At 42.3% G+C, this 121,896-nt stretch overlaps 1 protein-coding gene and 43 non-coding genes across 44 annotated transcripts; 43 read left to right on the forward strand and 1 right to left on the reverse strand.

Annotated features, from left to right (window-relative positions):
* Window positions 1-15,849: 15,849 nt before the first annotated feature.
* LOC135555881 (uncharacterized) lies at window positions 15,850-19,743 on the forward strand. Its single transcript, XM_064988671.1, has 5 exons — window positions 15,850-15,936; window positions 16,014-16,131; window positions 16,289-16,363; window positions 16,495-16,638; window positions 16,852-19,743. The coding sequence occupies exons 2-5, from the start codon at window positions 16,030-16,032 to the stop codon at window positions 16,963-16,965; spliced, it is 435 nt and encodes a 144-aa protein (XP_064844743.1). The 5' UTR covers window positions 15,850-15,936; window positions 16,014-16,029; the 3' UTR covers window positions 16,966-19,743.
* Window positions 19,744-45,267: 25,524 nt separating this feature from the next.
* Window positions 45,268-45,349, forward strand: trnas-uga (transfer RNA serine (anticodon UGA)). The gene has a single exon. It is a non-coding gene; the product is annotated as a tRNA-Ser (tRNA).
* Window positions 45,350-60,189: 14,840 nt separating this feature from the next.
* trnas-uga (transfer RNA serine (anticodon UGA)) lies at window positions 60,190-60,271 on the forward strand. Its single transcript has one exon. It is a non-coding gene; the product is annotated as a tRNA-Ser (tRNA).
* Window positions 60,272-61,408: 1,137 nt separating this feature from the next.
* On the forward strand, window positions 61,409-61,492 carry trnas-uga (transfer RNA serine (anticodon UGA)). The gene has a single exon. It is a non-coding gene; the product is annotated as a tRNA-Ser (tRNA).
* Window positions 61,493-62,627: 1,135 nt separating this feature from the next.
* On the forward strand, window positions 62,628-62,709 carry trnas-uga (transfer RNA serine (anticodon UGA)). The gene has a single exon. It is a non-coding gene; the product is annotated as a tRNA-Ser (tRNA).
* A 1,136-nt stretch (window positions 62,710-63,845) lies between these two features.
* trnas-uga (transfer RNA serine (anticodon UGA)) lies at window positions 63,846-63,926 on the forward strand. The gene has a single exon. It is a non-coding gene; the product is annotated as a tRNA-Ser (tRNA).
* Window positions 63,927-65,063: 1,137 nt separating this feature from the next.
* Window positions 65,064-65,145, forward strand: trnas-uga (transfer RNA serine (anticodon UGA)). The gene has a single exon. It is a non-coding gene; the product is annotated as a tRNA-Ser (tRNA).
* Window positions 65,146-67,500: 2,355 nt separating this feature from the next.
* On the forward strand, window positions 67,501-67,581 carry trnas-uga (transfer RNA serine (anticodon UGA)). Its single transcript has one exon. It is a non-coding gene; the product is annotated as a tRNA-Ser (tRNA).
* Window positions 67,582-68,718: 1,137 nt separating this feature from the next.
* On the forward strand, window positions 68,719-68,800 carry trnas-uga (transfer RNA serine (anticodon UGA)). The gene has a single exon. It is a non-coding gene; the product is annotated as a tRNA-Ser (tRNA).
* A 1,138-nt stretch (window positions 68,801-69,938) lies between these two features.
* trnas-uga (transfer RNA serine (anticodon UGA)) lies at window positions 69,939-70,019 on the forward strand. Its single transcript has one exon. It is a non-coding gene; the product is annotated as a tRNA-Ser (tRNA).
* A 1,137-nt stretch (window positions 70,020-71,156) lies between these two features.
* trnas-uga (transfer RNA serine (anticodon UGA)) lies at window positions 71,157-71,238 on the forward strand. Its single transcript has one exon. It is a non-coding gene; the product is annotated as a tRNA-Ser (tRNA).
* Window positions 71,239-72,375: 1,137 nt separating this feature from the next.
* Window positions 72,376-72,456, forward strand: trnas-uga (transfer RNA serine (anticodon UGA)). Its single transcript has one exon. It is a non-coding gene; the product is annotated as a tRNA-Ser (tRNA).
* A 1,137-nt stretch (window positions 72,457-73,593) lies between these two features.
* Window positions 73,594-73,675, forward strand: trnas-uga (transfer RNA serine (anticodon UGA)). The gene has a single exon. It is a non-coding gene; the product is annotated as a tRNA-Ser (tRNA).
* A 1,136-nt stretch (window positions 73,676-74,811) lies between these two features.
* trnas-uga (transfer RNA serine (anticodon UGA)) lies at window positions 74,812-74,892 on the forward strand. Its single transcript has one exon. It is a non-coding gene; the product is annotated as a tRNA-Ser (tRNA).
* Window positions 74,893-76,029: 1,137 nt separating this feature from the next.
* On the forward strand, window positions 76,030-76,110 carry trnas-uga (transfer RNA serine (anticodon UGA)). Its single transcript has one exon. It is a non-coding gene; the product is annotated as a tRNA-Ser (tRNA).
* Window positions 76,111-77,247: 1,137 nt separating this feature from the next.
* trnas-uga (transfer RNA serine (anticodon UGA)) lies at window positions 77,248-77,328 on the forward strand. Its single transcript has one exon. It is a non-coding gene; the product is annotated as a tRNA-Ser (tRNA).
* A 1,137-nt stretch (window positions 77,329-78,465) lies between these two features.
* trnas-uga (transfer RNA serine (anticodon UGA)) lies at window positions 78,466-78,546 on the forward strand. Its single transcript has one exon. It is a non-coding gene; the product is annotated as a tRNA-Ser (tRNA).
* Window positions 78,547-79,683: 1,137 nt separating this feature from the next.
* On the forward strand, window positions 79,684-79,764 carry trnas-uga (transfer RNA serine (anticodon UGA)). The gene has a single exon. It is a non-coding gene; the product is annotated as a tRNA-Ser (tRNA).
* Window positions 79,765-80,901: 1,137 nt separating this feature from the next.
* trnas-uga (transfer RNA serine (anticodon UGA)) lies at window positions 80,902-80,982 on the forward strand. The gene has a single exon. It is a non-coding gene; the product is annotated as a tRNA-Ser (tRNA).
* Window positions 80,983-82,121: 1,139 nt separating this feature from the next.
* trnas-uga (transfer RNA serine (anticodon UGA)) lies at window positions 82,122-82,202 on the forward strand. The gene has a single exon. It is a non-coding gene; the product is annotated as a tRNA-Ser (tRNA).
* Window positions 82,203-83,339: 1,137 nt separating this feature from the next.
* trnas-uga (transfer RNA serine (anticodon UGA)) lies at window positions 83,340-83,421 on the forward strand. Its single transcript has one exon. It is a non-coding gene; the product is annotated as a tRNA-Ser (tRNA).
* Window positions 83,422-84,558: 1,137 nt separating this feature from the next.
* Window positions 84,559-84,640, forward strand: trnas-uga (transfer RNA serine (anticodon UGA)). The gene has a single exon. It is a non-coding gene; the product is annotated as a tRNA-Ser (tRNA).
* Window positions 84,641-85,777: 1,137 nt separating this feature from the next.
* Window positions 85,778-85,859, forward strand: trnas-uga (transfer RNA serine (anticodon UGA)). The gene has a single exon. It is a non-coding gene; the product is annotated as a tRNA-Ser (tRNA).
* Window positions 85,860-86,996: 1,137 nt separating this feature from the next.
* trnas-uga (transfer RNA serine (anticodon UGA)) lies at window positions 86,997-87,077 on the forward strand. Its single transcript has one exon. It is a non-coding gene; the product is annotated as a tRNA-Ser (tRNA).
* A 1,136-nt stretch (window positions 87,078-88,213) lies between these two features.
* trnas-uga (transfer RNA serine (anticodon UGA)) lies at window positions 88,214-88,295 on the forward strand. The gene has a single exon. It is a non-coding gene; the product is annotated as a tRNA-Ser (tRNA).
* A 1,135-nt stretch (window positions 88,296-89,430) lies between these two features.
* trnas-uga (transfer RNA serine (anticodon UGA)) lies at window positions 89,431-89,511 on the forward strand. The gene has a single exon. It is a non-coding gene; the product is annotated as a tRNA-Ser (tRNA).
* A 1,137-nt stretch (window positions 89,512-90,648) lies between these two features.
* trnas-uga (transfer RNA serine (anticodon UGA)) lies at window positions 90,649-90,729 on the forward strand. The gene has a single exon. It is a non-coding gene; the product is annotated as a tRNA-Ser (tRNA).
* A 1,137-nt stretch (window positions 90,730-91,866) lies between these two features.
* Window positions 91,867-91,947, forward strand: trnas-uga (transfer RNA serine (anticodon UGA)). Its single transcript has one exon. It is a non-coding gene; the product is annotated as a tRNA-Ser (tRNA).
* A 1,137-nt stretch (window positions 91,948-93,084) lies between these two features.
* On the forward strand, window positions 93,085-93,165 carry trnas-uga (transfer RNA serine (anticodon UGA)). The gene has a single exon. It is a non-coding gene; the product is annotated as a tRNA-Ser (tRNA).
* A 2,355-nt stretch (window positions 93,166-95,520) lies between these two features.
* On the forward strand, window positions 95,521-95,601 carry trnas-uga (transfer RNA serine (anticodon UGA)). The gene has a single exon. It is a non-coding gene; the product is annotated as a tRNA-Ser (tRNA).
* A 1,137-nt stretch (window positions 95,602-96,738) lies between these two features.
* On the forward strand, window positions 96,739-96,819 carry trnas-uga (transfer RNA serine (anticodon UGA)). Its single transcript has one exon. It is a non-coding gene; the product is annotated as a tRNA-Ser (tRNA).
* A 1,137-nt stretch (window positions 96,820-97,956) lies between these two features.
* trnas-uga (transfer RNA serine (anticodon UGA)) lies at window positions 97,957-98,037 on the forward strand. The gene has a single exon. It is a non-coding gene; the product is annotated as a tRNA-Ser (tRNA).
* Window positions 98,038-99,174: 1,137 nt separating this feature from the next.
* On the forward strand, window positions 99,175-99,255 carry trnas-uga (transfer RNA serine (anticodon UGA)). The gene has a single exon. It is a non-coding gene; the product is annotated as a tRNA-Ser (tRNA).
* Window positions 99,256-100,392: 1,137 nt separating this feature from the next.
* Window positions 100,393-100,473, forward strand: trnas-uga (transfer RNA serine (anticodon UGA)). Its single transcript has one exon. It is a non-coding gene; the product is annotated as a tRNA-Ser (tRNA).
* Window positions 100,474-101,610: 1,137 nt separating this feature from the next.
* trnas-uga (transfer RNA serine (anticodon UGA)) lies at window positions 101,611-101,691 on the forward strand. Its single transcript has one exon. It is a non-coding gene; the product is annotated as a tRNA-Ser (tRNA).
* A 1,137-nt stretch (window positions 101,692-102,828) lies between these two features.
* trnas-uga (transfer RNA serine (anticodon UGA)) lies at window positions 102,829-102,909 on the forward strand. Its single transcript has one exon. It is a non-coding gene; the product is annotated as a tRNA-Ser (tRNA).
* Window positions 102,910-104,046: 1,137 nt separating this feature from the next.
* trnas-uga (transfer RNA serine (anticodon UGA)) lies at window positions 104,047-104,127 on the forward strand. The gene has a single exon. It is a non-coding gene; the product is annotated as a tRNA-Ser (tRNA).
* Window positions 104,128-107,685: 3,558 nt separating this feature from the next.
* trnas-uga (transfer RNA serine (anticodon UGA)) lies at window positions 107,686-107,766 on the forward strand. The gene has a single exon. It is a non-coding gene; the product is annotated as a tRNA-Ser (tRNA).
* Window positions 107,767-108,903: 1,137 nt separating this feature from the next.
* Window positions 108,904-108,985, forward strand: trnas-uga (transfer RNA serine (anticodon UGA)). Its single transcript has one exon. It is a non-coding gene; the product is annotated as a tRNA-Ser (tRNA).
* Window positions 108,986-110,115: 1,130 nt separating this feature from the next.
* On the forward strand, window positions 110,116-110,197 carry trnas-uga (transfer RNA serine (anticodon UGA)). The gene has a single exon. It is a non-coding gene; the product is annotated as a tRNA-Ser (tRNA).
* A 1,031-nt stretch (window positions 110,198-111,228) lies between these two features.
* On the forward strand, window positions 111,229-111,310 carry trnas-uga (transfer RNA serine (anticodon UGA)). The gene has a single exon. It is a non-coding gene; the product is annotated as a tRNA-Ser (tRNA).
* Window positions 111,311-112,439: 1,129 nt separating this feature from the next.
* trnas-uga (transfer RNA serine (anticodon UGA)) lies at window positions 112,440-112,521 on the forward strand. The gene has a single exon. It is a non-coding gene; the product is annotated as a tRNA-Ser (tRNA).
* A 1,136-nt stretch (window positions 112,522-113,657) lies between these two features.
* trnas-uga (transfer RNA serine (anticodon UGA)) lies at window positions 113,658-113,739 on the forward strand. The gene has a single exon. It is a non-coding gene; the product is annotated as a tRNA-Ser (tRNA).
* Window positions 113,740-120,133: 6,394 nt separating this feature from the next.
* On the reverse strand, window positions 120,134-120,215 carry trnas-uga (transfer RNA serine (anticodon UGA)). The gene has a single exon. It is a non-coding gene; the product is annotated as a tRNA-Ser (tRNA).
* Window positions 120,216-121,896: the final 1,681 nt, after the last annotated feature.

The raw sequence follows: 121,896 nt of genomic DNA on the forward strand, positions 1-121,896 counted from the left end.
TCTTCTTATTGTCCCAGCATTAGACCTTTATATCACTGTGTCAAGGCACATGAACTAGTGTATATTTTACCCAACACTTCTACTGGTAGGCCTACCTCTTTTTATTTGAGTTTTCATACATTCATCCAGTATCAACATATTTCCAGCCTCCAGAAGTGGTGAATGGAAAGAGACATCTGTTACACAAAAACAACAAAAAGTGTAATGACATTTGGCGATTGTCAATAGGGCAGAATTAATGCCTCCACTGCTGTTGGCCACTCATCTCTGCATTGGTGAAAAAAATCTGTTTTCTCCTTGAACCACATGGCATTTTGGAGCATAGGCTATAGAGCCCCACAGTGAAGGTATCACAATACCCATAAAACCTAGCAGTCAAACAGGGAAAGGGGTCTAATTGTTTTTCTACCATCATTTTTTTTCCATTGGGGATTTTAGAAACACCTAAAATAAGGCTTGTGTTTCATGTAGGCTTAACCTGGCATGACGTTTTGATAACCATGTAAATCTCTCTCGGACGAGGTGACTTATCAATATAGTTGTCTCTATTTACTCTGATTCGAAAATGCCAATTAGCATCAAAGTAGACATTATGCAAAACTACAAATCCCTGCACGCTCCTGCATGTCATCTCCAGCTGATACCTGCTAACAGGTATTGTGTCAATTTAAAACTACATTTAGCTAACATTAGATAGTTAATCCAGAGATTAACCTTTGCCTCGATTCTGCAGTCTCATCCAGATCATCATGGCATTTGTAGTTCTTTATGATAGCCACATTAGCAGCGAATCAGCATTTCATTGTGGGGGGAGTAAAATACATGCAAATATATTGATAGAAGACACCTTCTCCTAGAGAGATTGAGAAGGTTATCAAAATGGCAGGGTAAACTTACATGAAACACAGCCCTTATTTTAAGTGTTTCTAAAATCCCCCATGGGAAAAATATATGGTGGAAAAACAATTGGAGCCATTTCGCTAGGTTTTCTGGGTATTGTGACTCACACTGTCAACTTTTCAGGGAGGTTAAGAACCAATATACACAGGCAGTTAGGAAAGATAAGGCTAGCTTTTTCAAGCAGAAATTTGCATTCTGTAGCACAAACTCAAAAACATTCTGGGACACTGTAAAGTCCATGGAGAATAAGAGCACCTCCTCCCAGCTGCCCACTGCATTGAGGCTAGGAAACACTGTCACCACTGATAAATCCACTACAATTGATCAATAAGCGCTTTTCTACAACTGGCCATGCTTTCCACCTGGCTACCCCTACCCTGGTCAACAGCCCTGCACCCCCACAGCAACTCGCCCAAACCTCCCCCATTTCTCCTTCACCCAAATCCAGATAGCTGATGTTCTGAAAGAGCGGCAAAATCTGGATCACTACAAATCAGCCGGGCTAGACAATCTGGACCCTTTCTTTTTAAAATTATCTGCCAAAATTGTTGCAACCCCTAGTACTAGCCTGTTCAACCTCTCTCTCGATCCTTTCGTATCTTCGGAGATTCCCAAAGATTGGAAAGCAGCCGCGGTCATTCCCCTATTCGAAGGGGGAGACACTCTAGACCCAAACTGTTACAGACCTATATCTATCCTACCCTGCCTTTCTAAGGTCTTCAAAAGCCAAGTTAACAAACAGATTACCGACCATTTCGAATCCCACATTACCTTCTCCACTATGCAATCTGGTTTCAGAGCTGGTCATGGGTGCACCTCAGCCACGCTCAAGGTCCAAAACGATATCATAACCGCCATCAATAAGAGACAATACTGTGCAGCTGTATTCATCGACCTGGCCAAGGCTTTTGACTCTGTCAATCACAACATTCTTATTGGCACACTCAACAGCCTTAGTTTCTCAAATGATTGCCCTGCCTGGTTCCCCAACTACTTCTCTGATATAGTTCAGTGTGTCAAATCGGAGGGCTCTGACAGTCTCTATGGGGTGCCTCAGTGTTAAATTCTCGGTCCGACTCTCTTCTCTGTATACATCAATGATTTTGCTCTGGCTGCTGGTTATTCTCTGAACCACCTCTACACAGACAACACCATTCTGTATACTTCTGGCCCCTCTTTGGACACTGTGTTAACTAACCTCCAGACGAACTTCAATGCCATACAACTCTCCTTCTGTGGCCTCCAACTGCTCCTAAATGCAACTAAAACTAAATGCATGCTCTTCAACCGATCGCTGCCCGCACCTGCCCGCCCGTCCAGCATCACTACTCTGGACGGTTCTGACGTAGAATATGTTGACAACTACAAATACCTAGGTGTCTGGTTAGGCTGTAAACTCTCCTTCCAGACTCACATTAAACATCTCCAACACAAAATTACATCTAGAATCGGCTTCCTATTTCGCAAACAAAGCATCCTTCACTCATGCTGGCAAACCTATCCTCGTAAAACTGACCATCCTACCGATCCTCGACTTTGGCGATGTCAGTTACAAAACAGCCTCCAACACTCTACTCAACAATTTGGATGCAGTCTATCACAGTGCCATCCGTTTTGTCACCAAAGCCCCATATACTACTCACCACTGCAACCTGTACGCTCTCGTTGGCTGGCCCTCGCTTCATACTCGTCACCAAACCCACTGGCTCCAGGTCATCTACAAGTCTCTGCTAGGTAAAGCCCCGCCTTATCTCAGCTCACTAGTCACCATAGCAGCACCCACCCGTAGCACGCGCTCCAGCAGGTATATCTCACTGGTCACCCCCAAAGCCAATTCCTCCTTTGGCCGGCTTTCCTTCCAGTTCTCTGCTGCCAATGACTGGAACGAACTGCAAAAATCAGTGAAGCTGGAGATACAGATCTCCCTCACTAGCTTCAAGCACCAGCTGTCAGAGCAGTTCACAGATCACTGCACCTGTACATAGCCCATCCAACTACCTCATCCCAATACATATTTATTTATGTTGCTCCTTTGCACCCCAGTATCTCTACTTGCACATTCATCTTCTGCACATCTACCATTCCAGGGTTTAATTGCTATATTGTAATTACTTCGCCACCATGGCCTATTTATTTCCTTTACCTCCCTTATCTTACCTCATTTGCACACAATGTATATAGACTTTTTTCCTAATATATTACTGACTGTATGTTTGTTTATTCCATGTGTAACTCTGTGTTGTTGTATGTGTTGAACTGCTTTGCATTATCTTGGCCAGGTCACAGTTGTAAATGAGAAGTTGTTCTCAACTAGCCTACCTGGTTAAATAAAGGTGAAATAAAACATTTAAAAATATAAATACTGTGGTCATCTATACCACTTGTTTTCAGGTCCATTCACCATTTTCATGCCTCTGGCATATGGTAATGATATATAACAATGAAGTAGCCTACAGTTTTCTTGACATTATATTTTCATTATTGTGATAGGCTCTTGTTTTACCGGTACAGCATACCCCCACTATTTATTTTGCAGGGATGCTGTACTGGACCATACCACCATACTTTCTCCTCTGGTCAAAACACCTCAATACAAGACATGGTATCAAGAAGAAGATCAAACTAGCTGAAACGAGTGACTTGTGATTCCCAACATAGCAGCTTCTTGTCATTGTTGGTAGCTATCTGGCCATCCAGAATTACAACTCATGGAGAAGCCCCATTGAAATGTGCACATCGTTTTCGTGACGTTTTCAGTGAAACCATGTATAGCAATTCTACAGGGTTGCAATGTCCACGTTTTTTAGTAAAATTGTATGGTGAGACTTGTCACGTTACTGAGAAGAGCGCACGCACGTTGTGACAACTTTTTAACCAGTTGTAGGTAGGTTATTTAGATTGTCATTATGGAGACCTATTTCCATAAAACAACGCGCTAGAACTGATGTGCATTATGAAATAACGGCGACAAAGCACGGTAAAACGACTTTAGGCTCTCTCGAGCGCATTAGATAAATTCGCTAGGATGTGGTATAAACTGCATTCGAATGTCGTCTTTCCTTGTGGAGAACCATAGGAAGAGGAATATGTATTCTGAGCACTTGAATCAAAGGACAAGTCCATGCATTAGCACATTATCCATATCAAGTCTCCAATGACATGTTGCAAATAAAGACTGGTTTGTCAAAACGCTGTGACCACATTGGATTTCAAGTCCTCTCGGCCATCACAGCTTCTCCTGTTACCCAAAGACCCTTAACCAGTCCGCTATCTCGTTCTGTCCATTTTACCTCTAAAATGACCAGATTATCGCTATTGAAGAGCCTACTTGAAACATTTTTCATGGAAGATCAATTCTGAGCATTATCCATATCAAGTCCCCATTGACATGTTACAAAGAAAGACTGGATTGTCAAAGCGCTGCGCACAGTGTTCAAACCTGCACTGGGCAACCCCAATGGATTTCGAGTCCAACGATTTAACCATTCTGCAATCACGGCTTTCTGAGGTACCTCACACAAGGACAAAAGTATCCAAATTCAACTGCCTAGTTGAATTATTTTTCAAGCAAAGTAAAAAAAAAATGAAATTTTCTGAGCTAGCACATAAAATAAGGACAATTTAAATTCAAAGGAGATAGATCCAATTATTAAAGGTCTACTTGATCATCACTTTGTAAGCAGAGTTGAAAACTGTACAGGGAGAACACATTGGATTTCAATTCCAATGCTTAAACCACTTGGCCATCACAGTAGTAGGAATCTAAGGAAATTGATGAGGAGAAAGCAGAAGCTATATGCTTATATATGCTATATGCTTCAAGCAAGTTGAGAACATGGGTGGGGAGACCCCATTGAAATTCAGGTCCAACGTCTAAAGAACTCGGCCATTGCAGCTGTTGGAATGAAAGTAAAGGGATTGGGATTTGGAAACAGACATCATTGGTGAAAAATGGTAAACTTGATGGCACGACATTTTGATCTTATTGCGCCAAGTAACCTCAGTCCTTTCCAAAGCTGTGAAGGTTGGAAGTTTAATGTGCAAGTCAAAAACTATGTGCAGAGAAAGTACAAGTGGACTATTCACTGAGAATAAGATTTAAAAAAGAACAGGGAGACCCAATGGGGTTTCAAGTCCGAGAACTTACCCACCTGTCTCTCAGAATTTCCATCATAAATCTAACACAAACAACAGTATCTGTACTGAAGAGACTATTTGAACTATTTGTCAAGGCAGATATACTCTGAGCACCTGAATCACTGGACAATTCCATGTATTAAGGACATTATCCATATCATGTCACCAAGGAGTCATCATCGCAAATAAACAAAATCATACTTTAAAAAAACACTTCTACTTCAACCAGTAAATGTATCTTTGGCTAGGTTTTGCTACAGTCTATATCAATGAGTGTTAGCATTCTGCTGCATCCAAAATAGTCGAGCACTTAGGAATGGGACCCTGGAAAAACCGAACCCATACCCCTTGCCTAAGAAAAAAGCCAGTGCCATATGTTGTGGTGACCAATAAGGCATTCGGCCTGAAAGCCAACACTCTGAAGCCCAACCAAGAACCTAGCTGGTAGACGAGAGCAGGATCTTCAATTACAAATGAGCACTAACCTTGGTTATTTTCCTATAATTGTCAAAAAAGACAACACCAAATAGCTAAGATATTAAATAATCATGCCACAGTTACATGCTTTCCAGCAAGGCTTTCAAGAGCAAGGCGCTGTATAGAAAATGCCTTTGGCATCAAGACCACCAGTGGCCAGTGTTCAGATCATTCCTGACCTCGTCCTAGCTGCAACAGCTCTTCACAACTTCACAAGGTCGCAGAAGAGCACACAACAGGTGTACTCAACCCCAGAATTGGACAGGGAGGAAGTGGGGAGTGGAGTGGTGATGCCTGGCCAGTGGAGCTCCAAGGCTCCTACAGAATCCATGCTGCATATCAGGGTAGGATCCAGCAATAACTACGCCAGGGAAGGCAAGAATGTCAGAGACGAGAACAAGGACTACTTCAACTTGCCGGAGGGTGGATTCAACTTGCAGTGGAACCTTTTCCAATAATCAGTCACATTTTAACACCATCTTGCTGTAGCCCTAATTATTTCAGAAACTAGTATGTCAACTTTGCTGCCTATATCGATTCAAATCTATTGAATTCCATCTCATGCGTTATTATTATTTCTTTGTACTTAAACACCATAAAAATAAAAAGTATAGAGTAATGAGTCAGCAGAGGTTCATTGATCTAAATCAATGCTTCTGAAATTCCTAGAGTACTTCATGAGTCGGATTTAAATAAGTATTATAACAACAAAGACATTACTTTAAACAAAGAAACAATGTCCCCCCCTCTCCTTGGACATCATTGTACATCATTGCACAATCGATTGAACAGCTGTTTCACCTTTTGCAGATCTCCGCTTTAATGAAATCATAATTCAAAGCCTCCATTTTAGCTTGTCAATCTTATTGTAAACCCTGCTGTAGATGAATCCTGTGATGCAGAATGTGTCCTTTATATCTGCAGCTGTTGCGAAGAAGGATAAAAATATATAATTATAATACTTTATTATCTGGACAAGACATAAATGTATACACACACACACACACACACACACACACACAAAACACATTAGTTGAGAGGCTGGATCTGCAGCCAGATGAACATACATGTTGGGTTGGCTTGGTTAGATACATCTTCCTATTATTTAACAAGTTTAGCAAGATAAGGTTATTAGCCTTTACATCTGACCAACTTATGTAGATGTTGGAGGATGTCAAATGTCTCTACTTTTGCCCACTTTAAACTGAGCTGGAGTGTGTCTAGCTTCTTTCTTTGTCTGTTAAACAAACTCTAGGAGGCAGGGCACAGCCTGGTTGCAAACAAACAACTATAAGACTGGTGGGTAAACGATGGCCACAAGATGTAAGTATGTTATGCAGCAAAACACAACTATCCTTTTTTTAGGATGCAATCCAGCACCCCATCAATCCTGTTCTGATTTAATGAGATGACTGTAGGATTTTCTACAGCCTAGAATCAAGGCCTTTCCCAGTCATGAAGGATGAAGCTAGGCCCCTCTTGATTCTCTTTGGCGAAGACTGAACTCAAGTTAGGGGTTATATGTCAGACTCTCTTACACCACTTTGACCAACATGTTATACCCCTGAGGTTGTAAATATACCCTTTTTAAGGTGATATAACATGTGTCAATATTATAGGGCTGTGAAACCCACAGCCAAATGGCTTCAGACTGAGCATTTCTCACTATTTATTGAATTGTATAACAGCTAGTGTCCATTTATTTACAGTAGTGTGTTGATTAATTATTGCTTTCTTCAGTGGAAATACAGAATATGTATAAAATGCTAAATCTTAATTAGTACTGAAACATGCAAACTACACACATTTAACCAGTTAAAGATAATGAATACATGACTACTAGATACAAATATTTTATAAAAAAGAATGAATACAAAAGACGATAGTTGGTTATAACAAACGAAGTAAGTGTGTGTATATGTATGTAAGTGTTTGTGTATTATAATTTCCCATTATAAAAATATATACCCAATCAAATTCCTTAATCGATACCAGACATTATTTTTAAATAAAAATCTGTATTCTTTTCTCCAATCTGGCAAACCTCATAAATTTCGACATAGCCTTGTATAAAATGCATTATGAAACAAATGGTGTAATGTACATGAATAAGTGGAGCCTTGTATTAAATGCATTATGAAGAGAATTGTGTAGACCTACTGTTGCCTACACACAAAAAAAGACCTTTCTGACCACAGGTGCACCAGTATCCCAAAGTATTAAGAGAAAACAAGCATAGAAAACAGTATTGGCAGCAATAAAATAAAAAATAAAAACAACATAAGGCTAATATTATATTATAATTATTTCAGTGACAACCTAGTTGATTAACAATACTGGGTTGTTAACACGTTTATTTTTAATATAAATAAATGTGGGACACAAGAAAAAGGCAGCGTAGAACACCATTGCCCATCATGCATTGCTCTAATAACTAATAATAAGTTTGCCCCCCAAAAATGTATTTTCTTAGGATTGAAGTCGCATAAAAATGTGTAACCAAGATGCCACTCCAACAACACATAAAACCTCACATAATTCAGCCCAAAAACAATGACAATTTCTCTCGACGAATGGCATATGGACTTTTTAGGTGAGCGCTGATTCCGCACTATGATAAGCAGTGCCCTCTTTGTCAAAGGCAGTGATGCAAAATATTTAACTTGTCCAAACTATTTATCTTGTCCATTCCCAGTCTGCTCCACCAACATTCCGTAAAAAAAACAAATCTAACATAAATCATGTAGCAGATATAGCACATGGTAGAATGAGTATGTGGCCTTTGCTGTAGCCTACAGGCCGGAAATAAAATGTATAAAAATGTAATGAGATGGAAACTTTTTACACAAGGGTTCTCCAATCAAATAGCCGAACCTAAATGGCGCCTAATCAAATATAAAATTTGCTGACATGTTAACAAACAACATATTCTGAAAACAGGACAGGTCAAAGTAAAATGGACAATATGGAATGGACAACCAGGCTTCTCACAACTGTTGTCCATGAGTTTCATCCCATACATCAGTGGTTTCAAGTTTGTATCTGTATATTTTTTTTTACAAGCTAATGGTAGCGAAAAATAAAATACTTCTGCATTTCCCAAACTGTCAACACATTGCATATAGGCTCAGGTTAACGAAGGATAAAGTTGGTAAGCTGATATTCAGAACTTAAATAGCCAATAGGACTAATAAAGCCAATGCCGGTGGGTCTACCATATCGATGGACATTCATAAAATTCTATTGCGGGCCGACATGGTAGGCTACACCTCAATAAGCTCGAGCCGATGTCTTTTTGACATATTGTTGGGGGGTCGTGTCCACACCTGCAGTCTTTGCTTTGTGTTTTACAAATGGTAGGCCTCCCACATAGATGGGCATTCCTAAAATTCTATGTCAGGCGACACTGTAAACTATACCTCAGTAAGCACTGACCGACACTGATACCTTCTGGATGTCTTTTTTGGTCTTTGTCCAATGTCTTTTTTGGTGCCATCTGAACCTGCCTCGGTTTCCATATCCATGGATGTTGCTTGTTGGTCCACTCTGGACCAATCATAGGTTTGTTTCAGATTTTCTCTTTTTTGTCTTTGATTTGGCCCAAACATAGAGGTCTATAAATTATGTATTTTCAACTTTCATTCAGAAACGAAAATGAACCTGATTTCAACATCTGGAAAATGCATATTTTTACCTTTCATTCAGAACCTAAATTGAACCTAACTTCAACGTCTTGAAAATACGGATAGTAGAGGTCTTTTTAACGTCATTTTTGCTTACCTGGGACAATTCTCGTAAGGGGCGGATATTTTGTTGTCTCTCCGAGCGCGACCAGGACTGTCACACGAGCACTTTCACTTTCCAAAGGTTAACGTCATTTGAAGTGGCCTTCCGTGCTGGCGGGAGATGTATTTTATCTTCGAAAATAACAACAACAACATATTGTATTGTATGAAAACGTTTTGATTGCGTCCATCGTCTAAACTGGAATGTAGTGTTTTCATCTCGCATGCTTTTGCGCGTCAACAGTCTGAATGGATCTATCCACCCTGGGCCTGTATTGAAATGTAAATAGCCTACAATCATACTTTCATTTCTGAATCTATATGTGCAACCCAATATGAACCTGATCATTAATTATTCAGTGAACTGGTAAATATAGCAATTTTTCAATAAAGAAAACTGAATTGAAGAGGGCAACAGCAGTCGCGATCGGCGCCAATGGACCCGTTGGATTTTCTGACAGATAAACAGTTACTGCAGTTTTTCTGCTGTAGTAAAACAGAAATGTCGTGCATGGAGCAACCACACACCTTTCTTAACCAGCTCCGAGACCACCACCTCATTCCGGAGAAAATGCACAAGGTGAGCAGTAGAGACCGCAACATTTCTATAGACATACCCACCCACTCAAAGGTTAAATTAAATCCCATCGGTCACAAAAACATGTAGGCCTACTTTGCAGGCTTTAAATAAGTTAAGGTTGTACTTAACAAATAAGTCACATATTATGCATTATTAAGGTGAAGGATGATTCAGAGAAGTTTCATTAGATTTCTCAAAATTGTCACAAGACAAGGATAAATCTCCAAGGTTCAGACCTAGTTTTACACCAGAAGTCTGTATTCAACAGCTTGTTGTTTTAATAGTTTAATGTTTTGAGGGTCTAGTTACATAGGCAATGTGCCTTAATTTTCAATAAATTCACTTTAAAGGTGTCATCATGAATTTGACAGTAATTTATAGGCAGCTCGTGGCATTGAAAATTTGGTATTTAATATTAAAGTACACCTACTTTAATGTGCATACAGTATCACAGCAAGTATTGTGTAATGACGCAGCACAATACCGTAAAATTGACTTGTACTAGGTCTATACTGTAAAAAAAGTGAATGCTACCATCATTGAAAGGAATGAATGATTGGATGAATGAATTACATTTATTGAGGTGAGGGTTTATATTTCACAGTGTTTTACTGTAATTACAAGGGATTGGTGCAAGATTTGACCAAATATTTAGGAAGAGGTCATCATCTGAGGAAGTCTGTGAAGGAAGAAACCAAATTAAAAAAGTGTCCAAAAAACAGACAAAAAGTGATTGTGAATTGTGTTTGGTAAATATAGATAGACATGGTTTTAAAAAGATAGTGGCAATTTTATCCAGTACTGACATCTTTAGGCGGCTTAACTCATCCTGTCCCGCAGCTCACCTTACCTCATAAGTTGTGCCAAGAGACCATTTTGATGGGATTAGCTATGTTTTCAAAATTGTAATGTTATCATGAATTGTGATTATTTCCAGGGATACACAACATCCTGAAATATATGTAGATATTTTGTTAGAAAGAACACTATATTTCGCTTGACGGAGTGACGCTGAATGTAACAAAAAATTGCTCAACTAACCCCTGTCCCCTAAAGTGTTTACTTTTCACAGCATATTCATTCATATTTGGTGTTTTATAGTGATGTTACGTTTGATACCTGAGCTCCGAGCCATGTGTTGAAATCTCTAAGCAGCTAACATGCTGACCCGACCGGACACGTCGCGTACGCAAGTGTTGCAAAATAAATGTACACATACATGCTATTCAATCATTGCACCCACACTGCTCGCGCACGTCAGCGAGCGTCTGCGTGGCCAGGCGCTAAAATAGAACTTGGTTCTATTTGTGACGCTCAACGCACTGCAAGTCCTACCTCTCCCATTTCCTCATTGGTTTTTAGGAGCATAAACCCACGTGGGTGATTGAAAGATGAATATTTCTGGCAAAATAACAACCCAAGGTTTATATCCCAGATCAAATTAGCTAGCAACAGCAAGCTAGCTAGCTAAATTGCCATAAATGTTTAATGCGTTTTGACCTGGCCCCAATTAATATAATTGATTCAGAGTTTGTTTTGATATTTCAACCTGATTGTCCTGATCGCATCTGGTGTGGGGGACCAAATTCAACATGTGCGCCGATGCGTGTATCACTTTATCAGGAGTACATCATCAATGACGTCCAAAGCTTCATTTGATCACGTGCTTTTTCAAACCGTGTGTTACAAAATGCGAAATCCCACTGATTTCTCTGTGGTTCCGGTACCTTCTTCGATTCCAAGCTCCTTTCAAACACCGATCTGTACTGGGCACCTTCTTACAAATATAGTTAGGATTTTGTACAAAAAAAAATAATCTGACCGGTAGCTAAGCTGGTAGAGTAGAGAACATTCAGTGACGTGAGGGTATGAGGTAGAATCCTGTTGAAGGCACACTATTTTGAAATTGGTTTTATGTGAAACAACACTTTCTGAACAGTTGAAATATTATAATTTCTTTAGTATAGTACACGCTTCTGTCTTAAGCATCCTAAATAATGCCATAGATTCTGTTTTTGAAAATGAGTAAACTTGAACACAGAAAAGGGAAGCATGATGTAAGATGCGAAGCTGGTATTCCAACTGATTATAGGCTACTGAAGCCAACAACTTACTGCTGCGCCACAGAGTTAGGTGAAAGCAACGAAGAAAAACATCGGTCTGATAATCATGCGCTGCTATTTATTGCTAACCAGCAGATGTCACTAATGTGCATTGTGAACAGATAATGAAGCTCTGTTTTTCTGCACATTTTGGTGAAAGCACCGAAGCCTTCAGAAAGCATCGGTTTCCCATCACTAGTATTTCATATCACTTGCACTTTTAGAGACCTTAAGAAAGGCTTCCAAATTGTCAGCAACTACAGGGCAAAACTGACCAAAATGACATGGCAAATGCCTTTAACTCAACCATTTAAGGTTTAAGACTAGCTGCCACTCCAAATCAAGTCAAATTGTATTTGTCACATACGTCGAATTAAACTGGTGTAGACCTTACAGTGAAATGCTTACTTACAAGCCATTAATCAACAATGCTGTATTAAGAAAATACCTTTAACAAAGTATGAGATAAGAATAACAAATTATTGAAGAGCAGCAGTAAATAACAATAGCTGGGCTATTAACAAGGGGTACCGGTAACGATGAGACATGTGCAGGGGGCACTGGTATTGAGTTAATTGAGGCAATATGTACATGTAGGTACATTTATTATAGTGACTATGCATAGATAATAACAGAGAGTAACAGCAGCGTTCCAGAGGGGAGGGGGGAAAGGCAAATATTCTGGGTAGCCATTTGATTAGCCGTTCAGGAGTCTTATGGCTTGGGGGTAGAAGCTATTTAGTAGAAGCCTCTTGGACCTAGATTTTCCCCCCCGGTACAGCTTGCCGTGCAGTAGCAGAGAGAACAGTCTCTAGGGTGGCTGGCGTCTTTGACAATTTTTAGGGCCTTCCTCTCTAGTGCCTTGCGGACATAGGCTGAGCGGTTGCCATACCAGGCAGTGATGCAATCTGCCAGGATTCTCTCGATGGGGCAGCTGTAAAACCTTGTAAGGATCTGAGGACCCATGGCAAATCTTTTCAGTCTCCTGAGGGGGAATAGGTTTTGTTGTGCCCTCTTCACAACTGTACCATGTTAGTTTATTGGTGATGTGGACGCCAAGGAACTTGAAGCTCTCAACCTGCTCCACTACACCCCCGTCGATGAGAATGGGGGCATGCTCAGTTCTCCTTTTCCCGTAGTCCACAATCATCTCCTTTATCTTGATCACGTTGAGGGAGAGGTTGTTGTCCTTGCATCACATGGTCAGGTCTCTGAACTCCTCCCTATAGGCTGTCTCATTATTGTCGGTGATCAGGTCTACCACTGTTGTGTCATCAGCAAACTTAATGATGGTGTTGGAGTCGTGCCTGGCCGTGAAGTCATGAGTGAACAGAGATTACAGGAGGGGACTGAGCGCGCACCTCTGAGGGGCCCCTGTGTTGAGGATCAGCATGGCGGATGTGTTGTTACCTACCTGGGGCGGCCGGTCTGGAATTCCAGGATCCAGTTGCAGAGGGAGGTGTTTTGTCCCAGGGTCCTTAGTTTAGTGATGAGCTTTGAGGGGACTATGGTGATGAACACTGCGCTGTAGTCAATGAATAGCATTCTCACATAGGTGTTCATTTTGTCCAGGTGTGAAAGGGCAGTGTGGAGAGCAATAAAGATTGCATCATCTGTGGATGCAAATTGCAGTATGCAAATTGGAGTGGATCTAAGGTTTCTGGGATAATGGTGTTGATCTGAGTCATGACCAGCCTTTAAAATCATTTCATGGCTACAGATGTGAGTGCTACGGGTCGGTAGTCATTTACGCAGGTTACCTTGGTGTTCTTGGGCACGGGGACTATGGTGGTCTGCTCGAAACATGTTGGTATTACAGACTCAGACAGGAAGAGGTTTAAAAAGGCAGTGAAGATACTTGCCAGTTGGTCAACGCATGCTCTGAGTACTCGTCCTGATAATCTGTCTGGCCCTATGGCCTTGTGAATTTTGACCTGTTTAAATGTCTTACTCACATTGGCTGCGGAGAGCGTGATCACACAGTCGTCCGGAACAGCTGATGCTCCCATGCATGTTTCAGTGTTACTTTCCTTGAAGCGAGCATAGTAGTTATTTAGCCTGTCTGGTAGGCTCGTGTCACTGGGAAGCTCTCGGCTGTGCTTCCCTTTGAAGTCTGTAGTAGTTTGCTGGCCCTGCCACATCCGACGAGCATCTGAGCCTGTGTAGTACAATTCGATCTTAGTCCTGTATTGATGCTTTGCCTGTTTGATTGTTCATCAGGCATAGCGGGATTTCTTATACGTTTCCGGGTTAGAGTCCTGCTTCTTGAAAGCAGCAGCTCTACCCTTTAGCTCAGTGTGAATGTTGCCTGTAAATCATGGCTTCTGGTTGGGGTATGTACGCACAGTCACTGGGGACGACGTCCTCGATGCATTTATTGATAAAGCCAGTGACTGATGTGGTGTATTCCTCAAGGCCGTCGGAAGAATCCCGGAACATATTCCAGTTTGTGCTAGCAAATCAGTCCTGTAGTTTAGCATCTCCTTCGTCTGACCACTTTTTTATAGACCGAGTCACTGGTGCTTCCTGGTTTAATTTGTGCTTGTAAGAAGGAATTAGGAGGATAGAATTATGGTCAGATTTGCCAAATGAAGGGCGAGGGAGAGCTTTGTACACATCTCTGTGTGTGGAGTAAAGGTGGTCTAGAATTGTTTTCCCTCATGTTGCACATTTAACATGCTGATAGAAATGAGGTAAAACTGATTTAAGTTTCCGTGCATTAAAGTCCCCGGCCACTAAGAGTGCCGCATCTGGATGAGAATTTTCCTGTTTGCTTATGGCAGTACACAGCTCATTGAGTGCGGATTTAGTGTCAGCATCGGTCTGTGGTGGTATGTACTGTAGACAGCTACGAAAAATACAGATGAAAACTCTCTCGGTAGATAGTGTGGTCTACTGCTTATCATGACATACTTAAGACTTCCTTATCATACAACCTCAAGACTTCCTTAGATATTGTGCATCAGCTGTTGTTTACATAAATGCATAGGTCCCCACACCATGTCTTACCAGAGGCTGCTGCTCTGTCCTGCCTGTAGAGTGTATAACCTGCCAGCTGTATGTTCTTAACCTCTTGATGCTACACACAAATTGACCCTTAATCAAACAAAAGGTTCTCAATTTGGGTTGATGAATCATCTCCCCCACCCATTTATTTTCATATTGCGTCATCAGTGGTTTTTAAATAGTATCTATATCTCCGTTAATTTGGTCTTCGCACAAATGTTAAAAGTCAGACTGCTGGAAAAGGGCCGACCGACATTTTGGTTGCCCAGGCTCCTCCTGTGAACAGATCCAATTGAAAACTTTTCTGGCAAAAGGCATATCCAACAGTCTATTCCAAAGTCTCACTATGCACACCATCCATCTCACCTCACAGGGATCCCAGCCCATGTCCCCAGTTAAGGCCAAATATTAATGCCAAATATGTATAATTGCTAGTACACTCAAGAATGTCTTCACTACCACAAAATTGAAAACCAATTGACTGCACGTAATAACATTTTCCGCAGGTTTTGTTCAGTTTCTGCCATAAAAATACATCAGCATTTCATCATCATATCCTACTCCAGTATTTAACTGTTTCGTTTATTTTGCCAAATCATTAATAAACATAGCAAACAGAGTTGGTGATAAGGCATGCCCTTGTTTTACACCCGAGGGTATGGGCAATCAATCTGTACGATATTCATTAACACACAAACAGGCAGCTGGTGCTTGTTTGTTTCCAATTCCTTCTTACCTTCCTCTCTTCTCTGTCTTGGCAGCATGATCAGGATAACGATGATGACTGCTTCATCTGTAGAAGCCAGGGCAACTTGATGTGCTGTGATGAGTGTCCTCGCTCCTTCCATCAGAGATGTCATCTTCCTAATGTGGATGATGCTATCCTGGGGTGAGAAGAGTTGAGAGTTGATGAGAGACAGAGTGAGACAAAGAGATTGATATAAGAGAGGTATGTTTGTTCTGTGTAGGTAAACTGAGGTGTCAGCTTTTTGTGCACTATTGAAATGTGTGTGTGTGTAATCACAGGGATGATTGTCCGTGGATGTGTACATTCTGTGTACTGAGGGCCAGTCAGTCGTGGCGCTACCCCAAACAAATGACCTACCAGGAAGCCTTAACCTGCCAAATCTCAGACCACCAACTGGTGAGGAGCCTGAATGAATGACTTCTATCATTGGTCCAACTACCTCCAATAGCCTGTCCATTATAAGCGTCACCATATATTTGACATTAAATAATTATTCAGAATTAAATGTAAACAATATTTGACCAGTCACATAAAGGTGTGTTTACTCTGACAGGAATGCCAGTACCTCCTGCTGTGTCTGTACCATGCGGACGAGGAACACATCGCTGTGGCAGATCCTTGCATCAATGTCAGTTTGCTTGGTTCTCTCTCTCTCTCTGTGTGTGTGTGTGTGTGTGTGTGTGTGTGTGTGTGTGTGTGTGTGTGTGTGTGTGTGTGTGTCAACGTTCACATATCTCTGTCTGTATGTTTCATTGCCAGGTGAGAAACTACACCAGTGTGATAAAGTCCCCTATATGGCTGGACAGGGTTGTGGAGAAGCTGCAGCAGAATCTCTACCAGTCGGTGCAACACTTTGTGTCTGATGTGTTGCTTATCTTCACCAACTGTGCCACATTTAACAGGGTAAGACTGCACTACTGCAGTATCCAATATGAAGACTTAGGGCAACATTTTTTTGAACAAATCTTGGAATTGTGCTAATGCATGAATAGCACTTTAACAATGTGTCTTTGTTTAATCCATAACAAATATGAATTAGGCTAAATGAGTTGTGTTTTATGCATTACTAGTTTATTATGTTTTCTATACAAATGTGGCTGTCTTTTTTGAATGAAGGACAATGCAGAGTTCCGTGTGATGGGTGAAAGATTGAAGGATCTATTTGAGAGAGAGTTCAAGAGTACATTCAGCATCCAACTTCAGCATCCAACTGCATCCAACAGCCAGTAGAGCCTTCATCAAGTCTGTACTGTTATCTCACTATGAGACAACAGGGAATATTCAACATGCCCTGGTCTTTCTATACAGCCTTCATACAGACTTGCATGTACATTATAATCCATCTAGTCCTTTCATGAATTTCTTTAATTCGTTCTAGCAGTCAAAATGGGTGTGTGATGATAATTGAAATAGAATGATGGTGATAACATTGCATTTCACACAGTAAATGTTGCTTTGCTAACTTCTCATACAAGAGCCTTAGAATTCCTCACCTTCCAGGTTCTTACTTCTGGTTATGCCTCACTATATTCATGTCCAGGGATTCTAGCAAAAATGAACTCGTGAATTTCTAAAACATTGTACAACATAGTACTTGTTTGACTGTGTAGCCTACCAGAATGTGGTTCTGTTGAGGAGAATATCGTCAGACAGAGCAGCAGCCCCCTCTTCAGGGCAGTTAGGTCAGCGGGTGCTTTGGGTCTCTGCCCTCATGCAGGACCCGCATACGCTGCTTATGTAACAGTTGTTAAAGTACTGTGTGAATTTCACCAGGTTCATATATTAACATGTCATGTTGATTTGTTATTATGCATGCCTGCATCCTGGGAGTAGGGGAGTGTGCACTTACGTTCTGCCCTGCGTGCTCGTGCTCAAATCATTTTGATGCGCTATGAGAGGTAGGCAGAAAAATGTGATTATTTTAAGCACAAAGTCATAGACACAGTGTTTTGTTCACGAATAATGTTGTATATTTAGATGTTACTCATAAGTTGATGGTTTTGTTACGACTCACCTGTACCTACTTTTTAGGATGATATTAACAATCTGAATTCAACATATGGTTAATAGCTAGCTAAGGTATTAGCAGGCTATTGTATGTGTGAACGATGGCGAGCTCCTCGAATGATCCCAGTCCCTTGTGTTGTGCATCTGTTGTAGAAAGTTGTGACGATTCTCTGAACAAATGTGCTCTACAAATGTTTTATTTCCTTTTGGATGCAGGTATGCGGTTTTATCTATGTAAAATATTTGTTATGTGTTGATGCATAATAAGGATAGGCTGTACTCATTTCTGTATTCTAAAATCATTTTGATGCACTATGAGAGAAAAAGGCCACGAATCTCAGAACATATGTGCTCTACAAATGTTGTATTTTCTTTTGGATGCAGATTCAGGATGCAGAGAGTGAATTCTGCTTAATTAAAACAACCTGATCTCCAAAGACCACATCTATAGTCTCACATACAGCCCGGAATCAAACCAGGGTCTGTAATGACACCTCGAGCACTGAGATGCAGTGCCTTAGACCGCTGCGCCACTCGGATCAGTTTTGGATGATAATCTCTCTCATTGAATCAACAGAGGTGTGTTTCTCTTTGCAAATATCTTAATCCTTTTCTCTTTTTTAACCTTTATTTAACAAGGCAAGTCAGTTAAGAACAAATTCTTATTTACAATGACAGCCTAGGAACAGTGGGTTAACAGTCTCGTTCAGGGGCAAAACGACAGATTTTTACCTTGTCAGCTCAAGGATCTGATCAAGCAACCTTTCGGTCACTGGCCAAACGCTCTAACCACTAGGCTACCTGCCGCCCCAAAACATCCTTTAAGATTTTAAACGTAATCCTCAAAGTAATCATCTAGTTTTACATAAGTATCTGTAATCTGATTACAATATTTTAGCTGGTAACGTAACGGATTACAGTTACCGGTTTACATACGGATTATATGCAATCCGTTACATGTAAGGGATTACAAAAAAACAGTAACTGTAATCTGTTACTCCCCAACCCTGACATTAGGCTATAACTATCTCTGAAATATGAATAACATTACTACACAGACCATACACGTAACGTTACTAGCTAGCCAGCCAGCTAATGTTACCGAGCTAGCTAACAGTACACTTTAACTTGAAATGAAAATGATTTTCTGACAAAATTAGAAATGTATAATATATGAAAATGTAGCTAGCTTGACTTTCTTACCCGTATGTATACATGGATGGACGCTTCTCCCTCTCTGTCACAGATGCCCTTAGTTTGAAGATGTGAACATTCTGTGTGATCTCTTTTCGACTCTGCATATTGCAATCAAACACCATCATTTTCTCCATCTCCTTAGCTATCATACTCTAATTCCACTGATTTCAGAACCCGATCCTCCGGAAAGTGGAGAGCAACACTTATGCAGCTCTACTACTTGATATCTTTCAAAAAAGCAGTGTTAGAAAGGATTACCTACACATACTGACCAGCTAATATTATAGACAGAAGTGTGCTACATTGCAGACCAATCCGAATCTCTCGGCATGTCCAGCCCACTCATTATCTCAGCCAATCATGGCTACCGGGAAGGTTGCTGGCTTTTTCCATGGCTAAACCAACTAGGCTGAAAGTTCACATGTTCCGGAAGGCATTTCTGCTCAAAAAACGCATTTTCAAAAATAAAAGTTTACGTTCAAAGGTGCTCCTGTGAAGTAGTGACACGCAACATACGCCTAATTTCCAGAAACGAGTCACATATTGCAGCCTAAATGTAATTCTATTAAGTTAATTGCATGTTTCAAATGCAGAAGACTTAGAAGGCGAGCATACTTTGCAAAGGGGCCCAACTTTGTGTGGCATGTTGATTCCTATTGGTTACACAGACTTTTGGCCCCCTCATCCTATTCTAACCACCTCTCGCCAGCTTTGTTTTCATGTTACCTGATGAAATTGCTGTAAAATATGATCCTGTTGCCATCTAATGCACATTCAAATATCATAAATCAACACTGCAGAGCTCTCCCTGTTCTCTGCCGTGCCTTCCCTGTTCTCTGCCGTGCCTTGATTGAATTAATGTTGATGACATCTGGAAATGTGCATGTACACCATTGCCCATCTACTGTTCCTAATCCCAATTCTGACCTGTGCTCTGATATCTGCTTCACTGATTTCTGCTCTGGTAAAGGTTGGGTTTTCTGCACGTTAACACGAGAAGCTTATTACATAAAATGGTCAATTGAAAGTGTGGGTTCACAGCTCCAATCCAGATGTGTTGGTCATTACTGAGAAGTGGTTAAGAAAGAGTGTTTTGAATACTGACGTTAACCATTCTGGCTATAACCTTTTTCGGCAAGACAGATCTTCCAAAGGTGGGGGGAGTGGCAATCTTTACCAAGGATCACCTTCAGTGCTCAGTTGTCTCTCCCCAAACATGATGATTTGCTGGTTTTAAGCATTACACTTTAAAATAGCTCTTCGATGACTGTTGCGGGGTGTTATCGTCCTCCATCAGTACCGGCTTGTACCCTACCTGCCCTAAGCTCTCTCCTGGCCCCTTACACTAAGTCTGAATTTGTCCTGCTAGGTGTCCAAAACTGGGGCATGCTTAAACCACCTGACCAAGTCCTAAAGTAATGGGACTCCCTAAATCTTTCTCAGATTATTTTTAAAAATGCGGCACTTCCTGATTGGATTTTTATCTGGGTTTCGCCTGGCACAACAGTTCTGTGGCACTCACAGACAATATCTTTGCAGTTTTGGAAACGTCAGAGTGTTTTCTATCCAAAGCTGTCAATTATATGCATAGTCGAGCATCTTTTCGTGACAAAATATCTTGTTTAAAATGGGAACGTTTTTCATCCAAAAATTAAAAGAGTGCCCCCTACATCGAAGAAGTTAAGGTTGCTGCCCCTATCATCGCCAAGCCTATCTCTGACCTTTTTATCCTGTCTCTCCTCTATGGGGAGGTTCCCATTGCTTGGAAGGCAGCCATGGTTAGTCCTTTATTTATTTATTTATTTCTATTTTTGCCCTGTTTTTCGAAAATGTTGGAAAAACTTGTCAATAATCAACTGACTGGCTTTCTTGATGTCTGTAGTATTCTCTCTGGTATGCAATCTGGTTTCCGCTCAGGTTATGGATGTGTCTCTGCAACCATTGCCCTTATTCAAAGGAATGTTGTGCTGCTATTTTTATTGACTTGGCCAAAGCTTTTGATATGGTAGACCATTCCATTCTTGTAGACCGGCTAAGGAGTATACAATTGTGACCTGGCCAAGATAAAGCAAAGCAGTTCGACACATACAACGACACAGAGTTACACATGGAGTAAAACAAACACACAGTCAATAATACAGTATCAACAAGTCTATATACGATGTGAGCAAATGAGGTGAGATAAGGGAGGTAAAGGCAAAAAAGGCTTTTTCCACATTTTGTTACGTGATAGAGGAATTCTAAATTCCTATATGTTTTGTAGCCAAAACCAAATTCACACTATCTATTTCTTAATAAGTTGTAAGTTTATTATTTTACATGAAATAGATAGACCAGTCTTAAAAGTCAGGTAGTAGTGTTTAATCCAAGAGAGTACTGACCCAAAATACAAAGAACATTACATTTTAAGGAGGGAACATAAAATGATGTCATCAGTTTCTCACACTCTCTCCGATCCACACAATAGCGCAGTGTCTTCAGGTCTGGAGACCATCTTCTACTCCCCTCATAAAACAAACATTCCAATCTGTCTAAAAGATATAATTTATTCTCCACAAATGGAACATAAAACAAACATTCTTATCTGTCTGAAAGGATACCTGCCCTCCTTCTCCCTTTCCCGCAAGGTACAGACAATTAATTTGTTTTACCTACATTTTCGGTCCTAGTTTAACCAAGAACCCACACATTTCATACCATAACATAATAGTATTAAAACTTAATGGTTCTAAAAGAAATGTATACATAATTAATAATTTCAACTATAATTTCCTCCAACATACGCTACAGCCGTATTCTAAAATGGATTAAATACATTCACTGCAGCTACCCTGGCACCCAGCCCCACTCACCCCGTTATCCACAACCTCCCATTACATCCCAGGTCCCAGGAACTCCACGACCCAGTCCACCCCATCTGCAGCACCCAACCCAGCCTGATCAGAAGCCCAAGAAGTGGGGGAGGAGCACCGAAGCGACCAGACAGGACCTCTGCTATCCAGAGAGGTCCAGTCTGCTACTGAGAGGGCTGCTACTCTTCTAAGTAGCCCAACGGGGGCCCTCTGGCCGTGGCTCTCAGCACCGGCTCCACAAAAAAGTGGTAATCAAGCTGTCTTGTTGGTGATAGTGGCTCTGCTTCCCCTGGACTCTTCTCCTTTTCCTCTTCTGTCTTCCAGTCCCAGTGCTGTCCATGCTCCAAGAGAGAGAAAGAGAGCTCCCAGACTCACCACAACCAGTATGGCCCTTACAAACTCCCTCTGACGTCCCATGATGCTCCTGCATCTAGCCCCCCCCCCTTTAAAAAAAATCTCCACTGGATGGAGATCAATATGTCTCTCTCCCTTTCCGCTCCCATTGCTTATTTAAAAATGATACTTTTTTATTGAATGGCCTAAACTGTACAGTTAATGCGCAGTTCAAGCGGATCAGTTTTGTCAAGTCGGTCACTACCTTTCAAAGTGTGTTGCATTATGGGGTAAAAAATAACCAGACTTGCACCTACATGTCCACAGCATGAACTTTACAAAACTCGTGATCTAAGGTCATGAAGCTTGACTGCAAGTTTCTGCAGTTCCATTTTACCATCTTCAGCCATCGCCTGCATTGTGGAGGGATCTATTTTCAACCAATGATTAAGTTGTTTTAGTTTGACCATGCAAACGAGACCAAATACATGAATGTCATACATTATTTGTGTAACACATGATTTCAGTTTGTGAGTGTGTGATAATATACCGAACAAAAATATAAATGTAACATGTAAAGTGTTAATCACGTTTCATAAGCTGAAATAAAAGATCCCATAAATGTTCCATATGCACAAAAAGCTTATTTCTCTCAAATTGTGTTCACAAATTTGTTTACATCCCTGTTAGTGAGCATTTCTTCTTCACCAAGATAATCCATCCATCTGAAAGGTGTAGCATATCAAGAATATGATTAAACAGCATGATCATTACACAGGTGGACCTTGTGCTGGGAACAATAAAAGGCCACTCTAAAATGTGCAGTTTGTCACATGACACAATGCCAGATGTCTGCAAGAGCTCTTGCCAGATAATTGAATGAATGTACATTTCCCTACCATAAGCCACCTTAAGTCGTTCCAGAAAATGCGGTAGTACGTCCAACTGGCCTCACAACTGCAGACCACATGTAACCACGCCAGCCAAGGACCTCCACATCTGGCTTCTTCACCTGTGGGATGTTCTGAGACAAGCCATCTGGACAGCTGATGAAACTGTGGGTTTGCACAACTAAAGAATTTCTGCACAAACTGTCAGAAACCATCTCTGTGTGCTCATCATCCTCACCAGGGTCTTGATCTGACTGCAGTTCGGCGTCGTAACCAACTTCAGTGGGCATATGCTCACCTTCGATGGCCACTGGTACGCTGGAGAAGTGTGCTCTTTCAACTGTAGAGGACAGATGGCCGACAGCATGTATGGCGTCGTGTGGGCAAGTGTTTTGCTGATGTCAACGTTGTGAACACAGTGCCCCATGGTGGAGGTGGGGTTATGGCATGGGAAGTCAAAAGCTAGGAACAACAAACACATTATCATTTTATCAGTGGCAGTTTGAATGCACAGAGATAACGTGACGAGATTCTGAGGCCCATTGTCATGCCATTCATCTGCCGCCATCACCTCTTGTTTCAGCATGATAAAGCATGGCCCTATGTCGCAAGGATCTGTATACAATTCCTGGAAGTTGAAAATGTCCCAGTTCATCCACGACCTACAAACTCAACAGATGCTCTGGATCGACGTGTAAGACAGCGTGTCCAGTTCCCGCCAATATCCAGCAACTTTGCACAGCCATTGGTACAACAGTCAACAGCCTGTTCAACTCTATGCAAAGGCGATGTGTCACGCTGCATGAGGCAAATGGTGGTCACACCAGATACTGACTGGTTTTCAAAAAAACATGCCCCTACCTTTTTTAAAGGTATCTGTGCCCAACAGATGCAATCTGTATTCCCAGTCATGTGAAGTCCATAGATTAGGGCATTATTTATTTAAATTGACTGATTTTCTTATATGAACTGTAAGTCAATAAAATCAGTAAAATATTTTAGAATATAAAGATTTTTTTTATAAACAAATGTCACTGGCATGGTGATCAAATCAAATCAAAGTTTATTTGTCACGTGCGCCGAATACAACAGGTGTAGACCTTACAGTGAAATGCTTACTTACAGGCTCTAATAAATAGTGCAAAAAATGTGTTAGGTGCACAGTAGGTAAGTAAAGAAATAAAATAACAGTAAAAAGACAGGCTATATACAGTAGCGAGGCTATAAAAGTAGCGAGGCTACATACAGACACCGGTTAGTCAGGCTGATTGAGGTAGTATGTACATGTAGATATGGTTAAAGTGACTATGCATATATGATGAACAGAGAGTAGCAGTAGCGTAAAAGAGGGGTTGGCGGGTGGTGGTTGGGACACAATGCAGATAGCCCGGTTAGCCAATGTGTGGGAGCACTGGTTGGTCGGCTCAATTGAGGTAGTATGTACATGAATGTATAGTTAAAGTGACTATGCATATATGATAAACAGAGAGTAGCAGCAGCATAAAAAGAGGGGCTGGGGGGGTACACAATGCAAATAGTCCGGGTAGTCATTTGATTACCTGTTCAGGAGTCTTATGGCTTGGGAGTAAAAACTGTTGAGAAAACTATTTGTCATAGACTCGGCACTCCGGTACCACTTGCCATGCGGTAGTAGAGAGAACAGTCTATGACTGGGATGGCTGGGGTCTTCCACAATTTTTAGGGCTTTCCTCTGACACTGCCTGGTGTAGAGGTCCTGGATGGGGGGCAGCTTAGCCCCAGTGATGTAATGGGCCGTACGCACTACCCTCTGTAGTGCCTTGCGGTCAGAGGCCGAGCAATTGCCGTGCCAGGCAGTGATGCAACCAGTCAGGATGCTCTGGATGTTGCAGCTGTTGAACCTTTTGAGGATCTCAGGACCCATGCCAAATCTTTTCAGTTTCCTGAGGGGGAATAGGCTTTGTCGTGCCCTCTTCACGACTGTCTTGGTGTGTTTGGACCATTCTAGTTTGTTGTTGATGTGGACACCAAGGAACTTGAAGCTCTCAACCTGCTCCGCTACAGCCCTGTCTATGAGAATGGTGGCGTACTCGGTCCTCCTTTTCCTGTAGTCCACAATCATCTCCTTTGTCTTGGTTACGTTGAGGGATAGGTTGTTATTCTGGCACCACCCGGGCCAGGTCTCTGATCTCCTCCATATAGGCTGTCTCGTCATTGTTGGTGATCAAGCCTACCACTGTCGTGTCGTCTGCAAACTTAATGATGGTGTTGGAGTCGTGCCTGGCCATGCTCAGCGTTCAACACCATGGTACCCTCAAAGCTTATAGGTAGCAACACATCTGCCACGCTGATCCTCAACACTGGCGCTCCACAGGGGTGCGTGCTCAGTCCTGGGTGAGAGAACAGGGAGGGGACTGAGCACGCACCCCTGTGGAGCGCCAGTGTTGAGGATCAGCGTGGCAGATGTGTTGCTACCTACCCTCGCCCTTTGGGGGCGGCCCGTCAGGAAGTCCAGGATCCAGTTGAATATGAGGGTGTTTAGTCCCAGGATCCTTAGCTTAGTGATAAGCTTTGAGGGAACCATGGTGTTGAACGCTGAGCTGTAGTCAATGAATAGCATTGTCACATATGTGTTTCTTTTGTCCAGGTGGGAAAGGGTAGTATGGAGTGCAATATAGATTGCATCATCTGTAGATCTGTATGAGCGGTATGCAAATTGGGGTGTGTCTAGGGTTTCTGGGATAATGGTGTTAATGTGAGCCATTACCAACCTTTCAAAGCACTTCATGGTTATGGATGTGAGTGCTACGGATCTGTAGTCATTTAGGCAGGTTGCCACTATGGTGGTCTGCTTGAAACATGTTGGTATTACAGACTCAATGAAGGACATGTTGAAAATATCAGTGAAGACACCTGCCAATTGTTCAGCACATTCCCGGAGCACACGTCCTGGTAATCTGTTTGGCCCCGCAGCCTTGTATATGTTAACTTGTTTAAAGGTCTTACTCACATCGGTGATCACACAGTCGTCCGGAACAGCTAATGCTCCCATGCATGTCTCAGTGTTGCTTGCCTCGAAGCGAGCATAGAAGTAACTTAGCTCATCTGGTAGGCTTGTGTCACTGGGCAGCTCGCGGCTGTGCTTCCCTTTGTAGTCTGTAATAGTTTGCAAGCCCTGCCACATAAGACAAGCGTCAGAGCTGGTGTAGTATGATTCAATCCTAGCCCTGTATTGACGCTTTGCCTGTTTGATGGTTCGTCGCAGGGCATAGCAGGATTTCTTGTAAGCTTCCGGGTTAGAGTTCCGCACCTTGAAAGCGGCAGCTCTACCCTTTAGCTCTGTGCGAATGTTGCCTGTAATCCATGGCTTCTGGTTGGGGTATGTATGTACAGTCACTGTGGGGACGACGTCCTCGATGCACTTATTGATAAAGCCAGTGACTGATGTGGTGTACTCCTCAATGCCATCGGAAGAATCCCAGAACATGTTCCAGTCTTTGATAGCAAAACAGTCCTGTAGTTTAGCATCTGCTTCATCTGACCACTTTTTTACAGACCGAGTCACTGGTGCTTCCTGCTTTCACTTTTGCTTGTAAGCAGGAATCAGGAGAATAGAGTTGTGGTGGGATTTACCAAATGGAGGGAGAGGGAGAGCTCTCTGTATGTGTCTCTGTGTGTGGAGTACAGGTGATCTAGAATTTATTTCCCTCTGGTTGCACATTTAACACGATGATAGAAATTTGGTAGAACTGATTTAAGTTTCCCTGCATAAAAGTCTCCGGCCACTATTAGCGCCGCCACTGGGTGAGTGGTTTCCTGTTTGCTTATTTCCTTATACAGCTGACTGACTGCGGTCTTAGTGCCAGCATCTGTGGTAAATGGAGGTAAAAAAACAGCCACGAATAGTATAGCTGAAGACTCTCTAGGCAAGTAGTGTGGCCTGCAATTTATCACAATATACTCTACTTCAGGCGAGCAAAATCTAGAGACTTCCTTAGAATTCATGAATCAGCTGTTGTTTACAAATATGCATAGACTGCCCCCCCCCTCGTCTTACCGGAGTGTGCTGTTCTATCTTGCTGGTGCAGTATATATCCCGCTAGCTGAATATCCATGTCGTCGTTCAGCCACGATTCCGTGAAACGTAGGATATTACAGTTTTTGATGTCCCGTTGGTAGGATATTCGTGATCGTACCACGTCTAATTTATTGTCCAATGATTGCACGTTGGCGAGTAGTATTGACGGCAATGGCAGTTTTCCCAGTCGCCTTCTCCGGGTCATGACCAGGCATCCAGCTCTTTGTCCTCTGTACCTGCGTCGCTTACTCTTGCAAATAACGGAGATGTCGGCCCTGTGGGGTGTTTGTAGAATGTCTTGTGCGTCGTCCTGAACCTTGCTGTTGGGAAATCACATTAGTGTCCAACTTTCAGCAGTTGAAGATGCACCTCCCCTGTCTTCACTCCTCGACTAGAGTCTGTTGCTTTTGCCATACCACTCAAATGAGCCCTGTGACTTTGTGCTATATATAAGCTAGTGACAACCTTGCAGCAGGGTGATGACTCTGTCACTTCCTGTCTCTCATGGAAAGTCTCTGTAGCAGGGCGATGACTGTGTCCTGTTGAGAGGTGCTCCAGAGCCGTGGTCATCCTACCCAGGGACTCAGCCATGCGCACCTCCCTCTGGTACCACCTCTACCGGGCCTCCGCCCTGCCACAACGCACCTGCTCCTCCTGACTCCTCAGAAAGTCCTAGAGCAGGGATGTGCTTTCCTTCTCTTGCCTCTGCTGCTGGGCTAGAAAGTTGGTAATGGAGGAGCCCTGGTAGGTGGAGCAGAAGTGACGGCGGATATGACGGGAACGGAGCAGGGCAGGGGTTAGGCTGTAGAGTGGGAGGGAGGAGCGGACAGGGGTGGGATCTGACAAAGGTGTAGAGACGGAGGGAACGGGCGTGGGGTAGTGGAAGTGAGGAAAGGAACTGGGGTGAGCTTCGGAATGCAGGCAGTGATGAGGTTGCCATGGGGAAGGAGGAGAGGCTTCTGCATGCTGGTTACTAGGTTTGGGCTGCTGGTGGTCTCCATGCCAATGGTGTCACCAAGCATCTCATTCATCATCTTATGAGAGAGACAGAGACAGGAAGAGAGACAGACAGACAGACAGACAGACAGACAGACAGACAGACAGACAGACAGACAGACAGACAGACAGACAGACAGACAGACAGACAGACAGACAGACAGAGAGCAAGAGAATGTTGAGATAAGAGGGTCTTGTGTTGAGGTGTTTTGACTATGATAATGTGGTTCAAATTTGCTAGTTAGCTAACCAACTAACAACTGTCACAATGTATTTATTTATTGTTTATTGTGAAGATGAAAATATAGTTTTTTGTAAGTTTATTGTGAGACAACTGTTTGTTTTGCTCACATCAATACAATTCTGATCTTTCATTATAGATTGTAATAGTATTTCTAAACTGTGCAGACTTTTTCCTGTTTCTCCAGTTTTTGCCTCTTGCACCTTTGCTAGCTAATCAGCTCTGGCTGTGCAGTAGATTGTGCTAATATCTACTAATTTTTCTAAAGTTAAGGTTCCCATAAGACAAGACTGAAATATATGTTATCTCTGTGATTATACTGTACCAACTACTTACACAGAAATAGGCTGCCTATGTGGCTGTTTCTCTCAATGCTTATGAGAAGGAAAACGTTTTTGTCTTTCAATTAGATATAGACATTTGCATACAAACCCCAACATCAGCCACTGTTGCAGTATTTGCATTCTCTGACCTGTGGCTTCACAACAAGCTGAAGAGAAATGGTTGCATTATTTACTAAGCATGTCTGTGCACCGCTGCTGCGCAGCTCTGGGAAGGGATTCACTGCTGGCAATTGTGGCGACGATACCAGTGTGCACAGGCCTTGCACAAGGGCAGAGATGCAACGCAGACCCTGATCAAACTGCCACTTTCCTTAGATTCCTACTGCTGCGATGGCCAAGTGGTTTAAGCATTGGAAATATTCTCCATTGTTGTCTCCCCGTATAGTTTCCAAAACTGCTCGCAGCACATTGCCGAACCAGTCTTTATTTGTAACATAGCATTGGTGACTTTATATTGATGAAGTGCTTAATGCATAGACGTGTCCTTTGATTCAAGTGCTCAGAATATGTATTCCTTGAAAAACAGTTCAAATTGGCTCTTTCAGTAGATAGTCGAGTCTTTACAGATGTAAAATGTACAGAATGAGATAGCCGACTGGTTAAGAACTGTTTTTTAAAATACCATGCTGCGATGGCAGAGTGGTTAAGGCATTCGACTTGAAATCCAATGGGGTCTCCACATATCCTTGGTAAGATGAAATGGATAATGTCCTTCATACATGGAATTGTCCAGTGATTCAGGTGCTCAGAGTATATCTGCCTTGACAAACAGTTCAAATAGGCTCTTCAGTACAGATACTGTTTTTGTGTTAGATTTATGATGGAAATTCTGAGAGCCATGTGGTTAAGTCCTTAGACTTGAAACCCAATTGGGTCTCCCTGCTCTTTTTTAAATCTTATTCTCAGTACTTTCTCTGCACATAGTTTTTGACTTGCACATTAAACTTCCAACCTTCACAGCTTTGGAAAGGACCAAGGTTACTTGGCGGAATAAGATACAAAATGTTGTGCCATCAAGTTTACCATTTTTCACCAATGATGTATGTTTCCAAATCCCAATCCCTTTACTTGCATTGCAACAGCTGCAATGGCCGAGTTCTTTAGACGTTGTACCTGAATTTCAATGGGGTCTCCCCACCCATGTTCTTACCTTGCTTGAAGCATATAGCCCACATCTGCTTCCTCCTCATCAATTTCCTTAGATTCCTACTGCTGTGATGGCCAAGTGGTTTAAGCATGGTAATTGAAATCCAATGTGTTCTCCCTGTACAGTTCTCAACTCTGCTTACAGAGTGATGATGAAGTCGACCTTTAATAATTGGATCTATCTCCTTTGTATTTGAATTGTCCTTAATTTATGTGCTCGTCCAACGATTGAAGTGCACTTGAAAAAAAATTCAACTCGGCAGTTGAATTTGGATACTTTTGTCCTTGCATGAGGTGACTCAGAAAGCTGTGATTGCAGAATGGTTAAATCGTTGTACTCGAAATCCATTTGGGTCGCCCAGTGCAGGTTTGAACATAGCAAGCTGCGATGGCTGAGTGGTAAAGGCTTTGGACTTGAAATCCAGTGGTGTCTCCCCGCCAGGTTCGAACTCTGCACACAGGGCTTTGGCAAACCAGTTTTAATTCTTAACATATCCAAGGTGACATGATATGGATAATGGACTTGTCCTTTGATTCAAGTGCTCAGAGTAAAATTCCTTGACAAACAGTTCAAATTGGCTCTTCAGTCGATAGTCTTGTCTTTATAGAAATAAAATGTACAGAATCAGATAGCCGACTGGTCAAGGCCTGGTTTTTAACATAGAAAACTGCAATTCCTGATTGTTAAAGGCGTTGGACTTGAAATCCAATGGGGTCTCCCCGCGCAAGTTCGAACCCTGCTCACGGCGCTTTGACAAACCGGGCCTTATATACAACATGTCATTGGAGACTTGATATGTATAATGTGTGCTTAATGCTTGGACTTGTCCTTTGATTTAGGTGGTCAGAATAAAATTCCTTGACAAACAGTTCAAATATTCTCTTCAGTAGAAAGTCTAGGCTTTACAGAAGTAAAATGTACAGAATCAGATAGCCGACTGGTCAAGGACTCTTTCTTAACACACCAAGCTACGATGGCCGAGTGGTGAAGGCATTGGACTTGAAATCCAATTGGGTCTCCTCGCCATGTTCGAGCTATGGAAAACCAGTTTTCATTCTTAACATTTCCTTGGTGACATGATATGGATAATGTGCTTAATGCATGGACTTGTCCTTTGATTCAAGTGCTCAGAATCATTTTTCCTTGACAAACAGTTCAAATAGGCTCTTCAGTAGAAAGTAGTATAAAGTATAATGTACAGAATCAGATAAGCGACTCATAAAGGCCTGGGGTCTCCCCACGCAGGTTTGATCCCTGCTCACAGCGCTTTGACAAACCAGTCTTTATATGCAACATGTCATTGGAGACTTGATATGGATAATGTGTGCTTAATGCATGGACTTGTCCTTTGATTCAGGTGGTCAGAATAAAATTCCTTGACAAACAGTTAAAATAGGCTCTTCAGTAGAAAGTCTAGGCTTTACAGAAGTAAAATGTACAGAATCAGATAGGTGACGGGTCAAGGCCTGGTTTTTAACATAGCAAACTGCGATCCCTGATTGTTAAAGGCGTTGGACTTGAAATCCAATGGGGTCTCCCCGCGCAAGTTTGAACCCTGCTCACAGCGCTTTGACAAACCGGGCCTTATATACAACATGTCCTTGGAGACTTGATATGTATAATGTGTGCTTAATGCATGGACTTGTCCTTTGATTCAGGTGGTCAGAATAAAATTCCTTGACAAACAGTTAATATAGGCTCTTCAGTAGAAAGTCCAGGCTTGACAGAGGTAAAATGTACAGAATCAGATAGGTGACGGGTTAAGGACTGGCTTTGAACACAGCAAGCTGCGATGGCCGAGTGGTAAAAGCGTTGGACTTGAAGTCCAATGGGGTCTCACCGACAGGTTCGAACTCTGCACACAGCGCTATGCCAAACCAGTTTTCATTTTTAACATATCTTAGGTGACATGATATAGATAATGTACTTCATACATGGACTTGTCCTTTGATTGAAGTGCTCAGATTAAAATTCCTTGACAAACAGTTCAAATTGGTTCTTCAGTAGAAAGTCTAGGCTTTACAGAACTAAAATGTACAGAATCAGATAGCTGACTCGTTAAGGCCTGGTTTTTTAGATAGCAAGCTACAATGGCGAAGTGGTTAAGGCGTTGGACTCGAAATCCAATTATGTCTTCCCATGCAGGTTTGAACCCTGCTCACAGCTCATTGACAAACCATTCTTTGGATACTTTTGTCCTTTTGTGAGGTACCTCAGAAAGCTGTGATTGCAGTGAAATCGTTGGACTCAAAATCCATTGGGGTTGCCAGTGCAGGTTTAAACCCTGCTCACAGCGCTTTGACAAACCAATCTTTATTTGCAACATGTCATTGGAGACTTGATATGGATAATGTGTGCTTTTCAGTACAGATACTGTTGTTTGTATTAGATTTATTATGGAAATTCTGAGAGCCATGTGGGTATGTCCTCAGACTTGAAACCCCATTGGGTCTCTCTGCTCCTTTTTAAATCTTATTCTCAGTGAATAGTCCACTTGTACTTTCTCTGCACATAGTTTTTTGACTTGCGCATTAAACTTCCAACCTTCACAGCTTTGGAAAGGACCGAGGTTACTTGGCGCAATAAGATCAAAATGTTGTGCCGTCAAGTTTACCATTTTTCACCAATGATGTCTGTTTCCAAATCCCAATCCCTTTACTTGCATTCCAACAGCTGCAATGGCCGAGTTCTTTAGATGTTGGACCTGAATTTCAATGGGGTCTCCCCACCCATATTCTTAACTTGCTTGAAGCATATTGCAAGCCCAATTCTGCTTTATTCTCTCCTGAACAGGCAGTTAACCCAATTTCATTCTGAAAATACTTTCCTTTACTGATGTGATGTCTCCCCAAAAAAACTTGCTAAGCATATGCCCACTTCTACTTTCTCCTCATTTTTAACTGCTGTGATTGTTTAGCATTGTAATTGAAGTCCTATGTATTTTCCCTGTACAGTTTTCAACTCTGCTTACTGGGTGATGATAAAGTAGACCTTTAATAATTGGGTATATCTCCTTTGAATTTAAATTGTCCTTACTTTATGTGCTCGTCCAACGATTGATGTGCTTAGAAAATTGCCTTTTTTAAACTTTGCTTGAAACAAAATTCAACAAGGCAGTTGAATTTGGATACTTTTGTCCTTGTGTGAGGTACCTCAGAAAGCTGTGATTGCAGAATGGTTAAATTGTTGGACTCAAAATCCATTGGGGTTGCCCAGTGGAGGTTTGAACCCTGCCAGCAGCGCTCTGACAATCCAGTCTTTATTTGTAACATGTCATTGGGGACTTGATATGGATAATGCTTGGACATGTCCTTTGATTCAAGTGCTCAGAATTGATCTTCCATGACAAACGTTTCAAGTAGGCTCTTCAATAGCAATAATCTGGTCAATTAAGAGGTAAAATGGACAGAACGAGATAGTGGACTGGTTAAGGGTCTGTAGGTAACAGGAGAAGCTGTGATGGCCGAGAGGTTAAGGCGTTGGACTTGAAATCTCCCCGTGCAGGTTCAAACCCTGCTCACAGCGCTTTGACAAACTAGTCTTTATTTGCAACATGTCATTGGAGACTTGATATGGATAAAGTGTGCTTAATGCATGGACTTGTCCTTTGATTCAGGTGCTCAGAGTATATCTGCATTGGCAAACAGTTCAAAAAGTCTCTTCAGTACACATACTGTTGTTTGCATTAGATTTATTATGGAAATTCTGAGAGCCATGTGGGTATGTCCTCAGACTTGAAACCCCATTGGGTCTCTCTTCTCCTTTTTAAATCTTATTCTCAGTGAATAGTCCACTTGTACTTTCTCTGCACATAGTTGTTTGACTTGCGCATTAAATTTCCAACCTTCACAGCTTTTAAAGGACCGAGGTTACTTGGCGCAATAAGATCAAAATGTTGTGCCATCAAGTTTACCATTTTTCACCAATGATGTCTGTTTCCAAATCCCAATCCCTTTACTTTCATTCCAACAGCTGCAATGGCCGAGTTCTTTAGACGTTGGACCTGAATTTCAATGGGGTCTCCCCACCCATATTCTTAACTTGCTTGAAGCATATAGCCCACTTATGCTTTCTCCTCATCAATTTCCTTAGTTTCCTACTGATGTGATGGCTAAGTGGTTTAAGCATTGTAATTGAAGTCTTATGTATTTTCCCTGTACAGTTTTCAACTCTGCTTACTGGGTGATGATAAAGTAGACCTTTAATAATTGGTTTAATCTCCTTTGAATTTAAATTGTCCTTACTTTATGTGCTCGTCCAACGATTGAAGTGCTTAGAAAATTGCCTCTGTTTTTAAACTTTGCTTGAAACAAAATTCAACAAGGCAGTTGAATTTGGATACTTTTGTCCTTGTGTGAGGTACCTCAGAAAGCTGTGATTGCAGAATGGTTAAATTGTTGGACTCAAAATCCATTGGGGTTGCCCAGTGGAGGTTTGAACCCTGCCAGCAGCGCTCTGACAATCCAGTCTTTATTTGTAACATGTCATTGGGGACTTGATATGGATAATGCTTGGACATGTCCTTTGATTCAAGTGCTCAGAATTGATCTTCCATGACAAACGTTTCAAGTAGGCTCTTCAATAGCAATAATCTGGTCACTTTAGAGGTAAAATGGACAGAACGAGATAGTGGACTGGTTAAGGGTCTGTTGGTAACAGGAGAAGCTGTGATGGCTGAGAGGTTAAGGCGTTGGACTTGAAATCTCCCCGCGCAGGTTCGAACCCTACTCACAGCGCTTTGACAAACTAGTCTTTATTTGCAACATGTCATTGGAGACTGTGCTTAATGCATGGACTTGTCCTTTGATTCAGGTGCTCAGAGTATATCTGCATTGGCAAACAGTTCAAAAAGTCTCTTCAGTACACATACTGTTGTTTGTATTAGATTAATTCTGGAAATTCTGAGAGCCATGTGGGTATGTCCTCAGACTTGAAACCCCATTGGGTCTCTCTTCTCCTTTTTAAATCTTATTCTCAGTGAATAGTCCACTTGTACTTTCTCTGCACATAGTTTTTTGACTTGCGCATTAAATTTCCAACCTTCACAGCTTTGGAAAGGACCGAGGTTACTTGGCGCAATAAGATCAAAATGTTGTGCCATCAAGTTGACCATTTTTCACCAATGATGTCTGTTTCCAAATCCCAATCCCTTTACTTTACATTTACATTACATTACATTTAAGTCATTTAGCAGACGCTCTTATCCAGAGCGACTTACAAATTGGTGAATTCAAATTCTGACATCCAGTGGAACAGCCACTTTACAATAGTGCATCTAAATCATTAAGGGGGGTGGTGAGAAGGATTACTTATCCTATCCTAGGTATTCCTTGAAGAGGTGGGGTTTCAGGTGTCTCCGGAAGGTGGTGATTGACTCCGCTGTCCTGGCGTCGTGAGGGAGTTTGTTCCACCATTGGGGGGCCAGAGCAGCGAACAGTTTTGACTGGGCTGAGCGGGAACTGTACTTCCTCAATGGTAGGGAGGCGAGCAGGCCAGAGGTGGATGAACGCAGTGCCCTTGCTTGGGTGTAGGGCCTGATCAGAGCCTGGAGGTACTGCGGTGCCGTTCCCCTCACAGCTCCGTAGGCAAGCACCATGGTCTTGTAGCGGATGCGAGCTTCAACTGGAAGCCAGTGGAGAGAGCGGAGGAGCGGGGTGACGTGAGAGAACTTGGGAAGGTTGAACACCAGACGGGCTGCGGCGTTCTGGATGAGTTGTAGGGGTTTAATGGCACAGGCAGGGAGCCCAGCCAACAGCGAGTTGCAGTAATCCAGACGGGAGATGACAAGTGCCTGGATTAGGACCTGCGCCGCTTCCTGTGTGAGGCAGGGTCGTACTCTGCGGATGTTGTAGAGCATGAACCTACAGAAACGGGCCACCGCCATGATGTTGGTTGAGAACGACAGGGTGTTGTCCAGGATCACGCCAAGGTTCTTAGCGCTCTGGGAGGAGGGCACAATGGAGTTGTCAACCGTGATGGCGAGATCATGGAACGGGCAGTCCTTCCCCGGGAGGAAGAGCAGCTCCGTCTTGCCGAGGTTCAGCTTGAGGTGGTGATCCGTCATCCACACTGATATGTCTGCCAGACATGCAGAGATGCGATTCGCCACCTGGTCATCAGAAGGGGGAAAGGAGAAGATTAATTGTGTGTCGTCTGCATAGCAATGATAGGAGAGACCATGTGAGGTTATGACAGAGCCAAGTGACTTGGTGTATAGCGAGAATAGGAGAGGGCCTAGAACAGAGCCCTGGGGGACATCAGTGGTGAGAGCGCGTGGCGAGGAGACAGATTCTCGCCACGCCACCTGGTAGGAGCGACCTGTCAGGTAGGACGCAATCCAAGCGTGGGCCGCGCCGGAGATGCCCAACTCGGAGAGGGTGGAGAGGAGGATCTGATGGTTCACAGTATCGAAGGCAGCCGATAGGTCTAGAAGGATGAGAGCAGAGGAGAGAGAGTTAGCTTTAGCAGTGCGGAGCGCCTCCGTGATACAGAGAAGAGCAGTCTCAGTTGAATGACTAGTCTTGAAACCTGACTGATTTGGATCAAGAAGGTCATTCTGAGAGAGATAGCGGGAGAGCTGGCCAAGGACGGCACGTTCAAGAGTTTTGGAGAGAAAAGAAAGAAGGGATACTGGTCTGTAGTTGTTGACATCGGAGGGATCGAGTGTAGGTTTTTTCAGAAGGGGTGCAACTCTCGCTCTCTTGAAGACGGAAGGGACGTAGCCAGCGGTCAGGGATGAGTTGATGAGCGAGGTGAGGTAAGGGAGAAGGTCTCCGGAAATGGTCTGGAGAAGAGAGGAGGGGATAGGGTCAAGCGGGCAGGTTGTTGGGCGGCCGGCCGTCACAAGAAGCGAGATTTCATCTGGAGAGAGAGGGGAGAAAGAGGTCAGAGCACAGGGTAGGGCAGTGTGAGCAGAACCAGCGGTGTCGTTTGACTTAGCAAACGAGGATCGGATGTCGTCGACCTTCTTTTCAAAATGGTTGACGAAGTCATCTGCAGAGAGGGAGGGGGGGGGAGGAGGAGGATTCAGGAGGGAGGAGAAGGTGGCAAAGAGCTTCCTAGGGTTAGAGGCAGATGCTTGGAATTTAGAGTGGAAGAAAGTGGCTTTAGCAGCAGAGACAGAGGAGGAAAATGTAGAGAGGAGGGAGTGAAAGGATGCCAGGTCCGCAGGGAGGCGAGTTTTCCTCCATTTCCGCTCGGCTGCCCGGAGCTCTGTTCTGTGAGCTCGCAATGAGTCATCGAGCCACGGAGCGGGAGGGGAGGACCGAGCCGGCCTGGAGGATAGGGGACATAGAGAGTCAAAGGATGCAGAAAGGGAAGAGAGGAGGGTTGAGGAGGCAGAATCAGGAGAAAGGTTGGAGAAGGTATGAGCAGAGGGAAGAGATGATAGGATGGAAGAGGAGAGAGTAGCGGGGGAGAGAGAGCGAAGGTTGGGACGGCGCGATACCATCCGAGTAGGGGCAGTGTGGGAAGTGTTGGATGAGAGAGGGAAAAGGATACAAGGTAGTGGTCGGAGACTTGGAGGGAGTTGCAATGAGGTTAGTGGAAGAGCAGCATCTAGTAAAGATGAGGTCGAGCGTATTGCCTGCCTTGTGAGTAGGGGGAAGGTGAGAGGGTGAGGTCAAAAGAGGAGAGGAGTGGAAAGAAGGAGGCAGAGAGGAATGAGTCAAAGGTAGACGTGGGGAGGTTAAAGTCGCCCAGGACTGTGAGAGGTGAGCCGTCCTCAGGAAAGGAGCTTATCAAGGCATCAAGCTCATTGATGAACTCTCCGAGGGAACCTGGAGGGCGATAAATGATAAGGATGTTAAGCTTGAAAGGGCTGGTAACTGTGACAGCATGGAATTCAAAGGAGGCGATAGATAGATGGGTAAGGGGAGAGAGAGAATGACCACTTGGGAGAGATGAGGATCCCGGTGCCACCACCCCGCTGACCAGAAGCTCTCGGGGTGTGCGAGAACACGTGGGCGGACGAAGAGAGAGCAGTAGGAGTAGCAGTGTTATCTGTGGTGATCCATGTTTCCGTCAGTGCCAGGAAGTCGAGGGACTGGAGGGAGGCATAGGCTGAGATGAACTCTGTCTTGTTGGCCGCAGATCGGCAGTTCCAGAGGCTACCGGAGACCAGGAACTCCTCGTGGGTCGTGCGCGCTGGGACCACCAGATTAGGGTGGCCGCGGCCACGCGGTGTGGAGCGTTTGTATGGTCTGTGCAGAGAGGAGAGAACAGGGATAGATAGACACATAGTTGACAGGCTACAGAAGAGGCTACGCTAATGCAAAGGAGATTGGAATGACAAGTGGACTACACGTCTCGAATGTTCAGAAAGTTAAGCTTACGTAGCAAGAATCTTATTGAATAAAATTATTGAAACGATACAGTACTGCTGGAGTAGGCTAGCTGTAAGGGAATTCACCCCCGTAGTGGACAAAAATGAATGGCAAATTATTGGCATAGGACAAACCATGTACACATTGGCCAATACCACCCAAAGCGGCGTTGATTCATGCAAAGTTTACTTCAATTGCCATATGGCTATTGCCAGTTGTAACACTTCAAAAATCCAACAGGTGGCGATTGCGCTCCACCATGGTTTTTCATATTGATATTGGACTCCAAGTCAACATCCAAAAGCCAAATTTTGAAAAAATGAATTTTTTGAAAAAAACGTATCACCCCTTAAAAAAGTGCTTTCTGGACCGTTTTTCGAAATTCTTTCGCTTTTTTTGTCAATTACACATGTATAAGAACTGTATGAAAATACTTTTGTCCAATTTTATTATCATATTTTTTTTTTTTTTTTTACTTGCGCATTATTGCATATGTTTTGTCCATCTGCAATATGATTTCATAGGAAGTCAGAAGTCAAAAGTCAAAAATTATTACATTTCATAAAAAACTTCACACACCCCTAAAAAAGTGCTTTCTGGACCGTTTTTCGAAAAAATTTCGAATTTTGTGTCAGTTACACACGTATAAGACCTGGATCAACATACTTTAGTCATATTTTATTATCATAATGTTTGTTTTGTTTTTTGCTTGTGCATAAGGCATATGTTTTGTGGGGGCCAAATGTCATAAGAAATTTGACATGCTCAAAAATCCTTCAGAAATGCAAAATTGACTGGCCTGATGAACTCGGGATGGCCGGGCAGTGATTGTTGTTCCTTTCAATCACTCGTGGTGTTGATTTCATCATGTCCATTTGTTTATGTTTTCTCACTTTTGCAAAGTCACTGTGCATTTGCCATATGGTTAACTGGGCATTCACCATCACCAATTTGTCATGCTATAAAAATCATGCAGGAATGCCAAATTGACTGGCCCGATGAACTCGGGATGGCTTGGCAGTGATTCTGGTACCTCTCCATCGCTCGTTTGGGTTGATTTCAGAATGTCGCTTTTGGTGATGGTACCTCACTGTTAAAACATATTGCAAATGTTTTCTCACTTTTGCAAAGTCACTGAAAATTTGTGCAGGAATGCCAAATTGACTGGCCCGATGAACTCGGGATGGCTTGACAGTGATTCTGGTACCTCTCCATCGCTCGTTAGGGTTGATTCCAGAATGTCCATTTGGTGATTTTTCTCACTCTTTCAAAGTCACTGTGCATTTGCCATATGGTTAACTGGGCAGTCACCATTACCAATTTGTCATGCTATAAAAATCATGCAGGAATGCCAAATTGACTGGCCCGATGAACTCGGGATGGTTGGGCAGTGATTCTGGTACCTCTCCATCGCTCGTTTGGGTTGATTTCAGAATGTCGCTTTTGGTGATGGTACCTCACCGCTTAAACATATTGCAAATGTTCCTTACTTTTGCAAAGTCACTGAAAATTAACTGGGTGCAGGAATGTCATGCTATAAAAATTGACTGGCCCGATGAACTCGGGATGGCTGGGCAGTGATTCTGGTACCTCTCCATCGCTCGTTTGAGTTGATTTCAGAATGTCGCTTTTGGTGATGGTACCTCACTGTTAAAACATATTGCAAATGTTGTCTCACTTTTGCAAAGTCACTGTGCATTTGCCATATGGTTAACTGGGCGGTCACCATTACCAATTTGTCATGCTATAAAAATCATGCAGGAATGCCAAATTGACTGGCCCGATGAACTCGGGATGGTTGGGCAGTGATTCTGGTACCTCTCCATCGCTCGTTTGGGTTGATTTCAGAATGTCGCTTTTGGTGATGGTACCTCACCGTTAAAACATATTGCAAATGTTCCTTTTTACTTTTGCAAAGTCACTGCTATAAAAATCGTGCAGGAATGCCAAATTGACTGGCCCGATGAAGTCGGGATGGCTTGGGCAGTGATTCTGGTACCTCTCCATCGCTCGTTAGGGTTGATTCTAGAATGTCCATTTGGTGATTTTTCTCACTCTTTCAAAGTCACTGTGCATTTGCCATATGGTTAACTGGGCAGTCACCATCACCAATTTGTCATGCTATAAAAATCATGCAGGAATGCCAAATTGACTGGCCCGATGACCTCGGGATGGCTGGGCAGTGATTTTGGTACCTCTCCATCGCTCGTTTGGGTTGATTTCAGAATGTCCATTTGGTGATGGTACCTCACCTTTCAAACATATTGCAAATGTTCCTTCCTTTTGCAAAGTCACTATAAAATTCATGCAGGAATGCCAAATTGACTGGCCCGATGAACTCGGGATGGCTGGGCAGTGATTTTGGTACCTCTCCATCGCTCGTTTGGGTTGATTTCAGAATGTCGCTTTTGGTGATGGTACCTCACCGCTTAAACATATTGCAAATGTTCCTTACTTTTGCAAAGTCACTGAAAAATCGTGCAGGAATGCCAAATTGACTGGCCCGATGAACTCGGGATGGCTCGGCAGTGATTCTGGTACCTCTCCATCGCTCGTTTGAGTTGATTTCAGAATGTCGCTTTTGGTGATGGTACCTCACTGTTAAAACATATTGCAAATGTTCCTTACTTTTGCAAAGTCACTGAAAATTCGTGCAGGAATGCCAAATTGACTGGCCCGATGAACTCGGGATGGCTCGGCAGTGATTCTGGTACCTCTCCATCGCTCATTAGGGTTTATTTCAGAATGTCCATTTTGTAATGTTTTCTCACTCTTTCAAAGTCACTGTGCATTTGCCATATGGTTAAGTGGGCATTCACCATCACCAATTTGTCATGCCATAAAAATCATGCAGGAATGCCAAATTGACTGGCCCGATGACATAGGGATGGCTGGGCAGTGATACTGGTACCTCTCCATCGCTCGTTTGGGTTGATTTCAGAATGTCGCTTTTGGTGATGGTACCTCACCGCTTAAACATATTGCTAATGGACAAGAGTCACCTGCAAGTCACCGTCCATCAGTCAATTTGATATCATTCTGACACCAAACTGATACAAACTGACACCAAACCCACTTTTCCCAACTCATTTAGGAGCCAAGTATAACATACTTCAGAGCTGGCCCAAAATTCACAAGGCCTTCGGTACAAAACATTAAAAAACCATAAAACACATAGTTACTTTCTAGCTGCGGGGCCAGTTCGGACATTATGTGTAGTCCTATGTGAGGCGACCCCGAATCCCGAGTTTCGGCTCGATAGGTCATTTGGTGTCCGAGTAAAAGCCTAATTGGTGCTGAAAATCCACTTTTTTCCATGCCTGTCTACGGGGTCCTTGAATGAGCTATCGGACCGAGATGTTGGGTTCTGTCTCTATGGGCCGAGACGGTCACAATGCACCTAGTCTTGTGTCTCTGGGACTTTTCTAAATGTCGCCATTTTCGTAATGGTCAAAATGAATTGAAGTCATTGCAAATGTTCGACGCTGTTTCTCGGTCCGAGAACCTCCTAGAGCGCCGTAACTCACCACGCACTATCTACCTGAGGTCTAGAACAGGATTCTAAAGTTTCGGAACTCTAGGTCTGACGGTTCTTTTTTAGCTCGAACAAAGCTAACTATTGGAGGCACTGTGAGTCTCTACACACCCCAATACGTCCCTCCATCCAAGTTGTCTGTGTGATTTATTTTTCCTTTGAATTTTTATGGGAAAAATGACTGATTTACAGTTCATGGGGGTTGTCTAATCACACATATGAAGTTTTGGACAGATCTGATTTTTTTAACCCTTCCAAACAGCCCCTGAGACACCAATTATGGCACTTCCGGTTGGCACAGGAAGCTATAATTACACACATGTCTTGACTGACATAGAAACCTACGGAATCCTGAGTTTTAAGTCTTTAAGTTGAGAATTGACTGATCTACACAGGGTTGAATAATGCAGAGGCCTTTTCACCTTTCGAGTTGATGTACATCCAAATACCTTTTGGGTCAATTTAACCACTTCCGGTTGCTCCAGGAAGCTTAGAATCGACACAGGTAGACCTCATAGTGGTCTGATGGAATGTCATAGAAGACAGGTTCATACAGCATTCATAACCCATAAAGACCCCAGGTTGTATTTAGGGGAGCAGGCAATGTATTCCTATGGGGAGAGAAGTCAATGCACACTGTTTTTTTGTAAACACCTTCTTTTAACTGTGAAGGGTTAATGCCACACAGTCAAGGTTAGGCTTGCACAGATCGGGAGGACCTTAGGAACAGTCCTGTGTTTGAATTGTCCTTCTAAACCTAACGGTTCCGCCGCTGTCACCCAAAATCAAATAACATTGTGGTGCAGGCTTCATTGTGGGCCTATTTTTCTCATGGTCGCTGCGCTCAGACCGAGCGAGCTACGGTCAAGCGGGGCACCTCGTTGGACTCGGCACGGCCTTGTGATTATGTTTATACCATTGCCTGCTCTCTGTGTCTTTAAACACCGCGCTTTGTCACTCCATCCTTCCTGTGTGTGTGTGTGAGAGCTTTTCTTTGACATCTGTTGTGAGAAATGAGTGGTTTTACAGTTCAGGAGGGTTGCCTAATCACATATGAAGTTTTGAAAAGATCTGACCTTTTTAACCCTTGGATACAGCCACTATGACACCATTTAAGGCACTTCCGGTTGGCACAGGAAGCTATAAATAAACTCATATCCTCATTGGGGTATGCCTTTACAGAATCCTGAGTTTTAAGTCTTTACGTTAAGAACTGAGTTATTTACGGAGGGTTTAGTGAGTGTGTGTTATTTCAGAAAATCATAGAAAATCACAGAAATGTCGCAGAGCTCCGCAGCACATTTTAAAAATACTCGTATGAACACCCTGCAACTGGATCTGTAACCGTTGAAAAAAAACACCTATATCTGAACATCACGATCTGGTCATCGTACGATTTCTCTTAAATGACGATAGATAAATGGCCGATTTTTTTTTAATTGACACCGGAGGCTCCTTGACTTTGACGTGAAGTGAAAAAATCTTTTCTCTATTTTCATTTTGGACCTTTAATCCCAGAAATATGGCCATAACTCAAAAACCGTTGAGGCCTAGACGCCATCTTGTTCGGGGCCATCTTCCCATAATGCCAAACCTACGCTCACCAAGTTTCGGCTTCGAAATATTTTCAGTTTTCGAGATATGGCACGTCGTGATTCGGGATGTTTTGTCCAATAGCAATATGATTGCTTATGCCCCCTTGTGCGATATTCCGGCATAACGCAAAAATGGGCCAAAATTTGTTTATTTTATTAAACGAAAACCGAATGTCCGACAAAGTTCATTTGATGACTTTCCGGTAGGTCTGGCCCTGCCGTTCGGCCTGACGCCGTCCCCGAATTTTTAAAATGTTTTCGGACGTCTAGTAAGGGACCGTACAGTTCCAATAGGGACTTTCTCACTAACCATACGGTGATTGTCAAAATGTTCCCTTAAGGTATGGTAGTGGCTGCGATGTTGACACTACACTAATCAAGTCGTTCCGTCGAGTGTAATAGTTTCTACAGTGCTGCTATTCGGGGGCTAGCTGGCTAGCTAGCAGGTTGATTGCGTTATGTTACCTTAAAAGAACGACAATAGCTGGCTAGCTAACCTAGAAAATCGCTCTAGGCTACACAATTGTCTTAGATACAAAGACGGCTATGTAGCTAGCTAGCTACGATCAAACAAATCAAACCGTTGTACTGTAATAGTTACTACAGTGCTGCTATTCGGGGGCTAGCTGGCTAGCTACGTTAAAAGAACGACAATAGCTGGCCAGCTAACCTAGAAAATCGCTCTAGACTACACAATTGTCTTAGATACAAAGACGGCTATGTAGCTGGCTAGCTACGATCAAACAAATCAAACCGTTGTACTGTAATGAAGTGAAATGAAAATGTGATACTACCTGTGGAGCGACGCGGAATGTTGACCGGGTAGTTGAAGTTCAATTCGGTAGAGGTTGGCTAGCTGTTGGCTAGCTAGCTAGCAGCATCTCCTGCGTTAAGGACGACAAATAGCTGGCTAGCTAACCTCGGTAAATTAAGATAATCACTCTAAGTCTACACACTCTAAACTACACAATTATCTTGGATATGAAGACAGCGAAGACAACTATGTAGCTAGCTGACACTACGCTAATCGAGTCGTTCAGTTGAGTGTAATAGTTTCTACAGTGCTGGTGGACAGTGGATGTTAGCTAGCTGCTTAGCTAGCTGCTGGGCAGATACGTTAGACGACGAAATACGTCATAATTATGCAATTATCTTTGATACAAAGACGGCTATGTAGCTAGCTAAGAAGAAATTGCTAAGATTAGACAAATCAAACCGTTGTACTATAACGAAATGTAATGAAAAGTTATACTACCTGCGGACCGAAGTGTAGATGCGACCGCTCGCTCCAACCGGAACCGGAAAAAAAACTTTCATTCCAACAGCTGCAATGGCCGAGTTCTTTAGACGTTGGACCTGAATTTCAATGGGGTCTCCCCACCCATATTCTTAACTTGCTTGAAGCATATAGCCCACTTATGCTTTCTCCTCATCAATTTCCTTAGTTTCCTACTGATGTGATGGCTAAGTGGTTTAAGCATTGTAATTGAAGTCTTATGTATTTTCCCTGTACAGTTTTCAACTCTGCTTACTGGGTGATGATAAAGTAGACCTTTAATAATTGGTTTTATCTCCTTTGAATTTAAATTGTCCTTACTTTATGTGCTCGTCCAACGATTGAAGTGCTTAGAAAATTGCCTTTTTTAAACTTTGCTTGAAACAAAATTCAACAAGGCAGTTGAATTTGGATACTTTTGTCCTTGTGTGAGGTACCTCAGAAAGCTGTGATTGCAGAATGGTTAAATTGTTGGACTCAAAATCCATTGGGGTTGCCCAGTGGAGGTTTGAACCCTGCCAGCAGCGCTCTGACAATCCAGTCTTTATTTGTAACATGTCATTGGGGACTTGATATGGATAATGCTTGGACATGTCCTTTGATTCAAGTGCTCAGAATTGATCTTTCATGACAAACTTTTCAAGTAGGCTCTTCAATAGCAATAATCTGGTCACTTTAGAGGTAAAATGGACAGAACGAGATAGTGGACTGGTTAAGGGTCTGTAGATAGCAGGAGAAGCTGTGATGGCCGAGAGGTTAAGGCGTTGGACTTGAAATCCTTTGGGGTCTCCCCGCGCAGGTTGGAACTCTGCTCACAGCGCTTTGACAAACTAGTCTTTATTTGCAACATGTCATTGGAGACTTGATATGGATAAAGTGTGCTTAATGCATGGACTTGTCCTTTGATTCAGGTGCTCAGAGTATATCTGCATTGGCAAACAGTTCAAAAAGTCTCTTCAGTACATATACTGTTGTTTGTATTAGATTTATTATGGAAATTCTGAGAGCCATGTGGGTATGTCCTCAGACTTGAAACCCCATTGGGTCTCTCTTCTCCTATTTAAATCTTATTCTCAGTGAATAGTCCACTTGTACTTTCTCTGCACATAGTTTTTTGACTTGCGCATTAAATTTCCAACCTTCACAGCTTTGGAAAGGACCGAGGTTACTTGGCGCAATAAGATCAAAATGTTGTGTCATCAAGTTTACCATTTTTCACCAATGATGTCTGTTTCCAAATCCCAATCCCTTTACTTTCATTCCAACAGCTGCAATGGCCGAGTTCTTTAGACGTTGGACCTGAATTTCAATGGGGTCTCCCCACCCATATTCTTAACTTGCTTGAAGCATATAGCCCACTTATGCTTTCTCCTCATCAATTTCCTTAGTTTCCTACTGATGTGATGGCTAAGTGGTTTAAGCATTGTAATTGAAGTCCTATGTATTTTCCCTGTACAGTTTTCAACTCTGCTTACTGGGTGATGATAAAGTAGACCTTTAATAATTGTGTTGTGAACTTGAGTGAAGACCCAAACGCGGTTTTAACAGAAAACAGAGTTCTTTAATAAAAAACAGGAATGGCATAAATCCTCTTCCAACGTAGTCAATGGAACAAAAGAACGTAGTATAATGCAGGTTGCACCTGCCATGCAGACTCCGACAGGACAGGACAAGGTGGAAGCAAACGAGACGACAGCTTGCTTCTGGCATCAAAAAACACAAACAAGAATCAGACACTGAAAGTAGCAGGAACAGAGAAAGAAATAGAGACCTAATCAGAGGGGGAAGAGAGAACAGGTGGGGAAAGAGAGAATGAGCTAGTTAGGGGAAATGTAGAACAGCTGAGGGATGAGAGACAGAGAAGGTAACCTAAAAAGACCAGCAGAGAGAGAGAATGAAGAGAAAGGACAGGAACAGACATAACAAGACATGACAGTACCCCCACTCACCGAGCGCCTCCTGGCGCACTCGAGGAGGAAACCTGGCGGCAACGGAGGAAATCATCGATCAGCGAACGGTCCAGCACGTCCCGAGAGGGAACCCAACTCCTCTCCTCAGGACCGTACCCCTCCCAATCCACTAGGTACTGATGACCACGGCCCCGAGGGCGCATGTCCAAAATCTTACGAACCCTGTAGATGGGTGCGCCCTCGACAAGGATGGGGGGGGAGGGACGAGCGGGGCGCGAAGAACGGGCTTAACACAGGAGACATGGAAGACCGGGTGAACGCGACGAAGATAGCGCGGGAGAAGAAGTCGCACTGCGACAGGATTAATGACCTGGGAAATACGGAACGGACCAATGAACCGCGGGGCCAACTTGCGAGAAGCTGTCTTAAGGGGAAGGTTCTGAGTGGAGAGCCATACTCTCTGACCGCAACAATATCTAGGACTCTTGGTCCTACGCTTATTAGCGGCCCTCACAGTCCGCACCCTTCCAGGTGCGCTCGCAACGCTGGACAAAAGCCTGAGCGGAGGGGACGCAGGACTCGGCGAGCTGAGATGAGAACAGCGGAGGCTGGTACCCGAGGCTACACTGAAAAGGGGATAGACCGGTAGCAGACGAGGGAAGCGAGTTGTGGGCGTACTCTGCCCAGGGGAGCTGTTCTGACCAAGACGCAGGGTTACGAAAAGAAAGACTGCGTAAAATGCGACCAACAGTCTGATTGGCCCGTTCGGCTTGACCGTTAGACTGGGGATGAAAGCCGGACGAGAGACTGACGGAAGCCCCAATCAAACGGCAAAACTCCCTCCAAAATTGAGACGTGAACTGCGGGCCTCTGTCGGAAACGACGTCAGACGGAAGGCCATGAATTCGGAAAACATTCTCGATAATGATCTGAGCCGTCTCCTTAGCAGAAGGGAGCTTATCGAGAGGAATGAAATGAGCCGCCTTAGAGAATCTATCGACAACCGTAAGAATAACTGTCTTCCCCGCTGATGAAGGCAGTCCGGTGATAAAATCTAAAGCGATGTGAGACCACGGTCGAGAGGGAATGGGAAGCGGTCTGAGACGGCCGGCAGGAGGAGAGTTCCCAGATTTAGTCTGCGCGCAGACCGAACAAGCGGCGACAAATCGACGCGCGTCACGTTCCCGAGTGGGCCACCAGAAACGCTGGCGAATGGAAGCGAGCGTACCCGAAGGCCGGGGTGGCCGGCTAACTTGGCAGAGTGGGCCCACTGAAGAACGGCCGGACGAGTAGGAACGGGAACGAACAGAAGGTTCCTAGGGCAAGCTCGCGGCGACGGAGTGTGAGCGAGTGCTTGCTTTACCTGCCTCTCAATTCCCCAGACAGTCAACCCGACAACACGCCCCTCAGGGAGAATCCCATCGGGGTCGGTGGAGACCTCAGAAGAACTGAAGAGACGAGATAAAGCATCAGGTTTGGTGTTTTTGAGCCCGGACGATAAGAAATAACAAACTCGAAACGAGCGAAAAACAGAGCCCAACGAGCCTGACGCGCATTAAGTCGTTTGGCTGAACGGATGTACTCAAGGTTCCTATGGTCAGTCCAAACGACAAAAGGAAATGTCGCCCCCTCCAACCACTGTCGCCATTCGCCTAGGGCTAAGCGGATGGCGAGCAGTTAATGATTACCAACATCATAGTTACGTTCTGACGGCGATAAGCGATGAGAGAAAAACGCGCAAGGATGGACCTTGCCGTCAGAGAGAGAGCGCTGAGAAAGAATGGCTCCCACGCCCACCTCTGACGCGTCAACCTCAACAACAAACTGTCTAGAGATGTCAGGTGTAACAAGAATAGGTGCGGATGTAAAACGATTCTTAAGAAGATCAAAAGCTCCCTGGGCGGAAACGGACCACTTAAAGCACGTCTTAACAGAAGTAAGGGATTTCACCCCGTAGTGGACAAAAATGAATGGCAAGTTATTGGCATAGGCCAAACCATGCACACATTGGCCAATACCACCCAAAGCGGCGTTGATTCATGCAAAGTTTACTGCTATTGCCATATGGGTATTGCCAGTTGTAACACTTCAAAAATCCAACAGGTGGCGATTGCACTCCACCATGGTTTTTCATATTGGTATTGGACTCCAAGTCAACATCCAAAAGCCAAATTTTGAAAAAACGAATTTTTTGAAAAAAACGTATCACCCCTTAAAAAAGTGCTTTCTGGACCGTTTTTCGAAATTCTTTCGCTTTTTTTGACAATTACACATGTATAAGAACTGTATGAAAATACTTTTGTCCAATTTTATTAACATAATTTTTTAAATTTTTTTACTTGCGCATATTGCATATGTTTTGTCCATTTGCAATATGATTTCATAGGAAGTCAGAAGTCAAAAGTCAAAAATTCTTAAATTTCATAAAAAACTTCACACACCCCTAAAAAAGTGCTTTCTGGACCGTTTTTCGAAAAATTTTCGAATTTTGTGTCAGTTACACAAGTATAAGAACTGTATAAGAACAATACTTTAGTCATATTTTATTATCATAATGTTTTTTTTTTTTTGCTTGTGCATAAGGCATATGTTTTGTGGGGGCCAAATGTCATAAGAAATTTGACATGCTCAAAAATCCTTCAGAAATGCAAAATTGACTGGCCTGATGAACTCGGGATGGCCGGGCAGTGATTGTTGTTCCTTTCAATCACTCGTGGTGTTGATTTCATCATGTCCATTTGTTTATGTTTTCTCACTTTTGCAAAGTCACTGTGCATTTGCCATATGGTTAACTGGGCAGTCACCATCACCAATTTGTCATGCCATAAAAATCATGCAGGAATGCCAAATTGACTGGCCCGATGAACTCGGGATGGCTGGGCAGTGATTCTGGAACCTCTCCATCGCTCGTTTGGCTTGATTTCAGAATGTCGCTTTTGGTGATGGTACCTCACTGTTAAAACATATTGCAAATGTTCCTTACTTTTGCAAAGTCACTGAAAATTTTTGCAGGAATGCCAAATTGACTGGCCCGATGACCTCAGGATGGCTGGGCAGTGATACTGGTACCTCTCCATCGCTCGTTAGGGTTGATTCCAGAATGTCCATTTGGTGATTTTTCTCACTCTTTCAAAGTCACTGTGCATTTGCCATATGGTTAACTGGGCATTCACCATCACCAATTTGTCATGCCATAAAAATCATGCAGGAATGCCAAATTGACTGGCCCGATGACATAGGGATGGCTGGGCAGTGATTTTGGTACCTCTCCATCGCTCGTTTGGGTGGATTTCAGAATGTCGCTTTTGGTGATGGTACCTCACCGCTTAAACATATTGCAAATGTTCCTTACTTTTGCAAAGTCACTGAAAATTTTTGCAGGAATGCCAAATTGACTGGCCCGATGACCTCGGGATGGCTGGGCAGTGATACTGGTACCTCTTCATGGCTCGTTTGGGTTGATTTCAGAATGTCGCTTTTGGTGATGGTACCTCACTGTTAAAACATATTGCAAATGTTCCTTACTTATGCAAAGTCACTGAAAATTTTTGCAGGAATGCCAAATTGACTGGCCCGATGAACTCGGGATGGCTTGGCAGTGATTCTGGTACCTCTCCATCACTCGTTAGGGTTGATTTCAGAATGTCCATTTGGTCATGTTTTCTCACTTTTGCAAAGTCACTGTGCATTTGCCATATGGTTAACTGGGCAGTCACCATCACCAATTTGTCATGCCATAAAAATCATGCAGGAATGCCAAATTGACTGGCCCGATGACCTCGGGATGTCTGGGCAGTGATTATGGTACCTCTCCATCGCTCGTTAGGGTCGATTCCAGAATGTCCATTTGGTGATTTTTCTCACTCTTTCAAAGTCACTGTGCAGTTGCCATATGGTTAACTGGGCAGTCACCATCACCAATTTGTCATGCTATAAAAATCATGCAGGAATGCCAAATTGACTGGCCCGATGACCTCGGGATGGCTGGGCAGTGATACTGGTACCTCTCCATGGCTCGTTTGGGTTGATTTCAGAATGTCGCTTTTGGTGATGGTACCTCACTGTTAAAACATATTGCAAATGTTCCTTACTTTTGCAAAGTCACTAAAAATTTTTGCAGGAATGCCAAATTGACTGGCCCGATGACCTCGGGATGGCTGGGCAGTGATACTGGTACCTCTCCATCGCTCGTTTGGGTTGATTTCAGAATGTCGCTTTTGGTGATGGTACCTCACTGTTAAAACATATTGCAAATGTTCCTTACTTTTGCAAAGTCACTGAAAATTTTTGCAGGAATGCCAAATTGACTGGCCCGATGACCTCGGGATGGCTGGGCAGTGATACTGGTACCTCTCCATGGCTCGTTTGGGTTGATTTCAGAATGTCCATTTGGTGATTTTTCTCACTCTTTCAAAGTCACTGTGCATTTGCCATATGGTTAACTGGGCAGTCACCATCACCAATCTGTCATGCCATAAAAATCATGCAGGAATGCCAAATTGACTGGCCCGATGAAGTCGGGATGGCTTGGCAGTGATTCTGGTACCTCTCCATCGCTCGTTAGGGTTGATTCCAGAATGTCCATTTGGTGATTTTTCTCACTCTTTCAAAGTCACTGTGCATTTGCCATATGGTTAACTGGGCATTCACCATCACCAATTTGTCATGCCATAAAAATCATGCAGGAATGCCAAATTGACTGGCCCGATGACATAGGGATGTCTGGGCAGTGATACTGGTACCTCTCCATCGCTCGTTTGGGTTGATTTCAGAATGTCGCTTTTGGTGATGGTACCTCACTGTTAAAACATATTGCAAATGTTCCTTACTTTTGCAAAGTCACTGAAAATTTTTGCAGGAATGCCAAATTGACTGGCCCGATGACCTCGGGATGGCTGGGCAGTGATACTGGTACCTCTCCATGGCTCGTTTGGGTTGATTTCAGAATGTCGCTTTTGGTGATGGTACCTCACCGCTTAAACATATTGCAAATGTTACTTACTTTTGCAAAGTCACTGAAAATTTGTGCAGGAATGCCAAATTGACTGGCCCGATGAACTCGGGATGGCTTGGCAGTGATTCTGGTACCTCTCCATCGCTCGTTAGGGTTGATTCCAGAATGTCCATTTGGTGATTTTTCTCACTTTTGCAAAGTCACTGTGCATTTGCCATATGGTTAACTGGGCATTCACCATCACCAATTTGTCATGCCATAAAAATCATGCAGGAATGCCAAATTGACTGGCCCGATGAACTCGGGATGGCTTGGCAGTGATTCTGGTACCTCTCCATGGCTCGTTTGGGTTGATTTCAGAATGTCGCTTTTGGTGATGGTACCTCACTGTTAAAACATATTGCAAATGTTCCTTACTTTTGCAAAGTCACTGAAAATTTTTGCAGGAATGCCAAATTGACTGGCCCGATGAAGTCGGGATGGCTTGGCAGTGATTCTGGTACCTCTCCATCGCTCGTTAGGGTTGATTCCAGAATGTCCATTTGGTGATTTTTCTCACTCTTTCAAAGTCACTGTGCATTTGCCATATGGTTAACTGGGCAGTCACCATCACCAATTTGTCATGCTATAAAAATCATGCAGGAATGCCAAATTGACTGGCCCGATGACCTCGGGATGGCTGGGCAGTGATACTGGTACCTCTCCATGGCTCGTTTGGGTTGATTTCAGAATGTCGCTTTTGGTGATGGTACCTCACTGTTAAAACATATTGCAAATGTTCCTTACTTTTGCAAAGTCACTGAAAATTTTTGCAGGAATGCCAAATTGAATGGCCCGATGAACTCGGGATGGCTTGGCAGTGATACTGGTACCTCTCCATCGCTCGTTTGGGTTGATTTCAGAATGTCGCTTTTGGTGATGGTACCTCACTGTTAAAACATATTGCAAATGTTCCTTACTTTTGCAAAGTCACTGAAAATTTGTGCAGGAATGCCAAATTGACTGGCCCGATGAACTCGGGATGGCTTGGCAGTGATTCTGGTACCTCTCCATCACTCGTTAGGGTTGATTCCAGAATGTCCATTTGGTGATTTTTCTCACTCTTTCAAAGTCACTGTGCATTTGCCATATGGTTAACTGGGCATTCACCATCACCAATTTGTCATGCCATAAAAATCATGCAGGAATGCCAAATTGACTGGCCCGATGACATAGGGATGTCTGGGCAGTGATACTGGTACACCTCTCCATCGCTCGTTTGGGTTGATTTCAGAATGTCGCTTTTGGTGATGGTACCTCACTGTTAAAACATATTGCAAATGTTCCTTACTTTTGCAAAGTCACTGAAAATTTTTGCAGGAATGCCAAATTGACTGGCCCGATGACCTCGGGATGGCTGGGCAGTGATACTGGTACCTCTCCATGGCTCGTTTGGGTTGATTTCAGAATGTCGCTTTTGGTGATGGTACCTCACCGCTTAAACATATTGCAAATGTTACTTACTTTTGCAAAGTCACTGAAAATTTGTGCAGGAATGCCAAATTGACTGGCCCGATGAACTCGGGATGGCTTGGCAGTGATTCTGGTACCTCTCCATCGCTCGTTAGGGTTGATTCCAGAATGTCCATTTGGTGATTTTTCTCACTTTTGCAAAGTCACTGTGCATTTGCCATATGGTTAACTGGGCAGTCACCATCACCAATTTGTCATGCTATAAAAATCATGCAGGAATGCCAAATTGACTGGCCCGATGACCTCAGGATGGCTGGGGAGTGATACTGGTACCTCTCCATCGCTCGTTTGGGTTGATTTCAGAATGTCGCTTTTGGTGATGGTACCTCACTGTTAAAACATATTGCAAATGTTCCTTACTTTTGCAAAGTCACTGAAAATTTGTGCAGGAATGCCAAATTGACTGGCCCGATGAACTCGGGATGGCTTGGCAGTGATTCTGGTACCTCTCCATCACTCGTTAGGGTTGATTCCAGAATGTCCATTTGGTGATTTTTCTCACTCTTTCAAAGTCACTGTGCATTTGCCATATGGTTAACTGGGCAGTCACCATTACCAATTTGTCATGCCATAAAAATCATGCAGGAATGCCAAATTGACTGGCCCGATGACATAGGGATGTCTGGGCAGTGATACTGGTACCTCTCCATCGCTCGTTTGGGTTGATTTCAGAATGTCGCTTTTGGTGATGGTACCTCACCGCTTAAACATATTGCTAATGGACAAGAGTCACCTGCAAGTCACCGTCCATCAGTCAATTTGATATCATTCTGACACCAAACTGATACAAACTGACACCAAACCCACTTTTCCCAACTCATTTAGGAGCCAAGTATAACATACTTCAGAGCTGGCCCAAAATTCACAAGGCCTTCGGTACAAAACATTAAAAAACCATAAAACACATAGTTACTTTCTAGCTGCGGGGCCAGTTCGGACATTATGTGTAGTCCTATGTGAGGCGACCCCGAATCCCGAGTTTCGGCCCGATAGGTCATTTGGTGTCCGAGTAAAAGCCTAATTGGTGCTGAAAATCCACTTTTTCAATGCCTTGCTACGGGGTCCTTGAATGAGCTATCGGACCGAGATGTTGGGTTCTGTCTCTATGGGCCAAGACGGTCACAATGCACCTAGTCTTGTGTCTCTGGGACATTTCTAAATGTCGCCATTTTCGTAATGGTCAAAATGAATTGAAGTCATTGCAAATGTTCGACGCTGTTTCTCGGTCCGAGAACCTCCTAGAGCGCCGTAACTCACCACGCACTATCTACCTGAGGTCTAGAACAGGATTCTAAAGTTTCGGAACTCTAGGTCTGACGGTTCTTTTTTAGCTCGAACAAAGCTAACTATTGGAGGCACTGTCAGTCTCTACACACCCCAATACGTCCCTCCATCCAAGTTGTGTATCTGTGTGATTTATTTTTCCTTTGAATTTTTATGGGAAAAATGACTGATTTACAGTTCATGGGGGTTGTCTAATCACACATATGAAGTTTTGGACAGATCTGATTTTTTTAACCCTTCCAAACAGCCCCTGAGACACCAATTATGGCACTTCCGGTTGGCACAGGAAGCTATAAATACACACATGTCTTGACTGACATAGAAACCTAGGGAATCCTGAGTTTTAAGTCTTTAAGTTGAGAATTGACTGATCTACACAGGGTTGAAAAATGCAGAGGCCTCGGCACCTTTCGAGGTGATGTACATCCAAATACCTTTTGGGTCAATCTAACCACTTCCGGTTGCTCCAGGAAGCTTAGAATCGACACAGGTAGACCTCATAGTGGTCTGATGGAATGTCATAGAAGACAGGTTCATACAGCATTCATAACCCATAAAGACCCCAGGTTGTATTTAGGGGAGCAGGCAATGTATTCCTATGGGGAGAGAAGTCAATGCACACTGTTTTTTTGTAAACACCTTCTTTTAACTGTGAAAGGTTAATGCCACACAGTCAAGGTTAGGCTTGCACAGATCGGGAGGACCTTAGGAACAGTCCTGTGTTTGAATTGTCCTTCTAAACCTAACGGTTCCGCCGCTGTCACCCAAAATCCAATGACATTGTGGTGCAGGCATCATTGTGGGCCTATTTTTCTCATGGTCGCTGCGCTCAGACCGAGCGAGCTACGGTCAAGAGGGGCACCTCGTTGGACTCGGCACGGCCTTGGGATTATGTTTATGCCATTGCCTGCTCTCTGTGTCTTTAAACACCACGCTTTGTCACTCCATCCTTGCTGTGTGTGTGTGTGAGAGCTTTTCTTTGACATCTGTTGGGAAAAATGACTGATTTACAGTTCATGGGGGTTGTCTAATCACACATATGAAGTTTTGGACAGATCTGATTTTTTTAACCCTTCCAAACAGCCCCTGAGTCACCAATTATGGCACTTCCGGTTGGCACAGGAAGCTATAAATACACACATGTCTTGACTGACATAGAAACCTAGGGAATCCTGAGTTTTAAGTCTTTAAGTTGAGAATTGACTGATCTACACAGGGTTGAATAATGCAGAGGCCTCGGCACCTTTCGAGGTGATGTACATCCAAATACCTTTTGGGTCAATTTAACCACTTCCGGTTGCTCCAGGAAGCTTAGAATCGACACAGGTAGACCTCATAGTGGTCTGATGGAATGTCATAGAAGACAGGTTCATACAGCATTCATAACCCATAAAGACCCCAGGTTGTATTTAGGGGAGCAGGCAATGTATTCCTATGGGGAGAGAAGTCAATGCACACTGTTTTTTTGTAAACACCTTCTTTTAACTGTGAAAGGTTAATGCCACACAGTCAAGGTTAGGCTTGCACAGATCGGGAGGACCTTAGGAACAGTCCTGTGTTTGAATTGTCCTTCTAAACCTAACGGTTCCGCCGCTGTCACCCAAAATCAAATGACATTGTGGTGCAGGCTTCATTGTGGGCCTATTTTTCTCATGGTCGCTGCGCTCAGACCGAGCGAGCTACGGTCAAGCGGGGCACCTCGTTGGACTCGGCACGGCCTTGGGATTATGTTTATGCCATTGCCTGCTCTCTGTGTCTTTAAACACCACGCTTTGTCACTCCATCCTTGCTGTGTGTGTGTGTGTGAGAGCTTTTCTTTGACATCTGTTGGGAAAAATGACTGATTTACAGTTCATGGGGGTTGTCTAATCACACATATGAAGTTTTGGACAGATCTGATTTTTTTAACCCTTCCAAACAGCCCCTGAGACACCAATTATGGCACTTCCGGTTGGCACAGGAAGCTATAAATAAACTCATATCCTCATTGGGGTATGCCTTTACAGAATCCTGAGTTTTAAGTCTTTACGTTAAGAACTGAGTTATTTACGGAGGGTTTAGTGAGTGTGTGTTATTTCAGAAAATCATAGAAAATCACAGAAATGTCGCAGAGCTCCGCAGCACATTTTAAAAATACTCGTATGAACACCCTGCAACTGGATCTGTAACCGTTGAAAAAAAAAAACACCTATATCTGAACATCACGATCTGGTCAACGTACGATTTCTCGTAAATGACGATAGATAAATGGCCGATTTTTTTTTAATTGACACCGGAGGCTCCTTGACTTTGACGTGAAGTGAAAAAATCTTTTCTCTATTTTCATTTTGGACCTTTAATCCCAGAAATATGGCCATAACTCAAAAACCGTTGAGGCCTAGACGCCATCTTGTTCGGGGCCATCTTCCCATAATGCCAAACCTACGCTCACCAAGTTTCGGCTTCGAAATATTTTCGGTTTCCGAGATACGGCACGTCGTGATTCGTGATGTTTTGTCCAATAGCAATATGATTGCTTATGCCCTCTTGTGGGATATTTCGGCATTGCGCAAAAATGGGCTAAAATTTGTTTATTTTATTAAACGAAAACCGAATGTCCGACAAAGTTCATTTGATGACTTCCCGGTAGGTCTGGCCCTACCGCTCGGCCCGACGCCGTCCCCGAATTTCTAAAATGTTTTCGGACGTCTAGTAAGGGACCGTACAGTTCCAATAGGGACTTTCTCACTAACTATACGGTGATTGTCGAAATGTTCCCTTAAGGTATGTAAGGGCTGTGAGAGGAGCTGCCACCTGACCGAAATTACGGATGAAACGACGGTAGAAATTAGCGAAGCCCAGAAAGCGCTGCAGCTCGACGCGTGACTTAGGAACGGGCCAATCAATGACAGCCTGGACCTTAGCGGGATCCATCTTAATGCCCTCAGCGGAAATAACGGAACCGAGAAAGGGACAGAGGCGGCATGAAAAGTGCACTTCTCAGCCTTCACATAAAGACAGTTCTCCAAAAGGCGCTGGAGGACGCGTCGCACGTGCTGAACATGAATCGAGAGAGACGGTGAAAAAATCAGGATATCGTCCATGTAAACGAAAACAAAAATGTTCAGCATGTCTCTCAGGACGTCGTTAACTAGTGCCTGAAAGACAGCTGGAGCGTTAACGAGGCCGAAAGGAAGAACCCGGTATTCAAAGTGCCCTAACGGAGTGTTAAACGCCGTCTTCCACTCGTCCCCCTCCCTGATGCGCACGAGATGGTAGGCGTTACGAAGGTCCAATTTGGTGAAAAACCTGGCTCCCTGCAGGATCTCGAAGGCTGAAGACATAAGAGGAAGCGGATAACGATTCTTAACTGTTATGTCATTCAGCCCTCGATAATCCACGCATGGGCGCAGGGACCCGTCCTTCTTCTGAACAAAAAGAACCCCGCGCCGGCGGGGGAGGAGGAGGAGACTATGGTACCGGCGTCGAGCGAAACCGACAAATAATCCTCGAGAGCCTTACGTTCGGGAGCCGACAGAGAGTATAATCTACCCCGGGGGGGAGTAGTTCCCGGAAGGAGATCAATACTACAGTCATACGACCGGTGTGGAGGGAGAGAAGTGGCCTTGGAACGACTGAACACCGTGCGCAGATCGTGATACTCCTCCGGCACCCCTGTCAAATCGCCAGGCTCCTCCTGTGAAGAAGAGACAGAGGAAACAGGAGGGATAGCAGACATTAAACAGGTTACATGACAAGAAACATTCCAGGATAGGATAGTATTACTAGACCAATTAATAGAAGGGTTATGGCGCACTAGCCAGGGATGACCCAAAACAACAGGTGTAAAAGGTGAACGAAAAATTAAAAAAGAAATGGTTTCGCTATGATTACCAGAGACAGTGAGGGTTAAAGGCAGCGTCTCACGCTGAATCTTGGGGAGAGAACTACCATCTAAAGCGAACAAGGCCCTGGGCTCCCCCTAACTGTCTGAGAGGAATGTCATGTTCCCGAGCCCAGGTCTCGTCCATAAAACAGCCCTCCGCCCCAGAGTCTATCAAGGCACTGCAGGAAGCAGATGAACCGGGCCAGCGGAGATGGACCGGAAAGGTAGTGCGTGATCCAGAAGGAGAGGCCTGAGTAGTTGCGCTCACCAGTAGCCCTCCTCTTACTGATGAGCTCTGGCCCTTTACTGGACATGAGGTGACAAAATGACCAGCGGAGCCGCAGTAGAGACAGAGGCGATTGGTGATTCTCCGTTCCCTCTCCTTGGCCGAGATGCGAATACCCCCAGCTGCATAGGCTCAGCATCCGAGCCGGCGGGGAGGGTGGCAGTGATGCGGCAGGTGGCAGTGATGTGGAGAGGGGAGCAACGGAGAACGTGAGCTCCTTTCCACGAGCTCGGCGACGAAGATCAAACCGTCGCTCTATGCGAATAGCGAGAGCTATTAAGGAGTCCAGACTGGAAGGAACCTCCCGGGAGAGGATCTCATCCTTAACCTCGACGTGGAGACCCTCCAGAAAACGAGCGAGCAAAGCCGGCTCGTTCCAGTCACTAGAGGCAGCGAGAGTGCGAAACTCAATAGAATAATCCGTTATGGATCTATTCCCCTGACATAGGGAAGACAGGGCCCTGGAAGCCTCCTCGCCAAAAACAGAACGGTCAAAAACCCGTATCATCTCCTCCTTAAAGTCCTGATACTGGTTAATACACTCAGCCCTCGCCTCCCAGACTGCCGTGCCCCACTCACGCGCCCGTCCGGTAAGGAGAGAAATGACGTAGGCGATGCGGGCTGCGCTCCTGGAGTAAGTGTTGGGCTGGAGAGAGAACACCACATCACACTGAGTGAGGAATGAGCGGCACTCAGTGGGCTCCCCAGAGTAACACGGCGGGTTGTTGATCCTGGGCTCCGGAGACTCGGAAACCCTGGAAGTGGGCGGTGGATCGAGGTGGAGTTGGTGAACCCGTCTTGTGAGGTCGGAGACTTGGACGGCCAGGGTCTCAACGGCATGTTGAGCAGCAGACAATTCCTCCTCGTGTCTGCCTAGCATCGCTCCCTGGATCTCGACGGCGGAGTGAAAAGGGTCCGGAGCCGCTGGGTCCATTCTTGGTCTGATTCTTCTGTTGTGAACTTGAGTGAAGACCCAAACGCGGTTTTAACAGAAAACAGAGTTCTTTAATAAAAAACAGGAATGGCATAAATCCTCTTCCAACGTAGTCAATGGAACAAAAAGAACGTAGTATAATGCAGGTTGCACCTGCCATGCAGACTCCGACAGGACAGGACAAGGTGGAAGCAAACGAGACGACAGCTTGCTTCTGGCATCAAAAAACACAAACAAGAATCAGACACTGAAAGTAGCAGGAACAGAGAAAGAAATAGAGACCTAATCAGAGGGGGAAGAGAGAACAGGTGGGGAAAGAGAGAATGAGCTAGTTAGGGGAAATGTAGAACAGCTGAGGGATGAGAGACAGAGAAGGTAACCTAAAAAGACCAGCAGAGAGAGAGAATGAAGAGAAAGGACAGGAACAGACATAACAAGACATGACAAATTGGGTATATTTCCTTTGAATTTAAATTGTCCTTACTTTATGTGCTCGTCCAACGATTGAAGTGCTTAGAAAATTGCCTTTTTAAACTTTGCTTGCTAAAACAAATTGTGATTCAACAAGGCAGTTGAATTTGGATACTTTGAATTTTTGTCCTTGTGTGAGGTACCTCAGAAAGCTGTGATTGCAGAATGGTTAAATTGTTGGACTCAAAATCCATTGGGGTTGCCCAGTGGAGGTTTGAACCCTGCCAGCAGCGCTCTGACAATCCAGTCTTTATTTGTAACATGTCATTGGGGACTTGATATGGATAATGCTTGGACATGTCCTTTGATTCAAGTGCTCAGAATTGATCTTCCATGACAAACTTTTCAAGTAGGCTCTTCAATAGCAATAATCTGGTCACTTTAGAGGTAAAATGGACAGAACGAGATAGTGGACTGGTTAAGGGTCTGTAGATAGCAGGAGAAGCTGTGATGGCCGAGAGGTTAAGGCGTTGGACTTGAAATCCATTGGGGTCTCCCCGCGCAGGTTCGAACCCTGCTCACAGCGCTTTGACAAACTAGTCTTTATTTGCAACATGTCCTTGGAGACTTGATATGGGTAAAGTGTGCTTAATGCATGGACTTGTCCTTTGATTCAGGTGCTCAGAGTATATCTGCATTGGCAAACAGTTCAAAAAGTCTCTTCAGTACATATACTGTTGTTTGTATTAGATTTATTATGGAAATTCTGAGAGCCATGTGGGTATGTCCTCAGACTTGAAACCCCATTGGGTCTCTCTTCTCCTATTTAAATCTTATTCTCAGTGAATAGTCCACTTGTACTTTCTCTGCACATAGTTTTTTGACTTGCGCATTAAATTTCCAACCTTCACAGCTTTGGAAAGGACCGAGGTTACTTGGCGCAATAAGATCAAAATGTTGTGTCATCAAGTTTACCATTTTTCACCAATGATGTCTGTTTCCAAATCCCAATCCCTTTACTTTCATTCCAACAGCTGCAATGGCCGAGTTCTTTAGACGTTGGACCTGAATTTCAATGGGGTCTCCCCACCCATATTCTTAACTTGCTTGAAGCATATAGCCCACTTATGCTTTCTCCTCATCAATTTCCTTAGTTTCCTACTGATGTGATGGCTAAGTGGTTTAAGCATTGTAATTGAAGTCCTATGTATTTTCCCTGTACAGTTTTCAACTCTGCTTACTGGGTGATGATAAAGTAGACCTTTAATAATTGGGTATATTTCCTTTGAATTTAAATTGTCCTTACTTTATGTGCTCGTCCACCGATTGAAGTGCTTAGAAAATTGCCTTTTTTAAACTTTGCTTGAAACAAAATTCAACAAGGCAGTTGAATTTGGATACTTTTGTCCTTGTGTGAGGTACCTCAGAAAGCTGTGATTGCAGAATGGTTAAATTGTTGGACTCAAAATCCATTGGGGTTGCACAGTGGAGGTTTGAACCCTGCCAGCAGCGCTCTGACAATCCAGTCTTTATTTGTAACATGTCATTGGGGACTTGATATGGATAATGCTTGGACATGTCCTTTGATTCAAGTGCTCAGAATTGATCTTCCATGACAAACTTTTCAAGTAGGCTCTTCAATAGCAATAATCTGGTCACTTTAGAGGTAAAATGGACAGAACGAGATAGTTGACTGGTTAAGGGTCTGTAGATAACAGGAGAAGCTGTGATGGCCGAGAGGTTAAGGCGTTGGACTTGAAATCCATTGGGGTCTCCCCGCGCAGGTTCGAACCCTGTTCACAGAGCTTTGACAAACTAGTCTTTATTTGCAACATGTCATTGTAGACTTGATATGGATAAAGTGTGCTTAATGCATGGACTTGTCCTTTGATTCAGGTGCTCAGAGTATATCTGCATTGGCAAACAGTTCAAAAAGTCTCTTCAGTACATATACTGTTGTTTGTATTAGATTTATTATGGAAATTCTGAGAGCCATGTGGGTATGTCCTCAGACTTGAAACCCCATTGGGTCTCTCTTCTCCTTTTTAAATCTTATTCTCAGTGAATAGTCCACTTGTACTTTCTCTGCACATAGTTTTTTGACTTGCGCATTAAATTTCCAACCTTCACAGCTTTGGAAAGGACCGAGGTTACTTGGCGCAATAAGATCAAAATGTTGTGTCATCAAGTTTACCATTTTTCACCATTGATGTCTGTTTCCAAATCCCAATCCCTTTACTTTCATTCCAACAGCTGCAATGGCCGAGTTCTTTAGACGTTGGACCTGAATTTCAATGGGGTCTCCCCACCCATATTCTTAACTTGCTTGAAGCATATAGCCCACTTATGCTTTCTCCTCATCAATTTCCTTAGTTTCCTACTGATGTGATGGCTAAGTGGTTTAAGCATTGTAATTGAAGTCCTATGTATTTTCCCTGTACAGTTTTCAACTCTGCTTACTGGGTGATGATAAAGTAGACCTTTAATAATTGGGTATATTTCCTTTGAATTTAAATTGTCCTTACTTTATGTGCTCGTCCAACGATTGAAGTGCTTAGAAAATTGCCTTTTTTAAACTTTGCTTGAAACAAAATTCAACAAGGCAGTTGAATTTGGATACTTTTGTCCTTGTGTGAGGTACCTCAGAAAGCTGTGATTGCAGAATGGTTAAATTGTTGGACTCAAAATCCATTGGGGTTGCCCAGTGGAGGTTTGAACCCTGCCAGCAGCGCTCTGACAATCCAGTCTTTATTTGTAACATGTCATTGGGGACTTGATGTGGATAATGCTTGGACATGTCCTTTGATTCAAGTGCTCAGAATTGATCTTCCATGACAAACTTTTCAAGTAGGCTCTTCAATAGCAATAATCTGGTCACTTTAGAGGTAAAATGGACAGAACGAGATAGTGGACTGGTTAAGGGTCTGTAGATAACAGGAGAAGCTGTGATGGCCGAGAGGTTAAGGCGTTGGACTTGAAATCCATTGGGGTCTCCCCGCGCAGGTTCGAACCCTGCTCACAGCGCTTTGACAAACTAGTCTTTATTTGCAACATGTCATTGGAGACTTGATATGGATAAAGTGTGCTTAATGCATGGACTTGTCCTTTGATTCAGGTGCTCAGAGTATATCTGCATTGGCAAACAGTTCAAAAAGTCTCTTCAGTACATATACTGTTGTTTGTATTAGATTTATTATGGAAATTCTGAGAGCCATGTGGGTATGTCCTCAGACTTGAAACCCCATTGGGTCTCTCTTCTCCTTTTTAAATCTTATTCTCAGTGAATAGTCCACTTGTACTTTCTCTGCACATAGTTTTTTGACTTGCGCATTAAATTTCCAACCTTCACAGCTTTGGAAAGGACCGAGGTTACTTGGCGCAATAAGATCAAAATGTTGTGCCATCAAGTTTACCATTTTTCACCAATGATGTCTGTTTCCAAATCCCAATCCCTTTACTTTCATTCCAACAGCTGCAATGGCCGAGTTCTTTAGACGTTGGACCTGAATTTCAATGGGGTCTCCCCACCCATATTCTTAACTTGCTTGAAGCATATAGCCCACTTATGCTTTCTCCTCATCAATTTCCTTAGTTTCCTACTGATGTGATGGCTAAGTGGTTTAAGCATTGTAATTGAAGTCCTATGTATTTTCCCTGTACAGTTTTCAACTCTGCTTACTGGGTGATGATAAAGTAGACCTTTAATAATTGGGTATATTTCCTTTGAATTTAAATTGTCCTTACTTTATGTGCTCGTCCAACGATTGAAGTGCTTAGAAAATTGCCTTTTTAAACTTTGCTTGAAACAAAATTCAACAAGGCAGTTGAATTTGGATACTTTTGTCCTTGTGTGAGGTACCTCAGAAAGCTGTGATTGCAGAATGGTTAAATTGTTGGACTCAAAATCCATTGGGGTTGCCCAGTGGAGGTTTGAACCCTGCCAGCAGCGCTCTGACAATCCAGTCTTTATTTGTAACATGTCATTGGGGACTTGATATGGATAATGCTTGGACATGTCCTTTGATTCAAGTGCTCAGAATTGATCTTCCATGACAAACGTTTCAAGTAGGCTCTTCAATAGCAATAATCTGGTCACTTTAGAGGTAAAATGGACAGAACGAGATAGTGGACTGGTTAAGGGTCTGTAGGTAACAGGAGAAGCTGTGATGGCCGAGAGGTTAAGGCGTTGGACTTGAAATCCATTGGGGTCTCCCGCGCAGGTTCGAACCCTGCTCACAGCGCTTTGACAAACTAGTCTTTATTTGCAACATGTCATTGGAGACTTGATATGGATAAAGTGTGCTTAATGCATGGACTTGTCCTTTGATTCAGGTGCTCAGAGTATATCTGCATTGGCAAACAGTTCAAAAAGTCTCTTCAGTACACATACTGTTGTTTGTATTAGATTTATTATGGAAATTCTGAGAGCCATGTGGGTATGTCCTCAGACTTGAAACCCCATTGGGTCTCTCTTCTCCTTTTTAAATCTTATTCTCAGTGAATAGTCCACTTGTACTTTCTCTGCACATAGTTTTTTGACTTGCGCATTAAATTTCCAACCTTCACAGCTTTGGAAAGGACCGAGGTTACTTGGCGCAATAAGATCAAAATGTTGTGCCATCAAGTTTACCATTTTTCACCAATGATGTCTGTTTCCAAATCCCAATCCCTTTACTTTCATTCCAACAGCTGCAATGGCCGAGTTCTTTAGACGTTGGACCTGAATTTCAATGGGGTCTCCCCACCCATATTCTTAACTTGCTTGAAGCATATAGCCCACTTATGCTTTCTCCTCATCAATTTCCTTAGTTTCCTACTGATGTGATGGCTAAGTGGTTTAAGCATTGTAATTGAAGTCCTATGTATTTTCCCTGTACAGTTTTCAACTCTGCTTACTGGGTGATGATAAAGTAGACCTTTAATAATTGGGTATATTTCCTTTGAATTTAAATTGTCCTTACTTTATGTGCTCGTCCAACGATTGAAGTGCTTAGAAAATTGCCTTTTTTAAACTTTGCTTGAAACAAAATTCAACAAGGCAGTTGAATTTGGATACTTTTGTCCTTGTGTGAGGTACCTCAGAAAGCTGTGATTGCAGAATGGTTAAATTGTTGGACTCAAAATCCATTGGGGTTGCCCAGTGGAGGTTTGAACCCTGCCAGCAGCGCTCTGACAATCCAGTCTTTATTTGTAACATGTCATTGGGGACTTGATATGGATAATGCTTGGACATGTCCTTTGATTCAAGTGCTCAGAATTGATCTTCCATGACAAACGTTTCAAGTAGGCTCTTCAATAGCAATAATCTGGTCACTTTAGAGGTAAAATGGACAGAACGAGATAGTGGACTGGTTAAGGGTCTGTAGGTAACAGGAGAAGCTGTGATGGCCGAGAGGTTAAGGCGTTGGACTTGAAATCCATTGGGGTCTCCCCGCGCAGGTTCGAACCCTGCTCACAGCGCTTTGACAAACTAGTCTTTATTTGCAACATGTCATTGGAGACTTGATATGGATAAAGTGTGCTTAATGCATGGACTTGTCCTTTGATTCAGGTGCTCAGAGTATATCTGCATTGGCAAACAGTTCAAAAAGTCTCTTCAGTACACATACTGTTGTTTGTATTAGATTTATTATGGAAATTCTGAGAGCCATGCGGGTATGTCCTCAGACTTGAAACCCCATTGGGTCTCTCTTCTCCTTTTTAAATCTTATTCTCAGTGAATAGTCCACTTGTACTTTCTCTGCACATAGTTTTTTGACTTGCGCATTAAATTTCCAACCTTCACAGCTTTGGAAAGGACCGAGGTTACTTGGCGCAATAAGATCAAAATGTTGTGCCATCAAGTTTACCATTTTTCACCAATGATGTCTGTTTCCAAATCCCAATCCCTTTACTTTCATTCCAACAGCTGCAATGGCCGAGTTCTTTAGACGTTGGACCTGAATTTCAATGGGGTCTCCCCACCCATATTCTTAACTTGCTTGAAGCATATAGCCCACTTATGCTTTCTCCTCATCAATTTCCTTAGTTTCCTACTGATGTGATGGCTAAGTGGTTTAAGCATTGTAATTGAAGTCCTATGTATTTTCCCTGTACAGTTTTCAACTCTGCTTACTGGGTGATGATAAAGTAGACCTTTAATAATTGGGTATATTTCCTTTGAATTTAAATTGTCCTTACTTTATGTGCTCGTCCAACGATTGAAGTGCTTAGAAAATTGCCTTTTTTAAACTTTGCTTGAAACAAAATTCAACAAGGCAGTTGAATTTGGATACTTTTGTCCTTGTGTGAGGTACCTCAGAAAGCTGTGATTGCAGAATGGTTAAATTGTTGGACTCAAAATCCATTGGGGTTGCCCAGTGGAGGTTTGAACCCTGCCAGCAGCGCTCTGACAATCCAGTCTTTATTTGTAACATGTCATTGGGGACTTGATATGGATAATGCTTGGACATGTCCTTTGATTCAAGTGCTCAGAATTGATCTTCCATGACAAACGTTTCAAGTAGGCTCTTCAATAGCAATAATCTGGTCACTTTAGAGGTAAAATGGACAGAACGAGATAGTGGACTGGTTAAGGGTCTGTAGGTAACAGGAGAAGCTGTGATGGCCGAGAGGTTAAGGCGTTGGACTTGAAATCAATTGGGGTCTCCCGCGCAGTTTCTAACCCTGCTCACAGCGCTTTGACAAACTAGTCTTTATTTGCAACATGTCATTGGAGACTTGATATGGATAAAGTGTGCTTAATGCATGGACTTGTCCTTTGATTCAGGTGCTCAGAGTATATCTGCATTGGCAAACAGTTCAAAAAGTCTCTTCAGTACACATACTCTTGTTTGTATTAGATTTATTATGGAAATTCTGAGAGCCATGCGGGTATGTCCTCAGACTTGAAACCCCATTGGGTCTCTCTTCTCCTTTTTAAATCTTATTCTCAGTGAATAGTCCACTTGTACTTTCTCTGCACATAGTTTTTTGACTTGCGCATTAAATTTCCAACCTTCACAGCTTTGGAAAGGACCGAGGTTACTTGGCGCAATAAGATCAAAATGTTGTGCCATCAAGTTTACCATTTTTCACCAATGATGTCTGTTTCCAAATCCCAATCCCTTTACTTTCATTCCAACAGCTGCAATGGCCGAGTTCTTTAGACGTTGGACCTGAATTTCAATGGGGTCTCCCCACCCATATTCTTAACTTGCTTGAAGCATATAGCCCACTTATGCTTTCTCCTCATCAATTTCCTTAGTTTCCTACTGATGTGATGGCTAAGTGGTTTAAGCATTGTAATTGAAGTCCTATGTATTTTCCCTGTACAGTTTTCAACTCTGCTTACTGGGTGATGATAAAGTAGACCTTTAATAATTGGGTATATTTCCTTTGAATTTAAATTGTCCTTACTTTATGTGCTCGTCCAACGATTGAAGTGCTTAGAAAATTGCCTTTTTTAAACTTTGCTTGAAACAAAATTCAACAAGGCAGTTGAATTTGGATACTTTTGTCCTTGTGTGAGGTACCTCAGAAAGCTGTGATTGCAGAATGGTTAAATTGTTGGACTCAAAATCCATTGGGGTTGCCCAGTGGAGGTTTGAACCCTGCCAGCAGCGCTCTGACAATCCAGTCTTTATTTGTAACATGTCATTGGGGACTTGATATGGATAATGCTTGGACATGTCCTTTGATTCAAGTGCTCAGAATTGATCTTCCATGACAAACGTTTCAAGTAGGCTCTTCAATAGCAATAATCTGGTCACTTTAGAGGTAAAATGGACAGAACGAGATAGTGGACTGGTTAAGGGTCTGTAGGTAACAGGAGAAGCTGTGATGGCCGAGAGGTTAAGGCGTTGGACTTGAAATCAATTGGGGTCTCCCGCGCAGGTTCGAACCCTGCTCACAGCGCTTTGACAAACTAGTCTTTATTTGCAACATGTCATTGGAGACTTGATATGGATAAAGTGTGCTTAATGCATGGACTTGTCCTTTGATTCAGGTGCTCAGAGTATATCTGCATTGGCAAACAGTTCAAAAAGTCTCTTCAGTACACATACTCTTGTTTGTATTAGATTTATTATGGAAATTCTGAGAGCCATGCGGGTATGTCCTCAGACTTGAAACCCCATTGGGTCTCTCTTCTCCTTTTTAAATCTTATTCTCAGTGAATAGTCCACTTGTACTTTCTCTGCACATAGTTTTTTGACTTGCGCATTAAATTTCCAACCTTCACAGCTTTGGAAAGGACCGAGGTTACTTGGCGCAATAAGATCAAAATGTTGTGCCATCAAGTTTACCATTTTTCACCAATGATGTCTGTTTCCAAATCCCAATCCCTTTACTTTCATTCCAACAGCTGCAATGGCCGAGTTCTTTAGACGTTGGACCTGAATTTCAATGGGGTCTCCCCACCCATATTCTTAACTTGCTTGAAGCATATAGCCCACTTATGCTTTCTCCTCATCAATTTCCTTAGTTTCCTACTGATGTGATGGCTAAGTGGTTTAAGCATTGTAATTGAAGTCCTATGTATTTTCCCTGTACAGTTTTCAACTCTGCTTACTGGGTGATGATAAAGTAGACCTTTAATAATTGGGTATATTTCCTTTGAATTTAAATTGTCCTTACTTTATGTGCTCGTCCAACGATTGAAGTGCTTAGAAAATTGCCTTTTTTAAACTTTGCTTGAAACAAAATTCAACAAGGCAGTTGAATTTGGATACTTTTGTCCTTGTGTGAGGTACCTCAGAAAGCTGTGATTGCAGAATGGTTAAATTGTTGGACTCAAAATCCATTGGGGTTGCCCAGTGGAGGTTTGAACCCTGCCAGCAGCGCTCTGACAATCCAGTCTTTATTTGTAACATGTCATTGGGGACTTGATATGGATAATGCTTGGACATGTCCTTTGATTCAAGTGCTCAGAATTGATCTTCCATGACAAACGTTTCAAGTAGGCTCTTCAATAGCAATAATCTGGTCACTTTAGAGGTAAAATGGACAGAACGAGATAGTGGACTGGTTAAGGGTCTGTAGGTAACAGGAGAAGCTGTGATGGCCGAGAGGTTAAGGCGTTGGACTTGAAATCCATTGGGGTCTCCCCGCGCAGGTTCGAACCCTGCTCACAGCGCTTTGACAAACTAGTCTTTATTTGCAACATGTCATTGGAGACTTGATATGGATAAAGTGTGCTTAATGCATGGACTTGTCCTTTGATTCAGGTGCTCAGAGTATATCTGCATTGGCAAACAGTTCAAAAAGTCTCTTCAGTACACATACTCTTGTTTGTATTAGATTTATTATGGAAATTCTGAGAGCCATGCGGGTATGTCCTCAGACTTGAAACCCCATTGGGTCTCTCTTCTCCTTTTTAAATCTTATTCTCAGTGAATAGTCCACTTGTACTTTCTCTGCACATAGTTTTTTGACTTGCGCATTAAATTTCCAACCTTCACAGCTTTGGAAAGGACCGAGGTTACTTGGCGCAATAAGATCAAAATGTTGTGCCATCAAGTTTACCATTTTTCACCAATGATGTCTGTTTCCAAATCCCAATCCCTTTACTTTCATTCCAACAGCTGCAATGGCCGAGTTCTTTAGACGTTGGACCTGAATTTCAATGGGGTCTCCCCACCCATATTCTTAACTTGCTTGAAGCATATAGCCCACTTATGCTTTCTCCTCATCAATTTCCTTAGTTTCCTACTGATGTGATGGCTAAGTGGTTTAAGCATTGTAATTGAAGTCCTATGTATTTTCCCTGTACAGTTTTCAACTCTGCTTACTGGGTGATGATAAAGTAGACCTTTAATAATTGGGTATATTTCCTTTGAATTTAAATTGTCCTTACTTTATGTGCTCGTCCAACGATTGAAGTGCTTAGAAAATTGCCTTTTTTAAACTTTGCTTGAAACAAAATTCAACAAGGCAGTTGAATTTGGATACTTTTGTCCTTGTGTGAGGGTACCTCAGAAAGCTGTGATTGCAGAATGGTTAAATTGTTGGACTCAAAATCCATTGGGGTTGCCCAGTGGAGGTTTGAACCCTGCCAGCAGCGCTCTGACAATCCAGTCTTTATTTGTAACATGTCATTGGGGACTTGATATGGATAATGCTTGGACATGTCCTTTGATTCAAGTGCTCAGAATTGATCTTCCATGACAAACGTTTCAAGTAGGCTCTTCAATAGCAATAATCTGGTCACTTTAGAGGTAAAATGGACAGAACGAGATAGTGGACTGGTTAAGGGTCTGTAGGTAACAGGAGAAGCTGTGATGGCCGAGAGGTTAAGGCGTTGGACTTGAAATCAATTGGGGTCTCCCGCGCAGTTTCGAACCCTGCTCACAGCGCTTTGACAAACTAGTCTTTATTTGCAACATGTCATTGGAGACTTGATATGGATAAAGTGTGCTTAATGCATGGACTTGTCCTTTGATTCAGGTGCTCAGAGTATATCTGCATTGGCAAACAGTTCAAAAAGTCTCTTCAGTACACATACTCTTGTTTGTATTAGATTTATTATGGAAATTCTGAGAGCCATGCGGGTATGTCCTCAGACTTGAAACCCCATTGGGTCTCTCTTCTCCTTTTTAAATCTTATTCTCAGTGAATAGTCCACTTGTACTTTCTCTGCACATAGTTTTTTGACTTGCGCATTAAATTTCCAACCTTCACAGCTTTGGAAAGGACCGAGGTTACTTGGCGCAATAAGATCAAAATGTTGTGCCATCAAGTTTACCATTTTTCACCAATGATGTCTGTTTCCAAATCCCAATCCCTTTACTTTCATTCCAACAGCTGCAATGGCCGAGTTCTTTAGACGTTGGACCTGAATTTCAATGGGGTCTCCCCACCCATATTCTTAACTTGCTTGAAGCATATAGCCCACTTATGCTTTCTCCTCATCAATTTCCTTAGTTTCCTACTGATGTGATGGCTAAGTGGTTTAAGCATTGTAATTGAAGTCCTATGTATTTTCCCTGTACAGTTTTCAACTCTGCTTACTGGGTGATGATAAAGTAGACCTTTAATAATTGGGTATATTTCCTTTGAATTTAAATTGTCCTTACTTTATGTGCTCGTCCAACGATTGAAGTGCTTAGAAAATTGCCTTTTTTAAACTTTGCTTGAAACAAAATTCAACAAGGCAGTTGAATTTGGATACTTTTGTCCTTGTGTGAGGTACCTCAGAAAGCTGTGATTGCAGAATGGTTAAATTGTTGGACTCAAAATCCATTGGGGTTGCCCAGTGGAGGTTTGAACCCTGCCAGCAGCGCTCTGACAATCCAGTCTTTATTTGTAACATGTCATTGGGGACTTGATATGGATAATGCTTGGACATGTCCTTTGATTCAAGTGCTCAGAATTGATCTTCCATGACAAACGTTTCAAGTAGGCTCTTCAATAGCAATAATCTGGTCACTTTAGAGGTAAAATGGACAGAACGAGATAGTGGACTGGTTAAGGGTCTGTAGGTAACAGGAGAAGCTGTGATGGCCGAGAGGTTAAGGCGTTGGACTTGAAATCCATTGGGGTCTCCCCGCGCAGGTTCGAACCCTGCTCACAGCGCTTTGACAAACTAGTCTTTATTTGCAACATGTCATTGGAGACTTGATATGGATAAAGTGTGCTTAATGCATGGACTTGTCCTTTGATTCAGGTGCTCAGAGTATATCTGCATTGGCAAACAGTTCAAAAAGTCTCTTCAGTACACATACTCTTGTTTGTATTAGATTTATTATGGAAATTCTGAGAGCCATGCGGGTATGTCCTCAGACTTGAAAACCCATTCGGTCCCTCTTCTCCTTTTTAAATCTTATTCTCAGTGAATAGTCCACTTGTACTTTCTCTGCACATAGTTTTTTGACTTGCGCATTAAATTTCCAACCTTCACAGCTTTGGAAAGGACCGAGGTTACTTGGCGCAATAAGATCAAAATGTTGTGCCATCAAGTTTACCATTTTTCACCAATGATGTCTGTTTCCAAATCCCAATCCCTTTACTTTCATTCCAACAGCTGCAATGGCCGAGTTCTTTAGACGTTGGACCTGAATTTCAATGGGGTCTCCCCACCCATATTCTTAACTTGCTTGAAGCATATAGCCCACTTATGCTTTCTCCTCATCAATTTCCTTAGTTTCCTACTGATGTGATGGCTAAGTGGTTTAAGCATTGTAATTGAAGTCCTATGTATTTTCCCTGTACAGTTTTCAACTCTGCTTACTGGGTGATGATAAAGTAGACCTTTAATAATTGGGTATATTTCCTTTGAATTTAAATTGTCCTTACTTTATGTGCTCGTCCAACGATTGAAGTGCTTAGAAAATTGCCTTTTTTAAACTTTGCTTGAAACAAAATTCAACAAGGCAGTTGAATTTGGATACTTTTGTCCTTGTGTGAGGTACCTCAGAAAGCTGTGATTGCAGAATGGTTAAATTGTTGGACTCAAAATCCATTGGGGTTGCCCAGTGGAGGTTTGAACCCTGCCAGCAGCGCTCTGACAATCCAGTCTTTATTTGTAACATGTCATTGGGGACTTGATATGGATAATGCTTGGACATGTCCTTTGATTCAAGTGCTCAGAATTGATCTTCCATGACAAACGTTTCAAGTAGGCTCTTCAATAGCAATAATCTGGTCACTTTAGAGGTAAAATGGACAGAACGAGATAGTGGACTGGTTAAGGGTCTGTAGGTAACAGGAGAAGCTGTGATGGCCGAGAGGTTAAGGCGTTGGACTTGAAATCAATTGGGGTCTCCCGCGCAGGTTCGAACCCTGCTCACAGCGCTTTGACAAACTAGTCTTTATTTGCAACATGTCATTGGAGACTTGATATGGATAAAGTGTGCTTAATGCATGGACTTGTCCTTTGATTCAGGTGCTCAGAGTATATCTGCATTGGCAAACAGTTCAAAAAGTCTCTTCAGTACACATACTCTTGTTTGTATTAGATTTATTATGGAAATTCTGAGAGCCATGCGGGTATGTCCTCAGACTTGAAAACCCATTGGGTCCCTCTTCTCCTTTTTAAATCTTATTCTCAGTGAATAGTCCACTTGTACTTTCTCTGCACATAGTTTTTTGACTTGCGCATTAAATTTCCAACCTTCACAGCTTTGGAAAGGACCGAGGTTACTTGGCGCAATAAGATCAAAATGTTGTGCCATCAAGTTTACCATTTTTCACCAATGATGTCTGTTTCCAAATCCCAATCCCTTTACTTTCATTCCAACAGCTGCAATGGCCGAGTTCTTTAGACGTTGGACCTGAATTTCAATGGGGTCTCCCCACCCATATTCTTAACTTGCTTGAAGCATATAGCCCACTTATGCTTTCTCCTCATCAATTTCCTTAGTTTCCTACTGATGTGATGGCTAAGTGGTTTAAGCATTGTAATTGAAGTCCTATGTATTTTCCCTGTACAGTTTTCAACTCTGCTTACTGGGTGATGATAAAGTAGACCTTTAATAATTGGGTATATTTCCTTTGAATTTAAATTGTCCTTACTTTATGTGCTCGTCCAACGATTGAAGTGCTTAGAAAATTGCCTTTTTTAAACTTTGCTTGAAACAAAATTCAACAAGGCAGTTGAATTTGGATACTTTTGTCCTTGTGTGAGGTACCTCAGAAAGCTGTGATTGCAGAATGGTTAAATTGTTGGACTCAAAATCCATTGGGGTTGCCCAGTGGAGGTTTGAACCCTGCCAGCAGCGCTCTGACAATCCAGTCTTTATTTGTAACATGTCATTGGGGACTTGATATGGATAATGCTTGGACATGTCCTTTGATTCAAGTGCTCAGAATTGATCTTCCATGACAAACGTTTCAAGTAGGCTCTTCAATAGCAATAATCTGGTCACTTTAGAGGTAAAATGGACAGAACGAGATAGTGGACTGGTTAAGGGTCTGTAGGTAACAGGAGAAGCTGTGATGGCCGAGAGGTTAAGGCGTTGGACTTGAAATCCATTGGGGTCTCCCCGCGCAGGTTCGAACCCTGCTCACAGCGCTTTGACAAACTAGTCTTTATTTGCAACATGTCATTGGAGACTTGATATGGATAAAGTGTGCTTAATGCATGGACTTGTCCTTTGATTCAGGTGCTCAGAGTATATCTGCATTGGCAAACAGTTCAAAAAGTCTCTTCAGTACACATACTCTTGTTTGTATTAGATTTATTATGGAAATTCTGAGAGCCATGCGGGTATGTCCTCAGACTTGAAACCCCATTGGGTCTCTCTTCTCCTTTTTAAATCTTATTCTCAGTGAATAGTCCACTTGTACTTTCTCTGCACATAGTTTTTTGACTTGCGCATTAAATTTCCAACCTTCACAGCTTTGGAAAGGACCGAGGTTACTTGGCGCAATAAGATCAAAATGTTGTGCCATCAAGTTTACCATTTTTCACCAATGATGTCTGTTTCCAAATCCCAATCCCTTTACTTTCATTCCAACAGCTGCAATGGCGAGTTCTTTAGACGTTGGACCTGAATTTCAATGGGGTCTCCCCACCCATATTCTTAACTTGCTTGAAGCATATAGCCCACTTATGCTTTCTCCTCATCAATTTCCTTAGTTTCCTACTGATGTGATGGCTAAGTGGTTTAAGCATTGTAATTGAAGTCCTATGTATTTTCCCTGTACAGTTTTCAACTCTGCTTACTGGGTGATGATAAAGTAGACCTTTAATAATTGGGTATATTTCCTTTGAATTTAAATTGTCCTTACTTTATGTGCTCGTCCAACGATTGAAGTGCTTAGAAAATTGCCTTTTTTAAACTTTGCTTGAAACAAAATTCAACAAGGCAGTTGAATTTGGATACTTTTGTCCTTGTGTGAGGTACCTCAGAAAGCTGTGATTGCAGAATGGTTAAATTGTTGGACTCAAAATCCATTGGGGTTGCCCAGTGGAGGTTTGAACCCTGCCAGCAGCGCTCTGACAATCCAGTCTTTATTTGTAACATGTCATTGGGGACTTGATATGGATAATGCTTGGACATGTCCTTTGATTCAAGTGCTCAGAATTGATCTTCCATGACAAACGTTTCAAGTAGGCTCTTCAATAGCAATAATCTGGTCACTTTAGAGGTAAAATGGACAGAACGAGATAGTGGACTGGTTAAGGGTCTGTAGGTAACAGGAGAAGCTGTGATGGCCGAGAGGTTAAGGCGTTGGACTTGAAATCCATTGGGGTCTCCCGCGCAGGTTCGAACCCTGCTCACAGCGCTTTGACAAACTAGTCTTTATTTGCAACATGTCATTGGAGACTTGATATGGATAAAGTGTGCTTAATGCATGGACTTGTCCTTTGATTCAGGTGCTCAGAGTATATCTGCATTGGCAAACAGTTCAAAAAGTCTCTTCAGTACACATACTCTTGTTTGTATTAGATTTATTATGGAAATTCTGAGAGCCATGCGGGTATGTCCTCAGACTTGAAACCCCATTCGGTCCCTCTTCTCCTTTTTAAATCTTATTCTCAGTGAATAGTCCACTTGTACTTTCTCTGCACATAGTTTTTTGACTTGCGCATTAAATTTCCAACCTTCACAGCTTTGGAAAGGACCGAGGTTACTTGGCGCAATAAGATCAAAATGTTGTGCCATCAAGTTTACCATTTTTCACCAATGATGTCTGTTTCCAAATCCCAATCCCTTTACTTTCATTCCAACAGCTGCAATGGCCGAGTTCTTTAGACGTTGGACCTGAATTTCAATGGGGTCTCCCCACCCATATTCTTAACTTGCTTGAAGCATATAGCCCACTTATGCTTTCTCCTCATCAATTTCCTTAGTTTCCTACTGATGTGATGGCTAAGTGGTTTAAGCATTGTAATTGAAGTCCTATGTATTTTCCCTGTACAGTTTTCAACTCTGCTTACTGGGTGATGATAAAGTAGACCTTTAATAATTGGGTATATTTCCTTTGAATTTAAATTGTCCTTACTTTATGTGCTCGTCCAACGATTGAAGTGCTTAGAAAATTGCCTTTTTTAAACTTTGCTTGAAACAAAATTCAACAAGGCAGTTGAATTTGGATACTTTTGTCCTTGTGTGAGGTACCTCAGAAAGCTGTGATTGCAGAATGGTTAAATTGTTGGACTCAAAATCCATTGGGGTTGCCCAGTGGAGGTTTGAACCCTGCCAGCAGCGCTCTGACAATCCAGTCTTTATTTGTAACATGTCATTGGGGACTTGATATGGATAATGCTTGGACATGTCCTTTGATTCAAGTGCTCAGAATTGATCTTCCATGACAAACGTTTCAAGTAGGCTCTTCAATAGCAATAATCTGGTCACTTTAGAGGTAAAATGGACAGAACGAGATAGTGGACTGGTTAAGGGTCTGTAGGTAACAGGAGAAGCTGTGATGGCCGAGAGGTTAAGGCGTTGGACTTGAAATCCATTGGGGTCTCCCGCGCAGGTTCTAACCCTGCTCACAGCGCTTTGACAAACTAGTCTTTATTTGCAACATGTCATTGGAGACTTGATATGGATAAAGTGTGCTTAATGCATGGACTTGTCCTTTGATTCAGGTGCTCAGAGTATATCTGCATTGGCAAACAGTTCAAAAAGTCTCTTCAGTACACATACTCTTGTTTGTATTAGATTTATTATGGAAATTCTGAGAGCCATGCGGGTATGTCCTCAGACTTGAAACCCCATTGGGTCCCTCTTCTCCTTTTTAAATCTTATTCTCAGTGAATAGTCCACTTGTACTTTCTCTGCACATAGTTTTTTGACTTGCGCATTAAATTTCCAACCTTCACAGCTTTGGAAAGGACCGAGGTTACTTGGCGCAATAAGATCAAAATGTTGTGCCATCAAGTTTACCATTTTTCACCAATGATGTCTGTTTCCAAATCCCAATCCCTTTACTTTCATTCCAACAGCTGCAATGGCCGAGTTCTTTAGACGTTGGACCTGAATTTCAATGGGGTCTCCCCACCCATATTCTTAACTTGCTTGAAGCATATAGCCCACTTATGCTTTCTCCTCATCAATTTCCTTAGTTTCCTACTGATGTGATGGCTAAGTGGTTTAAGCATTGTAATTGAAGTCCTATGTATTTTCCCTGTACAGTTTTCAACTCTGCTTACTGGGTGATGATAAAGTAGACCTTTAATAATTGGGTATATTTCCTTTGAATTTAAATTGTCCTTACTTTATGTGCTCGTCCAACGATTGAAGTGCTTAGAAAATTGCCTTTTTTAAACTTTGCTTGAAACAAAATTCAACAAGGCAGTTGAATTTGGATACTTTTGTCCTTGTGTGAGGTACCTCAGAAAGCTGTGATTGCAGAATGGTTAAATTGTTGGACTCAAAATCCATTGGGGTTGCCCAGTGGAGGTTTGAACCCTGCCAGCAGCGCTCTGACAATCCAGTCTTTATTTGTAACATGTCATTGGGGACTTGATATGGATAATGCTTGGACATGTCCTTTGATTCAAGTGCTCAGAATTGATCTTCCATGACAAACGTTTCAAGTAGGCTCTTCAATAGCAATAATCTGGTCACTTTAGAGGTAAAATGGACAGAACGAGATAGTGGACTGGTTAAGGGTCTGTAGGTAACAGGAGAAGCTGTGATGGCCGAGAGGTTAAGGCGTTGGACTTGAAATCCATTGGGGTCTCCCGCGCAGGTTCGAACCCTGCTCACAGCGCTTTGACAAACTAGTCTTTATTTGCAACATGTCATTGGAGACTTGATATGGATAAAGTGTGCTTAATGCATGGACTTGTCCTTTGATTCAGGTGCTCAGAGTATATCTGCATTGGCAAACAGTTCAAAAAGTCTCTTCAGTACACATACTCTTGTTTGTATTAGATTTATTATGGAAATTCTGAGAGCCATGCGGGTATGTCCTCAGACTTGAAAAACCCATTGGGTCCTCTTCTCCTTTTTAAATCTTATTCTCAGTGAATAGTCCACTTGTACTTTCTCTGCACATAGTTTTTTGACTTGCGCATTAAATTTCCAACCTTCACAGCTTTGGAAAGGACCGAGGTTACTTGGCGCAATAAGATCAAAATGTTGTGCCATCAAGTTTACCATTTTTCACCAATGATGTCTGTTTCCAAATCCCAATCCCTTTACTTTCATTCCAACAGCTGCAATGGCCGAGTTCTTTAGACGTTGGACCTGAATTTCAATGGGGTCTCCCCACCCATATTCTTAACTTGCTTGAAGCATATAGCCCACTTATGCTTTCTCCTCATCAATTTCCTTAGTTTCCTACTGATGTGATGGCTAAGTGGTTTAAGCATTGTAATTGAAGTCCTATGTATTTTCCCTGTACAGTTTTCAACTCTGCTTACTGGGTGATGATAAAGTAGACCTTTAATAATTGGGTATATTTCCTTTGAATTTAAATTGTCCTTACTTTATGTGCTCGTCCAACGATTGAAGTGCTTAGAAAATTGCCTTTTTTAAACTTTGCTTGAAACAAAATTCAACAAGGCAGTTGAATTTGGATACTTTTGTCCTTGTGTGAGGTACCTCAGAAAGCTGTGATTGCAGAATGGTTAAATTGTTGGACTCAAAATCCATTGGGGTTGCCCAGTGGAGGTTTGAACCCTGCCAGCAGCGCTCTGACAATCCAGTCTTTATTTGTAACATGTCATTGGGGACTTGATATGGATAATGCTTGGACATGTCCTTTGATTCAAGTGCTCAGAATTGATCTTCCATGACAAACGTTTCAAGTAGGCTCTTCAATAGCAATAATCTGGTCACTTTAGAGGTAAAATGGACAGAACGAGATAGTGGACTGGTTAAGGGTCTGTAGGTAACAGGAGAAGCTGTGATGGCCGAGAGGTTAAGGCGTTGGACTTGAAATCCATTGGGGTCTCCCGCGCAGGTTCGAACCCTGCTCACAGCGCTTTGACAAACTAGTCTTTATTTGCAACATGTCATTGGAGACTTGATATGGATAAAGTGTGCTTAATGCATGGACTTGTCCTTTGATTCAGGTGCTCAGAGTATATCTGCATTGGCAAACAGTTCAAAAAGTCTCTTCAGTACACATACTCTTGTTTGTATTAGATTTATTATGGAAATTCTGAGAGCCATGCGGGTATGTCCTCAGACTTGAAACCCCATTGGGTCTCTCTTCTCCTTTTTAAATCTTATTCTCAGTGAATAGTCCACTTGTACTTTCTCTGCACATAGTTTTTTGACTTGCGCATTAAATTTCCAACCTTCACAGCTTTGGAAAGGACCGAGGTTACTTGGCGCAATAAGATCAAAATGTTGTGCCATCAAGTTTACCATTTTTCACCAATGATGTCTGTTTCCAAATCCCAATCCCTTTACTTTCATTCCAACAGCTGCAATGGCCGAGTTCTTTAGACGTTGGACCTGAATTTCAATGGGGTCTCCCCACCCATATTCTTAACTTGCTTGAAGCATATAGCCCACTTATGCTTTCTCCTCATCAATTTCCTTAGTTTCCTACTGATGTGATGGCTAAGTGGTTTAAGCATTGTAATTGAAGTCCTATGTATTTTCCCTGTACAGTTTTCAACTCTGCTTACTGGGTGATGATAAAGTAGACCTTTAATAATTGGGTATATTTCCTTTGAATTTAAATTGTCCTTACTTTATGTGCTCGTCCAACGATTGAAGTGCTTAGAAAATTGCCTTTTTTAAACTTTGCTTGAAACAAAATTCAACAAGGCAGTTGAATTTGGATACTTTTGTCCTTGTGTGAGGTACCTCAGAAAGCTGTGATTGCAGAATGGTTAAATTGTTGGACTCAAAATCCATTGGGGTTGCCCAGTGGAGGTTTGAACCCTGCCAGCAGCGCTCTGACAATCCAGTCTTTATTTGTAACATGTCATTGGGGACTTGATATGGATAATGCTTGGACATGTCCTTTGATTCAAGTGCTCAGAATTGATCTTCCATGACAAACGTTTCAAGTAGGCTCTTCAATAGCAATAATCTGGTCACTTTAGAGGTAAAATGGACAGAACGAGATAGTGGACTGGTTAAGGGTCTGTAGGTAACAGGAGAAGCTGTGATGGCCGAGAGGTTAAGGCGTTGGACTTGAAATCCATTGGGGTCTCCCGCGCAGGTTCGAACCCTGCTCACAGCGCTTTGACAAACTAGTCTTTATTTGCAACATGTCATTGGAGACTTGATATGGATAAAGTGTGCTTAATGCATGGACTTGTCCTTTGATTCAGGTGCTCAGAGTATATCTGCATTGGCAAACAGTTCAAAAAGTCTCTTCAGTACACATACTCTTGTTTGTATTAGATTTATTATGGAAATTCTGAGAGCCATGCGGGTATGTCCTCAGACTTGAAACCCCATTGGGTCTCTCTTCTCCTTTTTAAATCTTATTCTCAGTGAATAGTCCACTTGTACTTTCTCTGCACATAGTTTTTTGACTTGCGCATTAAATTTCCAACCTTCACAGCTTTGGAAAGGACCGAGGTTACTTGGCGCAATAAGATCAAAATGTTGTGCCATCAAGTTTACCATTTTTCACCAATGATGTCTGTTTCCAAATCCCAATCCCTTTACTTTCATTCCAACAGCTGCAATGGCCGAGTTCTTTAGACGTTGGACCTGAATTTCAATGGGGTCTCCCCACCCATATTCTTAACTTGCTTGAAGCATATAGCCCACTTATGCTTTCTCCTCATCAATTTCCTTAGTTTCCTACTGATGTGATGGCTAAGTGGTTTAAGCATTGTAATTGAAGTCCTATGTATTTTCCCTGTACAGTTTTCAACTCTGCTTACTGGGTGATGATAAAGTAGACCTTTAATAATTGGGTATATTTCCTTTGAATTTAAATTGTCCTTACTTTATGTGCTCGTCCAACGATTGAAGTGCTTAGAAAATTGCCTTTTTTAAACTTTGCTTGAAACAAAATTCAACAAGGCAGTTGAATTTGGATACTTTTGTCCTTGTGTGAGGTACCTCAGAAAGCTGTGATTGCAGAATGGTTAAATTGTTGGACTCAAAATCCATTGGGGTTGCCCAGTGGAGGTTTGAACCCTGCCAGCAGCGCTCTGACAATCCAGTCTTTATTTGTAACATGTCATTGGGGACTTGATATGGATAATGCTTGGACATGTCCTTTGATTCAAGTGCTCAGAATTGATCTTCCATGACAAACGTTTCAAGTAGGCTCTTCAATAGCAATAATCTGGTCACTTTAGAGGTAAAATGGACAGAACGAGATAGTGGACTGGTTAAGGGTCTGTAGGTAACAGGAGAAGCTGTGATGGCCGAGAGGTTAAGGCGTTGGACTTGAAATCAATTGGGGTCTCCCGCGCAGTTTCGAACCCTGCTCACAGCGCTTTGACAAACTAGTCTTTATTTGCAACATGTCATTGGAGACTTGATATGGATAAAGTGTGCTTAATGCATGGACTTGTCCTTTGATTCAGGTGCTCAGAGTATATCTGCATTGGCAAACAGTTCAAAAAGTCTCTTCAGTACACATACTGTTGTTTGTATTAGATTTATTATGGAAATTCTGAGAGCCATGCGGGTATGTCCTCAGACTTGAAAACCCATTGGGTCTCTCTTCTCCTATTTAAATCTTATTCTCAGTGAATAGTCCTTACTTGTACTTTCTCTGCACATAGTTTTTTGACTTGCGCATTAAATTTCCAACCTTCACAGCTTTGGAAAGGACCGAGGTTACTTGGCGCAATAAGATCAAAATGTTGTGCCATCAAGTTTACCATTTTTCACCAATGATGTCTGTTTCCAAATCCCAATCCCTTTACTTTCATTCCAACAGCTGCAATGGCCGAGTTCTTTAGACGTTGGACCTGAATTTCAATGGGGTCTCCCCACCCATATTCTTAACTTGCTTGAAGCATATAGCCCACTTATGCTTTCTCCTCATCAATTTCCTTAGTTTCCTACTGATGTGATGGCTAAGTGGTTTAAGCATTGTAATTGAAGTCCTATGTATTTTCCCTGTACAGTTTTCAACTCTGCTTACTGGGTGATGATAAAGTAGACCTTTAATAATTGGGTATATTTCCTTTGAATTTAAATTGTCCTTACTTTATGTGCTCGTCCAACGATTGAAGTGCTTAGAAAATTGCCTTTTTTAAACTTTGCTTGAAACAAAATTCAACAAGGCAGTTGAATTTGGATACTTTTGTCCTTGTGTGAGGTACCTCAGAAAGCTGTGATTGCAGAATGGTTAAATTGTTGGACTCAAAATCCATTGGGGTTGCCCAGTGGAGGTTTGAACCCTGCCAGCAGCGCTCTGACAATCCAGTCTTTATTTGTAACATGTCATTGGGGACTTGATATGGATAATGCTTGGACATGTCCTTTGATTCAAGTGCTCAGAATTGATCTTCCATGACAAACGTTTCAAGTAGGCTCTTCAATAGCAATAATCTGGTCACTTTAGAGGTAAAATGGACAGAACGAGATAGTGGACTGGTTAAGGGTCTGTAGGTAACAGGAGAAGCTGTGATGGCCGAGAGGTTAAGGCGTTGGACTTGAAATCCATTGGGGTCTCCCGCGCAGTTTCTAACCCTGCTCACAGCGCTTTGACAAACTAGTCTTTATTTGCAACATGTCATTGGAGACTTGATATGGATAAAGTGTGCTTAATGCATGGACTTGTCCTTTGATTCAGGTGCTCAGAGTATATCTGCATTGGCAAACAGTTCAAAAAGTCTCTTCAGTACACATACTCTTGTTTGTATTAGATTTATTATGGAAATTCTGAGAGCCATGCGGGTATGTCCTCAGACTTGAAACCCCATTGGGTCCCTCTTCTCCTTTTTAAATCTTATTCTCAGTGAATAGTCCACTTGTACTTTCTCTGCACATAGTTTTTTGACTTGCGCATTAAATTTCCAACCTTCACAGCTTTGGAAAGGACCGAGGTTACTTGGCGCAATAAGATCAAAATGTTGTGCCATCAAGTTTACCATTTTTCACCAATGATGTCTGTTTCCAAATCCCAATCCCTTTACTTTCATTCCAACAGCTGCAATGGCCGAGTTCTTTAGACGTTGGACCTGAATTTCAATGGGGTCTCCCCACCCATATTCTTAACTTGCTTGAAGCATATAGCCCACTTATGCTTTCTCCTCATCAATTTCCTTAGTTTCCTACTGATGTGATGGCTAAGTGGTTTAAGCATTGTAATTGAAGTCCTATGTATTTTCCCTGTACAGTTTTCAACTCTGCTTACTGGGTGATGATAAAGTAGACCTTTAATAATTGGGTATATTTCCTTTGAATTTAAATTGTCCTTACTTTATGTGCTCGTCCAACGATTGAAGTGCTTAGAAAATTGCCTTTTTTAAACTTTGCTTGAAACAAAATTCAACAAGGCAGTTGAATTTGGATACTTTTGTCCTTGTGTGAGGTACCTCAGAAAGCTGTGATTGCAGAATGGTTAAATTGTTGGACTCAAAATCCATTGGGGTTGCCCAGTGGAGGTTTGAACCCTGCCAGCAGCGCTCTGACAATCCAGTCTTTATTTGTAACATGTCATTGGGGACTTGATATGGATAATGCTTGGACATGTCCTTTGATTCAAGTGCTCAGAATTGATCTTCCATGACAAACGTTTCAAGTAGGCTCTTCAATAGCAATAATCTGGTCACTTTAGAGGTAAAATGGACAGAACGAGATAGTGGACTGGTTAAGGGTCTGTAGGTAACAGGAGAAGCTGTGATGGCCGAGAGGTTAAGGCGTTGGACTTGAAATCCATTGGGGTCTCCCCGCGCAGGTTCGAACCCTGCTCACAGCGCTTTGACAAACTAGTCTTTATTTGCAACATGTCATTGGAGACTTGATATGGATAAAGTGTGCTTAATGCATGGACTTGTCCTTTGATTCAGGTGCTCAGAGTATATCTGCATTGGCAAACAGTTCAAAAAGTCTCTTCAGTACACATACTCTTGTTTGTATTAGATTTATTATGGAAATTCTGAGAGCCATGCGGGTATGTCCTCAGACTTGAAACCCCATTGGGTCTCTCTTCTCCTTTTTAAATCTTATTCTCAGTGAATAGTCCACTTGTACTTTCTCTGCACATAGTTTTTTGACTTGCGCATTAAATTTCCAACCTTCACAGCTTTGGAAAGGACCGAGGTTACTTGGCGCAATAAGATCAAAATGTTGTGCCATCAAGTTTACCATTTTTCACCAATGATGTCTGTTTCCAAATCCCAATCCCTTTACTTTCATTCCAACAGCTGCAATGGCCGAGTTCTTTAGACGTTGGACCTGAATTTCAATGGGGTCTCCCCACCCATATTCTTAACTTGCTTGAAGCATATAGCCCACTTATGCTTTCTCCTCATCAATTTCCTTAGTTTCCTACTGATGTGATGGCTAAGTGGTTTAAGCATTGTAATTGAAGTCCTATGTATTTTCCCTGTACAGTTTTCAACTCTGCTTACTGGGTGATGATAAAGTAGACCTTTAATAATTGGGTATATTTCCTTTGAATTTAAATTGTCCTTACTTTATGTGCTCGTCCAACGATTGAAGTGCTTAGAAAATTGCCTTTTTTAAACTTTGCTTGAAACAAAATTCAACAAGGCAGTTGAATTTGGATACTTTTGTCCTTGTGTGAGGTACCTCAGAAAGCTGTGATTGCAGAATGGTTAAATTGTTGGACTCAAAATCCATTGGGGTTGCCCAGTGGAGGTTTGAACCCTGCCAGCAGCGCTCTGACAATCCAGTCTTTATTTGTAACATGTCATTGGGGACTTGATATGGATAATGCTTGGACATGTCCTTTGATTCAAGTGCTCAGAATTGATCTTCCATGACAAACGTTTCAAGTAGGCTCTTCAATAGCAATAATCTGGTCACTTTAGAGGTAAAATGGACAGAACGAGATAGTGGACTGGTTAAGGGTCTGTAGGTAACAGGAGAAGCTGTGATGGCCGAGAGGTTAAGGCGTTGGACTTGAAATCCATTGGGGTCTCCCCGCGCAGGTTCGAACCCTGCTCACAGCGCTTTGACAAACTAGTCTTTATTTGCAACATGTCATTGGAGACTTGATATGGATAAAGTGTGCTTAATGCATGGACTTGTCCTTTGATTCAGGTGCTCAGAGTATATCTGCATTGGCAAACAGTTCAAAAAGTCTCTTCAGTACACATACTCTTGTTTGTATTAGATTTATTATGGAAATTCTGAGAGCCATGCGGGTATGTCCTCAGACTTGAAACCCCATTGGGTCTCTCTTCTCCTTTTTAAATCTTATTCTCAGTGAATAGTCCACTTGTACTTTCTCTGCACATAGTTTTTTGACTTGCGCATTAAATTTCCAACCTTCACAGCTTTGGAAAGGACCGAGGTTACTTGGCGCAATAAGATCAAAATGTTGTGCCATCAAGTTTACCATTTTTCACCAATGATGTCTGTTTCCAAATCCCAATCCCTTTACTTTCATTCCAACAGCTGCAATGGCCGAGTTCTTTAGACGTTGGACCTGAATTTCAATGGGGTCTCCCCACCCATATTCTTAACTTGCTTGAAGCATATAGCCCACTTATGCTTTCTCCTCATCAATTTCCTTAGTTTCCTACTGATGTGATGGCTAAGTGGTTTAAGCATTGTAATTGAAGTCCTATGTATTTTCCCTGTACAGTTTTCAACTCTGCTTACTGGGTGATGATAAAGTAGACCTTTAATAATTGGGTATATTTCCTTTGAATTTAAATTGTCCTTACTTTATGTGCTCGTCCAACGATTGAAGTGCTTAGAAAATTGCCTTTTTTAAACTTTGCTTGAAACAAAATTCAACAAGGCAGTTGAATTTGGATACTTTTGTCCTTGTGTGAGGTACCTCAGAAAGCTGTGATTGCAGAATGGTTAAATTGTTGGACTCAAAATCCATTGGGGTTGCCCAGTGGAGGTTTGAACCCTGCCAGCAGCGCTCTGACAATCCAGTCTTTATTTGTAACATGTCATTGGGGACTTGATATGGATAATGCTTGGACATGTCCTTTGATTCAAGTGCTCAGAATTGATCTTCCATGACAAACGTTTCAAGTAGGCTCTTCAATAGCAATAATCTGGTCACTTTAGAGGTAAAATGGACAGAACGAGATAGTGGACTGGTTAAGGGTCTGTAGGTAACAGGAGAAGCTGTGATGGCCGAGAGGTTAAGGCGTTGGACTTGAAATCCATTGGGGTCTCCCCGCGCAGGTTCGAACCCTGCTCACAGCGCTTTGACAAACTAGTCTTTATTTGCAACATGTCATTGGAGACTTGATATGGATAAAGTGTGCTTAATGCATGGACTTGTCCTTTGATTCAGGTGCTCAGAGTATATCTGCATTGGCAAACAGTTCAAAAAGTCTCTTCAGTACACATACTCTTGTTTGTATTAGATTTATTATGGAAATTCTGAGAGCCATGCGGGTATGTCCTCAGACTTGAAAACCCATTCGGTCCCTCTTCTCCTTTTTAAATCTTATTCTCAGTGAATAGTCCACTTGTACTTTCTCTGCACATAGTTTTTTGACTTGCGCATTAAATTTCCAACCTTCACAGCTTTGGAAAGGACCGAGGTTACTTGGCGCAATAAGATCAAAATGTTGTGCCATCAAGTTTACCATTTTTCACCAATGATGTCTGTTTCCAAATCCCAATCCCTTTACTTTCATTCCAACAGCTGCAATGGCCGAGTTCTTTAGACGTTGGACCTGAATTTCAATGGGGTCTCCCCACCCATATTCTTAACTTGCTTGAAGCATATAGCCCACTTATGCTTTCTCCTCATCAATTTCCTTAGTTTCCTACTGATGTGATGGCTAAGTGGTTTAAGCATTGTAATTGAAGTCCTATGTATTTTCCCTGTACAGTTTTCAACTCTGCTTACTGGGTGATGATAAAGTAGACCTTTAATAATTGGGTATATTTCCTTTGAATTTAAATTGTCCTTACTTTATGTGCTCGTCCAACGATTGAAGTGCTTAGAAAATTGCCTTTTTTAAACTTTGCTTGAAACAAAATTCAACAAGGCAGTTGAATTTGGATACTTTTGTCCTTGTGTGAGGTACCTCAGAAAGCTGTGATTGCAGAATGGTTAAATTGTTGGACTCAAAATCCATTGGGGTTGCCCAGTGGAGGTTTGAACCCTGCCAGCAGCGCTCTGACAATCCAGTCTTTATTTGTAACATGTCATTGGGGACTTGATATGGATAATGCTTGGACATGTCCTTTGATTCAAGTGCTCAGAATTGATCTTCCATGACAAACGTTTCAAGTAGGCTCTTCAATAGCAATAATCTGGTCACTTTAGAGGTAAAATGGACAGAACGAGATAGTGGACTGGTTAAGGGTCTGTAGGTAACAGGAGAAGCTGTGATGGCCGAGAGGTTAAGGCGTTGGACTTGAAATCCATTGGGGTCTCCCGCGCAGTTTCTAACCCTGCTCACAGCGCTTTGACAAACTAGTCTTTATTTGCAACATGTCATTGGAGACTTGATATGGATAAAGTGTGCTTAATGCATGGACTTGTCCTTTGATTCAGGTGCTCAGAGTATATCTGCATTGGCAAACAGTTCAAAAAGTCTCTTCAGTACACATACTCTTGTTTGTATTAGATTTATTATGGAAATTCTGAGAGCCATGCGGGTATGTCCTCAGACTTGAAACCCCATTGGGTCCTCTTCTCCTTTTTAAATCTTATTCTCAGTGAATAGTCCACTTGTACTTTCTCTGCACATAGTTTTTTGACTTGCGCATTAAATTTCCAACCTTCACAGCTTTGGAAAGGACCGAGGTTACTTGGCGCAATAAGATCAAAATGTTGTGCCATCAAGTTTACCATTTTTCACCAATGATGTCTGTTTCCAAATCCCAATCCCTTTACTTTCATTCCAACAGCTGCAATGGCCGAGTTCTTTAGACGTTGGACCTGAATTTCAATGGGGTCTCCCCACCCATATTCTTAACTTGCTTGAAGCATATAGCCCACTTATGCTTTCTCCTCATCAATTTCCTTAGTTTCCTACTGATGTGATGGCTAAGTGGTTTAAGCATTGTAATTGAAGTCCTATGTATTTTCCCTGTACAGTTTTCAACTCTGCTTACTGGGTGATGATAAAGTAGACCTTTAATAATTGGGTATATTTCCTTTGAATTTAAATTGTCCTTACTTTATGTGCTCGTCCAACGATTGAAGTGCTTAGAAAATTGCCTTTTTTAAACTTTGCTTGAAACAAAATTCAACAAGGCAGTTGAATTTGGATACTTTTGTCCTTGTGTGAGGTACCTCAGAAAGCTGTGATTGCAGAATGGTTAAATTGTTGGACTCAAAATCCATTGGGGTTGCCCAGTGGAGGTTTGAACCCTGCCAGCAGCGCTCTGACAATCCAGTCTTTATTTGTAACATGTCATTGGGGACTTGATATGGATAATGCTTGGACATGTCCTTTGATTCAAGTGCTCAGAATTGATCTTCCATGACAAACGTTTCAAGTAGGCTCTTCAATAGCAATAATCTGGTCACTTTAGAGGTAAAATGGACAGAACGAGATAGTGGACTGGTTAAGGGTCTGTAGGTAACAGGAGAAGCTGTGATGGCCGAGAGGTTAAGGCGTTGGACTTGAAATCCATTGGGGTCTCCCCGCGCAGGTTCGAACCCTGCTCACAGCGCTTTGACAAACTAGTCTTTATTTGCAACATGTCATTGGAGACTTGATATGGATAAAGTGTGCTTAATGCATGGACTTGTCCTTTGATTCAGGTGCTCAGAGTATATCTGCATTGGCAAACAGTTCAAAAAGTCTCTTCAGTACACATACTCTTGTTTGTATTAGATTTATTATGGAAATTCTGAGAGCCATGCGGGTATGTCCTCAGACTTGAAACCCCATTGGTCTCTCTTCTCCTTTTTAAATCTTATTCTCAGTGAATAGTCCACTTGTACTTTCTCTGCACATAGTTTTTTGACTTGCGCATTAAATTTCCAACCTTCACAGCTTTGGAAAGACCGAGGTTACTTGGCGCAATAAGATCAAAATGTTGTGCCATCAAGTTTACCATTTTTCACCAATGATGTCTGTTTCCAAATCCCAATCCCTTTACTTTCATTCCAACAGCTGCAATGGCCGAGTTCTTTAGACGTTGGACCTGAATTTCAATGGGGTCTCCCCACCCATATTCTTAACTTGCTTGAAGCATATAGCCCACTTATGCTTTCTCCTCATCAATTTCCTTAGTTTCCTACTGATGTGATGGCTAAGTGGTTTAAGCATTGTAATTGAAGTCCTATGTATTTTCCCTGTACAGTTTTCAACTCTGCTTACTGGGTGATGATAAAGTAGACCTTTAATAATTGGGTATATTTCCTTTGAATTTAAATTGTCCTTACTTTATGTGCTCGTCCAACGATTGAAGTGCTTAGAAAATTGCCTTTTTTAAACTTTGCTTGAAACAAAATTCAACAAGGCAGTTGAATTTGGATACTTTTGTCCTTGTGTGAGGTACCTCAGAAAGCTGTGATTGCAGAATGGTTAAATTGTTGGACTCAAAATCCATTGGGGTTGCCCAGTGGAGGTTTGAACCCTGCCAGCAGCGCTCTGACAATCCAGTCTTTATTTGTAACATGTCATTGGGGACTTGATATGGATAATGCTTGGACATGTCCTTTGATTCAAGTGCTCAGAATTGATCTTCCATGACAAACGTTTCAAGTAGGCTCTTCAATAGCAATAATCTGGTCACTTTAGAGGTAAAATGGACAGAACGAGATAGTGGACTGGTTAAGGGTCTGTAGGTAACAGGAGAAGCTGTGATGGCCGAGAGGTTAAGGCGTTGGACTTGAAATCAATTGGGGTCTCCCGCGCAGGTTCGAACCCTGCTCACAGCGCTTTGACAAACTAGTCTTTATTTGCAACATGTCATTGGAGACTTGATATGGATAAAGTGTGCTTAATGCATGGACTTGTCCTTTGATTCAGGTGCTCAGAGTATATCTGCATTGGCAAACAGTTCAAAAAGTCTCTTCAGTACACATACTCTTGTTTGTATTAGATTTATTATGGAAATTCTGAGAGCCATGCGGGTATGTCCTCAGACTTGAAACCCCATTGGGTCTCTCTTCTCCTTTTTAAATCTTATTCTCAGTGAATAGTCCACTTGTACTTTCTCTGCACATAGTTTTTTGACTTGCGCATTAAATTTCCAACCTTCACAGCTTTGGAAAGGACCGAGGTTACTTGGCGCAATAAGATCAAAATGTTGTGCCATCAAGTTTACCATTTTTCACCAATGATGTCTGTTTCCAAATCCCAATCCCTTTACTTTCATTCCAACAGCTGCAATGGCCGAGTTCTTTAGACGTTGGACCTGAATTTCAATGGGGTCTCCCCACCCATATTCTTAACTTGCTTGAAGCATATAGCCCACTTATGCTTTCTCCTCATCAATTTCCTTAGTTTCCTACTGATGTGATGGCTAAGTGGTTTAAGCATTGTAATTGAAGTCCTATGTATTTTCCCTGTACAGTTTTCAACTCTGCTTACTGGGTGATGATAAAGTAGACCTTTAATAATTGGGTATATTTCCTTTGAATTTAAATTGTCCTTACTTTATGTGCTCGTCCAACGATTGAAGTGCTTAGAAAATTGCCTTTTTTAAACTTTGCTTGAAACAAAATTCAACAAGGCAGTTGAATTTGGATACTTTTGTCCTTGTGTGAGGTACCTCAGAAAGCTGTGATTGCAGAATGGTTAAATTGTTGGACTCAAAATCCATTGGGGTTGCCCAGTGGAGGTTTGAACCCTGCCAGCAGCGCTCTGACAATCCAGTCTTTATTTGTAACATGTCATTGGGGACTTGATATGGATAATGCTTGGACATGTCCTTTGATTCAAGTGCTCAGAATTGATCTTCCATGACAAACGTTTCAAGTAGGCTCTTCAATAGCAATAATCTGGTCACTTTAGAGGTAAAATGGACAGAACGAGATAGTGGACTGGTTAAGGGTCTGTAGGTAACAGGAGAAGCTGTGATGGCCGAGAGGTTAAGGCGTTGGACTTGAAATCCATTGGGGTCTCCCGCGCAGGTTCGAACCCTGCTCACAGCGCTTTGACAAACTAGTCTTTATTTGCAACATGTCATTGGAGACTTGATATGGATAAAGTGTGCTTAATGCATGGACTTGTCCTTTGATTCAGGTGCTCAGAGTATATCTGCATTGGCAAACAGTTCAAAAAGTCTCTTCAGTACACATACTCTTGTTTGTATTAGATTTATTATGGAAATTCTGAGAGCCATGCGGGTATGTCCTCAGACTTGAAACCCCATTGGGTCTCTCTTCTCCTTTTTAAATCTTATTCTCAGTGAATAGTCCACTTGTACTTTCTCTGCACATAGTTTTTTGACTTGCGCATTAAATTTCCAACCTTCACAGCTTTGGAAAGGACCGAGGTTACTTGGCGCAATAAGATCAAAATGTTGTGCCATCAAGTTTACCATTTTTCACCAATGATGTCTGTTTCCAAATCCCAATCCCTTTACTTTCATTCCAACAGCTGCAATGGCCGAGTTCTTTAGACGTTGGACCTGAATTTCAATGGGGTCTCCCCACCCATATTCTTAACTTGCTTGAAGCATATAGCCCACTTATGCTTTCTCCTCATCAATTTCCTTAGTTTCCTACTGATGTGATGGCTAAGTGGTTTAAGCATTGTAATTGAAGTCCTATGTATTTTCCCTGTACAGTTTTCAACTCTGCTTACTGGGTGATGATAAAGTAGACCTTTAATAATTGGGTATATTTCCTTTGAATTTAAATTGTCCTTACTTTATGTGCTCGTCCAACGATTGAAGTGCTTAGAAAATTGCCTTTTTTAAACTTTGCTTGAAACAAAATTCAACAAGGCAGTTGAATTTGGATACTTTTGTCCTTGTGTGAGGTACCTCAGAAAGCTGTGATTGCAGAATGGTTAAATTGTTGGACTCAAAATCCATTGGGGTTGCCCAGTGGAGGTTTGAACCCTGCCAGCAGCGCTCTGACAATCCAGTCTTTATTTGTAACATGTCATTGGGGACTTGATATGGATAATGCTTGGACATGTCCTTTGATTCAAGTGCTCAGAATTGATCTTCCATGACAAACGTTTCAAGTAGGCTCTTCAATAGCAATAATCTGGTCACTTTAGAGGTAAAATGGACAGAACGAGATAGTGGACTGGTTAAGGGTCTGTAGGTAACAGGAGAAGCTGTGATGGCCGAGAGGTTAAGGCGTTGGACTTGAAATCCATTGGGGTCTCCCGCGCAGGTTCGAACCCTGCTCACAGCGCTTTGACAAACTAGTCTTTATTTGCAACATGTCATTGGAGACTTGATATGGATAAAGTGTGCTTAATGCATGGACTTGTCCTTTGATTCAGGTGCTCAGAGTATATCTGCATTGGCAAACAGTTCAAAAAGTCTCTTCAGTACACATACTCTTGTTTGTATTAGATTTATTATGGAAATTCTGAGAGCCATGCGGGTATGTCCTCAGACTTGAAACCCCATTGGGTCTCTCTTCTCCTTTTTAAATCTTATTCTCAGTGAATAGTCCACTTGTACTTTCTCTGCACATAGTTTTTTGACTTGCGCATTAAATTTCCAACCTTCACAGCTTTGGAAAGGACCGAGGTTACTTGGCGCAATAAGATCAAAATGTTGTGCCATCAAGTTTACCATTTTTCACCAATGATGTCTGTTTCCAAATCCCAATCCCTTTACTTTCATTCCAACAGCTGCAATGGCCGAGTTCTTTAGACGTTGGACCTGAATTTCAATGGGGTCTCCCCACCCATATTCTTAACTTGCTTGAAGCATATAGCCCACTTATGCTTTCTCCTCATCAATTTCCTTAGTTTCCTACTGATGTGATGGCTAAGTGGTTTAAGCATTGTAATTGAAGTCCTATGTATTTTCCCTGTACAGTTTTCAACTCTGCTTACTGGGTGATGATAAAGTAGACCTTTAATAATTGGGTATATTTCCTTTGAATTTAAATTGTCCTTACTTTATGTGCTCGTCCAACGATTGAAGTGCTTAGAAAATTGCCTTTTTTAAACTTTGCTTGAAACAAAATTCAACAAGGCAGTTGAATTTGGATACTTTTGTCCTTGTGTGAGGTACCTCAGAAAGCTGTGATTGCAGAATGGTTAAATTGTTGGACTCAAAATCCATTGGGGTTGCCCAGTGGAGGTTTGAACCCTGCCAGCAGCGCTCTGACAATCCAGTCTTTATTTGTAACATGTCATTGGGGACTTGATATGGATAATGCTTGGACATGTCCTTTGATTCAAGTGCTCAGAATTGATCTTCCATGACAAACGTTTCAAGTAGGCTCTTCAATAGCAATAATCTGGTCACTTTAGAGGTAAAATGGACAGAACGAGATAGTGGACTGGTTAAGGGTCTGTAGGTAACAGGAGAAGCTGTGATGGCCGAGAGGTTAAGGCGTTGGACTTGAAATCCATTGGGGTCTCCCGCGCAGGTTCGAACCCTGCTCACAGCGCTTTGACAAACTAGTCTTTATTTGCAACATGTCATTGGAGACTTGATATGGATAAAGTGTGCTTAATGCATGGACTTGTCCTTTGATTCAGGTGCTCAGAGTATATCTGCATTGGCAAACAGTTCAAAAAGTCTCTTCAGTACACATACTCTTGTTTGTATTAGATTTATTATGGAAATTCTGAGAGCCATGCGGGTATGTCCTCAGACTTGAAACCCCATTGGGTCTCTCTTCTCCTTTTTAAATCTTATTCTCAGTGAATAGTCCACTTGTACTTTCTCTGCACATAGTTTTTTGACTTGCGCATTAAATTTCCAACCTTCACAGCTTTGGAAAGGACCGAGGTTACTTGGCGCAATAAGATCAAAATGTTGTGCCATCAAGTTTACCATTTTTCACCAATGATGTCTGTTTCCAAATCCCAATCCCTTTACTTTCATTCCAACAGCTGCAATGGCCGAGTTCTTTAGACGTTGGACCTGAATTTCAATGGGGTCTCCCCACCCATATTCTTAACTTGCTTGAAGCATATAGCCCACTTATGCTTTCTCCTCATCAATTTCCTTAGTTTCCTACTGATGTGATGGCTAAGTGGTTTAAGCATTGTAATTGAAGTCCTATGTATTTTCCCTGTACAGTTTTCAACTCTGCTTACTGGGTGATGATAAAGTAGACCTTTAATAATTGGGTATATTTCCTTTGAATTTAAATTGTCCTTACTTTATGTGCTCGTCCAACGATTGAAGTGCTTAGAAAATTGCCTTTTTTAAACTTTGCTTGAAACAAAATTCAACAAGGCAGTTGAATTTGGATACTTTTGTCCTTGTGTGAGGTACCTCAGAAAGCTGTGATTGCAGAATGGTTAAATTGTTGGACTCAAAATCCATTGGGGTTGCCCAGTGGAGGTTTGAACCCTGCCAGCAGCGCTCTGACAATCCAGTCTTTATTTGTAACATGTCATTGGGGACTTGATATGGATAATGCTTGGACATGTCCTTTGATTCAAGTGCTCAGAATTGATCTTCCATGACAAACGTTTCAAGTAGGCTCTTCAATAGCAATAATCTGGTCACTTTAGAGGTAAAATGGACAGAACGAGATAGTGGACTGGTTAAGGGTCTGTAGGTAACAGGAGAAGCTGTGATGGCCGAGAGGTTAAGGCGTTGGACTTGAAATCAATTGGGGTCTCCCGCGCAGTTTCTAACCCTGCTCACAGCGCTTTGACAAACTAGTCTTTATTTGCAACATGTCATTGGAGACTTGATATGGATAAAGTGTGCTTAATGCATGGACTTGTCCTTTGATTCAGGTGCTCAGAGTATATCTGCATTGGCAAACAGTTCAAAAAGTCTCTTCAGTACACATACTCTTGTTTGTATTAGATTTATTATGGAAATTCTGAGAGCCATGCGGGTATGTCCTCAGACTTGAAACCCCATTGGGTCTCTCTTCTCCTTTTTAAATCTTATTCTCAGTGAATAGTCCACTTGTACTTTCTCTGCACATAGTTTTTTGACTTGCGCATTAAATTTCCAACCTTCACAGCTTTGGAAAGGACCGAGGTTACTTGGCGCAATAAGATCAAAATGTTGTGCCATCAAGTTTACCATTTTTCACCAATGATGTCTGTTTCCAAATCCCAATCCCTTTACTTTCATTCCAACAGCTGCAATGGCCGAGTTCTTTAGACGTTGGACCTGAATTTCAATGGGGTCTCCCCACCCATATTCTTAACTTGCTTGAAGCATATAGCCCACTTATGCTTTCTCCTCATCAATTTCCTTAGTTTCCTACTGATGTGATGGCTAAGTGGTTTAAGCATTGTAATTGAAGTCCTATGTATTTTCCCTGTACAGTTTTCAACTCTGCTTACTGGGTGATGATAAAGTAGACCTTTAATAATTGGGTATATTTCCTTTGAATTTAAATTGTCCTTACTTTATGTGCTCGTCCAACGATTGAAGTGCTTAGAAAATTGCCTTTTTTAAACTTTGCTTGAAACAAAATTCAACAAGGCAGTTGAATTTGGATACTTTTGTCCTTGTGTGAGGTACCTCAGAAAGCTGTGATTGCAGAATGGTTAAATTGTTGGACTCAAAATCCATTGGGGTTGCCCAGTGGAGGTTTGAACCCTGCCAGCAGCGCTCTGACAATCCAGTCTTTATTTGTAACATGTCATTGGGGACTTGATATGGATAATGCTTGGACATGTCCTTTGATTCAAGTGCTCAGAATTGATCTTCCATGACAAACGTTTCAAGTAGGCTCTTCAATAGCAATAATCTGGTCACTTTAGAGGTAAAATGGACAGAACGAGATAGTGGACTGGTTAAGGGTCTGTAGGTAACAGGAGAAGCTGTGATGGCCGAGAGGTTAAGGCGTTGGACTTGAAATCCATTGGGGTCTCCCGCGCAGTTTCTAACCCTGCTCACAGCGCTTTGACAAACTAGTCTTTATTTGCAACATGTCATTGGAGACTTGATATGGATAAAGTGTGCTTAATGCATGGACTTGTCCTTTGATTCAGGTGCTCAGAGTATATCTGCATTGGCAAACAGTTCAAAAAGTCTCTTCAGTACACATACTCTTGTTTGTATTAGATTTATTATGGAAATTCTGAGAGCCATGCGGGTATGTCCTCAGACTTGAAACCCCATTGGGTCTCTCTTCTCCTTTTTAAATCTTATTCTCAGTGAATAGTCCACTTGTACTTTCTCTGCACATAGTTTTTTGACTTGCGCATTAAATTTCCAACCTTCACAGCTTTGGAAAGGACCGAGGTTACTTGGCGCAATAAGATCAAAATGTTGTGCCATCAAGTTTACCATTTTTCACCAATGATGTCTGTTTCCAAATCCCAATCCCTTTACTTTCATTCCAACAGCTGCAATGGCCGAGTTCTTTAGACGTTGGACCTGAATTTCAATGGGGTCTCCCCACCCATATTCTTAACTTGCTTGAAGCATATAGCCCACTTATGCTTTCTCCTCATCAATTTCCTTAGTTTCCTACTGATGTGATGGCTAAGTGGTTTAAGCATTGTAATTGAAGTCCTATGTATTTTCCCTGTACAGTTTTCAACTCTGCTTACTGGGTGATGATAAAGTAGACCTTTAATAATTGGGTATATTTCCTTTGAATTTAAATTGTCCTTACTTTATGTGCTCGTCCAACGATTGAAGTGCTTAGAAAATTGCCTTTTTTAAACTTTGCTTGAAACAAAATTCAACAAGGCAGTTGAATTTGGATACTTTTGTCCTTGTGTGAGGTACCTCAGAAAGCTGTGATTGCAGAATGGTTAAATTGTTGGACTCAAAATCCATTGGGGTTGCCCAGTGGAGGTTTGAACCCTGCCAGCAGCGCTCTGACAATCCAGTCTTTATTTGTAACATGTCATTGGGGACTTGATATGGATAATGCTTGGACATGTCCTTTGATTCAAGTGCTCAGAATTGATCTTCCATGACAAACGTTTCAAGTAGGCTCTTCAATAGCAATAATCTGGTCACTTTAGAGGTAAAATGGACAGAACGAGATAGTGGACTGGTTAAGGGTCTGTAGGTAACAGGAGAAGCTGTGATGGCCGAGAGGTTAAGGCGTTGGACTTGAAATCCATTGGGGTCTCCCGCGCAGGTTCGAACCCTGCTCACAGCGCTTTGACAAACTAGTCTTTATTTGCAACATGTCATTGGAGACTTGATATGGATAAAGTGTGCTTAATGCATGGACTTGTCCTTTGATTCAGGTGCTCAGAGTATATCTGCATTGGCAAACAGTTCAAAAAGTCTCTTCAGTACACATACTCTTGTTTGTATTAGATTTATTATGGAAATTCTGAGAGCCATGCGGGTATGTCCTCAGACTTGAAACCCCATTGGGTCTCTCTTCTCCTTTTTAAATCTTATTCTCAGTGAATAGTCCACTTGTACTTTCTCTGCACATAGTTTTTTGACTTGCGCATTAAATTTCCAACCTTCACAGCTTTGGAAAGGACCGAGGTTACTTGGCGCAATAAGATCAAAATGTTGTGCCATCAAGTTTACCATTTTTCACCAATGATGTCTGTTTCCAAATCCCAATCCCTTTACTTTCATTCCAACAGCTGCAATGGCCGAGTTCTTTAGACGTTGGACCTGAATTTCAATGGGGTCTCCCCACCCATATTCTTAACTTGCTTGAAGCATATAGCCCACTTATGCTTTCTCCTCATCAATTTCCTTAGTTTCCTACTGATGTGATGGCTAAGTGGTTTAAGCATTGTAATTGAAGTCCTATGTATTTTCCCTGTACAGTTTTCAACTCTGCTTACTGGGTGATGATAAAGTAGACCTTTAATAATTGGGTATATTTCCTTTGAATTTAAATTGTCCTTACTTTATGTGCTCGTCCAACGATTGAAGTGCTTAGAAAATTGCCTTTTTTAAACTTTGCTTGAAACAAAATTCAACAAGGCAGTTGAATTTGGATACTTTTGTCCTTGTGTGAGGTACCTCAGAAAGCTGTGATTGCAGAATGGTTAAATTGTTGGACTCAAAATCCATTGGGGTTGCCCAGTGGAGGTTTGAACCCTGCCAGCAGCGCTCTGACAATCCAGTCTTTATTTGTAACATGTCATTGGGGACTTGATATGGATAATGCTTGGACATGTCCTTTGATTCAAGTGCTCAGAATTGATCTTCCATGACAAACGTTTCAAGTAGGCTCTTCAATAGCAATAATCTGGTCACTTTAGAGGTAAAATGGACAGAACGAGATAGTGGACTGGTTAAGGGTCTGTAGGTAACAGGAGAAGCTGTGATGGCCGAGAGGTTAAGGCGTTGGACTTGAAATCCATTGGGGTCTCCCGCGCAGGTTCGAACCCTGCTCACAGCGCTTTGACAAACTAGTCTTTATTTGCAACATGTCATTGGAGACTTGATATGGATAAAGTGTGCTTAATGCATGGACTTGTCCTTTGATTCAGGTGCTCAGAGTATATCTGCATTGGCAAACAGTTCAAAAAGTCTCTTCAGTACACATACTCTTGTTTGTATTAGATTTATTATGGAAATTCTGAGAGCCATGCGGGTATGTCCTCAGACTTGAAACCCCATTGGGTCTCTCTTCTCCTTTTTAAATCTTATTCTCAGTGAATAGTCCACTTGTACTTTCTCTGCACATAGTTTTTTGACTTGCGCATTAAATTTCCAACCTTCACAGCTTTGGAAAGGACCGAGGTTACTTGGCGCAATAAGATCAAAATGTTGTGCCATCAAGTTTACCATTTTTCACCAATGATGTCTGTTTCCAAATCCCAATCCCTTTACTTTCATTCCAACAGCTGCAATGGCCGAGTTCTTTAGACGTTGGACCTGAATTTCAATGGGGTCTCCCCACCCATATTCTTAACTTGCTTGAAGCATATAGCCCACTTATGCTTTCTCCTCATCAATTTCCTTAGTTTCCTACTGATGTGATGGCTAAGTGGTTTAAGCATTGTAATTGAAGTCCTATGTATTTTCCCTGTACAGTTTTCAACTCTGCTTACTGGGTGATGATAAAGTAGACCTTTAATAATTGGGTATATTTCCTTTGAATTTAAATTGTCCTTACTTTATGTGCTCGTCCAACGATTGAAGTGCTTAGAAAATTGCCTTTTTTAAACTTTGCTTGAAACAAAATTCAACAAGGCAGTTGAATTTGGATACTTTTGTCCTTGTGTGAGGTACCTCAGAAAGCTGTGATTGCAGAATGGTTAAATTGTTGGACTCAAAATCCATTGGGGTTGCCCAGTGGAGGTTTGAACCCTGCCAGCAGCGCTCTGACAATCCAGTCTTTATTTGTAACATGTCATTGGGGACTTGATATGGATAATGCTTGGACATGTCCTTTGATTCAAGTGCTCAGAATTGATCTTCCATGACAAACGTTTCAAGTAGGCTCTTCAATAGCAATAATCTGGTCACTTTAGAGGTAAAATGGACAGAACGAGATAGTGGACTGGTTAAGGGTCTGTAGGTAACAGGAGAAGCTGTGATGGCCGAGAGGTTAAGGCGTTGGACTTGAAATCAATTGGGGTCTCCCGCGCAGTTTCGAACCCTGCTCACAGCGCTTTGACAAACTAGTCTTTATTTGCAACATGTCATTGGAGACTTGATATGGATAAAGTGTGCTTAATGCATGGACTTGTCCTTTGATTCAGGTGCTCAGAGTATATCTGCATTGGCAAACAGTTCAAAAAGTCTCTTCAGTACACATACTCTTGTTTGTATTAGATTTATTATGGAAATTCTGAGAGCCATGCGGGTATGTCCTCAGACTTGAAACCCCATTGGGTCTCTCTTCTCCTTTTTAAATCTTATTCTCAGTGAATAGTCCACTTGTACTTTCTCTGCACATAGTTTTTTGACTTGCGCATTAAATTTCCAACCTTCACAGCTTTGGAAAGGACCGAGGTTACTTGGCGCAATAAGATCAAAATGTTGTGCCATCAAGTTTACCATTTTTCACCAATGATGTCTGTTTCCAAATCCCAATCCCTTTACTTTCATTCCAACAGCTGCAATGGCCGAGTTCTTTAGACGTTGGACCTGAATTTCAATGGGGTCTCCCCACCCATATTCTTAACTTGCTTGAAGCATATAGCCCACTTATGCTTTCTCCTCATCAATTTCCTTAGTTTCCTACTGATGTGATGGCTAAGTGGTTTAAGCATTGTAATTGAAGTCCTATGTATTTTCCCTGTACAGTTTTCAACTCTGCTTACTGGGTGATGATAAAGTAGACCTTTAATAATTGGGTATATTTCCTTTGAATTTAAATTGTCCTTACTTTATGTGCTCGTCCAACGATTGAAGTGCTTAGAAAATTGCCTTTTTTAAACTTTGCTTGAAACAAAATTCAACAAGGCAGTTGAATTTGGATACTTTTGTCCTTGTGTGAGGTACCTCAGAAAGCTGTGATTGCAGAATGGTTAAATTGTTGGACTCAAAATCCATTGGGGTTGCCCAGTGGAGGTTTGAACCCTGCCAGCAGCGCTCTGACAATCCAGTCTTTATTTGTAACATGTCATTGGGGACTTGATATGGATAATGCTTGGACATGTCCTTTGATTCAAGTGCTCAGAATTGATCTTCCATGACAAACGTTTCAAGTAGGCTCTTCAATAGCAATAATCTGGTCACTTTAGAGGTAAAATGGACAGAACGAGATAGTGGACTGGTTAAGGGTCTGTAGGTAACAGGAGAAGCTGTGATGGCCGAGAGGTTAAGGCGTTGGACTTGAAATCCATTGGGGTCTCCCGCGCAGTTTCGAACCCTGCTCACAGCGCTTTGACAAACTAGTCTTTATTTGCAACATGTCATTGGAGACTTGATATGGATAAAGTGTGCTTAATGCATGGACTTGTCCTTTGATTCAGGTGCTCAGAGTATATCTGCATTGGCAAACAGTTCAAAAAGTCTCTTCAGTACACATACTCTTGTTTGTATTAGATTTATTATGGAAATTCTGAGAGCCATGCGGGTATGTCCTCAGACTTGAAACCCCATTGGGTCTCTCTTCTCCTTTTTAAATCTTATTCTCAGTGAATAGTCCACTTGTACTTTCTCTGCACATAGTTTTTTGACTTGCGCATTAAATTTCCAACCTTCACAGCTTTGGAAAGGACCGAGGTTACTTGGCGCAATAAGATCAAAATGTTGTGCCATCAAGTTTACCATTTTTCACCAATGATGTCTGTTTCCAAATCCCAATCCCTTTACTTTCATTCCAACAGCTGCAATGGCCGAGTTCTTTAGACGTTGGACCTGAATTTCAATGGGGTCTCCCCACCCATATTCTTAACTTGCTTGAAGCATATAGCCCACTTATGCTTTCTCCTCATCAATTTCCTTAGTTTCCTACTGATGTGATGGCTAAGTGGTTTAAGCATTGTAATTGAAGTCCTATGTATTTTCCCTGTACAGTTTTCAACTCTGCTTACTGGGTGATGATAAAGTAGACCTTTAATAATTGGGTATATTTCCTTTGAATTTAAATTGTCCTTACTTTATGTGCTCGTCCAACGATTGAAGTGCTTAGAAAATTGCCTTTTTTAAACTTTGCTTGAAACAAAATTCAACAAGGCAGTTGAATTTGGATACTTTTGTCCTTGTGTGAGGTACCTCAGAAAGCTGTGATTGCAGAATGGTTAAATTGTTGGACTCAAAATCCATTGGGGTTGCCCAGTGGAGGTTTGAACCCTGCCAGCAGCGCTCTGACAATCCAGTCTTTATTTGTAACATGTCATTGGGGACTTGATATGGATAATGCTTGGACATGTCCTTTGATTCAAGTGCTCAGAATTGATCTTCCATGACAAACGTTTCAAGTAGGCTCTTCAATAGCAATAATCTGGTCACTTTAGAGGTAAAATGGACAGAACGAGATAGTGGACTGGTTAAGGGTCTGTAGGTAACAGGAGAAGCTGTGATGGCCGAGAGGTTAAGGCGTTGGACTTGAAATCCATTGGGGTCTCCCGCGCAGGTTCGAACCCTGCTCACAGCGCTTTGACAAACTAGTCTTTATTTGCAACATGTCATTGGAGACTTGATATGGATAAAGTGTGCTTAATGCATGGACTTGTCCTTTGATTCAGGTGCTCAGAGTATATCTGCATTGGCAAACAGTTCAAAAAGTCTCTTCAGTACACATACTGTTGTTTGTATTAGATTTATTATGGAAATTCTGAGAGCCATGCGGGTATGTCCTCAGACTTGAAACCCCATTGGGTCTCTCTTCTCCTTTTTAAATCTTATTCTCAGTGAATAGTCCACTTGTACTTTCTCTGCACATAGTTTTTTGACTTGCGCATTAAATTTCCAACCTTCACAGCTTTGGAAAGGACCGAGGTTACTTGGCGCAATAAGATCAAAATGTTGTGCCATCAAGTTTACCATTTTTCACCAATGATGTCTGTTTCCAAATCCCAATCCCTTTACTTTCATTCCAACAGCTGCAATGGCCGAGTTCTTTAGACGTTGGACCTGAATTTCAATGGGGTCTCCCCACCCATATTCTTAACTTGCTTGAAGCATATAGCCCACTTATGCTTTCTCCTCATCAATTTCCTTAGTTTCCTACTGATGTGATGGCTAAGTGGTTTAAGCATTGTAATTGAAGTCCTATGTATTTTCCCTGTACAGTTTTCAACTCTGCTTACTGGGTGATGATAAAGTAGACCTTTAATAATTGGGTATATTTCCTTTGAATTTAAATTGTCCTTACTTTATGTGCTCGTCCAACGATTGAAGTGCTTAGAAAATTGCCTTTTTTAAACTTTGCTTGAAACAAAATTCAACAAGGCAGTTGAATTTGGATACTTTTGTCCTTGTGTGAGGTACCTCAGAAAGCTGTGATTGCAGAATGGTTAAATTGTTGGACTCAAAATCCATTGGGGTTGCCCAGTGGAGGTTTGAACCCTGCCAGCAGCGCTCTGACAATCCAGTCTTTATTTGTAACATGTCATTGGGGACTTGATATGGATAATGCTTGGACATGTCCTTTGATTCAAGTGCTCAGAATTGATCTTCCATGACAAACGTTTCAAGTAGGCTCTTCAATAGCAATAATCTGGTCACTTTAGAGGTAAAATGGACAGAACGAGATAGTGGACTGGTTAAGGGTCTGTAGGTAACAGGAGAAGCTGTGATGGCCGAGAGGTTAAGGCGTTGGACTTGAAATCCATTGGGGTCTCCCGCGCAGGTTCGAACCCTGCTCACAGCGCTTTGACAAACTAGTCTTTATTTGCAACATGTCATTGGAGACTTGATATGGATAAAGTGTGCTTAATGCATGGACTTGTCCTTTGATTCAGGTGCTCAGAGTATATCTGCATTGGCAAACAGTTCAAAAAGTCTCTTCAGTACACATACTGTTGTTTGTATTAGATTTATTATGGAAATTCTGAGAGCCATGCGGGTATGTCCTCAGACTTGAAACCCCATTGGGTCTCTCTTCTCCTTTTTAAATCTTATTCTCAGTGAATAGTCCACTTGTACTTTCTCTGCACATAGTTTTTTGACTTGCGCATTAAATTTCCAACCTTCACAGCTTTGGAAAGGACCGAGGTTACTTGGCGCAATAAGATCAAAATGTTGTGCCATCAAGTTTACCATTTTTCACCAATGATGTCTGTTTCCAAATCCCAATCCCTTTACTTTCATTCCAACAGCTGCAATGGCCGAGTTCTTTAGACGTTGGACCTGAATTTCAATGGGGTCTCCCCACCCATATTCTTAACTTGCTTGAAGCATATAGCCCACTTATGCTTTCTCCTCATCAATTTCCTTAGTTTCCTACTGATGTGATGGCTAAGTGGTTTAAGCATTGTAATTGAAGTCCTATGTATTTTCCCTGTACAGTTTTCAACTCTGCTTACTGGGTGATGATAAAGTAGACCTTTAATAATTGGGTATATTTCCTTTGAATTTAAATTGTCCTTACTTTATGTGCTCGTCCAACGATTGAAGTGCTTAGAAAATTGCCTTTTTTAAACTTTGCTTGAAACAAAATTCAACAAGGCAGTTGAATTTGGATACTTTTGTCCTTGTGTGAGGTACCTCAGAAAGCTGTGATTGCAGAATGGTTAAATTGTTGGACTCAAAATCCATTGGGGTTGCCCAGTGGAGGTTTGAACCCTGCCAGCAGCGCTCTGACAATCCAGTCTTTATTTGTAACATGTCATTGGGGACTTGATATGGATAATGCTTGGACATGTCCTTTGATTCAAGTGCTCAGAATTGATCTTCCATGACAAACGTTTCAAGTAGGCTCTTCAATAGCAATAATCTGGTCACTTTAGAGGTAAAATGGACAGAACGAGATAGTGGACTGGTTAAGGGTCTGTAGGTAACAGGAGAAGCTGTGATGGCCGAGAGGTTAAGGCGTTGGACTTGAAATCCATTGGGGTCTCCCGCGCAGGTTCGAACCCTGCTCACAGCGCTTTGACAAACTAGTCTTTATTTGCAACATGTCATTGGAGACTTGATATGGATAAAGTGTGCTTAATGCATGGACTTGTCCTTTGATTCAGGTGCTCAGAGTATATCTGCATTGGCAAACAGTTCAAAAAGTCTCTTCAGTACACATACTGTTGTTTGTATTAGATTTATTATGGAAATTCTGAGAGCCATGTGGGTATGTCCTCAGACTTGAAACCCCATTGGGTCTCTCTTCTCCTTTTTAAATCTTATTCTCAGTGAATAGTCCACTTGTACTTTCTCTGCACATAGTTTTTTGACTTGCGCATTAAATTTCCAACCTTCACAGCTTTGGAAAGGACCGAGGTTACTTGGCGCAATAAGATCAAAATGTTGTGCCATCAAGTTTACCATTTTTCACCAATGATGTCTGTTTCCAAATCCCAATCCCTTTACTTTCATTCCAACAGCTGCAATGGCCGAGTTCTTTAGACGTTGGACCTGAATTTCAATGGGGTCTCCCCACCCATATTCTTAACTTGCTTGAAGCATATAGCCCACTTATGCTTTCTCCTCATCAATTTCCTTAGTTTCCTACTGATGTGATGGCTAAGTGGTTTAAGCATTGTAATTGAAGTCCTATGTATTTTCCCTGTACAGTTTTCAACTCTGCTTACTGGGTGATGATAAAGTAGACCTTTAATAATTGGGTATATTTCCTTTGAATTTAAATTGTCCTTACTTTATGTGCTCGTCCAACGATTGAAGTGCTTAGAAAATTGCCTTTTTTAAACTTTGCTTGAAACAAAATTCAACAAGGCAGTTGAATTTGGATACTTTTGTCCTTGTGTGAGGTACCTCAGAAAGCTGTGATTGCAGAATGGTTAAATTGTTGGACTCAAAATCCATTGGGGTTGCCCAGTGGAGGTTTGAACCCTGCCAGCAGCGCTCTGACAATCCAGTCTTTATTTGTAACATGTCATTGGGGACTTGATATGGATAATGCTTGGACATGTCCTTTGATTCAAGTGCTCAGAATTGATCTTCCATGACAAATGTTTCAAGTAGGCTCTTCAATAGCAATAATTTGGTCACTTTAGAGGTAAAATGGACAGAACGAGATAGTGGACTGGTTAAGGGTCTGTAGATAACAGGAGAAGCTGTGATTGCCGAGAGGTTAAGGCATTGGACTTGAAATCCATTGGGGTCTCCCGCACAGTTTCAAACCCTGCTCAAAGCGCTTTGACAAACCAGTCTTTATTTGCAACGTGTCATTCGAGTCTTGATATGGATAATGTGTGCTTAATGCATGGACTTGTCCTTTGATTCAGGTGCTCAGAGTATATCTGCATTGGCAAACAGTTCAAAAAGTCTCTTCAGTACACATACTGTTGTTTGTATTAGATTTATTATGGAAATTCTGAGAGCCATGCGGGTATGTCCTCAGACTTGAAACCCCATTGGGTCTCTCTTCTCCTTTTTAAATCTTATTCTCAGTGAATAGTCCACTTGTACTTTCTCTGCACATAGTTTTTTGACTTGCGCATTAAATTTCCAACCTTCACAGCTTTGGAAAGGACCGAGGTTACTTGGCGCAATAAGATCAAAATGTTGTGCCATCAAGTTTACCAAGTTTCACCAATGATGTCTGTTTCCAAATCCCAATCCCTTTACTTTCATTCCAACAGCTGCAATGGCCGAGTTCTTTAGACGTTGGACCTGAATTTCAATGGGGTCTCCCCACCCATATTCTTAACTTGCTTGAAGCATATAGCCCACTTATGCTTTCTCCTCATCAATTTCCTTAGTTTCCTACTGATGTGATGGCTAAGTGGTTTAAGCATTGTAATTGAAGTCCTATGTACTTTCCCTGTACAGTTTTCAACTCTGCTTACTGGGTGATGACAAAGTAGACCTTTAATAATTGGGTATATTTCCTTTGAATTTAAATTGTCCTTACTTTATGTGCTCGTCCAACGATTGAAGTGCTTAGAAAATTGCCTTTTTTAAACTTTGCTTGAAACAAAATTCAACAAGGCAGTTGAATTTGGATACTTTTGTCCTTGTGTGAGGTACCTCAGAAAGCTGTGATTGCAGAATGGTTAAATTGTTGGACTCAAAATCCATTGGGGTTGCCCAGTGGAGGTTTGAACCCTGCCAGCAGCGCTCTGACAATCCAGTCTTTATTTGTAACATGTCATTGGGGACTTGATATGGATAATGCTTGGACATGTCCTTTGATTCAAGTGCTCAGAATTGATCTTCCATGACAAACGTTTCAAGTAGGCTCTTCAATAGCAATAATCTGGTCACTTTAGAGGTAAAATGGACAGAACGAGATAGTGGACTGGTTAAGGGTCTGTAGGTAACAGGAGAAGCTGTGATGGCCGAGAGGTTAAGGCGTTGGACTTGAAATCCATTGTGGTCTCCCTGCGCAGGTTCGAACCCCGCGCTTTGACAAACTAGTCTTTATTTGCAACATGTCATTGGAGACTTGATATGGATAAAGTGTGCTTAATGCATGGACTTGTCCTTTGATTCAGGTGCTCAGAGTATATCTGCATTGGCAAAAAGTCTCTTCAGTACACATACTGTTGTTTGTATTAGATTTATTATGGAAATTCTGAGAGCCATGTGGGTATGTCCTCAGACTTGAAACCCCATTGGGTCTCTCTTCTCCTTTTTAAATCTTATTCTCAGTGAATAGTCCACTTGTACTTTCCCTGCACATAGTTTTTTGACTTGCGCATTAAATTTCCAACCTTCACAGCTTTGGAAAGGACCGAGGTTACTTGGCGCAATAAGATCAAAATGTTGTGCCATCAAGTTTACCATTTTTCACCAATGATGTCTGTTTCCAAATCCCAATCCCTTTACTTTCATTCCAACAGCTGCAATGGCCGAGTTCTTTAGACGTTGGACCTGAATTTCAATGGGGTCTCCCCACCCATATTCTTAACTTGCTTGAAGCATATAGCCCACTTATGCTTTCTCCTCATCAATTTCCTTAGTTTCCTACTGATGTGATGGCTAAGTGGTTTAAGCATTGTAATTGAAGTCCTATGTATTTTCCCTGTACAGTTTTCAACTCTGCTTACTGGGTGATGATAAAGTAGACCTTTAATAATTGGTTTTATCTCCTTTGAATTTAAATTGTCCTTACTTTATGTGCTCGTCCAACGATTGAAGTGCTTAGAAAATTGCCTTTTTTAAACTTTGCTTGAAACAAAATTCAACAAGGCAGTTGAATTTGGATACTTTTGTCCTTGTGTGAGGTACCTCAGAAAGCTGTGATTGCAGAATGGTTAAATTGTTGGACTCAAAATCCATTGGGGTTGCCCAGTGGAGGTTTGAACCCTGCCAGCAGCGCTCTGACAATCCAGTCTTTATTTGTAACATGTCATTGGGGACTTGATATGGATAATGCTTGGACATGTCCTTTGATTCAAGTGCTCAGAATTGATCTTCCATGACAAACGTTTCAAGTAGGCTCTTCAATAGCAATAATCTGGTCACTTTAGAGGTAAAATGGACAGAACGAGATAGTGGACTGGTTAAGGGTCTGTAGGTAACAGGAGAAGCTGTGATGGCCGAGAGGTTAAGGCGTTGGACTTGAAATCCATTGGGGTCTCCCGCGCAGGTTCGAACCCTGCTCACAGCGCTTTGACAAACTAGTCTTTATTTGCAACATGTCATTGGAGACTTGATATGGATAAAGTGTGCTTAATGCATGGACTTGTCCTTTGATTCAGGTGCTCAGAGTATATCTGCATTGGCAAACAGTTCAAAAAGTCTCTTCAGTACACATACTGTTGTTTGTATTAGATTTATTATGGAAATTCTGAGAGCCATGTGGGTATGTCCTCAGACTTGAAACCCCATTGGGTCTCTCTTCTCCTTTTTAAATCTTATTCTCAGTGAATAGTCCACTTGTACTTTCTCTGCACATAGTTTTTTGACTTGCGCATTAAATTTCCAACCTTCACAGCTTTGGAAAGGACCGAGGTTACTTGGCGCAATAAGATCAAAATGTTGTGCCATCAAGTTTACCATTTTTCACCAATGATGTCTGTTTCCAAATCCCAATCCCTTTACTTTCATTCCAACAGCTGCAATGGCCGAGTTCTTTAGACGTTGGACCTGAATTTCAATGGGGTCTCCCCACCCATATTCTTAACTTGCTTGAAGCATATAGCCCACTTATGCTTTCTCCTCATCAATTTCCTTAGTTTCCTACTGATGTGATGGCTAAGTGGTTTAAGCATTGTAATTGAAGTCCTATGTATTTTCCCTGTACAGTTTTCAACTCTGCTTACTGGGTGATGATAAAGTAGACCTTTAATAATTGGTTATATTTCCTTTGAATTTAAATTGTCCTTACTTTATGTGCTCGTCCAATGATTGAAGTGCTTAGAAAATTGCCTTTTTTAAACTTTGCTTGAAACAAAATTCAACAAGGCAGTTGAATTTGGATACTTTTGTCCTTGTGTGAGGTACCTCAGAAAGCTGTGATTGCAGAATGGTTAAATTGTTGGACTCAAAATCCATTGGGGTTGCCCAGTGGAGGTTTGAACCCTGCCAGCAGCGCTCTGACAATCCAGTCTTTATTTGTAACATGTCATTGGGGACTTGATATGGATAATGCTTGGACATGTCCTTTGATTCAAGTGCTCAGAATTGATCTTCCATGACAAACATTTCAAGTAGGCTCTTCAATAGCAATAATCTGGTCACTTTAGAGGTAAAATGGACAGAACGAGATAGTGGACTGGTTAAGGGTCTGTAGTTAACAGGAGAAGCTGTGATGGCCGAGAGGTTAAGGCGTTGGACTTGAAATCCATTGGGGTCTCCCCGCGCAGGTTCGAACCCTGCTCACAGCGCTTTGACAAACTAGTCTTTATTTGCAACATGTCATTGGAGACTTGATATGGATAAAGTGTGCTTAATGCATGGACTTGTCCTTTGATTCAGGTGCTCAGAGTATATCTGCATTGGCAAACAGTTCATAAAGTCTCTTCAGTACACATACTGTTGTTTGTATTAGATTTATTGTGGAAATTCTGAGAGCCATGTGGGTATGTCCTCAGACTTGAAACCCCATTGGGTCTCTCTTCTCCTTTTTAAATCTTATTCTCAGTCCACTTGTACTTTCCCTGCACATAGTTTTTTGACTTGCGCATTAAATTTCCAACCTTCACAGTTTTGGAAAGGACCGAGGTTACTTGGCGCAATAAGATCAAAATGTTGTGCCATCAAGTTTACCATTTTTCACCAATGATGTCTGTTTCCAAATCCCAATCCCTTTACTTTCATTCCAACAGCTGCAATGGCCGAGTTCTTTAGATGTTGGACCTGAATTTCAATGGGGTCTCCCCACCCATATTCTTAACTTGCTTGAAGCATATAGCCCACTTATGCTTTCTCCTCATCAATTTCCTTAGTTTCCTACTGATGTGATGGCTAAGTGGTTTAAGCATTGTAATTGAAGTCCTATGTATTTTCCCTGTACAGTTTTCAACTCTGCTTACCGGGTGATGATAAAGTAGACCTTTAATAATTGGGTATATTTCCTTTGAATTTAAATTGTCCTTACTTTATGTGCTCGTCCAACGATTGAAGTGCTTAGAAAATTGCCTTTTTTAAACTTTGCTTGAAACAAAATTCAACAAGGCAGTTGAATTTGGATACTTTTGTCCTTGTGTGAGGTACCTCAGAAAGCTGTGATTGCAGAATGGTTAAATTGTTGGACTCAAAATCCATTGGGGTTGCCCAGTGGAGGTTTGAACCCTGCCAGCAGCGCTCTGACAATCCAGTCTTTATTTGTAACATGTCATTGGGGACTTGATATGGATAATGCTTGGACATGTCCTTTGATTCAAGTGCTCAGAATTGATCTTCCATGACAAACGTTTCAAGTAGGCTCTTCAATAGCAATTATCTGGTCACTTTAGAGGTAAAATGGACAGAACGAGATAGTGGACTGGTTAAGGGTCTGTAGGTAGCAGGAGAAGCTTTGATGGCCGAGAGGTTAAGGCGTTGGACTTGAAATCCATTGGGGTCACCCCGCGCAGGTTCGAACCCTTCTCACAGCGCTTTGACAAATTACTCTTTATTTGCAACATGTCATTGGAGACTTGATATGGATAAAGTGTGCTTAATGCATGGACTTGTCCTTTGATTCAGGTGCTCAGAGTATATCTGCATTGGCAAACAGTTCAAAAAGTCTCTTCAGTACATTCTCAGTGAATAGTCCACTTGTACTTTTCCTGCACATAGTTTTTTGACTTGCGCATTAAATTTCCAACCTTCACAGCTTTGGAAAGGACCGAGGTTACTTAGCGCAATAAGATCAAAATGTTGTGCCATCAAGTTTACCATTTTTCACCAATGATGTCTGTTTCCAAATCCCAATCCCTTCACTTTCATTCCAACAGCTGCAATGGCCGAGTTCTTTAGACGTTGGACCTGAATTTCAATGGGGTCTCCCCACCCATATTCTTAACTTGCTTGAAGCATATAGCCCACTTATGCTTTCTCCTCATCAATTTCCTTAGTTTCCTACTGATGTGATGGCTAAGTGGTTTAAGCATTGTAATTGAAGTCCTATGTATTTTCCCTGTACAGTTTTCAACTCTGCTTACTGGGTGATGATAAAGTAGACCTTTAATAATTGGTTTTATCTCCTTTGAATTTAAATTGTCCTTACTTTATGTGCTCGTCCAACGATTGAAGTGCTTAGAAAATTGCCTTTTTTAAACTTTGCTTGAAACAAAATTCAACAAGGCAGTTGAATTTGGATACTTTTGTCCTTGTGTGAGGTACCTCAGAAAGCTGTGATTGCAGAATGGTTAAATTGTTGGACTCAAAATCCATTGGGGTTGCCCAGTGGAGGTTTGAACCCTGCCAGCAGCGCTCTGACAATCCAGTCTTTATTTGTAACATGTCATTGGGGACTTGATATGGATAATGCTTGGACATGTACTTTGATTCAAGTGCTCAGAATTGATCTTCCATGACAAACATTTCAAGTAGGCTCTTCAATAGCAATAATCTGGTCACTTTAGAGGTAAAATGGACAGAACGAGATAGTGGACTGGTTAAGGGTCTGTAGGTAACAGGAGAAACTGTGATGGCCGAGAGGTTAAGGCGTTGGACTTGAAATCCATTGGGGTCTCCCCACGCAGGTTCGAACCCTGCTCACAGCGCTTTGACAAACTAGTCAAACATGGCATTGGAGACTTGATATGGATAAAGTGTGCTTAATGCATGGACTTGTCCTTTGATTCAGGTGCTCAGAGTATATCTGCATTGGCAAACAGTTCATAAAGTCTCTTCAGTCCACATACTGTTGTTTGTATTAGATTTATTGTGGAAATTCTGAGAGCCATGTGGGTATGTCCTCAGACTTGAAACCCCATTGGGTCTCTCTTCTCCTTTTTAAATCTTATTCTCAGTGAATAGTCCACTTGTACTTTTCCTGCACATAGTTTTTTGACTTGCGCATTAAATTTCCAACCTTCACGGCTTTGGAAAGGACCGAGGTTACTTGGCGCAATAAGATCAAAATGTTGTGCCATCAAGTTTACCATTTTTCACCAATGATGTCTGTTTCCAAATCCCAATCCCTTTACTTTCATTCCAACAGCTGCAATGGCCGAGTTCTTTAGACGTTGGACCTGAATTTCAATGGGGTCTCCCCACCCATATTCTTAACTTGCTTGAAGCATATAGCCCACTTATGCTTTCTCCTCATCAATTTCCTTAGTTTCCTACTGATGTGATGGCTAAGTGGTTTAAGCATTGTAATTGAAGTCCTATGTATTTTCCCTGTACAGTTTTCAACACTGCTTACTGGGTGATGATAAAGTAGACCTTTAATAATTGGTTTTATCTCCTTTGAATTTAAATTGTCCTTACTTTATGTGCTCGTCCAACGATTGAAGTGCTTAGAAAATTGCCTTTTTTAAACTTTGCTTGAAACAAAATTCAGCAAGGCAGTTGAATTTGGATACTTTTGTCCTTGTGTGAGGTACCTCAGAAAGCTGTGATTGCAGAATGGTTAAATTGTTGGACTAAAAATCCATTGGGGTTGCCCAGTGGAGGTTTGAACCCTGCCAGCAGCGCTCTGACAATCCAGTCTTTATTTGTAACATGTCATTGGGGACTTGATATGGATAATGCTTGGACATGTACTTTGATTCAAGTGCTCAGAATTGATCTTCCATGACAAACGTTTCAAGTAGGCTCTTCAATAGCAATAATCTGGTCACTTTAGAGGTAAAATGGACAGAACGAGATAGTGGACTGGTTAAGGGTCTGTAGGTAACAGGAGAAGCTGTGATGGACGAGAGGTTAAGGCGTTGGTCTTGAAATCCATTGGGGTCTCCCCGCGCAGGTTCGAACCCTGCTCACAGCGCTTTGACAAACTAGTTTTATTTGCATCATGTCATTTGGAGACTTGATATGGATAAAGTGTGCTTAATGCATGGACTTGTCCTTTGATTCAGGTGCTCAGAGTATATCTGCATTGGCAAACAGTTCATAAAGTCTCTTCAGTACACATACTGTTGTTTGTATTAGATTTATTATGGAAATTCTGAGAGCCATGTGGGTATGTCCTCAGACTTGAAACCCCATTGGGTCTCTCTTCTCCTTTTTAAATCTTATTCTCAGTGAATAGTCCACTTGTACTTTCCTGCACATAGTTTTTTGACTTGCGCATTAAATTTCCAACCTTCACAGCTTTGGAAAGGACCGAGGTTACTTGGCGCAATAAGATCAAAATGTTGTGCCATCAAGTTTACCATTTTTCACCAATGATGTCTGTTTCCAAATCCCAATCCCTTTACTTTCATTCCAACAGCTGCAATGGCCGAGTTCTTTAGACGTTGGACCTGAATTTCAGTGGGGTCTCCCCACCCATATTCTTAACTTGCTTGAAGCATATAGCCCACTTATGCTTTCTCCTCATCAATTTCCTTAGTTTCCTACTGATGTGATGGCTAAGTGGTTTAAGCATTGTAATTGAAGTCCTATGTATTTTCCCTGTACAGTTTTCAACTCTGCTTACTGGGTGATGATAAAGTAGACCTTTAATAATTGGTTTTATCTCCTTTGAATTTAAATTGTCTTTACTTTATGTGCTCGTCCAACGATTGATGTGCTTAGAAAATTGCCTTTTTTAAACTTTGCTTGAAACAAAATTCAACAAGGCAGTTGAATTTGGATACTTTTGTCCTTGTGTGAGGTACCCCAGAAAGCTGTGATTGCAGAATGGTTAAATTGTTGGACTCAAAATCCATTGGGGTTGCCCAGTGGAGGTTTGAACCCTGCCAGCAGCGCTCTGACAATCCAGTCTTTATTTGTAACATGTCATTGGGGACTTGATATGGATAATGCTTGGACATGTCCTTTGATTCAAATGCTCAGAATTGATCTTCCATGACAAATGTTTCAAGTAGGCTCTTCAATAGCAATAATCTGGTCACTTTAGAGGTAAAATGGACAGAACAAGATAGTGGACTGGTTAAGGGTCTGTAGGTAACAGGAAAAGCTGTGATGGCCGAGAGGTTAAGGCGTTGGATTTGAAATCCAATGGGGTCTCCCCGCGCAGGTTCGAACCCTGCTCACAGCGCTATGGCAAACCAGTTTACCATTTTAACATATCCTTGGTGACATGATATGGATAATGTGCTTGATTCATGGACTTGTCCTTTGATTCAAGTGCTCAGAATATTTTTTCCTTGACAAACAGTTCATATAGGCTCTTCAGTAGAAAGTCTCGTCTTTACAGAAGTAAAATGTACAGAATCAGATAGCCAACTGGTTAAGGCCTGGCTTTTGAAGTTGTAAGCTGCGATGGCCGAGTGGTTAAGGTGTTGGACTTGAAATCCAATGGGGTCTACCTGCGTATGTTTGAACCCTGATCACAGCGCTTTGACAAACTAGTCTTTATTTGCAACAGGTCATTGGAGACTTGATATGGATAATGTGTGCTTAATGCATGGACTTCTCCTTTGATTCAGGTAGTCAGAATAAAATTCCTTGACAAACAGTTCAAACAGGCTCATCAGTAGATGGTCAAGTCTTACAGAAGTAAAATGTACAGAATTAGATCCCCGACTGGTTTTTGACAATGCAACTTGCGATTGCAGAGTGGTAAATTGTGTTGGACTTGAAATCCAATGGGGTCTCCCCGCGCAGTTTCGAACACTGCTCACAGCGCTTTGACAAACTAGTTTTTATTTGCAACATGTCTTTGGAGACTTGATATGGATAATGTGTGCCTGATGCATGGACTTGTCCTTTGATTCAGCTGCTCAGAGTATTTCTGCATTGGCAAACAGTTCAAATAGTCTCTTCTGTACACATACTGTTGTTTGTATTAGATTTATTATGGAAATTCTGAGAGCCATGTGGGTATGTTTCAGACTTGAAACCCCATTGGGTCTCTCTGCTCCTTTTTAATCTTATTCTCAGTGAATAGTCCACTTGTACTTTTTCTGCACATAGTTTCTTGACTTGCACATTAAACTTCCATACATAAGGGACACAACTAGTTATCTAGCTAAACCGCAACCCCGGATGATTACTGCTGGCTAGCGTTTCCACCCACTTAGCTTGAAGCTAGCCCGGCCAGAGCCCCTGAGCTACCACCGTAGCATACTCCTGGGCTACAATTACCCGGACCCAATCGATGTCACCGCATGAAGAGGAATAAACAGACTCACCCCATCGCGACGTCCCCCAAAGGCTAATTCTCTAGCCCTTGCTATCTCCTAGCTTGCTATTTCGGCCTGCTAACTGCCATCTTGTTTAGGCCCGGTCCGCTAACTGCTACCTTGTTTAGCCCCGGCCTACTAACTGTTAGCTTGTTAGCACAGGCCTGCTAACCGTCTGAATCCCCGCGTCCCAAACACTCACTGGACCCATATTTACTCTCTTTTTGATTTTTAATTTGTTTATACCTTCCGGTAACCTGCCTCACCCAATGTGATACGGAATCGCTATTATTTTTAATTTTTAGAACACACTCAAGAACCTCCAGAAGCTAACCAGCTAACTAGCTACAAGCTATTTAGTCATTGTTAGTTTTTTTTAAACTGGATAACACTCACTAATCCAGCTTCCCTGCCCCCTGGACACTGATCACTTGGCTACATAGCTGATGCACGCTGGACTGTCCATTAATCACGGTACTCCATTCTGCTTGTTTATGTTTTATCTGTCGGCCCCGTTGCCTAGTCAACGCCATTTTACCTGCTGTTGTTGTGCTAGCTGATTAGCTGTTGTTGACTCACCTACTGTTTTAGCTAGCTTTCCCAATTCAACACCTGTGATTACTGCATGCCTCGCTGTATGTCTCTCTCTAATGTCAATATGCCTTGTATACTGTTGTTCAGGTTAGTTATCATTGTTTTAGTTCACAATGGAGCCCCTAGTTCCACTCTTCATACCCCTGATACCTCCTTTGTCCCACCTCCCACACATGCGGTGACCTCACCCATTACAACCAGCATGTCCAGAGATACAACCTCTCTCATCATCACCCAGTGCCTGGGCTTACCTCCGCTGTACCCGCACCCCACCATACCCCTGTCTGCGCATTATGCCCTGAATATATTCTACCATGCCCAGAAACCTGCTCCTCTTATTCTCTGTCCCCAATGCTCTAGGCGACCAGTTTTGATAGCCTTTAGCCGCACCCTCATACTACTCCTTCTCTGTTCCGCGGGTGATGTGGAGGTAAACCCAGGCCCTGCATGTCCCCAGGCACCCTCATTTGTTGACTTCTGTAATCGAAAAAGCATTGGTTTCATGCATGTCAACATCAGAAGCCTCCTCCCTAAGTTTGTTTTACTCACTGCTTTAGCACACTCTGCTAACCCTGATGTCCTTGCCGTGTCTGAGTCCTGGCTCAGGAAGGCCACCAAAAATTCAGAGATTTCCATACCCAACTATAACATCTTCCGTCAAGATAGAACTGCCAAAGGGGGAGGAGTTGCAGTCTACTGCTGAGATAGCCTGCAAAGTAATGTCATACTTTCCAGGTCCATACCCAAACAGTTCGAACTACTAATTTTGAAAATTACTCTCTCCAGAAATAAGTCTCTCACTGTTCCCGCCTGCTACCGACCCCCCTCAGCTCCCAGCTGTGCCCGGGACACCATTTGTGAATTGATCGCCCCCCATCTAGCTTCAGAGTTTGTTCTTTTAGGTGACCTAAACTGGGATATGCTTAACACCCCGGCAGTCCTACAATCTAAGCTAGATGCCCTCAATCTCACACAAATCATCAAGGAACCCACCAGGTACAACCCTAACTCTGTAAACAAGGGCACCCTCATAGACGTCATCCTGACCAACTGGCCCTCCAAATACACCTCCGCTGTCTTCAACCAGGATCTCAGCGATCACTGCCTCATTGCCTGTATCCGCTACGGAGCCGCAGTCAAACGACCACCCCTCATCACTGTCAAACGCTCCCTAAAACACTTCTGTGAGCAGGCCTTTCTAATCGACCTGGCCCGGGTATCCTGGAAGGACATTGACCTCATCCCGTCAGTTGAGGATGCCTGGTCATTCTTTAAATGTAACTTCCTCACCATTTTAGATAAGCATGCTCCGTTCAAAAAATGCAGAACTAAGAACAGATACAGCCCTTGGTTCACTCCAGACCTGACTGCCCTCGACCAGCACAAAAACATCCTGTGGCGGACTGCAATAGCATCGAATAGTCCCCGCGATATGCAACTGTTCAGGGAAGTCAGGAACCAATACACGCAATCAGTCAGGAAAGCTAAGGCCAGCTTCTTCAGGCAGAAGTTTGCATCCTGTAGCTCCAACTCCAAAAAGTTCTGGGACACTGTGAAGTCCATGGAGAACAAGAGCACCTCCTCCCAGCTGCCCACTGCACTGAGGCTAGGTAACACGGTCACCACCGATAAATCCATGATTATCGAAAACTTCAACAAGCATTTCTCAACGGCTGGCCATGCCTTCCGCCTGGCTACTCCAACCTCGGCCAACAGCCCCCCCCCCCCCCCGCAGCTCCTCGCCCAAGCCCTTCCAGGTTCTCCTTTACCCAAATCCAGATAGCAGATGATCTGAAAGAGCTGCAAAACCTGGACCCGTACAAATCAGCTGGGCTTGACAATCTGGACCCTCTATTTCTGAAACTATCCGCCTGCCATTGTCGCAACCCCTATTACCAGCCTGTTCAACCTCTCTTTCATATCGTCTGAGATCCCCAAGGATTGGAAAGCTGCCGGAGTCATCCCCCTCTTCAAAAGGGGGAGACACCCTGGACCCAAACTGTTACAGACCTATATCCATCCTGCCCTGCCTATCTAAGGTCTTCGAAAGCCTAGTCAACAAACAGGTCACTGACCATCTCGAATCCCACCGTACCTTCTCCGCTGTGCAATCTGGTTTCCGAGCCGGTCACGGGTGCACCTCAGCCACACTCAAGGTACTAAACGATATCATAACCGCCATCGATAAAAGACAGTACTGTGCAGCCGTCTTCATCGACCTTGCCAAGGCTTTCGACTCTGTCAATCACCATATTCTTATCGGCAGACTCAGTAGCCTCGGTTTTTCGGATGACTGCCTTGCCTGGTTCACCAATTACTTTGCAGACAGAGTTCAGTGTGTCAAATCGGAGGGCATGCTGTCCGGTCCTCTGGCAGTCTCTATTGGGGTGCCACAGGGTTCAATTCTCGGGCTGACTCTTTTCTCTGTATATATCAATGATGTTGCTCTTGCTGCGGGCGATTCCCTGATCCACCTCTACGCAGACGACACCATTCTATATACTTCCGGCCCGTCCTTGGACACATTTACATTACATTTAAGTCATTTAGCAGACGCTCTTATCCAGAGCGACTTACAAATTGGTTAATTCACCTTCTGACATCCAGTGGAACAGCCACTTTACAATAGTGCATCTAAATCATTTAAGGGGGGTGAGAAGGATTACTTATCCTATCCTAGGTATTCCTTGAAGAGGTGGGGTTTCAGGTGTCTCCGGAAGGTGGTGATTGACTCCGCTGTCCTGGCGTCGTGAGGGAGTTTGTTCCACCATTGGGGGGCCAGAGCAGCGAACAGTTTTGACTGGGCTGAGCGGGAACTGTACTTCCTCAGTGGTAGGGAGGCGAGCAGGCCAGAGGTGGATGAACGCAGTGCCCTTGTTTGGGTGTAGGGCCTGATCAGAGCCTGGAGGTACTGCGGTGCCGTTCCCCTCACAGCTCCGTAGGCAAGCACCATGGTCTTGTAGCGGATGCGAGCTTCAACTGGAAGCCAGTGGAGAGAGCGGAGGAGCGGGGTGACGTGAGAGAACTTGGGAAGGTTGAACATACACTGTGCTATCTAACCTCCAAACGAGCTTCAATTGCCATACAACACTCATTCCGTGGCCTCCAACTGCTCTTAAACGCTAGTAAAACCAAATGCATGCTTTTCAACCGATCACTGCCTGCACCCACATGCCCGACGAGCATCACCACCCTGGATGGTTCCAACCTTGAATATGTGGACATCTATAAGTACCTAGGTGTCTGGCTAGACTGTAAACTCTCCTTCCAGACTCATATCAAACATCTCCAATCGAAAATCAAATCAAGAGTCGGCTTTCTATTCCGCAACAAAGCCTCCTTTACTCACGCCGCCAAACTTACCCTAGTAAAACTGACTATCCTACCGATCCTCGACTTTGGCGAGGTCATCTACAAAATTGCTTCCAATACTCTACTCAGCAAACTGGATGCAGTTTATCACAGTGCCATCCGTTTTGTCACTAAAGCACCTTATACCACCCACCACTGTGACTTGTATGCTCTAGTCGGCTGGCCCTCGCTACATATTCGTCGCCAGACCCACTGGCTCCAGGTCATCTACAAGTCCATGCTAGGTAAAGATCCGCCTTATCTCAGTTCACTGGTCACGATGGCAACACCCATCCGTAGCACGCGCTCCAGCAGGTGTATATAGACTCCCCTTTTTTTCTACTGTGTTATTGACTTAATTGTTTACTCCATGTGTAACTCTGTGTTGTCTGTTCACACTGCTATGCTTTATCTTGGTAAGGTCGCAGTTGCAAATGAGAACTTGTTCTCAACTAGCCTACCTGGTTAAATAAAGGTGAAATAAAAAAAATAAAAAAATAAAAATATCAAGTCCCCAATGACATGTTACAAATAAAGACTGGATTGTCAGAGCGCTGCTTGCAGGATTCAAACCTCCACTGGGCAACCCCAATGGATTTTGAGTCCAACAATTTAACCATTCTGCAATCACAGCTTTCTGAGGTACCTCACACAAGGACAAAAGTATCCAAATTCAACTGCCTAGTTTAATTTTTTTTCAAGCAAAGTTTAAAAAAAGGCAATTTTCTAAGCACTTCAATCGTTGGACGAGCACATAAAGTAAGGACAATTTAAATTCAAAGGAGATCACAGCAGTAGGAAACTGAGGAAATTGATTAGGAGAAAGCAGAAGTGGGCTATATGCTTCAAGCAAGTTAAGAATATGGGTGGGGAGACCCCATTGAAATTCAGGTCCAACGTCTAAAGAACTCGGCCATTGCAGCTGTTGGAATGCAAGTAAATGGATTGGGATTTGGAAACGGACATCATTGGTGAAAAATGGTAAACTTGATGGCACAACATTTTGATCTCAAGTAACCTCGGTCCTTTCCAAAGCTGTGAAGGTTGGAAGTTTAATGCGCAAGTCAAAAAACTATGTGCAGAGAAAGTACAAGTGGACTATTCACTGAGAATAAGATTTAAAAAGGAGCAGAGAGACCCAATGGGGTTTCAAGTCTGAGGACATACCCACATGGCTCTCAGAATTTCCATAATAAATCTAATACAAACAACAGCATGTGTACTGAAGAGACTTTTTGAACTGTTTGCCAATGCAGATATACTCTGAGCACCTGAATCAAAGGACAAGTCCATGCATTAAGCACACATCATCCATATCAAGTCTCCAATGACATGTTCCAAATAAAGACTAGTTTGTCAAAGCGCTGTGAGCAGGGTTCAAAACTGCGAGGGGAGACCCCAATGGATTTCAAGTCCAACGCCTTAACCTCTCGGCCATCACAGCTTCGCCTGTTACCTACAGACCCTTAACCAGTCCACTATCTCGTTCTGTCCATTTTACCTCTAAAGTGACCAGATTATTGCTATTGAAGAGCCTACTTGAAACGCTTGTCGTGGAAGATCAATTCTGAGCACTTGAATCAAAGGACATGTCCAAGCATTATCCATATCAAGTCCCCAATGACATGTTACAAATAAAGACTGGATTGTCAGAGCGCTGCTGGCAGGGTTCAAACCTCCACTGGGCAACCCCAATGGATTTTGAGTCCAACAATTTAACCATTCTGCAATCACAGCTTTCTGAGGTACCTCACACAAGGACAAAAGTATCCAAATTCAACTGCCTAGTTGATTTAAAAAAAGGCCATTTTCTAAGCATTCAATCGTTGGACGAGCACATAAAGTAAGGACAATTTAAATTCAAATGCACGTGCATTTGCAATATGTTTCAATGGGCATTTACCATCACGAATTTGTCATGCTCAAAATTAAAATCATGCAGAAATGCAAAATTGACTCCTGGCCTGATGAACACAGGATGGCCTGGCAGTGATAGTTGTGTTGATTTCATTATGTCCATTTGTTTATGTTTTCTCACTTTTGCAAAGTCACTGTGCATTTGCAATATGGTTCAATGGGCATTCACCATCACGAATTTGTCATGCTCAAAAATCATGCAGAAATGCAAAATAGACTGGCCTGATGAACACAGGATGGCCTGGCAGTGATAGTTGTGTTGATTTCATTATGTCCATTTGTTTATGTTTTCTCACTTTTGCAAAGTCACTGAGCATTTGCAATATGGTTCAATGGGCATTTACCATCACGAATTTGTCATGCTCAAAAATCATGCCGAAATGCAAAATTGACTGGCCTGATGAACACAGGATGACCTGGCAGTGATAGTTGTGTTGATTTCATTATGTCCATTTGTTTATGTTTTCTCACTTTTGCAAAGTCACTGTGCATTTACAATATGGTTCAATGGGCATTCACCATCACGAATTTGTCATGTTATAAAAATCATGCAGGAATGCGAAATTGACTGCTCCGATGAACTCGGGATGGCTGGGCAGTGATTCTGGACCTCTCCATCGCTCGTTAGGGTTGATTTCAGAATGTCACTTTTGGTGATGGTACCTCACTGTTTAAACATATTGCAAATGGACAAGAGTCACCAGCAAGTCACCGTCCATCAGTCAATTAGATATCATTCTGACACCAAACTGATACAAACTGACACCAAACCCACTTTTCCCAGCTCGTTTAGTAGCCAACTATCACATACTTCAGAGCTGGCCCAAAATTCACAACGCCTTCGGTTCAAACCATAAAAAAAACATAAAACATGTAGTTACGTTCTAGCTGCGGGTCCATTTCTTATGTTATGTGTAGGCCTAGCTGAGGCGACCCCGAATCCCAAGTTTCGGCTCGATAGGTCATTTGGTGTCCGAGTAAAACCCTAATTGGTGCTGAAAATCCACTTTTTTCAATTACTTGCTACGGGGTCCTTGAATGAGCTATCGGACAGAAACGTTGGGGTCTGTCTATATGGGCCGAGACGGTCACAATGCACCTAGTCTTGTGACTCTGGGACATTTCTAAATGTCAACTTTTTTGTGATGCAAAAATGAATTGAAGTCATTGCAAATGTACGAGGCTGTTTCTCGGTCCGAGAACCTTCT

Source organism: Oncorhynchus masou, chromosome 15, assembly GCF_036934945.1.
Source record: "Oncorhynchus masou masou isolate Uvic2021 chromosome 15, UVic_Omas_1.1, whole genome shotgun sequence".
In the NCBI taxonomy this organism is placed as follows: domain Eukaryota; kingdom Metazoa; phylum Chordata; class Actinopteri; order Salmoniformes; family Salmonidae; genus Oncorhynchus; species Oncorhynchus masou.

Excerpts from the sequence above, each read along its gene's own strand:
- LOC135555881 (XM_064988671.1), top strand. The coding sequence starts at position 16,030 with ATGTGTACATTCTGTGTACTGAGGGCCAGTCAGTCGTGGCGCTACCCC. Across the intron at positions 16,132-16,288 it reads AAATCTCAGACCACCAACTG|GAATGCCAGTACCTCCTGCT; the intron begins GTGAGGAGCCTG and ends TTACTCTGACAG. Across the intron at positions 16,639-16,851 it reads ACTGTGCCACATTTAACAGG|GACAATGCAGAGTTCCGTGT; the intron begins GTAAGACTGCAC and ends TTTTGAATGAAG.